This window comes from Seriola dumerili, unplaced genomic scaffold, assembly GCF_002260705.1.
Source record: "Seriola dumerili isolate Sdu_G_001 unplaced genomic scaffold, Sdu_1.0 BDQW01000017.1, whole genome shotgun sequence".
NCBI lineage: Eukaryota > Metazoa > Chordata > Actinopteri > Carangiformes > Carangidae > Seriola > Seriola dumerili.
This window is the reverse complement of record NW_019174272.1, coordinates 15,513,817-15,657,995: the sequence shown is the minus strand read 5'-3', so window position 1 is coordinate 15,657,995 and position 144,179 is coordinate 15,513,817. Positions and strand designations below refer to the sequence as shown.

The following is a 144,179-nucleotide window of genomic DNA, read 5'->3' as shown; positions in this document are numbered from 1 at the left end:
TTTATTATTTTAAACATGCTGTTTGCATTTTCAACATAAATGTCTGAAATCCTGACAGTCTCAGTCATTCTTCAAAGTAGAGGATGAGTCATCATGCTGCCAATGAATGTTGAAGGTATTTGATCATCATTTATCATGGACTTCATTTTCTCACATCTGTATGTTTTTTTTCTTTTCAGTGTTGGAGGAAAAAAGGTCCAGGTCCGGGCCAGAGACTAAGTCTAGACCTTTTCACCAACAGTTAACCTTCTACAAACTGTAACTTTTACTGGAGTCAAAAAGATTCAAAAAAGAAGCCACTGGAAATGATCAGAGTCCAATGCAATAGAATTCATTCTTTCACAAGAATAAAAGCGAGATCAGATCCGGATCTGAACTGAAGACAGAGAGCCTGTGCACAATCATATATAGTTCCTTCTTAGGTGGGTTCTCCACCTATTTTCTAAAGTGAACCTATCACCGCCTTGGGAGCAATGATGTCCAGGCCCATGTGGAATTCCCCAAACCAGGCATGCCAGGGTAGTGTAGTAGGACAAGGTGTCCAGAAGCCCCTCGTCTACCCTATCTAAGACTCCTGTGCCAAGGCGTGTAGTAGGACCAAGCATCCAAGGGCCCCTCCACAACCCTAAACCTAAGGCCCTCGTCTATCTTTAATCTGGGCCTCGCTACGGCTGCTACTCCAACACCATTGCTCCCAGGGCCTTAAGACCATTTTTTTTTAAAAACTTTATTCCCTCCAGGTTCCATTCTGTAACAATCTTACTTCAGTAAAGACTGGTTCACATATAAATGTAACCTCAGTTATGAATATAGCTATTCCATTGGATTATATAAATTTAACATTCACTGTATCTATAATGCATTGTATATTTTAGTGAAAATTTATTACATCAGATCAGTTCCATCCTCCTTTCTCCTCATCACCATCTTCACCACTGCTGTACACAGCTCAGTTTGGTGGGGCCTCACTACTGTTGATCCTCTGGCAAGTGATGAGGTGTATTGCTGCAGGGACACACAATGCTACAGATCAGTGGTCACTCAGTTTTTCTGGTGTCCCCTAACGTTACCTTTCACTTGGCACAAGTTCCCCACATGTGTAATCTTAGGGTCAATTTAACAACCAGGAAAAGCTCTTCTCACACTTCAAGGGTCACAATCTGCATACCTTCTCTATTTTATTTTAAAAATCAGCTAAAATACACAGTTCTGAATAGGTTTTGAACCGATTTCCATGATTTTTGTATTTTTTAAATAATAATTATATATTTTATTTTATGTTTATTTCATATTTTGTTTTTTTACATTGCACTGTCTTCATAATACACTGAAGAGAGTTCATGTTGTCATGTTTATGCCAGTACTTTCTTAAAGAAACTTTTGAATTATCTTAAGAACAGTGATATCTATAGGCTATTATTAATTGATATTATGTTGAATTATTATTGTTACATATGATCTCAAATTATTGAAGAAAAATATTTCATGTTTGAAATACATTATGATTTCATGTTTGAGATCATGGTCTGTGTACATAAACGTATGATGATTATGAGATCATGTGTGTATGTTCTACTGATATGATTTCATTTATTGTTGTTACTACTTTGAAAATTATATTATCTCTGTTATTTGCTACATATTTGCTGATTGAAACATCTTAGTTACAATCAAATAGATGATATATTTTAATACTATTAAAAATTGTAAAAGAAAAAAATTGTAAAAACAAAAACTCTCTGCTTCATATATAAAACAACATAGAAAACACACATTCAAACAGTAAAACTATTTTCTAACTTTTGTTTTTACACTTTACCCAACACTTTTTTACTTCTTACGCACTCCTTACCTGGCACTCAACTAATTCAATTCCCCCTATTATATGCAGGCATGGCCAGCTCTTAGGAAAATTGGGGCAAATAAAACGACTGAAATTCCTTTTATTATTTAATTACCAATGTAACCAATGTAAAACTCCTTACCTTGAATTGAAAGTTCAACACATTTTAAGTGAATTTGAGGTCATACGTTATGGATTTTCACAATTTTACAACTGAACCTACTTCTTTTCATTTTAACTGTTAAGGAATTCAAACATTCAGCTGTCTCAGGATGCAGTTCATCTATCTAATATTAATACAGACGGTCACTTCTTTCACAGTTTTAAAGTATTTTATTTCTACTTCCAGTTTTGTACTATATCATTTGTCTTTCTGCTGTTTTTTTAAACCAGTTTAGGCCATACAGCTTTCAGTATTGCTACTTCAGCATTGCTTCAGCAGTTGCTTTAGCTTCTTCAGCATTGCTTCAGCAATCTCATTCAGCTCTCAGCATTCACACACATTTTCAGCGAGAAATGCATTTTCTAGTTAATGTGATTGTTCTTCAAATCTTTATATTTAGTGTGAATGCTGAGGCATTTTTAATATCTTGTACAGTTTTTGAATTATCAGTTTTAGTTTCATGCTTTTTTCAGATCATTCTTCAGTTTATGATGGGTGTATATTGCACGTAATGTTCAGGGCTAGAGTGGATGACATCATCGCCAGTGGAAGAAGCTCTCAAATTTCTCTGAAAAAAAATCTGTGTCATTCGTAATTAGAGACGTATTTCGGTGGACAAACATAATTTCTTCCTTAATAGTAGACAAATTTATGAGGGGCCGTCAGGGACATTATCTAGAATTACCATGCATATACACATATGAAACCATACTCATTTACATACTATACTGAAAACCTCAAACACATACAAGTGAAAAGGTTTTACACACACTACTAAAACCCTCTCACACAACTGAAAAATTATACTCACACATACACAACTGAAAAGGTCTCATAAGCTGGTGAAACCTTTTACACATTCTATTGAAATCCTCTCACACAAACAACTGAAAAAGTATGCACTCACACACACAACTGAAATGTGCTCACATACACAACTGAAACGCTCTCACACATACTACTGAAACACGCTCACGTACACAACTGAAACACTAGCACACACAACTGAAAACTCAAGATTTCAGTTGAAACGGAAAGTGTTTTTGTTTGTTCCGTTGGTGTTATTGCGAAAGTCATGCTTTACAATGACAGTAGTGACCTGGTCTGTGTACTTTGTGGACAATGTATTTGTAATTTGATATGAGAATTTAAGGAAAGAAATAACAGTAAACCACCCGTTTCCTGTTTTTTTGTTTAGATAATAAAAAACTGAGGATATGTTGCATTAGTCTTGCAGTGAATGTTCTTCACCGCAGCTTTTGCTGTTACACACTTTGGGGATAAAAGTATATGAAAGGACCAGAGAGACAAACCCAGACTCCGTAACAAGAGGCATAGTCCTAAGTAAAATCGCACTACCGTTCACTATTAACCAGTTTGTGTTTCAAACAGATTACTCCCCACTCAGCAACACACCTACTGAGGAACAAACTCTGGTCATTGGCAGCTGTCTTCTGAGAAACATGATTTTTATAACTGCTGGCTAAGGATAAGTGTAAATACAGTAAGATTGTTATTCACGTCGGCGGTAATGATGCACCATTACACCTAACACCTAATAATGACTCTTCTATGCACGCAAGAGTTAGTCATGGAGTTCAACAAGGTTCTGTGCTTGGACCAATACTTTTCACCCTATATACTGTATGCTTCATGACATAACACCCAGCTGTATTTGATATTATTACTATTAATAATGATAATAATAATAATAATAATTTGTGCTGCTATCATAGCTGCAAGTGTGACTATTGCTATAATAATTATATAAACCAGTGTTTGAATACAACAGCATATACTATATAGACGTTCTGTCTTTCTCCTCTCTCAACCATTTCTCTCTCCTCTCAACCCAAATGGACCCAGACACCCACCCTGAGTCTGGTTCTTTGGCAGTTTCTGACAGTTAGAGGAAGTTTTTTCTCCCCATCACTGCTCAGTGCTGGTCATTGTGGGAATTGTTGGGTTTCTCTAACTTTACTTTCCTAACTGTACTTTGTAAAGTGCTTTGAGATAAATATGTTGTGATTTGGCACTATACGAATAAAAAAAAAATGATATGACTGCTTGCTGCTTTCTGATTGGCTGCTGTTTGTAATCAGCAATACCTAATGAAAGTTATAGTGTGTGAAATTTCACACACTATAATTTCTATTCTCATGGCTTTTTTCACTAACCGGGAAGCTCTGTTAGGCCTGTTTGGCATTGAGTGACATTTTTAATAATATAATAATCAACATTAATATTCAGGGAGGATAATTTTAATTTATGGGGCTGGTAAAGGACATGGATAATGAATGAGCGGCACTGGCCCAGAATAGGATGCAAATCACTGTTCTAAGCTCACCTCTCTTTTTTGCTGATTTCCTCTGGTGGCCATGAGAGGTAAAGGTACTTTTTTGCAGGGATGACATATCAACCTCATCTTCTGACGCCTGTGTTTCTGGCATACTGGCATCTAGATACAGAAAAAGGTTTAATCAAATGTACAAGACAAATAGGCTGACTTAATGAAGTTGAAGTTATGAAGTAGCTATCAGTAAACATGGCTGGATTAGGATATTGATCATGAAGAACATATAACACATTGTGCAGCATTATCTCCAGGTGATGCTATCCAATGTCTCCTGAACTTTGTTTGGTACAAGACCAAGACAAATCCCATGGTCATCATTTTTACATTTTTTTTCAGTGAAAATGAATGCAAAAATGACCATTCCAACTGAAATCGCAATCGCAATATCTGCCAAAATAATCACAATGTGATTTCTGTTGCATATCGTGCAGCCCTAATTTATTGCAATTAAATCAAAACAAAATCAAAGTTTGTTTTCACTCAAACCGGCTGTTCTGAACAGGGCTGTTTAGACAGAATGAGAAGGCTGTAGTGGCACTTTTGGTAATTTGACCAAAGCATGTCTGACACATTTTATTGAGAACCCACGGAATTGTGCTAACTTGTAAAAAAGGGCTATAATATGGCCTCTGTAAACTGGAAAACATCTGTTGACTGACATTAATTTCCACTGAAGGGAGTACCTGAATAAGACACCCAAATCAACAGAATTCTCATCTGAAAAATGCCAGAATTATCTTAACCAATTAGGAAAACCTGCAGGCATTCAATGGCCGAAACAAAATGCAAATGCACTGGTCATAAATATCAATATGCAATAACAGATAATTCATAACCAATTAAAAAACAATGTTACACACATACCTTCTTTGTCCTCTTGTGAACATCCATCCATGTCAACAGTCTCTATAATGGTAACTGACAGACTATGAATGAGTTGGAAAGCCCAAACTGTTATGACACTGTTATGATAAATTTGACAATCAATCAATCAAGAGTATAACATACACAAGTAACTGGACTGATGAAAATATAAATAGTTTAACTAAAATTATGTAGTTATAGTCAAACTATAAAACTTACTATCCTCATCGGTATGTTAATACATGTTAGTTAAATTTAAAAGGGTTAAAATTTGAAAATAACATTCTCATTTTTTTAAATCAATTCTGCCAAAATATTTTTTTTATGGGGGGGGGTATTATCTTAAATTACAACTATTTAATAATAAAAATAATAATAATAATAATAATACAACATTCTTCAGAATATTATAATTAATTTTGGGGAATCATGTCAGCTCTTTTTAAACACAGGGAGGAACAACAACTAAATAGGGAGGAACTCATATGAACTAACAAAACAGAGAACTGGGGTCTATTCCAGAAAGCAGGTTGAACAAACTCTGACTCTAATCCTGAACTCTGAGTTGATGAATCCTGAAATAGAAACTGAGTTTTTTAGTTCAAGAACAGCTGATCTGAGCCAGTTAATTCAACTCTGAGTATGTTCACTAATTGATGCTTTGTTCTAAGTTTGATTGCATATTTCTCTTTGTCTATTTTCCGATGCATAGTTTCATGTTTTTTTTTCTAAACTAGTCTCATTTTTTCAAAACTCTGCAAAGAAATCCAAAAATTACACAAAAAATGCAAAGTGCCACAAATTGGCTGCAAAATGAAACACTGCATTGAAAATATCATGCAGTAAAAACATCTAAAAATTAAGTATTTGCATCAAATACCAAACACTTTTTTCAGAATAGTAATTTTTTGGATACACCATGTTCTAAATCTAGAAAAGCTGTAAGCTCATATGAAAACAGTTTCTCAAACAGTATATAACTAAATCTCAAAACAACATATAAGGGGGTGCAATGAATCACATTCAAAATACCCCTTTTAAACATGCAACAGCTCGGCAAGTGTGTGACATTAACTCTCTCCATGATGGCAAAACTAGAACATGACAAACATGTTTGATGCGAATTGGCCCCGCGAGGTCAAGACTAGAAACATACGAGTGTGTGATGTTAACAAGCCGGAAAAACACCACCCTAACTGAACAGCTGTATCAAGAAATGTGAACACCTTCCTCTTTTGTTAATGGAACTACATAGTGGAGAAGTCAACATAAACAGATTGACATGACAGTGTCTGTGTTACTCCATTACCTGCATGCTGGCATCATCTCTCTCTGAATCATCATTAGAAGCTCCCTGGACTGTGCAGCCACAGCAGGAGCCTGGTTGTTTGTCACCTGGAATTCAAATGAAAAAAATACAAGAACTTACATGGATCAAATCATTCACTAATCATGCAAGGAATCCATCTTCTTTGGATGCATCAATACTAAAAAGATATAACAAAGTCACCAATAAAACTCTGTACTACTTAAATATCAAATTTCATTAAGTGTATACATCTTCATAGTTTTATTCAAAGACGCCTTAAAATACATAGCAAAGCAACTTCAAATGTAAGACGGGATGGGAGAAACCCCCGATACAGATAAAACTCTTTTCATTAACTGAAAATGTCAAGAATTACCAGTGATAGCTAGAATTACAGACTAAAACTGATTCACTGGTATTAACTGTTGTGATCCACCGAGTATGTGTGTAATTCAAAGATGGTTTCTGATTTCATTCATTCATTAACTATTCAAAACTTAGTTTCAGGTCTTAATTAAAATTTTCCTAATCTACCTAGTCAAATCCATCTTTATCTCAGTGATCAATTTTCCATTGTTTATTTCAAAATGGTTTTCTGTAATAGGAGTAATAATAATGCCCAAATATCTAAACCCTTTGCTGATGCATTTAAAATGAACCTTGTCCTTTAGTTCTGCCATACATACATACACCTTGTAACATCATAGCTACTGATTTAGATTGATTGGTCAAATATTGTGATATTTCTCCATATTAATTTAAATTGTTCACAGGGCTGGTATTGATGTGGATGGTTCACTTATTTACATTAAAACAGTGGTTCCCAAACTTTTCACAGCCACGTACCCCTTCAGCCATCTGACCTCCAGCCATGTACCCCCTACTCCTGCACACACAAAAACCTGTCTGTAACCCCCCCCCCACACACACACACACCCCACCACACACATATACATATAACACCTCAAATAAAATCCCTTAAATTATTTCTATATTATTTTATCTTTCACCAAATAGATCCATTTTTACGGCATTTTCAGTGAGCAACACCAGTTCACTTTTGAAAAAAGAAATTTAACAAACATTTCTAGAACATATTCAGTCAAACTGAAGTACAAACTCACCACAGCTTTAATGAGAAAGGTGTGCTTGAAAGGACGCACATAACTCTGCAATATTTGGCTGAATCTGAGAAAGTCTGAGTCTTAAATCTTTCTCCACACAAAGTCTCGCTCTGTATCTTGTTTTCATAGTTGTCAGAGCTGAGAATCCACTCTCACACAAGTACGTGGTGGCAAAGGGCATCAAGGTCTTGACAGCGCGTTTGGCCGGCGCAGGCTGTTCTGTGCGCAGTCCGATCCAGAAATCTGGCAGTGGCTTCTCATTAAATTCAATTTTCAGGGATCCATTGGTTGAAATCTCAATGAGACTCTCCTGTTCAGATACTGATAAAGAAGCAGGCACAGCTGTAAATGGATGATGTATCCAACTATCTGACCTGTCAGTTTCGGGGAAATACCTGCGTAGCTGTGCAGCCAGCTCACTGAGGTGCGTGGTTATGTCATGTTTCACACTGTTTGTCAAACACAGTTCATTTGCGCACAAAAAATCATACAATGACGGAAAGACCTCTGTTTTGTTGTTCTCCGTGCAGTTTAACCAGAGGTTCAACTTCTTTATCATGGCCTCAACTTTATCTTGCACGTTAAATATGGTTGCGGAAACCCCCTGTAATCCAAGATTAAGTTCATTCAGGCGAGAAAAAATTATCGGCCAGATAACCCAGGCGTGTAAGAAACTCTTCATTGTGCAAATATTCAGACAAATGAAAGTTATGGTCACTGAAGAAAATCTCAAGTTCATCTTTGAGTTCAAAGAAACATGTCAATACTTTGCCTCTTGATAACCAGCGTACCTCTGTGTGAAGTAGTAACGTCTCATGATCGCTGCCCATTTCACTGCATAATGCAGTAAATATGCGAGAGTTCAGGGGCCTGGCTTTCACAAAGTTCACCATTTTCACTGTTGTGTCCAAAACATTCTTCAGGCTGGCAGACATTCCCTTGGCAGCAAGAGCCTCTCGGTGGATGCTGCAGTGAACCCAAGTGTCATCAGGCGCAACCGCTGTGTCTCCCGGTCATGGCCTTTGCACCATCTGTACAGATGCCAACACATTGTGTCCACATAAGTCCGTTTGATGTCACCAAGGTGTCCAGCATTTTGAAAATGTCCTCTCCAGTTGCCCTTGTTTTCCAGAGATTTACAGAAGAGTAGCGTACATATACCAGGACATGTGCCAGGCCCGCTACATCTGTCGACTCATCCAGCTGTAGTGCGTAAAATTCACTGGCTCGTACGTGATGTAGTAGCTGTTTTAAAACGTCCTCTGCCATGTCACTGATGCGCCGAGAAACAGTGTTGTTTGATGAAGGCATGGTCTGTATAGTTTTTTTGGCCTTTTCCCCCAGCACTGTCCCAACCATATCCGTGGCAGCAGGGACAATTAAGTCCTCCACAATAGTGTGTGGCTTGCCAGTTTTAGCCACTCGGTAACTCACCATGTAAGATGCTTGTAGCCCGCTCCTATTAACGGTATTTGTCTCCCGTATGCAAGTCTTACTGATAGAAAGTCTTCTCAATTCTCTTTCAAAAAACTCCCGTGGCTTATTTCTCAAATGAGCATGTTTTGTTTCTAAATGTCTGCGCAACAGTGAAGGTTTCATTGAGTTGTGAGACTACTTTTGCACATATAACACACTGTGGCCGAGTAAATCGACCAGTACTGATACAAGTGAATCCCAAAGCAATGTAGTTTTCATCATATTTGCGCCTTTTTGATGAGGTTGTTTCTCTGTCCGTCGCTGCATGCTTTCCCGCACCAGGAGGCTCTGCATCCGACTCCTCGTCGCTGTCCGTGGCTATGCTAGCAGCTTGGCTAGCCACAGGTGCATCGCTACTAGCATCCCGCTCAAAGGTAGACCTTGAAGGTGAAGAATAACATGGGTTGTTGTCGCTGGAAAGTGCACCTTCGGCTGTGAGCTGACTGGTGATAGCAGTTGATGTCCCTCTGGAAGGGCAATTTATCCTTTTTAGACATTTATCCATTTTCGGCGGTTAGCCGGGGGACGGGTGGCCAACTTTGGCAGTGCAATTAATTCACTGAACACTAGACTCGAGCATCCGCGGCGCTACTATTGGGCCCGTGTGGGCCTGGGCCCACTCATTTTGACCCAGGCCCATAGTGAGTGAGTGATTTCGGACACATTAGTTTTCATTCTAGCGGTTCATCCAATAAGCAGTCTGAGGAAAGCTTTGAGTGAAAGCTTCTCAGCCAATCAGCGGCTTCTACCCCACGTGTGGACTCATAAGCAGGCACCCTAGACTGTATGTCTAGTTATATGCCAGTTTCAAAATATAATCAGGCTGGCTTGCAAATCATGTTTTTTCTTTTTTTCGCGTACCCCCTACGTCACATTGCGTACCCCTGGGGGTACGCGTACCCCAGTTTGGGAATCACTGCATTAAAATATCTTCTGCAAATAATGATATTTTGTGTTCCATCCCTGCTTCGCCCTTATTCCCTTAATATCTTTATCTTGTGTTATTGACTCAGCCAACGGTTCAATGCTTGCAGCAAACAATAATGAACTCATACAATCCCCTTGTCTAACTCCAGTGGCAACAGCCATTAACTCTGATCTGTAATTTTGGGGATTTTATGCACTTTTTTCACCCATTCTATAAAAGTTGAGTGAAATCCAAAAGCTGCCGATGTATAATATTGGAAGTTCCATTTCACCTCATCAAATGTCTTTTGTGCATCTAAACTGAGCAACATAGTAGGTTGAGGCTTGGTTTTAGTGTATGTTATAATATTTAATGTTACCCTTATATTGTTAGCACCTTGTCTTCCCAAAATAAAACCTGGGCTGATTGATCTGGGCTTATTTGGTTATATCTCTTCATCCTCTGTGCCAGTATGTTTGTTAAATTTTCTAAGTCATTACAGTAGGCTGACAGATCTATATCTCTCACACGAGATTTGGTCCTTGCCCGCTTTGTTTAATACTGAAATTATGGTTTCTAACCATGTTTTTAGAGGGTTGCCTGATGACAGAGTTTTGATGAGACTGGTGTAACCTCCTTTGCAAAACTTTTATAAAACTCTCCCGCGAGCCCATCCTCACCAGGGGATTTATTATTTCTAGGAATTTTTATAGTAACAAATATTTCCTGTGATGAAATTGGCTTTATCATTTCAGACGCCTCTTTTGTCAATAATGTTGGTAAGTGTAATCTTTTAAAGAATGCCTGTGTTTTGTTTTCTCTGCAATTAGTTTCTCCATAATTTGTTTGGAATTGGGGTGTTTTTTTAAAGAAATTAACCTATCTTTTGGGGGCCTTTTAGAGTTGGAATGCTAGTAAACAACGTGATCTAAGCTCTTTGTAAAATGTAGAGCTCCTTCTGTTTTATATGTTAAAAGTTCATCCAATTCATACCTGATTTTTTTTTCAGTTAAGGGACTGTGGAGTTGTCTGATGTTCTTTTATGTTCTAATTCCAGTTCTTTCATTTTACTCTCCAAATCTCTTTGTTGTTTTATAAAGGCTTTATTCAGCCTAGATGTTATTTCTATTATTTTCCCCCTTATGACTGCTCCCCCCCCCTCCCTCAAGATCGATGTTGATACCTCACCATTGTCATTTAAATTGAAAGTATTCCTTTAAATTAGTTTGAGTTTCTTTACCACCTTCTTATCTGACAGGATTGATACATTAAGTTCCCATTTGCGGATTCATTACCTACAGCTGCGGTTAATGTAATAGGGCCATGGTCACTTATAGTTATGTTCTCTATACCACAGTTCAGAGTTTATGTATATGTTGTTGTGACACAAATCTATCCTTGAATAACTGCCATGTGGGTTTGAATAAAAGGTAAAATCTTTCCCTCTCAGGTTATTATTTCTCCATGGGTCAATAAGCCCTAACTCTTTAACAACACTGTTTAATGTTCTGAATTCTTTTCTAATTGGTCCCTGTTCTGGTGGTAACCTGTCCAATTTGCCATTCTGTACTATATTGAAATCCCCCCTATTAGCATAATCCCCCTGCCATTACTGGAGATTACTTTGTTTTTAAAAAACACTGTAGTTTCTTCACTTGGCTCAGTATCTTTTTCGTTTTGATGCGATGATTTAAACCATGGACATTATAGGATTCCAGATTTTACCTTTTCATCCCAGTTTGAGTTAAATCACAACAGCCCTGCACCTCTTATAAATCAAAACAACTGTGTAAAACAACATACAGCAAAAAAGGCAAACAATACGCATCTCTTTTGTGAACCAATATACAAATTAAGAAAATATGAATCCCAAAAGTCCCATAACCAGAGAGATTCTCTCTAGGGAAATAGCACTGTGTGCACTTGCAACTTACAGTTGCTCTCTTTGCGTTTTCTATTTCTCTCTCTTTAACCAATATTTCTGTTAATTTACACAAATAGTATAGTGTCTAACAAGCTCCGCTTACGTACAGGCTGATATTCTGTTTGTCTGAACATGTTTCAACCCTAGTCCATGTATTCTTGTATTCTTCTTTGCACATAACTTTGCCTCTTGGTAAAGTAGAAAGATGACAGATCTTTCCAGCCGTGCTGTCCTGTTCTCTCTTTCCCAGTCTTTCCTCCATGATTACTGTTTCTTGCTCCAATGGAGTTATTCTTTCCACTAGCTCCTTCATCTTGGTCTCAAGTCTTGCAAAGGCCTTTTTGTTTTCATTAACCGCTTCAGTGTGTTCTTGTCTTAGTTTGTGTGACTCCACCAATATCACAGATTCCTGTTCGCCGCCGACAAGCACTTTCCCCGGTGTCAATCCTTTTGCTGCCTCTGCACTTCCATCATTTGCATTATCGTTATTTTCAGGCCTCTGTTTTTTCATCCATCTCTTTTTACCAAACTTCCTTGTTAAGTTCTCTTGAGTTTGATTCACTTTCTGCAGTTAACGACATTTTGAAGAGCTCATTTTAATTGCTTTTTGCAAGAGCTACTTTTCCGCCCTGTCTTGAACCACATGGTGCAACTGGGAGTTAGTCAGCTCAATTTCAAAAATGTAATTGTGTTCTGATTGCCATCCATTTAAGCTGTAACTTTATCTGAATATAGTTTCTTATATTTTGAATATATTACACCGTTACTTGTATTCCTTTACTCACCATCACTCTTCCCAACCATAACTATGTAGATGTTTTAGCATTAACTTAAATATCTCAACAATTAATTGCCATGGAAGTTTTGATGACATTAGCCTCAGTTGTACTTTATGTAAAATACTAATTCACAAACTGTTAACATTTTAACATGGTAAACCAAGATGGTGATGATACCCAGTTGGCATCAACATGTTAGACATGTTATTTTAAAGGGGACATATTATGCAAAATGTACATTTCCACGGTTTTCTATCAGTAATATGTGTCTCCGGCCTGTCTACAAACCCCCCAAACATGAGAAAAGTCCATCCTCTCCGTCTTTTGCTTGCACCACCTTTCAGAAAATGTGCTCACACAGGCCAATTGGAGATTTTCCCTTGATGTCGTCATGAAGGAAAATAACACCTCCCCCCAGGTGGGTGACACTCCCCAAGCTAGGTGTGTGTTCCGCCTGCTGAGTCTGCCTTGCAGCCGCTATCGTTTATTCCCACGCATCACGGCTCCGGTAAAACTATGTCGAAGGTACGAGCGAAGCACGCTAGTTGCTCGGTTGTTGACTGTACAAACCAACACAGAAGTCTTTTTACTCCCTACATCTGAGAATCTGAAGACCCAGTGGATTTGTTTTATTTTATTTTTGATGGACATTTTAGGAGTTGTAGCGGGCTAACCATTTCACATCGGACTGCTTTCTCAACGAGGGCCAGTACAATGCAGGATTCACTACATTCGGAAGATAAAGCATGGATCAGCACCGACTGTCCGAGACCCAACTTCAAACTTGGGAGCTGTAAGTTTCACCATTTTATGCTGCTTTACTGTATGTACACGAGAGCCTGTTGCATGTGTTGTTAGCATGGCAGCTAATGTGGCTAACGTTTGCCTCGTCCACACAGCTGGGTATTGCCAGGTACAGATTGTATGCAAATTCCTCTGCTTGGTATCACTGTGTGACATTGATTAGAGCCAACCTGCTAACTTTATCACACTTAAAAGGCGTTTTAGCTGTCTGCAAAGTCATGCCGGTAAAATTTAGATTAAACATAGGCTTTGCAGCGATTGGCATAGGTGTCTGGGCTTGTTTGTTAGTGCTGTATAAGTTAGTATTAAGAGTCATGCCTTAGATGTCCGTTTTAACGTTTATATCATGTTTACAGATACAGTGCCTGTGGGGAATATCTAGATAAGCGCAGAGTTACAGGGAATATGTGAAAGGGGATAGTCTGTAATACACATTTTTTGCATTTTGCACAGATAGTGAGCTATTTGCAGCATTTACAAGCTATTGACAACCCAATTTATACATAATTGAGTGCATTTGTTACCATTTTTTGCATTCCTGCAACAAGGGATGTTGCATGCCAGACTGACCCACTGTAGGCACACAGTTATCCTTGAAGACTCTTCAGCCTCACATCAGAAGTACAGGTCTGGAGCGTCTGAAGTGCATCTACTTTTGATAAACCTAACAGTCATTTATCAGTCTTGGAATGCTGACTTGAGGGTAAAAGAACTGTGGTTACTTAGAACTTGTGAGAGTGTGAAGGCTAAGGTTTCTGTCAACATTAACATCTTTGATTTTCTCTTACTGTACCTCCAGACTCTACCTGGCTGCCATGTACTACAATGAAAATGCTGACCGACCACAAGCCCAAACAAAAGAAGGTGAACCACTGTTCAAGGTCCATTTCCAAAGGCCATGAAGGGAGAATGCAGAGCTACACCAGTTAAGACTGAGCCACCTTCATAAGGTGTTATATTATTTTATTTTTCAACCAAAAAATCTTTTGTACACATTGTATTAAGTATTGCACGTATAATGATATGAAATTCACCAACAACAAAATACAGAAAAGAAAATGTCAGGAGGGTAGTTAGAAACAGACTTTCAATCATTGTTTTGTAAAAAAAAACAACAGAAAAGAAAAATGTAAACAAAAATCGTTCGTGTTTTATCAAACAGGGAATGTGGTGGACCTCATATTTGAAAAAGTCTTTTTACCTGGGACCATACACAGAAGCTGCTTTGGCCATCCCCATCCCAGAGGACCTCACTGCACAGTTCTACGGCCTCGAGAAGGAGTAGGTCAGCTCCTATGTGTCCCAGTTCTATCATGGGGCAGTCTACAACTCACGTACTGGCCTGTGGCGTCAGGAAACTCGTCTCATGGGTGCGTAGGACCACGCAGGCTGGAATGACGACCAAGATTCTGCGACCAAGAAGCCCCAGCACCAGCCCACAAAGCTCCTATAGGCGAGATACCTGTACCAACTAAAACAACTGGACAGGGCATTTAGTCTTGCAAACATATATCTATGTTGTGTCTCACAATTTTTTTATGATCCAGTGATCCTACAGTTTTTTTATATCACTGATTATAAGTGCCTCATTCAATGTTAATAAATGCTTGATTGTTACTAAAGAAATGACTCCTCTGAATTCATATATTATATGCACACTATCTGCTGATAGAAGAACTTTACAAATCAAAGAGCAGCTAAACTAATTTATTTGAGGGTGTGTTACTCCATTGTGGGTGTTATTTACCATTGTAAATTAATGTGCACTGTAGGGTAAAACAAGACTGCCTAACATCTTTTATTTAGATTGAAACTATGTTTTTACAAAGAAGCAAAACGTACTGGTGTATTCCTCTCAACCGTAAAGTACCGTAGTCAGCACGGTACATGTTGCAGGCAACCAAAGCGCTACCGACGCCAGGTCGCCGGTAACGGTCACCGTAAACATTAGAGCATGGTGCTAGAAGCTCAAGCCGCATCCCCTTCCGCAGAGGGGCGTGGTCAGGCACAGCTCATTTGCATTTAAAGCTACAGACACAGAAACAGCCTGTTCTGAACAAGGCTGAAAAAGAAGGGTTTACAGGCATGCTGAAATATAGGATCGGAGTGTATTTTTTAGCAAGAAGCTTCAAAGACATGCTTTGGGGACCTCTGAGACTTATTTAAACTTGTTGAAAAGGGGCATAATATGTCCCCTTTAAGCATATTAATGTGCTAATGCTAGCATTTAGTTCAAAGCACCATTATGCCCAAGCACAGCCTCAAAGAGTTGCTGGTATGGCTGAGGACGCATATTCTTATATTATTTTTTCCATAACCTTTCCAAGCAATTTCTTTAAGCCAAATCACAATAGTTGTATGGGTTTTATGCCTAAACCTAACCAAACACCATGGCAGATCAGGAAATGGTTATATGAGTCATTTTTGAGTCAAATTCAAATTAAGGGTGATTGGTATTGGCCATCTTAGACTATGCCAACCACCCTTTCCACAACATTCTGGCAGACCAGACAAGCAACTACAGCTGCAGTCAACATTTCACCTCACTGTGCAGCAGAACAGAGTGATCCTTTGTCCCCACTGCCATCAGGCTGTAGTACACCTTAGCCAAAGGAAGTGGTTCATAAACTGGACTAATTTAATATCTATCTATCTAAATTCTGTCGATCTGCTGATAGGTGTCCAAGATAATAAATTGCTCATGCTGGTTTTTTTTTTTTTTTAAAGAAACGAGGAAAAACATATTTTGTTGTTTTTAAGTTGTTGACAACTCTGAAACATCCTCTGAAAATGCATTTACATCCCCCATGAAAACTCCTATTAAAGGGTATGATACATATAATGCACTTAGTAATAATACTATATATGTAATCAATGAAACTGCAACCTATCAACAAATCACAGGTGGAAAACACTGATCTGGTTAAATAAAAAAAACAATATTGTCTGGATACATGTTCATGATGTGTATTGGTCTAGTCACCTCTAATGTGCACTCATTACCTGTTATGCAGATGTTGCTATAATTATCCTGTGGTGGAACATATCAACCATATGTCCATGGGACCTTGCAAGCCACAGTCAGGCAGACGAGACGAAAATGTGTTTTACCTGTCTGGGACTAAATTAATTATCCAATTACTCTTGCCCAGATAACTTCCAAGCTATTTACAACAGACTGCCCTGCAAAGATAACAAAAGGGTAAACAATCAACACAGAACTCATGAGACTGACAAAAACTCCCAAGACCTATTTTTTGCAAGTAAAAGATAATGAGTAAAAATACACTGAAAAATCGTCAGAGATATTGAAAATAAGACAGACCAGAGGTGATTTAACTCAGCGAAATTCTCAATAATTCATTCATTTGCTCTCACTTCCATGTTGAGCCCAACTCCAACATTTAGAGCCAGTTGTTTATTGCACCAATCCATTTTGTTCTTATCTTGCCCAAAGCCATGAGGAGGAGCGATGAGGAGGGGAGGGAAAAGTGTGGCTGCAGGACCAGGTGTCACTGTTTCCAAAGCCAGTTCCATAGGTATTTTCACTGCTTTGTTACTTGTTTCCCTGCACTCCATTTCCCTTGCAGTCCTGCCTCCTCGGACTCAGCCTCTGTTTCCCCAACTTGCCTGTCCAAGCTTCCTGAACTGCCTCCATCCTGCTGCTGCACTCTCGATTCCTGCTCTACACCCTTCCCATGGATCAAACTCTGGACACGCCACCTCAGCCCCTGACTGCCCTTGCCTAAGCCACAGTCCCCACCTTCCAGTTCCCCGCTCCAGTTACCAACTAATCTGCAATACTTCATCCTTGTCTTTGGTCTGTGTCTGCATCTGGGTTCACCTGTTCTGTTGTCCACAATTTCAAAAGAAAAGCCTACTCAAATGACATGTAAGTTAGTAAAGTTTCATAAAAAATCAGGAAGAAAAGAATTGACTCCACATGCTAAAGACAGAATAATAAAAAGTTAAATAACAAGCAAGCTTAAATCATATTAAAGCTGGACCTCTGCCAATCACATGGATGGAAGAAAATTTGGCCTCAAAGGTTCTACGCAGTGAAACGGTGTGATTGTTTGACATGAAGCTGGAAAAAAGAACTGTAAGATCAAAATGGCATGTCAGTAGCCTGCAGGCCTGATGAAGACACCTTGAGGCCCAACTCCACAGATGAAGGGTGGGTGTCAGAAAGTGTGGCACCACAAAGCGGCAATACAGCTTACTCCACAAGAGAAAAAAACATCAAAAACATCATTGTCAAACAGAGGTGGAGAGAGTTCAAATTCAGAAACATTTTGAACTACTGACTTCTCAAACACGATCCATCACTAATGTGTATTCATGAGTGCCAAGCAGGCAAGGCCAGGGTGTGGGGGAATCCACACACACCTACACACACACATATTATAGAGTAGTTAATCTGTGCTTTGATGGGATGCCCCTTTCATAGTGCTGTGAGGCAGGAAAAAAAACAAGGAGGGTGACCCTGACCATAACCCTGACCTCTCTGTTGAAACCAGAGGCAAAGGAAGAAGAGAAGGAGCCATGCATAAAAAAGAAAAACCCTGAGTGTTCACTCTCCCTCTCTGCCCCTCAGTGTCCACAAACAATCCTGTAAGGTCAAGGCTGCCTCCTAGAGGCACAGCTGACTGGCCCAGAGAACATTTGTTTCCTGACGGCCTTACAATTCTACAATGAATGTTGTGCTTTGCGATATTACATTTTTAAATTTAATTTAATTATGACGACAATACAGCTGACTGTCAGTTCCAGTTGGTATTAAATGGTACATGGTACTAAATGCACATAACTTAAAGTGACGCCTAGACTGTCTCATTCATTGCACAAGAGATGCAGTGCTGCTTGGCGCACTAGAATGAGTTACAGAAGACACAACGTTTGAAAACAGACTTGGTACAGCCTCAGAAATGCTGTTTTGGAAGTATTTTCAAACAACATATTTTACTTTTACAAGGTAAGAGTCTTTAAGGATGAAGACTAAGTGTTTTCTTCTCTGTTAAAGTGCGGGACACAGCCGCTTCCCTAGGCTTTTTCTGTCGTTCCCAGATTAACTTTAGCAAACAGGACTAAGTGAAGCCTAAGTGAAGTGAAGGTGCTTTATGCTGGAACATGGGATACACACTTAACAAAGAAAAATGTTTGCTTGATCAGATAAACTAAGCTAAGATTAGATTTTCAAAACTATTAGACAAACTTGTCGCAAAATATTTAGATAAATCATGTCCAAATATGTCTAAACAAAAAATATGAAAACAGTACAATACGACACTGTGCTGTGCTATTGTATTTGTCACCCATTCACAATGTCACACTTATGAAGTGCTGCTATTGTGCTCCTGTCGAACAGGACTGGACCAGGTCAAAAAATTGGCCCTGGCATTATTTATGGTCCGTCAGGGCCCGGTAGTTTTGTTTTATATTTTGGTATGTTTAGTTTTTGTGTCCTGTCTACTTCCTGTTTTATTTTGGTGTGTGTGTTTTCCCTTGTCTTGTCTAGCTTCCTTCCCTCCTGTTGATTTCCTCCCTTCCCCTAATGTGATACACCTGTGTCTCGTTATCATCCAGTGTATATATATGTGGTGTGCTCTTTCCCTTCTCTGCCAGATTGTCTTGTCAGATTCCTGTCAGTGGTCCAGTGTCTGTTTCTCAGTATATATTCCTAGTGTTATTGACCTTTTGGATTCCGATTATTTTCCTAGTGATTTTGTACCTCTGCCCTGTGAATTGGATTTCCTGTTTTTTTTTTAATTTTGGACTAATTAAACGGCTGAGAACTCTTCTTCCCTGTATCCCTGTCTCTGCATTCTGTGTCCACCTGGTCTGTGCCTGATACCCGTTTTCTGTTTTTTGTTTTGATAATAAAAAATGGAAAACAACTAAATGAACCGTTATGTTTTTTCTTGATGTGATTATAAATGGAAATCCGATATTGAAATACCTGTGTGGAAATCATCTTTCTCAATTTTGTGTTGATTTTTGGTGTCACCTAGAAATTGTAAATAGTATGCTGCTTGTAGCATCTGAGGAAGTCAGGATTTGTCTGCTTTATGTAATGGCTAGTCGTGCAGTGAATGCTTTTGGTGTTTTCTGTCAAGTAGTACACTGAAACTTGCGGGATGTTCCTTCGTTCACACACACTTTGGGGATGAACTATGTGAAAGTAGCAGAGGAGACCGAACCAGACCCGGGATTTCGATAATATACAGGCGGTGATTTAGAGGTAAGTGAGTTAACTCTAAGTTACGTCTGTGTTTGTAGTCTTGTTGTGTGCATGGCATTGTAGCATTTCCATTTAGTTTTCCTGCTGAAAGGCATAGCTAACTGTGTTAGCTAGCTACAGCAGATAGCCTGCACTTCATTTACCCTGTACATCATCAGATTGTGTGTAAAAAAACAACTACATTGTATAAATTTGTCTCCATTTTGCCTCTCAATCTCTTCCAGGGCATCTAAACTGCTATATTATGTTGATTCTACCTTGTAGAAAATTGTAAAAGTGAAAAATAAACATCAAATTATACTATATACAAAGTTCAAAATACAATAAAGTTCAATGGGCCGTGCATCACATGTAAAATCCCGATCTGCTGTAAAAGTCTCTTGTCCCACGGCTATAGTATCGTGAGGTAGCAAGTGTCATAGGAGTATGACATGCCATTTGAAGCCCTGCGAGCACGTGCTAGATGGCAACAAAAGACTGTGTATGAAATTCAGGCTTGGGGCTCAGTCCCAGCTATCCAGGCTCCCATCTAGGCAAACTTGACTGGAAAATCATATGGATAGACTCAAAATGACCACAAAAGGGTAAGGAAACATTATTCGCTTTTCATTAGAACCGCTTTGGGATTTGATGGAATATTTAGTCATAAACCCAAAATTTGACATGTGGACTGTAAAATGAGAAGTTTAACCCCGTGGTTCCTTTGGGGCTGACCTGAGCGGTTAGCTCAGGCTACACTATGCTTGCTATCAACAGAAAGAGTAGTTAGTTTCATACGACACCCAGCATGGTGGGATGGAACAAGTGGATTATAGTACTGTCGTGTTTCATTTTGACTGTCCGTTTACATTGATAGGGGTCTTATTTTGAAACAGAAATATTGAAATTATTGCCAAACAAATATTCTTTTGACTAATAACACTTGGACTGGTGTTTTGGTAGCGTTAAGGCCTCGTCTTTTAGAAGCATCAAAAAAAAGAGACCACAACAGGATTTTATCAACTTTTTACAGACAATTACGTATTGCACCGTTCTGCTCGACCTGGTACGGGGTCCGTTGGGCTTAAGAGGTTAAAAAATTTCAAATGTATAAGTGACAATACAATAAGAGTAGTGTCCTGATCCCATTTCACAGCAAAGATGCAACCATTGTGGGCACCAGTTCAGGCCAGTGGGGTTAGGACTTTTAGGGTAACCACAAGAAACAACAGAGGAAATGCCTGTATGTTTAAATGTATGTTTAGCCTCTTCCTTGCCCCTTCCTATTAGGAGAAGGAAATGAGAAGAGTTCAGAAATTTTGATTAGAAAATAATAATAATACTTCAAGCATTTGAGGTGTTAAACATTCGAGTTGCTTTCCAAAATGCTAATCAACCTCCATTAGGAAGATACAGAACTTTCCAGAATTCTCTGCAAAGTAAACATGGGCCTGGTAAAACCCAGATGAGGGTTAGCTGGCACGTGGACACACAGACATCAAAGAGGACTTGAGCCCCTGCCCTTTTTCTTCCTTGAGAGAAAGTGCCCTTTTACTGGCGTGCTTTTTCTTTAAAATAAATGAATACATGTATTCTTGTTTGCACACAGTTTCCTTGTCAAACAAATATACTGGTTGAATGAAAAATCTAAATATCAGGTTGGGAGATGAGTCTCTGGCGAGTGATGATGTCCTCTCTACCCTTGCTCCCTCCACACAGTCACAGACAGTCATGCCAGACAGGCAGGCAGGACCTCCCAGTGCTAAAACTTTTCCTGTTGTGGTGGTTTTCCTTGGCTTGTGTTGAGGTGAGTGGTGATGCATGAAAGACTATGCTGCCAGTGCCTCCAGTTTACAGCTAATTAGCCAAAAGACAAAAACAAATATAGTTAACTTGTGTCTTTCCAACATACACACGAGCTACTTATATTCTCTAATATCGTGATTTATCATGGTAGGCATACAGGCTAATGTACTTCATGGGAGACTAATATAGTAAAAAATTGCATCTAATAATGTTACCACCATCACTGCGTTTATATGGAAATGAGGCGTTATCTAATTAAAATGTGCCGACTTGCATACATTTGCCAAAGCACTGCAGGTGAATAGGATCAAAAAAATAACTAAACAATATTACCACATAGCTTTTTAGCTTCTTTAGAAATCTACAGATGCAAACAGATAGAGGGTAGTAAAACAAACACCACCTTAATGTGTATTTTAGACATTTCTTACCATTAGTGTGAAAGAAGACATGTCATGGAAGCAAAATAGATGGAAATCTCAAAATTGACCAGTAAATGAAAAAACTCTGTGTTTGCCTGTAGTGTCCTGCCTTAAACATTAACTGCATCATTTCGATTGCAGGTACCTTATTTATTAACAACTCATTCTATTGGTTTGTTGTATGCTAATAGATCGTCATCAATGACAACAGATACATGGTACAGACAGCCCTCTCTCAAATGTGAAAGGAAGGAATTGCAGATACACAGTGCAACTAAGTCCCTCTCCCTGGTGCAGTCAGTTATTCTAAATATATACTAGGAACTAGCAGACTAGAAAACATGCACAATGTGGCATAGTTTCCTTTGTTGTTGCCTGCTCTTATGAAAAAAATAAAAATAGTGAATACTAAAGAAGACCATTGTCTCTGTGTGAACTGATAATTATGTAGCAATCTGTTGAGTATTAAATATATCTGTGAGTGTAGGGGTATTTAAATAAATCACTTAGTAAGTCAGAGATGAGCTACTTTATTGAACTTTTTGTTTAAAACAATTTTTTTTTTATAAATTATTGTGAGAGGTTCCCTTTTTCTCACTTGAGCCCCTGCCCCCTAAATGTCTGTGCACATCCCTGAAGGTCAGCAGGTCTAGATTGTTTCTCTTATAATAGGCCAATCTTAGTGTTCTATCAGGACATCTTTCTGTGATCATTGTAGAACCAATGTAAGATTAACTGTTTTTGCTAGTTGCATCATAATTTACGGACATTATACATAAAACTTCTTTTACCATATACGTATATGCAGTAACTACTCCCATTCAGTGAAGCTGCATTCATTGCAGAGCAACTTCAATTCAGTATTATGCAAAACCTTTCCCAGTTTCAGAAACAACATTAAGTAAGGCTGCAAATTATGTTCACTGCTTAAAACTCCCCAAATTTTATACCATTATGTCAGGATATTTCCTTTGCCACTATCTATGTAATGATGAGACAACAAACCAAATAAAGTAATCACAATTGAATAAGCAACATAAACAAACTTAAAGGCTTTTCATTATAATCATTTAAAGTGCCTTGGATATTTTTACTTCCTGTTTACAATTGTTTCCACTGACATTACACATCTTGTCAAACTTTGATATGAAATTGTATTTAAAAAAAATATTATTAAATTGTATGGGACCTCTCTGGATTACTGTCATCACTGATTATTACAAATTCTGCAATAATTAATATTATTTTTTGGTAACAACATCGAAAGTAAAGTCCCAGGAATGTTTATGTCTTAGTCTTTTGCATTGAGCAATCTATGTTTCTCTGTGAAAGCCAGATTCAGGTACCAGCTATCTCTTGGTAGGTAAAGTCAGGGACTTAGGATGTATGTGTTGGGGTTTCAACACATCTCTGCTATCTAAGTGAGCGACTCCATCCACAGCAGTCATCCCTGGTGCCTCTCAGGCCCTCTGATCTGGTCAGTGACATATAATAAGTCATCTACATAATAGGACATGCAATGTTCAACACCCCAACAATGAACACCCTTAATCAATGGGGATGCTTTTAGGGCTATGGAGAAGAGTTCAATGGCTAGAATGAAAGATACAAAAGGGGGCAGCCTTGACAGGGGGAAAATATGGAGAACGTAAATTACTGGTGCAGATGCAAGCCTGTGGAGAGGAGTACAGAAGGCGGACCATTGAGATTAATTTTTTCAAGACTGCAAATAAGTATCCTCATTCCACCCTATCAAATGCTTTTTCAACATGTAATGAAATAACTACTTCTGCCGAGTCTGATGGAGATGTCGAATGAATAACACTGAGGAGCCAACGTATATTGGAAAAAGAGTGACGACCCTTCATTAAACCCATCTGGTCCTCTGAAATAATATCTATCTAATCAGTATGCAAATTACATTTTAGCATTTTTGCCAGTATTTTAGCATCCACATTCAATTGCGAAATGGGATGGCAGGATGCACAGTTTGTAGGCTCCTTGCCGGGTTTTAACAGAAGTGAGATAGATGCTTTGGTTGATGTTGGAGGTAAAGAGCCTAAAGAAATAGCATCGTCAAACATTTCCAAAAGTGGAGGACCTAATTTATTTGAAAACTTTTTAAAAAATTCAATAGGGTACCCATTAGGATCTGGATTTGCCACTTTGTGTACTTTGAATGGAGCTTACCACTTCCTTCAATAAAAAAGGTTTGTCTAACTCCAGATTTAACTATGTACTGATAGTAGGAGTTTCTAAATTAAAAAGAAACTTATTCATGGGTGATGTGTCACCAGGGTCTTCTAAGGTATACAGGTTGGCATAGTGAAATGAAAAGGTACCATTTATGATATCAGAGTCTGTAGTTAAGTTTTGAGGAGTCTGCAATTTAAGAGATCATGCATGATGCAGATTTACATTTTATTTGATGAGCAAGGAGCCGAGTTGTTTCCATGCTCTGGGAAAGTACCACTTGTATAGAGCAACTGTTACTCTGCTTTCACAGTAGATAGTAAATTAAACTCTGTCTGGAGGCCTAATTTCTTTTTTATGTAGCTCTGGAGAGGGGGCTTCTGAGTATTGTCGATCCAGGTCTAAAATGAATTCCTGCTCTGCTTAGCAGCATGAGCAGAGAAAGAAATAATTCTGCCCCTGAGAGCAGCTTTCAAAGACGGAGAAACATCATCAGTTTTGTTTGTCCAGGAAGTGTTCAATGGACTTTGATATATTGTCACAAAATGATTGATAATAAAAAAAAAACAATTTAGCTTCCATAGGGGGTGCTAGGTGGCAAATTCTAGCAAAAGAGGGGCGTGGTACGAGATCACAATGACTTTGTATTCTACTGATTTAACAAAAGAACGAGGTGCTTTGTCAATGAAAAAATAATCTATTCTGGTGTATGAGTGATGCATGTGGGAGAAGAATGAAAATTCTTTAGTCCTTGGACTAAGGAATCTCCACGGGTCCACACATCCCGTTTGATTGATATATGTCGACATGGCTTTGGAAAATTTAGAGGGGATGTAATTTTAGGGTTGGAGTGGTCCAGTTTGGGGTCAATCACACAGTTTAACCCCCCCCCCGTAAAATTAAATGGTGGGTATTAAGACTGGGAAAAAGAGAAGAGAGCTTGGTTACAAATTCAACATTGTCCCAGCTGGGGGAGCAGATTTTAACCAATATAACTGGCGTTTGAGATAGGGACCTAGTTACTATAATACAGTATATTGGCCCTAAGGGTTAGAAATAATGTCAGTAGGAAGGAAGTGGACTTTTATATTGATTAAAAAAGCTGTACCTCTGGACTTGTTATTGAATTTTGAGTGAAAGATCTTGCCCACCCACGATTTAAACAGTCTGTTTTGGTCCAAGTAACGTAGATGTGTTTCTTGCAGAAATGCTATATCTGTCTGCATTCCCTTCAGATGTGACAAAACCCTTGTCCGCTTTACTGGATCATTTAAACCCTTAATGTTCCATGAGGTCAGCCTAACAGGTGTATTCCCTATGTTACAAGAGTTAGCAATTGGAGTTAAAATTGACAGAAATATAACACATATATATATATATATATATATAATTGGCAAGTATAAGAACATTACTTAAGTATAAGAAAAACGTGTGTGTAACATTAAAAATACCATTTGAATGTTGTTTTACTTATATACAGGGCATTAAGTAAATAAATTGTCACAGTGTGGGTAAGGCTGGACCCAAACGCAGCCAACACAGGGGAATGAGGTGCAAACATGTTCATTAACTGAAGAACTTAGAAAATGGGTGAACCAACAGAACAGGAAACCAAAGCACGAAGGCACACAAGGAACAACAACCAGAGACACGGGGGATACCACAGCTGACAGAACAGGCAACATGAACCGACCAAGGACAAACCAGACATGAACAGACGAACCGACACAGACAAAGGGGAGCACAAAGACTATATAGACACAAGGGAGGCAAGGATGATTGAACACAGGTGAAACACATTAGGGCGGGGCAGACAATCACCACACAGAGAAACAGGACCAAGACAGGAAGTAAAAACATTGAGACACACAAGGAAACCAACTACAAAATAAAACAGGGAGTGACAAAAGTCCAAACAAACTAACAAAAAGTGTCTGCCATGGCAAACCATGACATAAATAGAAGTACGAATAATCTCCACCAAAATAAATATAAATGTAAAGCTTCTGTTCAGTAAATATTTTAAAGATAATTGGCATCCCCCCAAAAACCCTGTAATCTCTTCTGTATCTGTATATTTAAGATTGTCATCTTCCTGTACTGTCTGAAATTGGCAAAATATGCAAAAAGAAAAGAAAAGCTTCAGTTGCTCCGCTGTTCACCCAGTACGGATCTGAACTGCTCAATGCCCAGTCAGTACTTTAATCTCGGTCATTGTTTCATTTCAAATCAAACAAGCTCAACCACAGAGCCAAAATAACTAACATCTTACTGCCCAAATTACATACTGAGCTAACCTATTCCCAGTTTCAGCCTGGCTCTCTCCCTGTTATCCAGGTGCAGTCATACAGTAGGTAGCCTTTCCAGGATCCATACCTACCAACAGAAACACAGGCCTTTTATTAAATTAGTCCAAATATTTCTTTGGTCCATACAGTCTGTATCCTCACACGACGCTGGTAACATACACATTTGTCAACATAAAGACCGCTCTAGAACTTTAAAGGGGACATATTATGCTCCTTTTCAACAAGTTTAAATAAGTCTCAGACATCCCCAAAACATGTCTTTGAAGTTTCTTGCAAAAAATGCACTCCGATCCTATATTCTCCGGAAAGGGATGCGGCTTGGGCTTCTAGCGCCATGCTGTAATGTTTACAGTGTCCGTGACCGGCGACCTGGCGTCAGAAGCGCTTTGGTTCAAGCATACGATTTTCATCCAGAATCTGCCCCAGAGGGAGAGGCTGCTGAAGAAGTTCAAACTCTACAACTGCAGCAGGACGTTTCTGAATGGTTGGTAACCAATTTTGTGTATTTTGACATTACATTTTCAGTTTGTTGATGTGTGCTGGCACACAATTACTAACATGTAGCTAGGTAGCTAATGCTAACTGTTACTGTCTGGTCATTACTGGGAGCTCTTTTGGTAAATAAGCACTATTGTGAATTGTGTAATGTAGTTATCTGTCATGCCTCCTTAGATATACTTTTACAGTCTATGAAAATGTTTGTTGTATGTGAACTGCTAAAGGTGTTCAATGTCAAGACTAGTCAGATATTTTAATAGATGCTGACAAAGTAAATCATTTTGATTTTATTAATTTTTATCCATGTTTTGAGCAGAGATGCTCAACATGACATCTTCCTTTATGTAGTAAATTTATTTTGTGCATTACAATGACAGCTGTAAATCAGCATAAACATGTCTGACAGCAACATTCTTTAGTCAAAGACTAAACTGTGGAGTTTTCTACACTACACTGTTGTCAAGCTCCACATTATATGCAATAAGTGACATGTTATAAATTACTTATGTTATATGCACTTGATATGTAGCCAAACTTACTTCTTACCCACCTTAGCTCCACTGTCAGTTTTTGAATTTCATAAGCTTTATATTCTGGTGAATGTTACCATTTTTCTCTATATTTTGGATAGGTGCTCCTGTGGAAACTGTGCAACCATGCCCACAGAAGCTGAGAATATCTGCTGCTAGGAGATACCACAGGTAGCATTCTCACTAGACAAACTAATCGGTAATTTGTTTCAATTACATTTATAATACCATATCATTTACCATTTGTAATTCACTGTAGGTTACCAGACGGCTATGGGAGATCGAGGAAGAATTACCATGTATGGTAGGCTGTCCTGGGTTGGAGCCGGTCTGCCTCAATGTGTACTCCCTCCAGAATGCCTGCAACATGTACCGCGCTGACTACGGTACTTTACGGTTGAGAGGAATACACCAGTACATTTTGCTTCTTTGTAAAAACATGGTTTCAATCTAAATAAAAGATGTTAGGCAGTCTTGTTTTACTTCGGTACACAAAATTTTACAATGGTAATAACACACCACAAATGGAGTAACACACCCTCAAATAAATTAGTTTAGCTGCTCTTTGATTTGTAAAGTTTTCTATCAGCAGATAGTGTGCATATAAGATATGAATTCAGAGGAGTCATTTCATTTCAAATGATGAAGCTTTTATTTACATCAAATGAGGCACTTATATTCAGTGATAATAAAAAAGCTGTAGGATTCACTGGATCCATAAAAAATTGTGACACACAACATAGATATGTTTGCAAGACTAAATGCCCTGTCCAGTTGTTTTAGTCGGTACAGGTATCTAGCCTATAGTAGCTTTGTGAGCTGGTCGCAGAATCTTAGTCGTCATTCCAGCCTGCGTGGTCCTACGCGTCAGTGCCGAGTTTCCTGACGCTGCAGGCCAGTACGTGGGTTTTAGACTGCCCCATGATAGAACCGGGACACATAGCTGGATACGACCTACTCCTTCTCAGGCTGCTCGAACTGTGCAGTGAGTCCTCTGGGATGGGATGGCCAAAGCAGCTTCTGTGTATGTCCCAGGTCAACAAAGACGTTTTCAAATATGAGCATTCCCCGTTTTAAAAAAAAAAAAAAATTTTTTTTTTTTTTTTTTTTTTTTTTTTTTTTTTTTACAAAACAACGTCTGAAAGTCTGTTTCTAACTACCGCCTGACATTTTCTTTACTGTATTTTGTTGTTGGTGGAATTGTCATAACATTATATGTGCAATACTTAATACAATGTGTACAAAACATTTTTTGGTTGAAAAGTAAAATAATGTAACACTTATAGAATATCGGCTCAGTCTTAACTGGTTTAGCTCTGCATTCTCCCTTCATGGCCTTTGGAAAGTGGACCTTGAACAGTGGTTCACCTTCTTTTGTTTGGGCTTGTGGTCGCTCAGCATTTTCATTGTAGTACATGGCAGCCAGGTAGAGTCTGGAGGTACAGTAAAGAGAAAATCAAAGATGTTAATGTTGACAGAAACCTTAGCCTACACACTCTCACAAGTTCTAAGTAACCACAGCTTCATTTACCTGCACAGCATTCCAAGACTGATAAATGACTGTTAGGTTTATCAAAAGTAGATGCACTTCAGATGGCTACAGACCTGTACTTCTGATGTGAGGCTGAAGAGTCCTCAAGGATAACTGTGTGACTACAGTGGGTCAGTCTGGCATGCAACATCTCTTGTTGCAGGAAGCTGTATAGATACACTTGATGTGCTGGCCTGAACAGAGGAAACAGAGGTTACACCAACATCTCCTCAAATGTGTAGTTATGGCAACAGCTGCAAGCAGTGCAAAAATGATAACAACAAATACACTCAATTATGTGTAAATTGGGTTGTCAATAGCTTGTAAATGCTGCAAATAGCTCACTATATGTGCAAAATGCAAAAAATGTGTATTACAGACTATCCCCTTTCACATATTCCTTGTAACTCTGCGCTTATCTAGATATTCCCCACAGGCACTGTATCTGTAAACATGATATAAACGTTAAAACGGACATCATAAGGCATGACTCTCAATACTAACTTTCACAGCACTAACAAACAAGCCCAGACACCTATGCTAATCGCTGCAAAGCTTGTTTAGTCTGAATTTTACCAGCTTGACTTTACAGACAGCTAAACGCCTATAAAGTTAGCAGGATGGCTCTAATCAACGTCACACAGTGATACCAAGCAAAAGAATTGCATACAATCTGCATCCGGCTATACCCGGCTGTGTGGATGAGGCAAAATGTTAGCCACATTAGCTGCCATGCTAACAACACACGCAACAGGCTCTCGTGTGCATACAGTAAAGCAACATAAAATGGGGAAATTTACAGCTCCCAAGTTTGAAGTTGGTCAGTGCTGATCCAAGCTTTATCTTCAGACTCGTAGCGAATCCCGCATTGTACTGGCCCTCATTGAGAAAGCAGTCTGACGTGAAATGGTTAGCCCGCTACAACACTTGCAGTGCACTTACAGTTGTAGCGGGCTAACCATTTCACGGTACATTTCCATCAAAAATAAAATAAAACAAATCTACTGGGTCTTCAGATCCTCAGACGTAGGGGGTATAAAGACTTCTGTGTTGGTTTGTACAGTCAACAACCGAGCAACTACTGTGTTTCGCTCGTACCTTCAACATTGTTCTACCGAAAGCTAGTGTTCGCGAGGGAAGTAACGATACCGTCTGCAAGACGGACTCAGTGGGCGGAACACACACCTAGCTAGGGGAGTGTCACCCACCTGGGGGGAGGTGGCATCGCCCTTCTTGACGACATCAGGGGAAAATCTCCAATTCGCCCGTTTGAGGACACATTTCCTGAAAGGTGGAGAAAGCAAAAGACGGAGAGGATGGGCTTTTCTCATGTTTGGGGGGTTCGTAGACATGCCGGGGACACATATTACTGATAGAAAACCATGGAAAAGGGCATTTTGCATAATATGTCCCCTTTAATAAATAAAAATTGTCAGAGTCAGTGCAGCCATTACAGCTGTGATGTTAATGACTAGGCTAACTCCTACAATAAATGTAGACATTTCACACATCCTTATGTTTGTTGAAAACCCTGAGATGCAAAAGAGCTGATAGTGGTAACAAGTAATGTTAGCATACAGCTGTGTGTCAGTAACAGTTAGCTTCCAGTTTGCCTGTCAACCAAATCAATAACCAGCACTGGCCATCTGCTGTAGCTAGATAACACTTAGCTATGGTTTTGGGCAGGAAAACTAAACGCAAATGCTATAATGTCATGCACACAACAACACCAGAAACACAGACATAATGTAAGAGTTAACTCACTTACCTGTAAATCAACACACTTATATTATCGAAATCACAGTTCTGGTTCTGTCCCCTCTGCTCCTTTCAAATAGTTTTATCCCCAAAGTGTGTAAGACGAGCGAATCAACGTCTCGCAAGTTTCAGTGCATTGCTTGGTAGATAACAGGAAAAACTGTGATGAAGCGCATTCACTGCACAACTAGCCATTAAATAAAGCAGTAGCGATATCACCACAAGACTAATCCTGACTTCCTTGTATGCTAGAAGCGAGAAAAACAGATATTGGTTTGTTTTGTTGTTTCCCGTTTCTTATTATTAAAATAAAAAAGAGGAAAAAAGTTTATTGTTTATTGTTACCATTGTGTTGCTTTTATGAATTTACATTATATAGGTGAGAATGAATTTGGCTTAAACAACATACTAATCTTGAAAGCTATTTTTGTTGTATGTTGTCTAGTGAAGATGGCCAACTGGGTGGCCGAGGTACGGTTAAACCATTCCACTAGCCGATTTCTTTGTGGATGAAGTGGTGTTCCTCGTTCCTCGTCTTGCTCACTCCCAGCCGTCGGCAGACTTCCCTGAAGACCTTGGACTTGAAGTTCTGCCTCCAGTCACGGTGGAGCTTAGGTGAACATCTCCTCCACTCTCTGCTTTTGTGGTGGCGCTGATATGGTATCGCATACGCCTCAGGCCACTTCGTGAAGTAGTCCATGATAATGAGGATGTAGCAGTGGCAGCGTCGGTGACTGGGAAGGGTTCAAGGATGTCTGCCCATACCCACTCCATTGGGGCTCCCACCCACTACTGCTGCAGTGGTGCATGGGAGAGCTGAGTTGGTCCCTTCTGGGTGGTGCAGAAGTTGCAACATTACAGGGGTAGCTCCAAGTCAAATTGACAGACAGGCCAGTAGAATTATTTCCTGTGGCGACAAAGGGGTGTTGGAGTTCCCATCGTGCCGCAACCCCACCGACCATGGACAATTTGAAGAACCTGGGGACGGAGATCACAGGGCGACAGTAGTTGCAGGAGTTCATTTCTCCTACCAGGAGCTTGCCATTTCTGATACACCAATCAAATCACCAGAATGACACAGCCCCTGTCTGATGGGGAAGGCGGTCTTTGGTCTTGCAGTTTTGTTGTGTATGGCCTTTTTTGTCTTAGTGGTGGGAAAAAAAGCTGGCTTGGTGGTCAGGGCTAAGATAGGCTGTGGTGGTGCAGGGCTACTGGTGGTGAGTGCCCCGACAGTGAGGCAGTGGGGCTTGGTGCCTGTGGGGTGTCAGCTGCTTGGTGACTGTCTCGTCGGTTCCTGGGACTCTTCTTCTTCCCCTGAACAGACTGGAGTGCTACCGTTTTCATGCAGAGGGTGGTGGTTTCCCTTTACATGCAAACACAGGCTCCCCAGCAGGTCAATGAGGTGGCGCTATGAGTATTACCAAATATGAGCATGGGTATGTGTTCAGGGCAGGACTTTTATCATATGAAAGAGCCATGGTGCCATTTGGACCATGCACGGTGGAGCTATAGCAATTTGAATTTTCATGGCGAAGGATCGACATTCGCCGCGCCGCCACAGGAAGGCTGTTCGACGAAAACTAACAGTTTTGAGTTGTTAAGCATTAGCTGAACATGTCTGGGTTAAGATACGATCAAACTGGACAAATATTGCCGAATATGAGCAGATGAGTGTGTTCCCTAGGAGGAGTTTGTTAAAGTAATGCTCAGGCCCTAAAAAGAGCTTTTACGTTTAAGGCTCCTGTATTGATAAGAGCAGCCAGAAGATGGCAGTCCTTTTTTAGTGTGTATCTTGGAAACTGAGCATTCACAATGTGCAAACTAGATGAGCTGCAAGTATGTACCCCTCTAAATCAGAGAAATCATGACATTACATGGATAAAATTTGTTCAATTCAAGTTACCCCAGTCTCATTATTGAAGAACCCATAATACAAACAAAACATTGTGTCAGAAGATAGAACAAGAAAGTGGACATAACGAGATGGAATGGAAGGATTACAGCCTCCACCCCGCCTTCAGGTGACAGGTAATGTGGCTGAAAATTTGGGCAACCTTTTGAGCTGTACCTGGTGGCAATTGGCGCTGATGAAAAGAGTGAAAAAATGAAAGCATCGGTTTTCCTGCATGTTGTCGGTGATGAAGCATTGGAGGTGTACAATAACTTCACGTTTGATGCCGTGGAGGATAAGATGAAGTTGGTCAAAATAATGGAGAAGTTTGAGTCATATGGTATACCTAAAAGAAACGTGACATTTGAGAAGCACAGATTCTTCACGTGTGTACAGAAAGCATTGCTTCAGCCCCTGAAGTGTATAACAAGACAATTCACATGATCTGTGAGCATCTGCAAGGTATGGACATGTCAATGAATGACATCATAGTGTGGGGGAGCACGAAAGCTGAGAACAATGAAAGACTGAAAAATGTTCTGGAAGCAACAAGGAATGACTGATTGAATTCTCAGAGGGCAGTCATTGAGTGGCTTTCTGAACAATACAAAGAATGATGATCCGACTACAGCACTACACGTTGGATGCTATGTACACACCAGTTAAACTCATGTACACAGCTGATAAATTGTCTAGAGACATTGACCCGAAAGAGCTGGCGAACACTAAGATGGACAACGATGTGAACGCTTATGTGGACATGATCACGAGACAAACAGAGATGAATTGCTGAGTGGACTGAAAGAAATCATGATAGATGGATGGCCCAACATGAAGCAAGACTGTGGGCCTGACATTTCAGAGTACTGGAATTGCAGAGCAGAACTGTCAGTTGTGGAGGACATCATCTACAAGGGAAGCAAAATAGTCATCCCAAAGAGTCTGAGAAAGAACATGCTCGAGAAGATCCACAAAGGCCATCTTGGGATCGAGAAATGCAAGAAAAGGGCACGTAAGGTAATGTACTGGCCATGGATTAACCAAGGTGTGACAAACAAAGTGTCAAGCTGCACTACATGCTTGAAATATAAAGCAAACAATCCTTCAGTCACTGAAGCCGCCAGACAAGCCATATCAGAAGGATGGCGCTAACCTGTTTGTTTGTGATAGGAAACACTACATTGTGGTCACAGACAATTATCCTGTATTATCCTGTATCCTGAAGTCTATAGACTGCACACTACAACAGAGGCTGTGATGACATCTATGAAAGCCATATACTCCTGACATGGGGTGCCTAATGAGGTCTTCACAGACAATAGTCCACAGTTTGCCAATGCAACATTCAGACACTTTGCTGAAGAATGGAAGCTTGTGCACACAACTTCAAGACCACGTTATCCGCAGTCTAACGGGTTAGTGGAAAAGTCAGTTCAGACTGTTCAAACTGTGAAGAGGCTGATGTACAAGGCACAGGACAGTGGAGCTGATTTCTACCAGAGCCTGCTTGTGTACCGTACAACACCTCTCAAATGTGGTATGTCACCTGCACAACTCCTCATGGGATGGTGACTAAGGTAAAACAATTAAAGGACTCAAAGAACTGCAAAAAGAAAAGCAAAAGTTCTATTATGACAGAAGAACACACGACCTACCTGAACTTCATGCCGGTGACCAGGTGAGACTCAAGGACAAAACAGAGTCCATCACTGGAGGCCCCACCATGAGTTCAACAAGTTATCAGAAGGACCTCAAGACATGTGAAAACCACCTGAGAGAATTATTGAACAGATTTAAGGAATTGTCCTTTATTGCAAGGTTATGATGTCATATAAACTCATAAACTCTCTTCAAGTTGCACACTAAAGTTGAAAAAACTTAAGATGAGAGTGATGTGAATAACTTGTTATACAAGTCAGTTAAGAGCCTATTTGAGTTAAAAAGTTTGCTTTAAAGGTGTAATGTGTAAAATCGTGCTTCTTGATCCACCGCCATAGGGTGCAGCATTTCACCTCTTCGTCCCTGTCCAGTTGATCTTGTTGTTTTCCCCATGTTCATTATAATTTATTATTTATATGTGCATTTATTGTTGTAGTCCTGTCTGGCTGTGTGGCTTCCACTGTTTTCTCCTTTGTTCTTCTCACAGAGCTCTTAGCTGTTCCATGGTACCTCTGCTGTGGCTCCAGTTGCTTGGGAATCAGCTGGCTGACCCTGTGTTGTAGCCACTGATTCTGGAATGGATGGAATTCCCCTTTAAAGCCACAACCTTTGTGTAAGTACTCTAGATGTATTCTTGTCTGACTCTTGTGCTGTTTGTCACAGTGGCAGGTCTAATGTCTTTAGCTTTGTGGAATGTGCCAAAGGGGACAAACATTTTCAGCCTCATTGTTTGGTAGTATCCCAAGCTTTCTTTCAGGACAACGACTGAGTGTAAATAAAGAGATTTATTAATTAAACTACTATCTACAGAGTAAGTGCAAGGTGTAAAAATCATAAAGATGAAAATAATAATCAAATGAGCAGTGTGATGAGTTGGCAAAGGTGAGAGAGAATATGTTATGGCTATACACTATGGCTATACAGCTAATGATACTACGTCTACGAATGAGATCTGATGATTAAATATTACTATATATATATATATATATTACAACCCAGTCATGAGCAGAAGGTTAAGACCGGCCTGTAGCTAGAGACCCTTAGCTGGAACCCAGGTGGCTGAGGTTGCCGTGGTAACCCTGGAGACTTGGAATCTAGGTGGATCTTCCTGGAGGCCATACCCCGTTATCACTGTGACGGATTCTGCCGGTGTCTCAGCGGTTCAGCTCTGGTGGAGTTTGCCAGGAGACTTTCTGTCTCGGGCACTCTTGATTTCTGGTCGGCTTCACTGCAGGCGGATGTGCAGATGTGTTATCTGCTGGCGTCTCTTGCGGGTTGATGTGAAATAAACCCTAAGGCACTTCACTTTGGCTGGATAACTTTAGAGGAGACTGGTGTTGACCATGTGACTCAAACTGTCAAAAAATCTTAAAAAAGGAAAATGTGATAACTTAAAAGTTACAACGGTACTCTGAGGCACCTCTGTTGTTTTGGTTCAGTTGGCTTATAAAAACAGTAGATTGCACATGTAGACAAAAAGAATGCAACTTGTAGCATGTGGCAAATAAAGACTACAGAGCCATGTGTGAATTGATCACAACTGTTTTATCCCCTGGGGGCTGGCGCATGTTTCAGGGGCATTATCCATCTTCTCCTGTGTTTCAACTTGGAGAAGAGAGTAAGTTTCCACGGAACTGTTGAATTGTTTAATTCTAGAGTTTACCTATAAACTCACACATCTGTCTTCGACCATGACCACAAAACATTACATGAAACAACAGGTAAACCTAATGGCACTAATAATGACAGACAAGAATAATACAAGCGTGGATTTCATATTTCATCCTTCAAACCTGGAATTTATCATAATAAAGTGGTTAAATGATCACACAACATAATAAATATTTTCTAAAGCTAACGGTCTATAAATTTGGATTACACAGCAGTTCTTGTAATAATCTGTAATTATAATAATATGGACATTCTGGATGTCATGTAGTGTGTGTTAGCTTGTGTGAAGGATGCTGACAGTCTGGTCACATGAAAGACATTGCTATAAGTCTACATGTTACTTTTCAAACATTCAATAGGATAGAAGTTTGGGATTGACCTATTACATCTTATGAGTTACAGAAGAGTTAGATATTATATACAACCTATCATATGATGCGCTGACAACAAATGGCAGCAAGTTCGCGTAGCTCGTAGTTTTTTGAAATACATTTGTAAATATTATTATATTTTTTGTCAATTGATGTTTTGTCTGCCAATGGAAAAAATAATGTACACAAAGGAAGAACTCCTGGCTTTAGAGTTTACCAGATATGGAGTTAAACATCCCATACCAGCTGAGCTGAAGAAGCCATACCGTGGATGCAGAGCCTGAACTAAGCTAAAGGCTAAGAGATGGAGATATAAGCCTTTTCTACCATCGATCCTCATGGGAAATGTCAACTCCCTAGCTAACAAGTGTGATGAACTGGAAGCACTTGTGAAGAACCAGCGAGCATATCATGAATGTAGTCTCATGTGCTTCACGGAGACCTGGTTAAACAACAACACTCCTGACCGTTGTGTGGATTTACCTGGCTTCACTGCAGTACGAGCAGACAGAGACACCAGAGCAAGTGGAAAGAATAAATGTGGAGGACTGGTTCTGGTTGTGAACAATAGATGGTGCAACCCTGGTCATATCACAGTGAAAGCGAAGATCTGCTGTCAGGATATTGAACTGTTGGCAGTTGGTTTTAGACCATACTGTGTACCGAGGGAGTTCTCACACATTGTCGCCATTGTTGTTTACGTTCAACCACGAGGTTTCCAAACAACAAATCCTGGATCACCAGTAACATCAAGACCCTCCTCAACCAGAAAAAGGAGGCCCTCAGGAATGGAGACAGGCAGAAGTTCAGGTATGTGCAACATGAGCTGAAGAGGAGATTAAAGCAGGTGAAGGAGGACTACAAAAAGAAAGTAGAGAGGAAGCTGCAGGACAACACCAGAGAGGTGTGAAAGGGGATGAGGACCATCACTGGCCATAAGGACAAGAACAGCCAGGCAACATCAGGTGATGTGGACAAGGCCGATGAGTTCAACCTGTTCTACAACAGGTTTGACACAGCCTCACCTGTTCTGTCATCCAGTGCTTCAGCTGCAGCTTCTCCTACGGCATTACAAACAGGGAGGGTCCCAGTACTGTGGAAAACATCATGTCTTGTTCCGGTCCCTAAAGTAGAATGACTGGCTGAGATAAATGACTACCGACCAGTGGCCCTGACATCACACATCATGAAGACCCTGGAGCGGCTGCTTCTCCACCTTGGAGTTTGGAGTTTATTTATTTAAAAACAAGGGACAGTGCATATTAATGAACATATACATGTAAATATGCCAGATTATAGCCAAGCGGCTAATTTCCATCTGCAGTCCCTTTGGCAGGTTGATGTTAACAACGTTTTCACGTTGTTAACATCAACCTGCCAAAATCAATAAACAACAGTAACAACAAGTAGGGCAATTGGAAGACAAAAAAAGATACAGTAGTATTGTAGAAACATGCAGACCAAGGGTCAGTGTATTATACGTATTTCACTAGTATTTAGATGCTAAAAACTTAAATAGATAAATATCAGAGAGCTGATTAAAGTGCCAAGTGCTATAGTTTTAAAGTGTTAAGTATATTGCAGATTGCCCAATTGTACAGTAGATAATTGCTATTTTGAATGCACAATACTGGGTATGCACTCATTGGGAGTTGCGGATGGTACCCCAACAATTGGCTAACACTGAGCAGCTATACAAGTTTTAGGCTAAGATGTGGTTACAATGTTGATCTTCCAGTAGCCAAGCTTTAACATGTTTGGTGAAAGAAGTCAGAGACGGGAGTTCATGTATCATGCTTGGTATTGAATTCCAGGTGTGAGATGCACGAAAAGAAAAAGCAGCTTGACTAAAGGTACTTTTTCTAAAAGGAACTACACAGTCACCTCTAGAACCGGCTCTAGTTGATCTGTTTGAGTTTTTTTTTCACAAATTTGCTTTGCCGTGAAAAATTTTATAAATCAAAATCAGGTCAGTGTGTTTAACAATATTGTCCCAGCTTAAGCGCTCATGTTTTTTTAATATCTGACAGTGATGGTACGTTTTCGTTTTTTTGTCTAATACTTTCAGAGCTTGTTTATAGACTGTTTCAATTGGCTTTAGTGTTGTCTTACAAGCCAACACCCAGCTTGTTACGCAATAGGACAGGTGTGACATAATCATACTGTCAAAATACATTTTAGCTCCCTCAGGGGTTAGGTTATTTCTAATAAACCTGAAATTGGACAAGTTAAACTTAATTCTATTCACAGTGTTTTTTATCTGTCGTTTAAAAAGAAGATGCGAGTCAAGAGTAACTCCTAAGTATTTAGACTGTTGTACCACCTCGATTGTTTTACCATGTACTAAAACTTTAGGATCGCTGTCAGAATTTGCTCTCTTTGAGAAGTACATACATACAGTGTTGATGTTCAAGTACAGTTGGGATTTCTCAAGCCAATTGTACACATTTGTCATAGCATACGTCAGTTCTTGTGCAGCATGTTTTTTATCGTTTGCATGGACATACAGAACAGCATCATCGGCATACATTTGGCAGGTGACATGCGAAGGGCAAAAGCTTGGCAGATCATTTATAAACAAACTGAAAAGCAGTGGACCTAGGACCGACCCCTGTGGTACCCCATAGATTGTTACGTGAAGGTGACTTCATGTTCTGTATCCTAACACACTGAGATCTTGCAGATATGTATGATTCAATCCATTTCAGAGTATTTGGAGAGAAATTAAAGCTTGACAGTTTGGTCAACAGTATCTGATGGTTGATGGTGTCAAACGCTTTTCTGAGATCGATAAAAATAGCACCAGTGACACCACCTGTATCCAGCTTTAATTTTATGTTTTCCAAAAAAAAGCAAACCGCCGTCCCAGTAGAATGATGCTTTCTAAAGCCAAATTGCATCCTGTTCAAAGTATATGGACTATTGTTAAGATGATCTACAATTTGCTCCGCTACTATTTTTTCCATGACTATGGAGACTGCTGGAAGTATGCTTATTGGTCTGTAGTTGCTGGTTATTGCAGGATTACCTGATTTAAGTACTGGTGTTACGACAGAGCACTTCCAGGGTTCAGGGAAGGAACCTTCGTTTATTGATTTATTTATAATAGTAGTTAGCGGTGCTATAAAAGATTCTTTGTGATTTTTTAGAAATGTTACATCCATACAGAATGCATCTTTGGCTTTAGAGCTTCTGAGACCACACACAGTTTTATCAACCTGAGACTGAGACACTGCACACAAGTTAAGAAAGGGTTTGTTGGTATTCAGTGGTATTGGTAAGAAATATTCTTTCTGAGGGCGGTTGCTTTGCGTCAGATTTTTAACTGAATCTATGAAATAATCGTTCAGAGTTGTTGCGATGTTACTTGGATCTTGGATGATTTTCTCCTCTAGCTGTAATTCCCTAATCTCTCTGTGCACTATACTATTACCCGTCAGTTTTTTAATATTTGTCCAGATCTCTTTTGCATTTCCTCTAACATTACTGATTATATTAATGAAAAAGTTAGCTTTTGCGGCTCAAATTTCTTTCACCACTTTATTTCTAAGAGAAGTAAATGCCTGTCTGTCATTCATTCTTTTCGTTTTAAGTGATACTTTAAGAGCATGATCTCGTTTTTTCAATAATGTTTTCATTTAACCACGGGAGGTGGAAGCCACAGGTTGAACATGCACTTGACCCCCTACAGTTCGCCTTCAAAGAACATATTGGAGTGGATGATGCCGTCCTTTATATGCATTCTTACTTGGATGAGCCAGGTAGTTACATGAGGATTATGCTCTTTGATTTTTCAAGTGCATTTAACACCATCCAACCCCCCATCCTTAAAGACAAGCTGGAAGAGATGGGGGTGGATCCCTGCTTCACATCCTGGATTGTGGATTACCTGACAAGACGACCACAGTATGTCAGGCTGGGTACCTGTATCACAGGGACAGTCGTGAGCAGCACTGGAGCTCCACAGGGGATTGTTCTGGCTCCGTTCATGTTCACTCTGTATATGGCAGACTTTAAATACAACTCTGAGTCCTGCCACATCCAGAAATGCTCAAATGACACAGGTATTGTGGCGCGTATCAGGAACGGGTAGGAAGAGGAGTACAGGGATCTGACAATGGCCTTCAGTGAATGGAGCGACAAGAACTGCCTCCTTCTGAACACCTCCAAGACCAAGAAGATGGTCATGGACTTTCGGAGGGCTAGGTCCACCCTTCAGCCAGTCAACATTTGAGGGAAGGACATTGAAGTGGTGCACACTTTAAATACCTAGGTGTGCACCTGGACAGTAAACTGGACTGGTCCCTGAACATGGATGCCATCTACCGCAAGGGGCAGAGCCGGCTCTTTCTCCTCAGGAGGCTCAGGTCCTTTGATGTCTGCAGTGAAATGCTGCACATGTTTTATCAGTCCGTGGTGGCCAGTGTAATTTTTTATGCTGCAGTCTGCTGGGGTGGTAGCATGTCTGACATGAACACTAAGACTGGACAAGCTGGTCAAAAAGGCTGGGTTTCTGCTTGGCAGGAGTCTGGACTCACTCAGGACTGTTGTGGAGAGACGCATGCAATGTAAGATGGAGACAATCTTGGAGAATACCAACCACCCTCTCCACAACATTCTGGAAGGACAGAGTAGCAGTGACAGGTGCAGCAAGCGCCTCATCTCACTGCGCTGCAGAACAGAGAGGTTCAGGAGATTCCCACTGCCATCAGGCTATACAACACCTCAGCCAAAGGAAGTGGACTAGTCTAATTATTACAATAATTATTATTGTTTATTTATTATCAACTGTTATTATTATTATTATTATTATTGTCATTGTTCTTATCAGCAATGAGCTAATGGACACATGAACTTCCCCTAGCAGACAAATAAAGTATAAAGTGTGTGTGTGTGTGTGTGTGTGTGTGTGTGTGTGTGTGTGTGTGTGTGTGTGTGTGTGTGTTCATGCATGGCACAGAGAGGCCAGAATTCACACCTTAGTGATAATCAGTCCTGTTGTTGTTACTTTTCTGATATAAGAAACAATCAAATATCATTAGGCAGAGTCTTATTGTTACAAACTGGATATTTGCTTATGCTCTCCAGTTAGCCTGGTGTCCATTTGTTGATCCTCTGGAGCTGACCCTTTGACCCCATGGTCTCGTGGTGTATCTCTCTGACATGCTAACAGCATGGTCTGTTTGTGAGAGAAGGGTCCTTTAGCCGCATAAGGAACTAAAAGGTTCCTGTGGCCCATTGTTTGTCTGCGCCAAAAGTCCTGGGAAGATTATGCAAAATTATTACTTGCCATTACATTATTCACAGCACTTTGAGGACATAACATGAACAAAAATATGGGACAAACTGCGTCCTGTATATATTCAATAGCCTACAGGACACAGCATTTTATTTTCAAATATGTGACAATCCCGTATTATACATGACAATCCCGTATTATACGTGATGGGTGGCAACCCTAGCCACTCTAGTTGTTGTGGTCCTTTATTTATTTGAAGTCCTGTTTCAGTTTTGTGTTTGCCCACTCGCGCACTCGCTCCCTGCGGACTCTTAAACATCGCAGGTGAAATAAGATGCAGCAAGTACTCGACCAGTCAGAAATGTTCAGTACTGCAGAACACACATCCTGAACCTTTAGAAAGTACCCCGAACAGGTACCTTTTTGGGGGTCGATCAATTACCCTGGAACTAAATTGAGACCCTGGTTCCTGCGGTGGAAATGCACATAGTTCTTCAAAAGGTTCCTGGTTCCTAGGGAAAGTTCCTGCAGTGGAAAGAGTAACAAAGTGTCAATTTTATGTCCATAACTGCGTGTCCTTACAATAAATTTCTGTAATGGCTTGTGACTGATGCCAGGCCAGGGATGTCCACTACACTGAATTCAGTCTAGGTATTTGCGGGTCAATCACACCATAACTTTCCAGTACCTCAACAATGTGCCTTACCACACCTAATTATGAGACTAACACGCCTGTGGGCTATGTAGCGGAATACCACAATTTAGAATTTGCTCTTGTTGAAAACGGGGTTCCAGTCCTCAGGGACGACAACTTTATTGAAGTTATGGATTAATTTGATCAACCTCACATCTAAAGTTGTGATTTCTTGATTACATTGATATCCGATCTCCACTTTAAGGAAACACAGGGCAACGACTGGGTCAAGTTAAGATTTATTTACTAAGTATGCACAGGTGAAATACACTGAATAACAATAACAAAAATTAAACTATGTCAAACAATACCTATTTCTACCAGCTGAACTAATGGTTATATTGGGCGACGGGGGAAGAGAATGAATTTGGCTACATGTAGCGTATTTATTCTTGACGCCAAGGAATTATCGTTATTAAATCAGAAACTAAAGATTATTTCGACATCAACCCAGGTCGAAGCAAAAGATGGGGTTGGCTACTGTGAGTTAGGGCACACTGTTGAGATCTTTGGCTGGAGCCCAAGGAGTTGAGGTTGCCAGGTACCTGGGACACCACGCTCCAAGTGACAGAGATGTGGACCCAAAATTCACACTTTATTATTCTTCCCACCATCAAACTATCAAATTGATAGGAAACAGAGACAAAGGACCCTTCTCTCACAAACAGGCCATGCTTTTAGCATGTCAGAGGGACAGAGAACCAGACCAAGGGTCAAAGGGTCAGTTCCAGAGGATCAACCAATGGACACCAGGCAACTGGAAAGCATAGGCAAAGTCTCCAGTTTGTAACAATAAGACTCTGCCTATTGATATTTGATTGTTTCTTATACAGAAAAGTAACAACAACAGGACTGATTATCACTAAGGTGTGAATTCTGGCCTCTCTGTGCCATGCATTAACACACACACACACACACACACAGACACAGACACAGACACACACACACACACACACACACACACCAACCTCCCTTCCTCTGTCCCTCTATAAGAGATAAGGGTCATTGTAGCTCCTGTCATAACAGACACGGATCAGTTTCTCTTTTACTGGCATTTATTTCGTCTCTTCTCCCATTGTTCATGCCGTGGGAACTGTTTGCACAAATATACAAATCAGCTCACAACAAAGACCTTACATGAAGTAAATAAAGGCATAAATGTCACGTGTGAACATAAACAAAATGCATCTCTAACACAAAGAAAAAATACCTTGTTAGTTGCTTGTCATGAAAAGAGGTTCTTGATACACCTTAGGCCATACTTAGCAGTATAGCATCGATTAAGTCTGCCGTGGCAGCACACAGGTGCTAAACATTGGCTCCGGGCCAAAACACCACAGCACCGAAGGAAACAAACTTATGAAGTACATGATGAAATTAACCCATGTTTTATCTTATAACACACACATATGATTTTACTAATTTAACATTTTTATCTGAATTATTTAACAACATGAAATTATGAATTATCATTTGACACAAATACAACAGCACTTACAGTCATAAACTACAATCCACATTCCAATCCTGAGTAGTGACCAGCAGAACACTCTTCACAGAGACAGATCTGAGGAAGAAGACTTTAGCCATATATAAATTAAAGCATAGAAGTTTACAATAGGTCATTGCAGTCATTGCATGCAGGCTTGACATGAGGGAGGGACCTGTGTCATGATCCATGCTATTTGTCATCCAATGTATGTGAAAGCCACACCCACATGGCATCAATGTATTAGAACAGATATTTATTGGTATCATATTTTGACTTTTAGAGATATGTAACAATACAGTCAAATAATGTGACTGTGCTCACTGTGCCCATCTGCTCCTCCTGGCTGTATATCCCACAAAGGTGATCCAATCCCTGTGCCCGAACCTGCTTCTTTATCTGTTGGCTCGAATTTTTTTCCTCATTGCTCGATGCTGTCATGACAGAGATAGATTGACTCCTCCAACTTTCCCCTGTGGAGTTATTGCCTCAACATCCACACACACTGATTACATCTGTTCAACCCTGCGCTCTCAGACACAGGTACACACACACAGGCTGCTGCACTCTTGTTGAAGAGCAACCTGTTAATTCCACACCTTGTCCTACCTCTTCCTCCTCATTCGCCATCTTCTAAATTTGTCTTCACACCTCTCATCATTTCACAAAACAAAGTTAGTGGGTAAAAGCGGGGTTTTCTAAACTTGGGTAAACCCCTGAAAAAGCCGATTGACTCCTTTTCCACTGCCAGCTCAGTTTGCCTTTCTGTTAGGAGAGGATATGCACACAGACGTAGGGGAGAGTGAGTAAACTGCAATCTGCTGTGCAAACTGGATAAAGTGGATCCATTGCATCTCATTCCCGACTTAGAGCTTGTCAGTGTCGGAACTGCTGTGTGAGATGCTTCAGTTGGTGATTGTGTGTTTTTGAAACTTATCTCTGGGCTGCAGCTCACTCTTTCATCCTCAAGCACAGTGTAACCATGGTGTTTCTGGTTTAACAGCACCGTGCTGGAAAGGTAACAGATGTGTTTGCAGTGTCTGTGCTCTGAAAGACATCACAGCTCAGAAAATAATAATAATAATGATTATGATAATAATAATTAATTTGCTATTCCCTTGTCTAAAGAGTGGGCATGCAGCAAACAAACCCAGTACTGCTACTGGTCAGTAGTCAGCCCCTCCAGGATTTCACAGGTTTTTTTGGGGGATTGTTGCAGGCTAAAACATCTGATTTCACGGCAGCTTTTCTTAAAAGTTGCGATGCATGTTGCAAAGTTTTTAGATTTTTTTTTTTGCAATGAAACTGCAGGAGACAATAAAACTGCAAAAAACTTGTACTTTTTTGTATAATTCATTAAAAATTGAAGGCAACTTGTACCAGTGAGAATAAATCCAGTGCAGTGCAGGTGGTGACCCTATCTTTACAAATCTAACAGGAGAAAAGAACAAGCACTTATGCTCCTCTGCTCTGTCTTAATCACAGGAAGAGCTGATCTTTATAATAATCTCATGAATTTATGAATTCTTAACGTAGCACCCCCACTCTCCGCCCCATGATCTCTGTCTATGAAACAGTTTCCTCAGTGAATGAAAAAAGGATGTTTTCTGTCTTTTCATCTTTGCAGATTAACGATTTGATTCATTGAGCAGCTCAGAGACTACCGGCAGTGTTGTGCATGAACGCCGTTCATTGAACGCGTTTATATTTTTAATGAACGCTTAACAGAACGAGTTTAGCAGCGTTCACCCCAGCGAGAGTGAATGTCGCTCACATTTAACGACAGTTTTAGCTCACGTTTTATGTCCGTTTTACAGCACGCCGCATAATGTCTACATAGACACGGCCCAGCTCGGCTGGTGCTAGCGGTACAGATGGTACAGACGGTACAGATGCATCTACTACTGCTGAAGCCAGTTTGAGCATTTGAAGCAGTTTTATGAACAAACAAGGGAAGACTCAGATGGATTATATTTATATACGGATTTTAAATGTAACTCATGTCTGTGATTCTTCAGTGGTATACAATAATTCATTTAGTTTGGGAGTGGCAATGATGGAGCTGCTGATGGATTGGTAGAAGGAGGTTCTATTGAAAAAGAATATCAGCCTTATTTATTTTTAAAAACGGAACAAATGAACGAGAACTAGTTCATTTTCGTAACTGTGAACTTAGTTCAGAATTTTAAAAAATGAACTGTGAACCTGAACTAGTTCATTTTCATCCGTATGAACTGAACTTTAAAGTAGTTACTTTTTAAGTGTGAACTGTCACAACACTGAATACCATACACTTTTAAGGTGGAATGTTTTTTGAGTGTTACTTGATGTATGATTGACATTTGGAAATCAATACATCTTAAATGTCAATACTAAAACTTTGACTATTTAATTTGTTTTTATTAGCCCTCTTCATGACATACACTTTAGTTATGATTGGATCTTCAACTGCTTAAAATGTATATAAATATCAACCGGCTCATTCATCTGGAGAAAAAAAGTAGCAGAGCGTCGTTCCTGTGGCTCCGGCAGCACAACACCTATGGTTCCACCACAATGTTGCATGCTGTACAAAACAATTTAACCCGCTTTCATGCAAAACATTTGGAAATTGCTTTACACTGTCACTAACAGTAATTTTTGTTTGTAAATGTGAGACGTTCTTGTCACACATATCTGCAGCTTCACAACATGCTTCAAAACCAGAAACAAGGGAGTGAGTTTGGTGATGTACATCAAGGGTTTGCGAAGGGACTGGTATGATTAGTTCAACTTGGGGGAACTATGATGATTTTAAATTAACTTGCAGAAAAGTTGCAGTGATTGGACAAAAATGTAGGGTTGTGCAAAGTTCATGAGTATTGGTTTAATTTGTGACATTCTGGAGGGATTGCCTTGTCTTATCTGTGACACAAATGTATTCATTTGTGGTTTCCATTATAAAACTTGGTGAAAAGATTTCAGTTTGTGTGTTATTACTTTCTCACAGTTTTCAGCACATTTTAACAACACCACGATAATACTGATAACGGTGATAATTTTGGTCACTATAATTGTGCCCTCAACCTGCAACTCATCCGCTGTTAATCAGAATATTAATTTTAACCTGATCTGCAGATTAACTGCAGTGGCTGCAGATATAACTGCAATCCGTGCATCACTATTGTGCAGACAAAATAAGGAAGATATTCTATCACTTCTAACTTTCTCTCAGAGTGATCATTCTACAAGTAAATATAGTAGTAGTAGTAGTATAGTATAACATGTAGTCTGGGCAACATTTCAGTCACTATTTAAAACCTGTTCCATTGTCTGACAACAGAAACAGAAAAAGATGTCAATGAGAACAGCTTTATTTTGAATTCAGCTGTGTTAAGATATGTAAGCACAGAGAGTAGAGAAAAGCAAACAGCCAAAGGGCTGAAACCAGCTGACGTGGTTCCAGTTTTCCATCCTAAATTTCACACATTGATCATAGACGGTCCAGCCATATTCCAGTTTTTGACCTAGTCATGTTTGAAGTTTAGCAGTTTTTTGTGTTGAAAAACATGAGTTACAGTTACCTTTTCTCAAACAGACACCCCAGTACTGACCCGGTTTCGAATCCTAAAGAAGGATCAAAATGTCTGCTTAACTCCTTAAGCAAGCTTTGTATCTAGTGCATTCTGATACAAATATTCTGAGCATACGGTTGGACAGTGGTAATTTAATGAAAGATGTTCAATGTTTGGTCAAAAGAGGACAGGAGAGCAAGCATGACCACTGGTTTGGATGTGTTCAAAGAAACTTCTGCCCTTCTATTTCAGCTGCGCTCATTGTCCTACTGATCCACTGTGTGAGACACCTGAAAAAACTTGTTCCAGAGAATTTTCTCAGATGAACATCAGTGCTGTTTCCCCTTCCATAGTTGGGTGACCAGACATGGAAGTGGGTGAGATAGCTACCTTTGTTTGTGTTGATAGTGTTGATAGTTCATATGTTACAAACCTAAGGAACCAATCATGTCAACTTGTGGGGAAGGAGGGCGGGGCTAAATAAACCTGAAACCTTGTCAGTACAGAGAAAGAGAGTGCTATAGCACAACCACTAACACTTTGTCAGCCACTGCCAGTTACAAGCTAACAAACAACATAAACATATAATAAATGCTAACTACGCTAACAATTCTGATAAGTCTGCTAGTCACAGATTGTTCCCCCATGAGTCGCTCTGATTCTGGTCTCAACAGACTTCTCATCTGAGTCTGAGTCTGAATTAGGCTCAAACATGTGGCTGAGTCTCTCTGATGTTTCAGGAAGTAAGAGTATATGAGCTTCAAACCCTTTTTTTTCTTTCACTTTTTATGTGTGAAAACCATGTTAAAAGTATAAAAACAATTTAAATATAAAACATTCCGTCTCCATCTCAAAAAAAGAAGCTCTCTTGCACCTCCTCTAATACTAACAACAGTGCTTTGTGTTGAGTTTTGAAAGGGACATTCTGCCCTCTGTTGGACAAAACTAACATGTAATACACCTTTTCTGTTTTCATTTAGTCGTTTCAATATAACGCTACTGAGAAAAGTAACAGGCTACTGAGTAATGTGTTACTTCCCTCCACACAGCCCAAAAGTTAAATTTTTCAATTTTTCACCTGATCTGCAACCTTTTTTTTCTTTACCTGAGAATTTTCAGCTCTAAAATGACAAAGTACTATAGCAGACATAACTGGCATCAGCCACAAGCCATTGAAGTTCATTGTAAGACAAAGGACCCCTCTCCCACAAACAGATGAGCTGTTAACATGTCAGAGAGATGCTCAATCAGTTCAAGGGTCAAAGGGTCAGCTCCAGTGGATCAACAAATGGACACCAGGCAAACTGGAGAGCATAGGCAAAATCTCCAGTTTGTAACAATAAGACTCTGACTATTGATTTCTGTTTGTTTCTTATATAGAAAAGTAACATCAAAAGGAGTGTTTATCACTAAGGTGTAAATTCTGGCCTCTCTGTGCCATGCATGAATACACACACACACACACACACACACACACACACACACACACACACACCAACCAACCTACCTTATTCTGTCCCTCTCTAGATAAGAGTCATAAACTACAATCCACATTCCAATCCTGGGTAGTGACCAGCAGAACACCCTTCACAGACACAGATCTGAGGAAGAATATAAAATGAAATATCTAACTGCTCTGTAACCCATGTGATTCTTCTATGTAATAAGTCAATCCCCAGATCTCTATCCTCTAGAATGGTTGAAATGTAACATGTAGACTCTAAGACAAAATCTTTCATTGGACTGTACTGCCAGCATCCTTCACCCAAGGTAACACACACTACATGACATCCAGAATGTCTTTATTATGACTAATATAGTCAAACAAATACTGTGTAATCCACATTTATAGACTATTAGCTTCAGGAAATGTTTCTTATGTTGTTTGATCTTGTATTATGATTAGTTCCAGGTTTGGATGAAATACACATTTGTATTGTTCCTGTCTGTCATTATTAGTGCCATTAGGTTTATATGTTGTTTCATTTAATGTTTTATGGTCATGGTGGAAAACGGATGTGTGAGTTTATAAGTAAACCGTAGAATTAAACTATTCAAAAGTTCTGTGGAAACTTACTCTCTTCTTCAAGTTGAAACAAAGGAGAAGACAGGTGATGCCCCTGAAACATGCGCCAGCCCCCAGGGGATAAAACAGTGATAATTTCACATATTGAGTCATCTGCTATTAGCAACAGCTTTTAGCCACAGCTCTTAGTCATTGCTTTTTGCCATTTTACATTGTATCATTTTGTCTGCATCCTTTGTGCATGTAGACAAAAAAAATGTTACTTGGAGCATGTGCCACAGAAAGAACAATCTTTTGTTCTTATAAGCTAGGTCAAAACCAACTGATCCAAAATAACAGAAGTGCTTCAGAGTAATTTTGTAACTTTTAATTATCATCACGTTTTCCTTTTTGAAGATTTTTGATAGTTTTAGTGTCATCTGGCCAACACCAGTGTTCTCCAAAGTCCAGCCAAAGTTAAGTGCAGTGAGTTTATTTTGCATCAACCCACAAGAGAAGCCGGGAAGGTTCTCCAGCTACAGCCCAACTCACAGTAGGCTGGTCTTAACATTCTGCTCATGATTAGGTTGATGTCGGAATTTAACAATATTATATCATCAAATTTCATTTGTAGACGTGGTGATCCTTAGCTGTATAGCCATAATATATTCTCTCCCACCATTGCCAACTCATCACACAGTTAATTTTATTACTTTCATCTTGATGATTATTAAACATTGTATTTTCTTTGTAGTTCGTCTCGTCTTGTCGTCTCCCGCTTATCCGGATCCGGGCCGCGGGGGCAGCAGCCTCAGCAAAGAGGTCCAGACGGCCCTCTCCCCATCCACTTCCACCAGTTCCTCCGGGAGAATCCCGAGGCGTTCCAAGGCCAGCCGCGAGATATAATCCCTCCAGCGTGTCCTTGGCCGGCCTCGAGGCCTCCTCCCGGTGGGACATGCCCGAAACACCTCCCCGGGGAGGCGTCCAGGAGGCATCCTCACCAGATGCCTGAACCACCTCAACTGGCTCCTCTCGACATGGAGGAGCAGCGGCTCTACTCCGAGTCCCTCCCGGATGACCGAGCTCCTCACCCTATCTCTAAGGCTGAGCCCGGCCACCCTGCGGAGGAAACTCATTTCGGCCGCTTGTATTCGTGATCACGTTCTTTCGGTCATTACCCAAAGCTCATGACCATAGGTGAGGATTGGAACGTAGATCGACCGGAAAATTGAGAGCTTCGCCTTCCGGCTTAGCTCTCTTTTCCCCACAACGGACCGATTCAGCGCCCGCATCACTGCTGACGCCACCCCAATCCGCCTGTCGATCTCCCGCTCCATCCTACCTTCACTCGTGAACAAGATCCCGAGATACTTAAACTCCTCCACCTGAGGCAAAGCCTCCCCCCCGACCTGGAGCGGGCAATCCACCCATTTCCGGCTGAGAACCATGGCCTCAGACTTGGAGGTGCTGATCTTCATCCCAGCCGTTTCACACTCGGCCGCGAACCGCCCAAGCGAGAGCTGAAGGTCGGCGCTCGATGAAGCTAGGAGGACCACATCATCCGCAAAAAGCAGAGACGAGATCCTCCCGCCACCGAACCCAAACCCGTCCACCACCCGGCTGCGCCTAGAAATTCTGTCCATAAAAGTTATGAACAGAACCGGTGACAAAGGGCAGCCCTGGCGGAGTCCAACCCTCACCGGGAACAGGTCCGACTTACTGCCGGCTACGCGAACCAGACTCACACTCCTTTGGTACAGGGATTTAATGGCCACTAACAAGGGGCCATCCACCCCATACTCCCGGAGTGCCCCCCACAGGGAGCCCCTGGGAACACGGTCGTAAGCCTTCTCCAAATCCACAAAACACATGTGGACTGGATTGGCAAACTCCCATGCTCCCTCCAGCACCCTAGCGAGGGTAAAGAGCTGGTCCACAGTTCCACGCCCAGGACGAAAACCACATTGCTCCTCCTCGATCTGAGGTTCAACTATCGACCGGACCCTCTTTTCCAGTACCCTGGCATAGACCTTACCAGGGAGGCTGAGGAGTGTAATTCCCCAGTAGTTGGAACACACCCTCTGGTCACCCTTCTTAAAGATGGGGACCACCACCCCGGTTTGCCACTCCAAAGGCACTGCCCCCGATGTCCACGCAATGTTGCAGAGGCGTGTCAACCAAGACAGCCCTACAACATAAAGAGCCTTGAGATACCCAGGGCGGATCTCATCAACCCCCGGGGCTCTGCCACCGCGCAGTTGTTTCACTACCTCGGCGACTTCTGCCCTGGAGATTAGATCATCCATCCCCAGGTCTCTTGGCTCTGTTTCCTCCACGGAATACGTGTTGGTGGGATTGAGGAGCTCCTCAAAATATTCCTTCCACCATCCCACTATATCCTCAGTTGACGTCATTTGGACTCAGTGTCCCCCACTGCCCTCGGGACGCGATCGAAAGGTGTGCGTTGAAAATCATCTTGACGGGTTCTTCCGCCAGGTTTTCCCAGCAGACCCTTACAACCCGTTTGGGCCTGCCAGGTCTGCGTGGCGTCTTCCCCCGCCATCTGATCCAACTCATCACCAGGTGGTGGTTGGTTGACAACTCTGCTCCTCTCTTCACCCGAGTGTCCAAAACATGCGGCCGCAGGTCTGATGATACGACTACAAAGTCGATCATAGACCGGCGACCTAGGGTGTCCTGGTGCCAAGTGCACCTGTGGACATCCTTATGTTTGAACATGGTGTTAGTTATGGCCAAGCTGTGACTAGCACAGAAGTCCAATAACTGAACGCCACTCGGGTTCAGATCGGGCAGGCCGTTCCTCCCCACCACACCCTTCCAGGTCACGCTGTCATTGCCCACGTGAGCGTTGAAGTCGCCCAGTAGGACAATGGAGTCCCCTTTCGGGGCACTTTCAAGCACCCGTCCCAAGGACTCCAAAAAGGGCAGGTAGTCTGAACTGCTGTCGGCGCATAAGCACCGACAACAGTCAGAACCCGATCCCCGACCTGAAGGCGCAGGGATGCAACCCTTTCGTCCACCGGGGTAAACTCCAACATACAGGCAGAGAGCCTGGGGGACACCAAAAAGCCCACCCCGGCCCTCCGCCTCTCACCCGGAGCAACTCCAGCAAAGAGGAGAGACCAGCTCCTCTCAAGGACTTGGGTTCCGGAGCCGTGTGTCGAGGTGAGGCCGACTATATCTAGCCGGTATCGCTCGACCTCTTCCACAAGCTCCCGCTCCTTCCCCGCCAGAGAGGTGACGTTCCATGTTCCAAAAACCAGTTTCCGTAACCGAGGATCGGACCGCCAAGGCCCCCGACTTGGTCTGCCGCCCAATCCACAATGCACCGGATCCCACTGACTCTTCCTGCAGGTGGTGAGCCCACTGGGAGACGAACCAATGTAGCCGGTTCGGGCTGGGCCCGGCCGAGCCCCATGGGCCAAGGCCTGGCCACCAGGCGCTCATCCACGGGCCCCAACCCCAGGCCTGGCTCCAGGGCGGGGCCCCGGTGTCCCTCCGGGCCGGGTACTCGGGTTCTTGATATTACTTATCATTAGGATCTTCTGAACCGTTCTTCGTCTGGCCCTTCGCCAGACGAAGGGCCAGACTTTGTAGTTCGAACTTTGTAGTTCGTAGTTTAGTTAATAAATGTCTTTATTTACACTCTGCCGTTGTCCTGTTGTGTTCTTTTGAACTAGAGACTGGAGATCCATTGAATGGAGAAGTCATGGCTTCTGATATGAGATTGATAACATTAGTCAATTCATTGTTGTCCTCCCTGAGGACTGGTGCCCCCTTTCAACGAGAGCAAATTCTAAATTGTGGTATTCAAGCTACAGTACAGTACAGCACCCTGAATATAATGTATATTTATATATTTAACATTTCAAAGAGAGGTAAATCAACCCACATTAAGTCAGGTAGATGGTTTTTCAAAGTAAAATATTTAATTGGTAATTACAGTTTGATATTAAGTATAGTAGTGATCAGTTGCTAATAAGATATTATATATTATTATGGTATTTTTTGCTTCATTCTTTACTCAGTCACCTTTTAGAGGTTTTAACAGTATTCTAAAAGGTTTTCTGGCCTTACAGAGGATCAGTATTTCTGTTACAAGGTTCTGGTTTAACTTGCAGTTGATGGTGTTTTCTGGAGTGGTATCAATACTGGTCTGACACTGTAAAAGGGTGAGAAGCAAGGCAGAGGTTGCAGCCAGTGTAATGTGCTGTCAGGACAGAGTTGCAGCAGATGTTGGAGTCCCTAAACAGTGGTTAGGGGCCATTTAGCAGCAGCAGACCTGCTGTTCTAAACTGGTGACCTAACACAGCACTCACACTGTGGCCACATATGTCTATCCATGCAAACACACAGCTATATTACACACACACCAAAGAGCTGCACATCAGCTGCTTGTACGTTCTCCTCACTCTCCCTTTTTCATCCCTGCACAATCATGATCACCTTGTTTGTCAAAACAAATTTTATTGAATAAAATCTCAAAGCACAACATTTATTTATGGTAAACTACATAATTTGACACTGAAGAAATTTACAGAAGTACAGTATGTATTAATGCTCCATTTTCAATAAACAACAATCTGTTTACCAAAGATTTTAAATGAGGCATTCAAACCAATACTGCTCAATAACAGTATTGTACATATTAAATGTACACTCCCTTTACAAACTGAAAGAAGGAAAACTAAGCTAGCAAATACATTCATGACATAATTAAAACACATTTTCAGCATCTTTGTGTTGGCAAAATACAAATTAAAGAATGTATTTAAACAGTTCCAGCTTTTATTTTTTGGCACTGCATGCCAAACATTTGTAGATATGTTGTATAGTTCCTCATAAAAGACAAAGCTATCACTTGTTATTCACAAAGTACAAATACAGATGACAGCAAAATACTAAATTTAAATGACAAAGAATCCACAATAAAACACATGACACATGCATTTTATAATACAGGGATGGAGGGGTGTGTTCAGGCAGCAATGTAGACAAATGGTAGACACCTTGGCCATACAGTATCGCCAATACCAACAACAATGTTAAATACAGTCTACAGTTTATCCTTGGCAGACACACATTTTCAATCACAGCTCGATAAGTACAGTCTTAGATAAACTGAAGTCAAACTGAAATTAAACTTATTAAGAAATCAATTAATATTTATCCTTGGCATTTATTTTAATATGTTTACTTATGTGGTCAAATTTCTAATTACCCAAAAGAAAAAAGTTTTTACCTTTTTTTCCTGCAGTGACAGCACCCCCCTTTATTTGTACTCTCTGGTCTGCATCAATTTTTACCAACTGACAATGTCTGTATTGTATTTTGATTGGTGCAATATCTGTGTGGGTGGGCACAGAACCATAGTCCGGATTTAAGAAATACTACGGTTATGAATCCACCACCCAAAATCACACAACATATATTTTACGTAAATTTATTTACATGATGGTCTAAATGCTGTTTTAAACTGTTCTTCAAACACACAGTACTGGAATTCTGATGGGGATATACTGAAGCCTTTACTTTGTCTGGAACCAACCAGCAAAGTACCCACCCTGTTTTAATTGTACCCCCTCCCCCCCCAAAAAAATAAAAAATAAAATAAAATAAAAAAACACATGACCTCAAGTGTCCTTAACCCTTGCTATGGCCCTGGGAGGGTACTAAAATAGTTTATATCACTTCAAGCCCAGCAGTTTAACAGTCAGTTTTGCTCTCATGGCATAACTGGTCTGGTCATTTGCTGTCACCACATCTGGACCCATGAGCGAGACAGCTAACGCTGGATTAACACCCTCCCTTATATAATTCTGGACAAACACAGGAGTAAGTGTGCATGAGCTGCCACTGACTCAGCAGGAATGAATAATCAGACATTCCTGCTGAGCAAGTGAATAAATGGTAACGCGTAGTAGGAATCAGTGGTACAGTTATCAAGCTAGGATAACTATAAACCTAATATAAACTTATAAACTAGGCTGACTAGTTTTGAGCCTTCCCAAATGTTGCATGTAGTCAAGGCAAAGACTGCTTAAACCGTGCTTCGACCAAAAAGTACCTGGAACTTTCTTCATGAACTAAAAGGTTCCTGTGGTCCATTATTGTCTGTGTTTCCTTCGCAGCCTAAAGTCCCGGGAAGGTTATGCAAAATTATTACTTGACATTACATTATTCAAAGCACTTTGAGGACATAACATGAATCAAAATACGGGACAAAATGTGTCCCGTATATATTCAATTCAGGACGCAGCATTTTATTTTCAAATACAGGACGATCCCATACTATATGCTCTGGTTATTGTGGTCCTGTTTCAGTTTTTTCACCTTCTCCCAGACCTGTTTGGCTGTGTGGAAAATGCGTTTGCTTGCTTGGTGTTTACTCGCTCTCTGCAAACTTTTAAACATGGCTGGTGAAATAAAATGCAGCGAGTACTCGACCAGTCAGAAATGTTCAGCACTGCAGACCACACCCCCCAAAGTTCTTGAACCTTAGGAAAGTACTACCCTCTGACCAGGGACTTTTTGTGGGTGGATCAGTTATCCTGGAACTAAATTTAGACCATGGTTCCTGCGGTCGAAACGCACATAGTTCCTCAAAAGGTTCCTGGGGAAAGTTCCTGCGGTGGAAACACGGCTGTTGTCACTAATGGTAGAAGGCTAACTTGATGTGGACTTTTAATTCATAGGGAAATACGGAAGCCCTGAGAGGCAAGAAAAATCAGTAAACCAACTTGCTTTCTCTCCTGTGTTTATGACTTCAGAGCAGGTGAAAAAAAGGTTTTGCCTATATAATCTTTCCGAAGTTCCTTAATTTTTTGTCATCTGGAAAGTAGGTAAGAAAGAATTTTTCTAACCAGGATTATTTTGCTAACTAAAAGCATTCATGTTTCTACGTGATTTTCAATTTATCCATGATCTCCATTATATTTTAATATTGGAGCATCTGAGAAGTTTCTTTTGTTTTGTTAAACAAAATAAAAGTACTGTTAAATTTGGCTGTTAAAATGAAAATGAAAATTTCAAACCTAAAATTGAGGCAAAAACTAAATTGTTCGATTTTACCATTGTGCTGGTACGTCGGCCTGATGTGGGCCCTTTAAAGAAATCTGCACCGTGAAACGTGTGATAAGAATATGATGCACTTTGATTGATTAGATATCTGCTTAAACAGAATAAATATTTGACATTCAGTAAGCTTGCATGAATGTTTTTATTGTGATTATTATCCCGTGTGTTTTAAATTAGAGGGTTTTTTGGGTTGTTTTTTTTTTTTGCTTAAAAAAATGTATGCATGAAAATAGTCAAATTTAATGATTTGCATAAATTACCAGACACCAGCTTCAATAAAAAAAAAATAGAAGTTCTAACACAGAGTGGAGACCCAGAACCTCAGTTAAGTCTGTTCTGCCACTATAGCAGGTCATTAATAAGAATCTGGATTTCCTTTTTGTCTGAAGCAGTGCCTGACTACAAAATTGTCTGTGGAGGAGGGAGTGTTCCATGAGTCTGCAGACCCTCACAGTAGCAGGATTATATTTTATGCCATGGTGTACCCGTAGCTCCCACAATGTAAAGCTACCAGCAGCCGGTCTCTCAGGATCTCCTGACTTGGGTATTCAGGTAGTTTCAGCATGTTGATACTGCAGATAGGAGAGAAAACAAAAAAGGGGTGGGCTGGCACGGTCAACACTGTGTAACATTGTTGTTATGATGGCTAATATCTGGCCAATGTAGGAGTGCTGATATGAATTACCTGATAAACATTCTGCTATGCAGAGATCTCTCCCTTTTTTCAAAAGTGCCATCTGTGTACACTGAAGAAACATACTGCCCTCTAGTGCTCAGTAAAACTCATCAACTGTTAAGGCTGTAGAGTGACTAGTGCTGTGTTTGTTTACTCAGTCCTTAATCTTAAACAGGGTTTAGGGAGAGAGCTTAGTTTCTGTAATTCATTGAAAGGGTCCTGCAAATGGAAATGTAATTTCATAAGAGTTGCAGGAAATATGAAGACAGTGTCAATTGGTACAATTGGTGCACTTCCAAATATTTGTTTCCAAATAATTACAGTTAAATAATAATAATTTAAAGTCAGCTAAATATGCAAAAAAGTTAAATTTGTTTACAGGCTAGCTCATCAAGATTTTAACATTTAATTTAAAGAAGTTCCTCTGACAACTAATTTTTACCAAATTATATTTTCTTTTTTCTTTTCAGAAAAACTATGAAGAAATTATTATTGTAATTACATGGCAAAGACACACAAAGGAAAATATGCAATACCAGCACTTGTCAATAAAAATGTAATGGGGAACTGATGGCTGACTACAAGCTACAAGAGTGGCAAGTGATTAGACAGACAGACAGATAGATAGATAGATAGATACTTAATTTATCCCATTGGGGAAATTCATGTGTCCAGTAGCTCATTGGTAATAATAACTAGAAAATTCCTGGAGAAATTTTGACACATACAAGCACACACACATACAAGCACGCACAAATGCACGGTGCTGATTTGCCTTATACATGCTCTCATACATGACAGTAAAAGGGGTAAGAGTTAATGAGTCCAATTAGCCAATAAGAATCAGCTTTGTCCATTTCTGCCTTGACGCTGCATTAGTAGCACCTGCTGAGACCTGAGACCTGCTGTTTGCTATCAGCTTCTGAATTTGTATTGCAGTCTGTGGGAGAGCTACTAAGATGGTTGAACAGTTCCTGTAGCTCAAAGCTCAAAGTAAATGCAATATGTCTGCTGCTGTATTTTCTGTTGTACTGTCTGAACTGTAATCTCTCTCTATGAGCACTAACTGTAAACAGCTTTCTGTCTGTGTGTATGTGTGTGCGTATGTGTCTGTGTCTGTGTAGCTGTGTTTGTAACCTCTCAAACAACTGCTATTTTTGAACAGAACTGTAACTCCTATCAGAACCATGAGCTGACCATGATTGGCACAAGATCTTTGAGCACAGATTGTGTGGCTTTGGTGTTTCTAGAGCCAAAAATGTGGACACAGGAGCGAGTTACAAAAAAGAGTCACTTCTCCTTTTCTCTGAAAATCAGCTCCTGAATTTGTATTGCAGTCAGTGGGGGATGTGGCGGGTACTCCCATCACTTTGATGCTCACTATTCAAATTCTGTAAGTCCCTGTGCTTAGCTGGACACTTTCTACAAAATAGCATGAATTTGTCTACTATGGAGGAAGCCGTGATGTGGGAAGTCTGAAATATGTGGCTGTAAGGACGATTTACACAGAATTTTTTCTAGAGCTTCTCCCACTCTAGCAATGATGTCATCCAGCTCTGAACATTCCGTGCAATTCACACCCATTACAAAGTCTGTAATGGTGTAAAAATTATACAAAACGTAAACTGCAATTTTGTGCAAACTGTAATAGTTGTCAAATTACCAATTTAACCAGAAAGAGTCACAAGTCTTGTGACCCATTTAACATTTCAACAATTTTTCTGCATTGAAGTATGACGCAGCAGTAGAGCTCCAAAGAGGGCTGGGTTCAGTCAAGACAAGTCAAGGATAATAGAATGAACATGTCAAAGAGTTTAAAACCAAGACCAGGCTTGCATAATACAGGCTTTTATAGAACTCAGTCAATAGAAAGAGACTGCCAGAGAGAGGAATAGGGTAATTACCAGGTACTAGAGGTAGGCAGTAGGTTGGAGGTGTATGGCACTGCAGCGACAGTGAACTTTTGTAAACCGCTGCCACCCATCAGGTAAGCAAAGCCACCATGAGGAACCCTGGAACTGATACAGAAAGATACTTTATTACAATAGACATTTACACATTTTTATCTCATTTACCATAGTGTAAGTGTATAATGTCCAGCAGACAAACCTTCCTGTGACAAACTGAAGCAAAAGAACCCGTTCCTCCTGGGTCAGGCTCTTCACCACCTCCCAGAACCACTGCAAAAAATGCAGAATGATTAGCTGATGGCTAACAGAGAGACAAACAGAATCAGATAAACCAGAGGGTTAGGTTGCTTTGTTTATCCATAAAGAAGTTGGTGCCTAACCTGTGGTAGAGTAAAACAGGTCCTGCAACTGACTATTGTTGGGGTACTATTTCTCAAACAACCATCTTCTTCATCCTCCTCATATTTTTTCCAAGAAAAATTATAAAATAATGCTCAAACATTCAAAGTGCTGGGAGGAAATTATATATCTACTTCATGCACTTAAAATGAAAATAGGAAATGAAAGCATGAAGGAGGATGAAAAACTGGAGTTTTCCAATCCAATATAGACTGGAACCTTGGAATTTAATTAATTAATCAATTAAAAAATTAAGCATGGCAAGCTTGGTTACATGAATTTCCCCTAGTTGCAAAGATCCAACGTGTGGGCAAATCTGATTCTCAAAATACACTGTTGCCCATAAAGTTGGAATAATTTTGTTTTCAGACACAATCCTCTGTTTATTTCTATTTAAATGCATCAGTTATCACTTTTGACCAGGTGCAATGATTACATTATGTGTACCAAATACCCAGTTGAAATGAATTCATGCATAACATTTGTTTGGCGCTAAAAAAAATATTTATTATTATTGGAATATTTATTCCAACTTTATGAGCAACAATGTATATGCAGAAGTAAAGACTGAGGAAGAAGAATGCAGGCAACCCTATGCTTTACCTTCTGTAAGATGCTTGCAACATATACAATAAAAATACAAATTGTATTGAAAATTAGAAATAGTTTAAAGATTGATGAGCTATTGCATCCCCTATGACATGAATAATTATGCTCTTGTAGTGCAGAACCAAAATTATCCAGGAAAATATCAGTTAACTCTTCTTTAGTCTGATATTTAAAACATTTATTATAATGGAAAATAATGATACTTATGCTTGTCATTGATTGTTAAATTTAGCTTTCCTTGCATTCTTTTAAAACTAATCTGTAAATGCAATAAGGTAACAACCTTTGCCTAAGGTTTGGACAATGTAACTGGTAAACATTAACATTTCTAAAAACCCAGATGATTCAAGTGAAACATAATTGTGTGGTCTTTAGGATTCATTCCAAGTCAGGCTCATAGAAGAAGAGCCCACCTGGATGACTGGCTCCTGAGGGTCATAGCCACTGGTGTACTCAGTGTTCCTGCACCAATCCTGCACATCGATCTCTGGCATCCCTGACAGCAGGAGCTCCTAAACACACACACACACACACACACACACACACACACACACACACACACACACACACACACACACACACACACATAGCTTGAAGACAAACTACAAATTGAGAGACAGATGCTTAAAGAGAAGAAAACAGCTAATAAACCATCAGCTTTACTGGTGGATTGCTTCATTCAGGTTGGGAGTGAGTTGCTCCCTCAAATAGGGCTGTACAATATGAAGATATATATTATGTGAAAATAAAGTAATGGCTATCGTATTATGCTCTTTTGTTGATTTTGTTCAATCTTATACTCTTTTTCGTCATTTGGACGACTTAACACATCCCTCCGCAATGACCCTGACTTTAACAGTTATATTGAAAAACAGTGGACCTCCTTCCTCAAAATAAATGATTCACCAGAAATAACACCATCACTGTTTTGGGAAACTGGCAAAGCTGTATTAAAAGGAAAAATCATCTCATACTCCACGAACAAGAAAAATAAAGACAATGAACAGGAAATTTACTTGGAAAAGAGATTAATGAACTAGATAACATCAATGCAAAAAATCCTACAATACAGAACCAAAATGATTTCAGAAAATATAAATTACAACTGAATGAACACACAAATAGAAAAACCTAATGCTTGCTGCAACGACTCAGACATGAACATTTTGAATACAACAATAAATCTGGAAAATACCTGGCCAATCAAATCAAGCAAAACAAAGAGAGCACAACGATCTCAATGATTATGAAGTCAGCAGGGAAGAAGAGGAAAGAAACAAGACTTCCAGAGATTTCTATTCTAACCTATACTCATCAAATCAAAAACCAAGCCAAATAAACACTGATACATTACTAAATACTACTGACCTACCACAACTAACAAATGATCAGATAAATTAATTAGAAAAAACATTTACAATAGAAGTGTCAATGCACTCAAACTCATTCCCCACAATAAATCACCAGGACCCAATGGCTTCCCTGCTGTGTTATACAAAAAACAATTTTGGAATATTCTAGACCCCATTTTCATTAGAGTAGCGGATGAAATTAAAGAAAGATCTAAACGAGGCATCACCAAATGGCGGACCGCGGTCCGGGCACGGACCCAGTGACGGTTCTGCCCGGACCCGTGAAAATTATATTATAATTATAATATTAGGCCTAATAAAAAGATAAATCATTTGTGCATGCGCAGCTAATTTAGTTTATACGACAGAAACGTCATCAATAGCCAAGCTGGAGGGGGGGGGGGCAAAATGGCTTGAGAAAAGTAGACAGTGAAAACCGAACTTTTAAAGATGAATGGACGGACCAATACATGTTCGTCTTGCCTGCAGCCAATTCTAACCTGTGTCTCATATGCTGTGAAACTGTGGCGTTAATAAAAAGTAGCAACGTTAAGCGTCACTATGAGACCAAACACGGATCGTTTGATGAAACATACCCGCAGAAGTCCGCAGTGAGGGCAAGTAAAATGATCGAACTGAAAGCACAGTATGACCGGTCTACCCGTGTCCTCACATGCATTTACAGGCCAGCAACGTCCAGATGAGTGTTCACTTAAGATTGCGTGGATTTTGGCGCAACACAAGAAACATTCAGCGATGGGACAGTGGTGAAGGAGTGCTTAAATGCGGCTGCAGTGACTTTACTTAACAGTAAACAAAAAAACGACATGTGTGAAAAAAATCAAGCAAATCCCATTGTCAGCTTCAACAAAAACCAGAAATCTGAACTATTAGCAGAGGATGTACTGGCACAGCTTGATGCAGCTGTTCAAAACGCAGTATGCATATCCTTAGCCATTGATGAGTCCACAGATGTAACAGATAATGCCCACCTTTTGGTGAATGTGAGATTTCTTCACAAAGAGAAGAAAGAGATGTGTGAGGACCTGTTGGGTTTAATGCCACTAGTTAATAAATGGTTAAAATAGGGGGTGGGCAGCTCAAAGGTCTTTTGTTTAGAAGAAGAAGAAGAAATTCAGTTACTTGAAATGTAGTAAAGACAACTACAGTAATGTTTTCCATTCAAGTGCCATACAAGTTCAGACTTGTCAGTATGTTTAAAGTATATAACACTTGAAATTTAACAATAAATGACATAGAAAAGTACATATGTTGTTTTTTATTTACAGCAGGGTGCACTATTTCAAGTGACAATATAAGATTCGGACCTTTGCTGGGAGGACATTTTTGTAACTGGACCTCTTTGAATTTTAATTGAATACCCCTGATCTAAACTTACCACAGCTTCAATATCTCTCTTGCTCAGACCCATAAAGATCCCAGCTCCCCATCAAGTCACTGCCCCCTATCACTTATCAATAGGGACACAAAATCATTAGCAAAGCCCTAGTGTCACATATTGAATGAGTCACTCCATCAATCATCCATTCAGACCAAACCGGCTTTACCAAAGGGCGACACTCATCTAACAATCTATGAAGACTGTTTTACTTAATGCACTACACATCTCAAACTAAATCACCAACACTCTTCACAGGGGTACTAGGCGAGGATGCCCAATCTCTCCATCATTATTCACCATCTTCATTGAACCACTCACAGTATCTATCTGTCAAAACAGAAAGATCATAGGTATCAAACAGAAAAAACCCAGCATAAAATCAGCCTTCATGCAGATGACATTTTACTTTACTTACAAAATCTGCCCTCTTCATTACCGGAAACTATTCATCTCATAAACACTTTTGCTCAATTATCAGACTACGCAATCAACTGGTTCAAATCCATCATTCTCTCACTCACCCCCGATTGCTGGGACGTGACAGTCCAAAAACCACCACTCTCCTTACGCACTGGTAATATCACATAGTTAGAGTTCAAATGTCTTCCTGGCTGTCCAAGTTAGTCAATCTTAACTTCAAGCCACTTTCCAAAACCATAGAGAACAACCAAGGGCGTAGGTTTGTAAATGTCCCTACCAATATCTGCGCTGAAAATCATTGTATGTAATCATTTTACTATCAAAATCTAGAGGTTGCTTTAAAAGCGTCACTGCTGTAGTCCGCACAGCTTGAAATGGTTTTGCATATACTATTCTGCTAACTTCTAACTAGCTAACTCTACTCCGGCAGCCAGCATCACTGCTCTCTCTCTCTCTCTCTCTCTCTCTGTCTCTCTGTCTCTCTCTCTCTCTATCTCTCCCTCGCCCGCTACTCACACAACCTATGTACTTATCTATTCCTCAAAGGAGCTGCTCCACTCCTGTAACAATATTCTGTCTCAAACTTACTGCAGATCTCACACAGAGATGATAAATCAGTGTAATTTTCTCATTTAAATGTTACTGCTACCTCTTAACCTCTTAAGCCCTAGGGATGCAGGGGGGTACGCCTCGCATAGACAGACATACCCAAAATAGATCAATAGTTCCACAACCATCAGTTCCATTTGCAAGAGCTTGGTCAGTATGGATAGCTGATTAAATTGTGATAAACCAAAGGATTTTTTTTTTTTTCGTGCCTAGAATTTATTTTTATTTTGACAGTGGATAACACCATTGTTGGGCCTGAAGATGTGGTTGGCCAAAAGCAGGCCTGCTCCGGCCTACTTGTATCCTCTGAAGCCTGACCTCAGAGCCTGATTCCTTGCCCCAGACCTGAACAAAAAAAGAGCGCCAAAAACCGCCCCTCACAGACTCCAACTCTTAGCAGGCTCTGCAGTTCACACCTGAGTGTGAAATCTGGGGGAGTCCCAAACTCACGCTTCTCATTGGCAGAGATGCAGGGGACCCTGGCGACTTCGCTGTGACATCACTGCATCTATAAAGGTCAACTGCACACACTGACCATGGCCTTTCCATTGTAACTGCAACAGAGATAGCCCGCTTTCTCTGTGAGCCAGTCTACTGAAGGAGTTAACCAACCCTGTGCACGTGTGTTTTCCCCCCGCAGAGTTTGAAGATTCTCCCCTCGCTGGATGAGTTGAGATTTCCCCCCGTGTTTAACTGAACATAAACTACGGATCCAAAAAGAGATTTCTGCCGACGCAGATCAACGATCTCTCCTGCCTGCAGAAGGAAGAAGGAACTTCTTCACGGAGACGCGGACAACCCGACACCCGCTACCCTCCAATTACGTCGACGGCGCTGAGTTTCTTCGCTGCCAAACAAGAAACCAGCTGCCGCAACCCTCACGAACGAGGACGACACCGTCAGAACTGCACCGGAGAACCTGTGCTGGATTTTACCGACGGATCGTCACACATCTAATCGCTTGGAAGCGATCCAAGTAAGAGGTTTACCTCTGGGCAGAGACTGTATTAATTGTGTGTTTAGCTTAGCTGTTGATGTTGGTTTTTAATTTGCTGTGTTTGAACTGTGCTAACAGTGTTTTTCCATGGACCGCCGAGTCCTTTGTACAATACAATTAAGAGTGTTGAAGTTACTGTGCGCTGCTTGCCGTTATTCATCACTCCAGATTAACTGTGTGTCCCTTTGCGGGACCGCTGGGTATGAGGCGAGTTGCTCAATCCTTTAACCGATCAGACAATGGGCATACAGCTTCACGGCCATATGTGCGCTGTGGGCCGAATAACTATCGCTCGCATCCCACGGTCGCTCGACTCCGCCGCAAGTCATTTGTCCTCCTTTGTTACACCCACACAGACACTTACATATAGACATATCATTCATCATATATATATTGAATAGTCCCCCCAAGACTACAACCGTAACAAAGTAGGTAGAAATAACACAAAGCATACAAATTCTACAAAGATTTTAGTAGGGATGGGCCCAGGCGGACTCTCCATTTGGACACTTGGATAGCCAAGGTACCCAAACTGTGCCAAAGGCGTTTTTTACCTCTTGAAAGGAAATCTGGCTACAAAATACTAATGATTTCAACTACAGGAGGCTATGTGCACACAATACAACATTCAGCCAATTCATTTAGATAGATAGATAAATATGTTGGGACTCATCATTCAAGATACCAGATGTTTCTTTGCTCCACTGGACAAAGGAACTCACACTCCACAGTTCCTCACCGTTCACACCTGGGGACGACCCTTTCCCCCACTGACCTTACTGGCCAGCCAGTGTGGGTCAGCGTGTGACATGTGATCCCCAAGGGTGTCACCAAACAAAACCAGATCTCTGGCCCTCTTCTCTCTCTCTTCTCTTCTTGGCTTGCTCTGGAGAGCAGTTCCTGTTCTCTCCTCTCAGCTCTTCAAAGGGCAACAAGGCCCCAGCCCAGGTCAGCTCTTCTACCTGAGAAACCAGCTCTCTCGCAGGCCTGCTCACAGCAGCCTGCAACACTCTTCTCCTGAACAGCATCGACCTGCTTCGGATTAACTGAGAGTGAACCAAATTCTCTTCAGAATCAGCAGCTATGACACAAGGCCAGCTGATTTTCCAAGCAATAGGAATCATAGCAGAGTTAGCGTGGAACAGCTAACTCCGTGAGGAGAACAAAGGAGATAACAGCAAAGCAACACAGCCAGACAGGACTTTACGCCACCAGGAAGTCACCCAACTCACTGGACTTTACAACAACACTTGTTTGTTCCAAGGACTGGGTAACGTTAACTGACTGGGCCTAACCTTTCCAAGCACAGCATAGCACAGCAAAGCATAGCTAAGCAGCAGAAGTCTTAACTTTGTTAATGTACTTGTTGATTGATGTCTTGTTGTTGTAATGTTGGCTTAGGTTGTGGTTAGTCATACAGTTAATCAGGTACTCGTATGTTTACACACATAGTAGTAGTTCTAGAACCTGCATGAAGCTAACCTCCTCCCTCTTACCTGGTACCTTTAGATTACATGAGCTATGCTAACAAAGAAACTCACACCTTCCCTCTCACACACACCAGGTGGTCTCAGCTGCCATTTTGAGTAGTTTCTTTGTTTACCGCCATCTTGTGTAGTCTTCTTTGTTCAGGTCAGGTGTTAACAGTGACCACTTTGAATCAGCCATCTTGCCTTTGTTTGTGTCCCCACAGACACACACACATACCCCTACACACACACATACACACACCTGTATATACTAGATAAGACATTGGGCCTGATTTACTAAGATCCCAAATAAAGAGCGCTAAATTGCGTGGGCACATGGATAGATTGCGCGCGCTGCCTGTTTGGGCCTTGCGAGTGATTTACTTAGATTAACAGCGCAATTGACTACAGGTGCAAAAGTGATCAAGCCGGCCCTATTTAAATGAGGATTTTGCGCGAGTTAAGGGTGTTCACCATGGCGAATGCAAATGAGCAGACCCAACGGAAGCGCAAATTTGAAGCCACGGAATTGGAGGTGCTGGTACAAGAGGCAAACAATCTCATTTCTGCAAAGGAATTTAACCGTTATTAGGAGGAACGCAATATGGGAGGCAATCTGTGACAAGGTTAATGCTGTGGGGAAAACCAAAAGAACACCGGATGAAATGAAGAAAAGGTGGCAAGACATTCGTAGAAGAACAAAGGAAAAAATCGCACAGAGTAACACATCAGCAAATAAAACAGGTGGGGGACCGGTGGAGGAGGACCCTCTGTCTCCCATTGAACAGCAGGTGCAGCTGACGTTCTGTGATGAGCAGATTACTGGGATAGAGGGAATATTTTTAATTCATTCAGGTACACCACATAAGACATGAACGTGTGTCATGAACGTTCTTTAGCTGTGCAATGGAAAAGCGTAATTGCCAAAAGGGTTTTTTTTTGTCTGTGCGTTCCAGCAGGGGCACAGAAGTGTGTGCGTTTTAATTTGTTTTAAGTTTCAGGAAAAAATGATAGGACTAGGCCGAACTAATGTTCCTATGTCTAAAAGAAAGTGGGCTTTAAGCACATAAAAATGTGAGGTTTTGGTTTTGTCAAAATAGCACAAACAAGAAACACTTGACATTATGATGCAACATTTATTATTTAAGGATTTGCTGAACTCTGAACGAATGACTTTTTTTGTTTTTTTCTTTTTCAAAGGAAAACAATGAACATGAACATGACATGAACAGAAAAGATGCGTTCTCTCCGTTGCCTGTCGTGCCTACACCTGCCTCCTTGCAACAATGACCGCAGCCATCTGTGCGCACGGCTGTGCCAGGTAGCCTAAGACTTGACTTTCAAACGTGCTAAACATAGACGCAAAAAATATATCAGCGCAATTAGTTTGAGGTTTGGTAAGTCACATTGCGGTGCGCAAAATGATTCTATTTTGCATCTACTCCTCCCAATATTTTCGCGTTCTGGCAGGCAAGCCTATATTGCATATTCATGAAGGCAGAAGCGCAAAATGGATAGCGAGTGTTATTTTTGCCCGACTGACAGACACAATCCTCGGTGCGCCCGTTTGGTAGATTAGCATCAAACATGTGTTTACGCGTGCTGTCACGTTTGCGCACGTTTTTACGCACGCAAAGCTTTAGTAAATCAGGCCCATTGTGTTTTTACTCTGCCCCATTGTAAATAATGCCTTTAAGTATAACTACTGGTGTGTTTAAGGTTGCACAAGCGTGAATATTACCTCTACTTAGTAGAATTCCAATCCTTCAACTTTAACTTACTGTTGATATGGTAATTTGGTTATAGTTAGTAAACTCTAATTGTTAATCAGAGTTCCAGATTAATGGTAATAAATTGAGAGTGAAACCATATTGTCTATTTTGCCTATTAGTTTAGGCTGGTGCCCCGAGGACTTTAATTCATTTTAAAGTTATTATTTAATATTAATATTTTTCTTAATTTATGATAGCCAATAAATTGATAGACAACCGAAATCCAACATATTTGGTGTCCAGCTCATGAGGTAGAGCTCAGACCCAACAGATAGATAGATTGATAGATAGATTTATTTTTCCCTTAGGGGAAATTCATGTGTCCATTAGGTCATTGTTGATAATAACAATAATAATAATGATAATAATAATAATAATAATGATAATAATAACAGTTGATAATATATAAATAATAATAATTAGATTAGTCCACTACTTGTTGTATAGCCTGATGGCAGTGGGAACAAAGGATCTCCCGAACCTCTCTGTTCTGTGGTGCAGTGAGATGAGACGTTTGCTTCTGTAGCTGTTTCTCTGTCCTGCCAGAATGTTGTGGAGAGGCTGGTTGGTATTGTCCAAGATGGCCCCCATCTTACATTGCATGCGTCCTGAGTGAGTCCAGACTACTGCCAAGCACAGACCCAGCCTTTTTTACCAGCTTGTCCAGTCTCTGTGTTCATGTCGTACATGCTGCCGCCCCAGCAGACTGCAGCATAAAAAAGTACACTGGCCACCACTGACTGATAAAACGTACAGCATTTCACTACAGACATCAAAGGACCTGAGCCTCCTGAGGAAAAAGAGCCAGCTCTGCCCCTTCAGGTAGATGGCATGTGTTCAGGGACCAAACCAGTTTACTGTCCAGGTGCACACCTCGGTATTTATAAGTGTGCACCAGCTCAATGTCCTTCCCTCAAGTGTTGACTGGCTGAAGGGTGTGCCTAGACCTCCGAAAGTCCATGACCATCTTCTTGGTTTTGGAGGTGTTCAGAAGGAGGCAGTTCTTGTCGCTCCATTCACTGAAGGCCACCATCAGATCCCTGTACTCCTCTTCCTGCCCGTTTCTGATACCTGCCACAATAGCTGTGTCATCTGAGTATTTCTGGATGTGGCAGGACTCAGAGTTGTATTTAAAGTCTGCCGTATACAGGGTGAACAGGATGTTGCACACACCTGACACTTAACCCTGTCTCCATCCCTGAAGGCCTCCTTTTTGTGGTTGAGGAGGGTCTTGATGTTACTGGTAATCCAGGGTTTGTTGTTTGGAAAGCAGTGTACAGTCCTTGCTGGTGTTACAGTGTCCATACAGAAGTTACAATAATGTAGTTTGTGGTACATTCAACCATTCTATCAAGGTCAGGGGCCTTGCTTTTATCATTTTCCTGTGACTCCAACATGACATTCCAATCTGTGCCCTCAAAGCAGTCTTTTAGAGACTCACTGGCCTCCGGGGTCCAGTTCCTGAATGAGCAGCTGGTTGCAGCCAGCCTCAGTACACAGGGCTTGCAGGAAGGCTGAAGAAAGAACAGATTATGATCTGCTCTGCCAAGTGGTGGTAGAGCTAAAGCAGTGTAGGCCTCCTTGACATTTGCATACAACAGATAAAGTGTCTTATTTTCCCTTGTGGGACAGTCAACATACTGAGTGAAGCCAGTCAGGTGAGAGGTGAGAGTGACATGGTTAAAATCCCCCGATATTGCAATGAATGCATCAGGGTGCTGGGTCTGTAAATGATGTCACATCCGACTGCAGGCTCTGCTTGTGGTTGAATGTAAACAACAATGGCGACGATATGTGAGAATCCCTTCAGTACATAGTACGGTCTAAAACCAACTGCCAACAGTTCAACATTCCAACAGCAGATCTTCTCCTTCACTGTGATGTGACCGGGGTTGCACCATGTATTGTTCACAAGCAGAACCAGTCCTCCACCTTTATTCCTCCCACTTTCAACGGCGTCTCTCTGTACACTCATATTGCAGTGAAGCCGGGTAAATCCACACAACGGTCAGGAGTGTTGTTTCCAGGGAACACATGAGACTACACTCACGATATACTCGCTGGTTCTCCACAAGTGCCTCCAGTTCATCAATCTTGTTAGCCAGGGAGTTGACATTTTCCATGAGGATAGATGGTAGAAAAGGCTTATATCTCCATCTCCTAGCCTTTAGCTTAGCCCCAGCTCTGCATGTATGGGATGTTTAACGCCATATCTGGTAAACTTTAAAGCCAGGAATTCTTCCTTTGTGTACATTATTTTCTCCATCGTCGAAACGACGATGTAGCATAAAAAAAACCCCAAAAAAACAAACATCAATTGACAAACAAACAAAAAAAACAAAACAAAAAAAACAACAACTAATATATACAAATATATATATAGCATCATTACATTATATCATTTACCCTGTGCACCATCAGATTCCACCATTGTGCACGATCATTTTGTCTCCATTTTGCCTGATTCTCTTCCAGGACATCTAAATTGCTATATTATGTTGATTCTACCTCGTAGACATTGTTTAAGTGAAAAATAAACATAAAACATACTACATACAAAGTTACGTGTGTCATGCGTGAAATCCCGATCTGCGGTGAAAATCTCTTGTCCTTACGCACAAGTGTAGTATCGTGAGGAAGCATGTCTCATAGGAGTGTGAAATACTGTTCAAAACCTTGCGAGATGTAGAAAACGATAGTGCTGAGTTTAAACAGCAGTACCACCAAACGCGTGCTAGATGGCAACAAAAGACAATTTATGAAATTCAGGCTTCTCGGCCGACTTGACTGGGAAATCGTATCATAAGGACTCTAAAATGACCACAAAAAAGTAAGGAAACAATATTTGTTGCTTTTGATCAGAACCACTTTGAGATTTGATGATATATTTAGCCATAAACCCAAAATTTGACATGTGGACTGTAAATTGAGAAGTTTGGCCCCATATTTGCTTTGCGGCTGACATGAGTTAGCTCAGGCTACTCTATGCTGGCTATCAATGGAAAAAGTAGGCTCTCTAGTTTCATATGACACCCAGCATGGTCGGATGGAGCGAGCGTATTACATGTACCGTCACATTGCCAAACAAATATTCTTTGGACTTAATACACTCGCACTTGTTTTGGTAGCGTTAAAGCCTCATCTTTTAGAAGCATTAAATAAAAGAGACCACCACAGCGTTCCATCAACTTTTTACAGGCACTTTTGTATCGCACCGTTCTGCTGAACCGGTACCAGGTCAGTCGGGCTTAAGAGGTTAATGCTTATTTTTTTCAGTTTCCACAAATGTCTTTGCATGCGTGCAATATATACAGTGGTATGAAAAAGTTTAGGCACCCCTCTGAGGCTGCATAATAATTTACTCCGTCTTCACAGAATATGATCACAGTGGCGTGCCATTCATTTTCTAATAAAAGCTGAGTACTGGGGTATTTTCCAGACAAAGATTTTTAGTGTAGCAATATTAAGTTGTATGAAATTAAATCAGACGTGAAAAATAGGCTGTGCAAAAATTTGTGCATCCTTGTCATTTTTTTGATTACCTGTAAGTACTTAGCACTGATTAATTGGAACACAAAATTGGTTTGGTGAGATCATTAAGCCTTGAACTTCATAGACAGGTGCATCCAATCATGAGAAAAGGCATTTAAGGTGGCCAATTGCAAATTGTTCTTCTCTTTGACTCTCCTCTGAAGAGTGGCAACATGGGGGCCTCAAAACAACTCTCAAATGGCCTGAAAACAAAGATTGTTCAACATTATGGTTTAGGGGAAGGCTACAAAAAGCTATCTCAGAGATTTCAGCTGTCAGTTTCCACTGTGAGCAACATAGTGAGGAAATGGAAGACCACAGGCACAGTTCTTTTTAAGGCCAGAAGAGGTAGGCCAAGAAAAATATCGGAGAGGCAAAGGCGAAGGATGGTGAGAACGGTCAAAGACAACCCACAGACCACCTCCAAAGACCTACAACATCATCTTGCTGCAGATGGTGTCACTGTGCATCGTTCAACAATTCAGCGCACTTTGCATAAGGAAAAGCTGTATGGGAGAGTGATGCGGAAGAAGCCTTTTCTGCACACACGGCACAAACAGAGTCGCTTGAGGTATGCAAAAGCACATTTGGACAAGCCAGCTTCATTTTGGAATGAGGTGCTGTGGACTGATGAAACAAAAATTGAGTTATTTGGTCATAACAAAGGGCATTATGCATGGTGGCAAAAGAACACAGCACTCCAAGAAAAACACTTGCTACCCACAGTAAAATTTGGTGGAGGTTCCATCATGCTGTGGGGCTGTGTGGCCAGTTCCAATACTGGGAATTGTGTTAAAGTTGAGGGTCGCATGGATTCCACTCAATATCAGCAGATTCTTGAGAATAATGTTCAAGAGTTAGTCACAAAGTTGAAGTTACGCCGGGGCTGGATATTTCAACAAGACAACGACCCAAAACACTGCTCAAAATCTACTCAGGCATTCATGCAGAGGAACAAGTACAATGTTCTGGAATGGCTATCCAAGTCCCCAGACCTGAATATCATTGAAAATCTGTGGGATGATTTGAAGCGGGCTGTCCATGCTCAGCAACCATCAAACCTAACTGAACTGGAGATGTTTTGTAAGGAGGAATGGTCCAAAATACCTTCATCCAGAATCCAGACACTCATTAGAGGCTATAGGAAGCATCTAGAGGCTGTTATTTTTGCAAAAGGAGGCTCGACTGAATATTGATATGATTTTTCTGTTGGGGTGCCCAAATTTATGCACCTGTCTAATTTTGTTTTGATGCATATTGCACATTCTCTGTTAATCCAATAAACCTCATTTCACTACTGAAATATTGCTGTGTCCATCAGTTATTTGATTGATCAAAATGAAATTGCTGATCCAAACACCCAATGATTTATAAATGAAAATACTGGAAATTGTCAGGGGTGCCTAAACTTTTTCATACCACTGTATATATAACAATTCTTATTGATGTCTAAATGAACTTTTTGCCTTGCCTGCCCCAATGCTACTGAGTTGACTATTTTAACTTTACTGTGCAAAATTATGTATTTATTAGTTTTACACTTGAAGATTGTTCTTACATTCATCTACTGACAGTGATAAGTTTCTCTGAAATTAATTATATTTACATATTTATAGATACTGGTAAATTGATACATGATAACATGATGCATCTTATTTGATACATAATAATGGACTGCATCTTAAAAAAAAACTTTCATAGTAAAAAGTGAATCATTTCAGATTTTCATGTCATTTGTATTATTTTATTTATTTATTTTTTTTAAATCATAGAGTCAAGTTATTTATAGGAATCAAATCACTCAATGCCCTTTGTGCCCTGGCATGTGGTCTTTTTGATCTAAATTTTCTTTTTCTTTCTTATTTTCTTTCTTTTCTTTTTTTTAAGTTATTATTTTGGCCAGTTTTTGCCTTTATTTGGACAGGGACAGTGAGAGAGTGACAGGAAAGTTGGGGAGAGAGAGGGGATGACAGGCAGCAAAGGGCCATGGGTCAGACTCAAACCAATGGCCGCTGTAGTAAGGACTGAGTCTAAATGGGGTGCCCTGTGATCAAATGGCCTTGTCCTTAAAATGAAGACATTAGTAGCCTGGTCATCACCCTTATATTATTGTTAATTTAATGATAATGATGATAATAATTGTTAATACTGTTGTGTCACTGGATTAACAGCCTTTTACTGCCGTAGCTGGTCGAGGTGCTATTTTAGCTAGGAGTTGGTTTCAAATGTGAGAACAAGGGGAAAAGGGGAACTGCAACACTGGTAGGCCTTCTTTATATAAAAATGTTGATGTTGCATGAATTTACCAGGATATGAGGGAAATTATAAATTATATTGGTAAATTATTCAAATTGACCATTTTACCCAGGGTTAACTACTTATTCTCAATGATCCCCTAGAATCAAACTATCTACCTTACAAAAACCTAAAAACCCATGGAGGTCTAGAAGTTCAAACTTTCTGTTACTTCATTGCCCACCAACTCCAATATATCTATAAATGAACCAACCTCAACCTATCTGACACCCCCTGCATAGACAGAACAAACGTTATGCAAAGAAATCCTCATCTCAGATTTACCATTTATTAGCCGCTCCATTAGACACCACCCATGCTTCAAAAACCCCACCATAGCTACAACTCTGACAGCTTAGTGGTAATTTCACCAAATAACAAACACCACAATCTCACCTACCATGCACACTCCCATCTGGAACAATCCTGACTTCTTATTAAACAGAAAACCTATCAACTTTCCCTCAACGACCAGCACACACATCACACACCTCAAACATATCTTTCAAAACAACACCATGGTCTCATTCCCACACTTCCCACACGGAAAACTTTTTTCTAGAGTTCCTCTAACTCAAATCATCTATTCAGGTAAAAATCACCATTAAATCACCCATGTTAGAGTCACCCCCGACAACATCAGAAATAAGATGCTTCCCAAAATTACAGGACAATCCTCACCCCCTGCCCCCAAGCAGGCTGGTAGGCACAGAGGAGTAAAGACAATACCAATTGTGAAATATGATGGAAGAGAGGAGAAGGAAAGGTAAAGAGAGGCAGGAAGGTCAGAGGATGACTAACCAATTCATACTCATCGAAAAGCTGGATGAGTGAGGGGGGGATGAAAGTGTGGAATCCTTGTAGGAAGGCGTTTATCTGAGGCTGGATGGCTCGTGTCATCCTCAGCTCCGTTACCAGCTGTACGTACTCGGCCTGAGAGAGGAAATACACACAGAACCATCCAATTCATCAAATATAGTGATAGACAAGAGAAACACGCATAACTCACATATAGTTATTCTCTCTGCTCCTGTTGGACTGCTCTCTAATTTGACCTTGACAGTGCCATCTGCAGGAAACCTGCAGCACTGCACTCTCTAATTAGGACTCTTCCAGACAAAAACCTGGAGGAGAAAGATCAATCGATCATACAAGACCAACTATGGATGAAGTGGAATGTTAATGCCACCTTCAGCCACACAGCTTCAACATGGCACCACAAAAATATTCAAAACATTTAAGAGTATAATGAAAACTGAATGTAAAATATTCTCACAGACTTTTGACAGATAAAATCTAAGGGCTCTATTTTAACAGTCCAAAGCACAGTGATCTAAAGCCCATAGTGCAAGTGGATTTAGCAGTGATTTGCTACACCAGACACATGGTTCAAAAGGGTTGTACTCAGTAATAATTCATGGGAGTGTTTTGGTTGTAACATGCATTAAACCAATTACAATGCCATCTCCCATTCCCTGTCAAAGCTAGGCGCGCTGACATCTTTGCAGATTGCTATTATAATGGCGCAGTGTTTCACACAGAGTTACATTCTATTTGTGGTCAGTTGATCACATATTGTGACTGACCAGTGAACCAAGTCCTGACACACACACAGCAGCTCTGTGTCCTGAAGGGCAAAGAAGGGCTGAGTGAATGAATGCTCTGCACATCACATCACAGCATTAAACTTCTTTTAAATTACATGATGAGAAGTGTGAATAAATCAGTAGTCAAGGTGATGAAAGGGGAACACTGTGGAGGATTTACCAGGTAGTAAGAAAGAAACTTCTCTGCAGAGCCTCATTTATGTTCAAGAGACACGCATGACACGTTACATTATATGACACATGTCACAAAGAAGCTGCGACCTTCTGAGGCTGTATTGTAATTTTCCACCTGACTTATCCAAACATCTGAAGCACATTTTCAGCACTTTCTGTTAAAAAGCCAGGTTTTTGTGATGTAATCGTAATCATTTCAGAACTTTACCAGGACATAAAGGTATATTTTTGTCACTAGGGGTACAGAAATGTTCTTTTAGAGGTACAAACAAGAAGATACAAAAATGTACCAATGTTCAAAGGTACAGTGCTGTACCCTGCTAGGGTACAGCTAGTAGGGTACCTTATGAAGTACCCTGTTAGGGTACAGCTGAAGCAACAAAGCCATTTTACCTTTTTAGGTCCATTCCTGTGCTTTCATTTCTTAGTGTGCACACCCTCTTATAATTGGGGATGTCACTGTGTTCAGAATTAACCAATCACATTCAAACTCATGTTAAATAGTGACTGATTAACCCCAAATAAAGTTCAGATGTTCCTGTAGGATATTCCTGACATTTACTTAGTTGCATCTTACAGCAAAAGCCATGGTCCGCAAAGAGCACACAAAGCATTAAAGGGATCTCATTGTTGAAAGGTATCAGTCAGGAGAAGGATACAAAATAATTTCCATGGCATTAGATATACCATAGAACACAGTGAAGACAGTCATCAATGGGTGGAGAAAATATGGCACAACAGTGACATTACTAAGAACTGGACGTCCCTCCAAAATTGATGAAAACTCAAGAATGGAAAGGGAGGTAAGGGAGGCTGCCAAGAGGCTACAGCAACGTTAAGGGAGCTGCAGGAATTTCTGGCAAATACTGGTTGTGTACTACATGTGACACCAATCTCCCATATTCTTCATAAGTCTTGGCTATGGGGTAGGGTGGCAAGACGGAAGCCAATTCGTCGGAAACCAAAACATCCAAGCCTGGCTAAATTTTGCAAAAAAATACATCAAGTCTCCCAAAAGCAAGTGGGAAGATGTGATATGGTCTGATGAGACCAAGGTTGAACTTTTTGGCTATAATTCCAAAAGGTAGCTATATTTGGCACAAAAACAACACTGTTGAGAACCTGATACCTGCGGTGAAGCATGGTGGTGGCAGCATCGTGCTTTGGGGCTGTTTATCTTCAGCTGGAACTAGGGCTTTAGTCAAGGTTGAGGTAATTATGAACAGTCAAAATACCAGTCAATTTTGGAACCTAAATCAACAAAAGAATGGCTTCACCAGAAGAAGATTAAAGTTAAAGGGTAGTTGTGCTGTTATTGAATGTTTTTAAAATCTGTGTGTTTTACCTCAGGAATAAGTTGGAGCCAAGATATTGTTAGCCTTGATGTTCTCTAAAGGTCACGAGGACTTCTCATTCATTCATTTGTGTTGTTTATCATCACCTTACTCTTTCACTGTGTATGTAGGTCATATTGTTTATTAGTGCCACGGGTGCTCAGCTCCGAGGCATCTATTAATCTTCTGTTTCAGGTTTATTATTCTTCCGCCAAATTTCGGCGCGTAACTCGTCCCGCAGCTTTGAGAAAACCCCAGTAATATATACATCAAAACATGCGTCTTGATCCCGAAAGGGGTGCTATGACTTTTGGTGTTAAATTCCAATTTTTCCCAAAGTTATTCCCAAAAAACTGGGAATAAATAATGCATTAGGAATGCATTGGAATTTTCTTTAGAAACCCAAAACATTTCAACTTTTTTCTACAAAATTTCCCCTTTTTTCTGAGTCACCCAGCTCCCTCATACCTGCACGTAGAAATGTGATTCAAACTATAAAACACAGGAAAACTTCTGCTCTCTCCAAAACACAGCAATTGTTTTTACATAACATGTAAACTTTTCAAACTATGAGCACTCAAAGGAGGAGTGGAAATCACTTTTTCTTCAAAGTTAGAGTGACAGCGTCAGTTGGCTAGAGTGCGTGAAGCAGTAAAAAATAACCTTTATTTTTATTTTTAACTCGAGCTTGCGGCCAAACCGTAAAAAGGAGACAAATAATTCTTTCTGAAAATGTAGACATAGTTGTTGGGATTCATAAAATGTAACTTTGACAGGCAGGGTCTGCACAAAATTTAAACGGGGGTGCCGAGTCCGGCAGCAATACCTGTCTCACTCTCATTGACACCTAATGTAATCGTCTTTTTTTTTCCAAAAGAATCTCACTCTGTCTTCGCACTGAGCTTACTCACTCTTACTCACTTTTAAGGAATATCTGAATAAAATAGAGACTGTAAGAAACTTCTGGCTTCAGCGTCTGGCACGGTCTTTTCGGTTTTTGGAAAGAAGTAACGGTTTTCTCATATTTTGCAATTGTTTTAAGCCATGTAGAAGCCAAATTCTGGGCAGATTTTCACATTGCCATGGCAACGGCAGCTCCTGACCTGTGTGCGTGTGTGCGTGCGTACCAACCAGATAACCAACTCTCCAAGCTCCGCTAGCTTTACATTAGCCGCATGTTAGGTCTTAAATTACATTTAGTTAGGTCTTAAATATGTAAGTCCATTTACTGCTTCCTTTGTTGCTTTTCTTTTTGTTTTGTTAAATGAGTGAATGAAGTTGTGACGGTCTCCGCTGAGACAGAGGAGAGGAGAAGCTACTAGCCCTCTCTCGCTGTCACTTCTAGTCGCGTTGCTCTCCTCCCCAGTAATGTTAAATTTAGCACAGAAAAAAACATAATAGTGGTAATTTAAATAGCAGTTCATGGGATTTATTAACCTTCAGGGGTCCCTCTGTCCTTTTTTGGACATTTTCTTCACTTTTCTTTTTTGATTAGCTGATCATTTTGGCTGTGTTACAGCTGAAGGTATGGATTTCTGCAAGAAAGTGTCTTTTTTGACATATTTTTAAAATCTAATGTCAGTTACTGTTACAGGTCTATTATACACTGGTAACACATTTTGTACCCTCTGGGGTTCCTCGCGTCCAAAAAAGGACACACAAAGAAAATGCTATAAAATCATCATGTATCAATATTTTGTTCTGCTTTTTTTTGCATACATCTCTTAAACCACTTCAGTTCTGCTCAAACCTACCAAATGTTTATTAGTTTTCAGGATTTTAACCCTTTAAATGCCAGTTTGAAGACATGTTGCCTCTTGTTTTATTAAAAAAAACAACACAGAATATGAGATATTTCCCACATAATACATGATGGAGGGATGTGACATTGTTTTATATCAGAGTCTTTTATATCAAGACATTTCTCAAAACCAGAATATGATCAGGGTGGCTTTCGAACACTGGAAATCAGTAATGTACTCATTCCAGCAGTAGCCCCCGTGGCACTCAAAATTTCCCTGGAATTTTCTAGTGTTTATTATTATTGCTTATTCATAATTTTGAACATATTCTGTTTCTTCTCTTTTATATAGAAACCACACACCTTCATGTAGCAGTATCATAATCTGCAATAAACGAGTGGCATGTTCATCAGAGTGTATGATTAATTAGATTCAGAAACCAATCATTCCTGTGGAGTGCAAATCCATAGAATCAGCACCTAAGGGTTCATCCATTTATCATTACTGAGGTCACACAGTTGGTACTCACAAAACCAACACCTAATTTATAATATCTCACCACAATTATGCAGATCACACACAACTCTACATAACACCATCACCAGGCGGTGATTGTGTGGATGTGCCAGAAGTTTCTACAGCTGAACACAGAAAAAAAATGAAATAATTATTTTTGGCCCCAAAGAAGAAAGGTGAAAAGTCAGTGTGTACCTTGAATCCATGACACTAAAACCTACAAATCAAGCAGCCTATTACCATCTAAATAACATTTCAAGAATTAAGGGATTACTGACTAAACAGGATACAGAAAAAAACATTAATGTATTTATTTTCAGCAGGCTTGAACTGTAATGGTGTTTTCACAGGACTCAGTTGCAGCTCATTCAGAATGCTGCTGCCAGAGTCCTCACTAACACCAATAAAGTGGAGCACATCACACCAGTCCTCACTGCACTGGCTTCCTGTGTGTCAAAGGACAGATTTTAAAATCCTACTACTTGTCTATACAGCACTAAATGGGCTTGGGCCTAAATACATTTCTGATCTACTTGTACAATTGAAGCATCCAGACCCCTCATGTGGTCTGGATGGACAGGTATACTCAGTATTTCCAGAATCAGAACCAGGCAAGGTGAAGCAGCTTTTAGTTTCTCTGCTCCTCACCTGTGGAACAAACTTCCTGAACACCAGAGATCTGCTGAAACTGTCAGATCATTTAAATCAGGGCTTAAAACAACACCAATAAATCACATAATATCTTTTTAATCTTGTGCATTTGCTTGTTGTTAATGTCTTTCATTACTACAGCACCTCTTTTAAAATAGTGTACTGAGTTTCCTACCTGATCTTATGTATTTAAATATTTTCACTGTTGTTCAAATTTGATTTTATTGTTAAATACTATTCTAATGTCATCTTAATGTTCTATTTTTAATGTATACCCATGCCTCTGTAAAGCAAATTTTTGTTGCTTTACTTCCTGTTTTATTTATTGTTATTCACTTCTCTTGTTTCAGATCCCCACTCCCTGCCCTTGTGTGTTTCCCGCTCCTGTGATTGTCTGCCCACCCCGATGTGTTTCACCTGTGTACCATATCCTTGCTTCCTTTGTGCATTTAATCTATGTCTATCCCTGCTGCAAAACGTTTTTTCAGAGTGAAGATTTTTGATTTCAAACTGAACTGGCTCCAGAGTCGTGCACTTGAGACCTCTTCTGTGTACCATTTTTGTCAGAAACAGATGTTATGTCTTTTTATAAGGTGGCCTCAGAGAAGCATGTACAGTAGGTGGAAAAGAGGGCTTCAGCTAGAACCACGCCTAGAAATACCCACATAGAAACTAATGTCCAACATCGGCTGATAGCAGCAAGTAATTCATGACCTCAAGAAGCTCAGTTTCTTCACAATGATTTTTCCTAAAACCAAACTGAAAGCAAGTAGCAAATGGTCTGCCACCACATTTCTAAACCTTACCCAAAAACTATTAATGGGAGCTTAGAAATTAGCAGAAAATTGTTAAAATCAGAAATATCAAGTGGAAGTCTTTTTAAGTTTTAACAAGTAGAATTGTTTTAACAAATTAAGGAGAATGCAGTTAATAATTTCAAAATATTGTTTGTTTTTGCTGGTGCTCCAGAGAGAAGACTGACTGAGGAGATGGTGACCATGCAAGTGAAGAAAACAATAATGAGAAAAAAAAATGAAATCAGACAGATATCAAATGTAGTTGATTTGCCAAAATCCTATGCAAACCTGCTTTTGAGGTGTGTACACAAAGGAAGAATGGTAAACAATGGTAAACAACCTGGTAGATCCAGGAGCTCAAATCTTGTGGATGACCGTAAATTAATTTGCATGGTGAAGAAAAACCTGTTATGACTGCACAGCAAGAATGCTCTCCAGGGTAAAGGTGTATATTTCATTATCAATGATCAAGAGAAGACTTCATGGACTGATGGAAAAACTGAACTTCCATCAAAAATGATGGAAAGTGAAAAGTGTGGAGCAATAAGGGGACAGCTCATGATCCAAAACATACCACCTCATCCCTCAAACATGGTGGTTTTGTTATGGCTTGACCGTGTTTGGCTGCCAAAAGAACTAACACTCTGGCATTTACTGATGATTTCATTGCCGATGTAAGCAACATGAATGCAGAGGTATACAGGAGTGTTCTGTGCTCAGATTCAACCAAATGCATCAAAATGTCATCATTGGATGACATTTCATCAGCAGGAAAATGATCAAAATCAAACCGCCAAAGCAAACAAAGAGCTTTTCAGGGTGAAGAAGAAGTGGAATCTTTTTGACAAGCCAAATCAATAACCTGATCACCAAGCACAAAAACTTAAGGACAAAAAAATATGTAATTGTCCAAATACTGTATTTTAACTTTGATTAGAGATACAACATGCTGCATCCTGACAGGCTATTTAGTGACAGCACAATATTTTTTTACAGCACAAATGTGTTTAATCTTACTGTTATACTAAATAAATACTCTTTATTATACTTCAAGAGCAAATACTACTGAAAAGTTTACATAATTTTGTGTATTAGTTTTTTTTATTTCCAATCCCAACAAACAAGCCCAGTATGATAAATATTGTTCTAATGTGTGAGTTTGAAAAAGTTTGTCTCTATCTTACTAATTAATTGCAAATTATAATTTTTGCAGGAAACTTCATTGACTCAAAACCTTAACAAGAATTAGAAAAAAAATGTAACATAAACCATTATCCTAGCACTGAGCTTTGTCCTTTAACCCAAGCATTTTGCATTATATTGACACTGTATGGTATCATGCCTTTGATTGGGTTTGTGGTGACTGACCTTGTTGCCCTGGGTGACCAGGATGCTGGTCCCTCCGGGTTTGAGTGGTACTTCCTCCATCGCCCCAAACACATCTGTCTCTACAGAGAAGGTGAGCTCCAGACCCAGATCACTGATGTCGTTGTCCAGGATCCACTGGAGGTTCTTAGCATACTCTGGATCGATGGATGACACATCCTGGTAGTTCACTGGGATACCTGGAGAACACAAAAATATCAAATATAGTATGGAACATCATGATCACTGGAGCCAGGAGGTTATATTATCTAAACCTGAAGGAAGTTAGATACATAATGCTCCATTTTTTAATACATACCAAAGCGGAAAGCAGTAAGTGTTGTATCTTTAGTTCATTGATACAGTAATTCACAGTCATTCGTGCACCATGAAGCTGTAGTCCTAACCACAGCAGCCCAGGTTCAAGTCCAACTCGTGGCCCTTTGCTGCATATCAACAGTCTAAACCTAGTATATAGCTGGATAGCCTGTGGTCAAATCATGATTTTATAACCACAATGTCATCTGACAAAATCACCAAACACATAAATGAAAGACAAAGACTGAGCTGTGATTTCAGCTGTTTTGCCTGTATGAAAGCAAGTTTTCAACACTGGGAAAATATCTATACCTGAATGGACATGTAGCGTGTCAGTGTTCGACTGAAATTATAACCATGTTGATAGGATATTCTGATCCTTGTACTTGTCATTTTCTATTTTTTACCACCAAGAGTCTGATATTCTTAGAAGCTTCAGGTGATGTAAACTGGAAGTATACAATCTCAATTGGGTCAGCGAATGGTCATGCTGAATTAGCTACTAGCAGATCCTGTGTGAACTGTGCTCATATACTGACAACAATCACCTGAATTACAGTTAATACTACAGAAAATAATCTGTGATGTGAAATTATACACAGTGTGTGTATGATACATGAACATTCAAGTTTGACTGAGTAGAGATGATTTTTAATGTAAACTGTGTAGGGTCAAAGATAGATGCCTCCATATATTCTCAACCAATACACTGGTTATCTACTTATCTACACATATGGCTGTGTTCTTTTACCCAGTATGTGTTTGTAGAAGGATCGGGTAAAGTAGATGTTCACCAGCTGTCGGTGGTACAGAGCCAAACCCAGGATCTGACCTGCAAACCGGAAGTAGTTCAGATGGTCCGGATTCACTGAGGAGTTACTGTTGGGCTGAAAAGTGGTACCTGTAAATTACACACACACAGGCACACGCACACAAACACACCTTCATTTTCCACATTTTAAAGAGTCAGCTTGTCACACTTAATGTTGGTGCAGTAAGGAAAACATCACGTACCATCAGCTGACTGAGTGAACAGAGCATAGTCTGGGTTGATGATCTCATTGGACAGGATATCAAACCACTCCCGAACCACACCCTGACCCTGAAACACAAGTTCAACACAAACCACATGATGACTCTACTTTGGATTAAATGAGATGTGGAACTAGAGAACTGCTGATCCATCAGCTGACAGCTGAAACAGGCCAACAGAAAAGGAGTTTTAATGAGTGATACTCATGCAGTGTCATGAATTTAGAAACCCACCATCCCCTCCTCGCCATGGAAGCGAACAGCAATACCCTGTTTGAGTTTCTCGTTGGTGGACTTGGACACCATCTCACAGCTACTCCTGAATATGGAGTCTGTAAGTGAGATAAAAAAAAATACATAGTGTATACTGTATAACAAAATTTCAAGGAGAATAAGATGGGGAGGGCAGGTGAGAAATATAGTGGTCAGGGTTGCTGCTACATACTATGTTCTCAAAATTACAAAAGGGACAAACTCAATTTAGAAGCAGGAAATTTATTTTTATCTTACTTATTGGCAAAATTCCATACACTGTAGAACCTGACATCTTTATCACACAATTTTGCAACAAGCAGCATCTTTACTTTTGCAGTTGGTTTCTACCATTCACAACCATCACCCACAGTGGAAGTTGCTGGAAAAATGTGAAAGGATAAGGAATGAAATTTAACGCTTATAATGTCTCAAGTTTCTTCTTGATCACTATAATTTTTTACTAATCTTGAGTCACAAGATTTCTATTCATACCTTCTGAACTGTGAATGTTGGTGATGATGAAGGTCTTTCTCTAGTTTGTTTAAATCCTCATGTTCACTATATCAAAAGTGATTTTTGATATTATTTATGATTGGCATCTTTTCAACAATAGCCTTTCAACATATTAATGTTCTGTAATTGCCTGTCTATTTTGTTATTGGCATAGTCTGCCTTTTCTACATGGGACCAACACAGGAAATGATGCATGTATGTAATGATGTTCTGGACATGATGCAGAGAAGGACTTAAGGCATGTTTGCTGTTTTCAGTGGTCAATATTATTCTGAACAGAACTCTAAACTAGCAGTTATCAACAGTAACCACAGGTGTTGCCAAACAAATCAGGAATGAACTCCAAGACCATCAGTTGTCTAGACCGAAAGAACTCATTCATTTCCATTAGACCACTGCATTGACATAATGGGGCTGCCAAAATTGGCCAATCTTAGATATATGTTAAATGCTTTTCAGTTTTCTTACCAGTATCGGCAAAAACACATCCACACTAATGCAGCCCCTTGCTTTTATGTCTTTCGGTGAAGAGTTTTGGTGTCTGTTTTGGCATTAATGTTGTCCTAAAGTACCAACAACTGGCACATATTAACCTTCAGAAACTTATTCTGTGTGCATTTCCCAACAAGCCAGGCATGATTACATTGGAGAGTAAATTACATCTGCAAATGGATTTTGGTGTGATCTTTATACATGAACAGTAGAAGTTTATGGCAGTGAGGACAGTTTGTACCTCTGTGGATGAGGAGGATGTCGTTCTCGTTGACTGGACGATGAACCATGTCTGAGTCTGGCTGGCCAGCCAGCAGATGCTCATAGAACCACTCACAGCGATCCTTAAAGGGCTGAGAGTGAAAACAAGACTTCATGCACAGCACATTTCATGAACTAATTATTACTTTGCTTTGCTTTTAATGCTCAGACTGTGGATTCCACCTCAACTGACAGCTCGGAAAGCCTTCAGTGCTACAGTCGTCTCTAATAGAAAGATTAAGTCAACGTCTATTTGCATAATATATGCTTTTATTCTCTAAACATTAGCGGTAGATTGAAGGATTAGTGTGGAAGAGAGATAAAGGCGTTTTCCCCAGGGGCTGCAGGGCATACCAAAAGAAGAATGAGAAGATGAATCAAATTCACCAGGTTAAATTCCAGAATTAAAACATAACAAGGCTCAAACGCTACAGGTCAAATATGATTACTGAAGAGTGAATGAACATCACACCACTCACAGCAGAGCAAAGTCTTGTTAAACAACCTGTATACATCTGTGGAATCAAACACTGCAGCCAAAATACCTCTAGTTCATAACTTTACCTACCTGCTTGACCTGTTGCACTACCCCATTAATAAGACAGACAGACAGACAGACAGACAGACAGACAGACAGACAGACAGACAGACAGACAGACAGACAATACTGGCTCTTGAATGAAAAAGATTAATGGACTAAATTCATCTACGGTCCACTGACAGTCTGAGAGACAAGAAGCAACAGCAACAGTACAATGCATAAAATCATGCAGATACAGGTCAGGAGCTTTAGTTAATGTTCACATCAAACATCACAATGAGGGAAAAATATGATCTGAGGCATGATTGTTGGAGCCATACAGGCATATTTCTGAAACTGCTGATCTCCTGATATTGTCAACAGTCTGGAGTTTACTCAGAATGGTGCCAAAAACAAAAAACATCCAGTGTTCAGAAGTGAGAGATCAGAGGAGAGTGGCCAGTCTGGTTGGCGCTGACAGCAAGGCTACAGTAACTCACATAACCACTCTTTACAACTGTGGTAAGCAGAAAAGATTCAGAGTGAACAACACGCCCCACCGTGAGGTGGATGGACTACAACAGCAGAAGACTACCTCGGGTTCCACTCCTATGAGCCAAGAACTGAAATCTGAGGCCCGCAGTTGGCTCTGAATGCTTAGAAAAAGCACTGTATGAATGTGTGAGTGAATGGGCAAATCTGGATTGTAGTTTAAAGCACTTTGAGTGCAGTTGCTTTACATGCCCACCAAAACTGGACAGTTAAAGACTGGAAAAACATGGTCTGGTCTGATGGATCTTGATTTCTTGGAATTTGGCATCAACACCAAATACATGGTCCCAGCTCTCCTTGTGTCTACAGTCCAGGCTGGTGGTGATGTAATGTTGTTGGGAATTGTTCCTTGGCTCTTTGGCTACAGCCTACCTGAGTGTTGTTCCTGACCATGCATAATCCTTAATGGTGACAATTTACCCATCTTCTAATATCTACTTCCAGAATGATAATGCTCCATGTCAAAAAGCTAAAGATGAGGGGGCGTCGAGTGGCGCAGTGAGTTGAGCAGGCGTCCCATATGTAGAGGCTACAGTCCTGGCTGCAGTCCCGGTTCGAATCCCACATCGGACGGCCCTTTACTGCATGTCATTCCCCCGCCCTCTGCCTCCCCATTTCCTGTCTCTCTCTACAGTGCTATCCAATAAAGGCATAAAAAGCCCAAAAAATATACTTAAAAAAAAAAGCTAAAGATGAGGAGAACAGGAGAGGACAGGAGTTTGGCAGCATGAAATGTGCAGCTAACAAATCTGCAGAAATGATGTAATGCACTGGACCAGACTCTGAAAGGTGATGTTTCCAACATCTTGTGGAATCCATACCACAAAGACTGAGGCCATTTTGAGAGCAATAAATATGGTTTTCCAAATAAAATGCTCTGTGGGTACATTTTCATACGAAGGCTGAGAGTAAAACTAACAAAAACTGGACTCTCACACTAAAATGAAATGAAATGAGTGCACATAAATTAGGTAAATAAGATATATTATATTATATTTTTTTATTATATTTTGTTTTTTTCTTTTACTTTAAAAAAGAAAAAGTTATTTTCTTAGATTTTTTGGGGGTGCTGTTTGGGGGTGCTGTTAGGCCCCGAGGCAGTGGTAGGGGAATCACTATTACTTCAATTAATTGATTATGAAAAAGGTTGCCTGTTATTATCATTATTATTATTAACCAACCAACTAATCAATTAATAAACTGATCATTTCAGGACTATGCATGCTGGGGTATGGTGTTGAAATGATCATGGTCATTTAATAAATTCAATTCATTGTTTTTCTATGTTTTGTTATGTAAATATATTATTGTTACACTTAGGAATGCTATAGGCCCTTTTCCACAATTTAAAATTACATTTTATAAATTATAAAGTTAGCATATAAAGTAAGTGAACCTTTATTTCCATTTAGGGATACATTTGTCTTAAAATATCCCAAAATCTTCATCTAAGTTACAATTATGAACAACCACAATCTATTTCAAATAATAACATAAAAATAATTGACAGTTTTCTTGTCCACATTAAAACTAGAATTACCATCTCACGCCAAATGTGAGGAGTTTCCCTTGAAGATTTCTCGAGATATCATGTTTACAAGGCCAAAATCGTGTTTTGTGAGGTCACTATGACCAAAATGTAATCAGTTCGTCCTTGAGTCCAAGGGAATGTTTGTGTCAAATTTGAAGGGATTCCCTTGAGTTCTTAAGGTATTGTGTTCATAAGGCCAAAATCATGGTTTGTGAGGTCACCGTGAGGTGCGTGCAGGTGAATGTTTCTACCAAATTTAAAGAAATACCCTCAAGGTGTTACAGAGATATAGTGTTCACAAGGCCAAAACTGCATTTTGTGAGATCACTGTGACCTTGACCTTTGACCACCAAAATCTAAACAGTTTATCCTTGAATCTTAGTCAATGTTTGTGCCAAATTTGAAGAAGTTCCATCATAGTATTACTAAGATATTGCATCCACAAGAATGGGATGGACGTATGTATGGACGGACAAACTGAAAACAATGTACCTCCAGCTCTGGCCACACAATTTGCCAAAGAGCACTTTGACACCCCACAATGCATTGAAATTAGTTTCCATTCATTGTCTTACCTGGCCCTTAATAATATGCATGAAGCGAGACATTAACTCAGGACACTCCAGGAGGAAGTGGAAGTGGTTAAAGATGATCTTTGGATTCCTGAAAAAGAGGATGCAGAGAGATGAACAGAGAAAGAAACAAGACAGGAGGAAGTGAGAGAGCAAAGAGACGAAAGTGCAAACAAATTAAGAGGAAAGAAGGTACTGGATCAATACCCAGTCTCTAGGTACTGTGTGAGGAGGTTGATGTATGGCAGAGGGCCACCATGACTCACCTGGTTACAAAACACTTGAGCACATTGTCGTGGTTGCAGACAAACTCAATGAAGCGAGGGGATGTCATTCTGGGTAAGGAATAGAGTAAGGAGAAGAATAAAGAAGATGGAGTGAAAGAATAAAAGAGACAGTCAGCAGCAACAACTCAGCAACAGCATGTATTTTACAATTGGAACACTCATGGTCCAACATAATTTTCAGTGAAGAGATTTAGCTTCAAACAGAAATAATAGAAGACACCACTTATCATAGAATTTTGATGAAAGTAGAGTTAAAAGAGCAAGCACAATAACAGCTGTTAATTACACATCTTTAATTATCTAATTGTGAATTTATAGCTGGGATTGAACAAAGAGATAAATCTGGGAGCAAACAGGAGGTAGATAAGGCATGGCTGGTCACAGTGGGAGCTGTCTCATATTCTTGCAAACTAAGTACTGAGAGATAGAGTTATACCTTGGATCATTCTGATATACAGTACTGTGAAAACATTTTAGGCAATTTAGATGTTTAGATTCTTATCCATCATGCAATAGAGTGCTGCAGCGATGATGTATTTTTATAGGCAAGATATTAGCATCACCCTGGTTCCCTCAATGAACAGCCAATGGGATTTTTATATTGGCTTTTTGGATTACCGCGGAAAATAAACTTTGATGAACAACAGTATATGATACTGACACATTTTGTTCAGCAGGATAATCTTCACTAATGAACACCACTTTATGAGGTCTGAAGCCTTAATACAATCAGCAGATGTAAAAAGCTGTTAGGCTATAAACCAACTGCACCACGGTCACATTACTTCAACGTCATCACCACTAAACTTCAACTTCAACTTTCCTGAGGTATTAAATGTTGTATAATAAAATCTGAAAAGGTCTTGAATTTGTGTTAACTGCAGACATTTGTTCAGGTATCTAACAAAAAAGTGAGAAAAAAAATCAATCGGGTATTAGGAGTCATTCCTGCAGCACTCTAACACTATAAGAGGCATCTGTTCAGTTAGAAATTCATTCTGCACATGACAATGACCCCAAACATACAGCCAGACTCATAAAGAGCTATTTTCAGGAATGACTAGAAGTTCTGCAGCAGATGGTATGGCTCCCACAGAGCCCTGATCTCAACATCATGGAGTAAATCTGGGATTACATGTACAGAGGACACAGACAGCCTAAAACCACAGAAGAACTGTGGCAAGTTCACCAAGATGCTTGGAACAACCTGCCAAGTACCTTGAAAAACCCTGCATAAATCTAAAATCTGTCATCATCTAAAAACATTGAATAAGGGCCGGGCGGTCTGTTAACACCACAAGATGAAATGGTTGTAGTCTGTCATCCTGGAGAGGGCTGATCTTAGCTGATGAAGAAGATTTCAGTATAAGAGCCTCGAAAGAGTTAAAGGTCACTTCCCGTTTAGTCGTTAACCTGAAATCTGATTTATAGATTAAAGCCACACCCCCACCTTGCTTTGTGGCTTGAGCAGCATGTGCATTAGTATAATCAGGTGGGGAAGTCTCAATAAGAGGAAAGATAACATTTGAGTAGTATGGCGGGGGAGGGAGACAGTCTCAATATTATAAATGTGGCTATAAGGCATATTGTCTATGCTATGGGGATTTTTCTCCCTAGACTTAGATTCTAGACTAGTGGACTCCAAAAACGCATTTCCTGAAACCCTAGCAGGCTCTCTAATCACCTGCGACATGCTGAGCACTGCGTCCCTAGTGTGAAACTTTTCCCCAAATGCTTTGCAATGAGTAACGTGCACTACATTAATGGTTGTAAGACATGAAGTGACAAGGCCTGGTTAAGGTCTTTGATAGTATGGCTGTAGGTGTTGATATTTATTTTGTTAAATTACATATTGCAATTTTATTGTTCACTGTTAATATAAGTACCTGACAAACATCTGGCTTCATGTTGCTTCTGAGTATCCTGATCTGTCCGACAGAGCTGTTAGACTGGATTTTCTGTGCTTGTGGCATTTAAAACTAAATGTAGAAATAAAATGAATGTGGAGCCAGATCTTCGATTGAGACTGTCACCCATTGTGTCATACATAAATCATTTGGTGGCCAACATATTGTTGGCCTATTGTTGAACCGATCCACTGCAGCTCTATAATTATCAATAAGTGAGAGTGCAATGTTTTAATTTTGTTTTGTTGCAATTGTTGCTTTACTTATTTAAATATTTTTCTTCTAGTTATGCCTACACGCTGAATTTACAATATAATCAAATTGAATTTGTGACTTCTTGTAGGCTTATCAATTTGATTAAAAAGTGTAATTTTCGTAATTTCGTAAATCAGCTGTGGATGTGTGTCGGGATGAAAGCCGCTGTATGAGCCAGCAGTGGATGTTGCATATAGTGCAAAAGCGCGCACACACATACTGTCTTTCTCTGCGGGGGCTGGGAGGGAAAACCACTGGAAATGGACTGCTGTTTTGAAAACCATGCCGTCTTCATATTGTTGGCAGTTTTATAAAAAGCCACAAGTGCAATGTTTTCATTTTGTTTCTTTGCAATAATGGCTGTCGCTTGTTGCGTATTTAAGTTTAATCTGGCTATGCCCGTGCTGAATTTACAGCATATGTAGACCTACATTGGTTTTATGTTTGTTTATAGGCCTATCGATTCATTTCTCATTTGTTGAATGATACTATTATATATTTGTAATAATTTATTTGTAAATTAGCCTATTGCAGACAGCCCATTTTATGTAGTGCTGATGGACAGCTTCCCTGCCTCAAGTGGGCAGTGAGTTGGAAAAGGTTGAGAACACCTGCCGTAAGGGAAAATCATGTGACCAGTAGCTCATTAATAATAATAATAATAATAATAATAATAATAATAATAATAATAACAATAACAATAACAATAACAATAATAATAATAATAATAATAATAATAATAATAATAAACATATCATAATAAAATTAGTCCAGTTCCTTTGGCTGAGGTGTTCTACAGCCTGATGGCAGTGGGGAAAAGGATCTCCTGAACCTCTCTGTTCTGCAGCGCAGTGAGATGAGACATTTGCTGCAGCTGTAGCTGCTTCTCTGTCCTGCCAGAATGTTGTGGAGAGGGTGGTTGGTATTGTCCAAGATGGCCTCCATCTTACATTGCATGCATCTCTCCACAACAGTCCTGAGTGAGTCCAGACTCCTGCAAAGCAGAGACCCAGCCTTTTTTACCAGCTTGTCCAGTCTCTTTGTGTTAATGTCAGACATGCTGCTGCCCCAGCAGACTGGAGCATAAAAGAGGACACTGACTGATAAAACATATGCAGCATTTCACTGCAAACGTCAAAGGACCTGAGCCTCCTGAGGAAAAAGAACTGGCTCTACCCCTTCAGGTAGATGGCATCAGTATTCAGGGACCAGTTCCAGTTTACTGTCCAGGTGCACACCTAGGTATTTATAAGTGTGCACCACCTCAATGTCCTTTCCTCAAATGTTGACAGGCTGAAGGGTGGGCCTAGACCACCGAAAGTCCATGACCATCTCCTTGGTCTTGTAGGTGTTCAGAAGGAGGAAGGTCTTGCCGCTCCATTCCCTGGAGGCCATTGTCAGATCACTGTTCTCCTTTTCCTGTCCGTTCCTGATACGCGCCACAATAGCTTTGATGTGTGTCTGTAGTCACTTATCTCAACCAGTCTTCGTACTTTAGGTACCGGAACAAGACATGATGTTTTCCACAGGACCGATACCCTCCCTGTTTGTAGGCTTAAGTTAAAGATCCTCTGGAGAGACTCAGCCAGCTGGGCTGCACAGTCCTTTAACGGCCTCAGACACACACCATCCGGGGCTGCTTCTTTTCCAAGGCGTAGCCTCTTGAGCTCCACCCTCACCTCCTCAGCTGTAAAGGACAGTAGACTTGACCCCAGTGTGGAAGGAGTTGCAGCTGCAGCGTCAGGTTGTGGAGGAGATGTCGAGGAGAAACTTCAGCTGAAGCAGTGGGAGAAAGAACAGGTGAGGCAGCTTCCTCTCTACTTTCTTTTTGTAGTCCTACTTCACCTGCTTTAATCTCCTCTTTAGCTCATGTTGCACACACCTGAGCTTCTCCCTGTCTCCATCCCTGAAGGCCTCCTTTTTCTGCTTGAGGAGGGTCTTGATGTTACTGGTGATCCGGGGTTTGTTGTTTGGAAAGCAGTCCTTGCTGGTATTACAGTGTCCATACAGAAGTTAATGTAGTCTGTGGTACATTCAACCATTCTGTCAAGGTCAGGATCTTTGCTGTTATCATTTTCCTGTGACTCCGACAGTACATTCCAATCTGTGCACTCAAAACAGTCTTTTAGACATTCTCTGGCCTCCGGGGGCCAGTTCCTGAATGAGCAGGTTGTTGCAGCCTGCCTCAGTACACAGGGCTTTTAGGGAGGCTGAAGAAAAATCAGATTATGATCTGATCTGCCAAGTGGTGGTAGAGCTGAAGCAGTGTAAATCTCCTTGATGTTTGCATACAACTGTCAGGTGAGATGTGAGAGTCACATGGTTATAATCCCCCGATACTGCAATGAATGCATCAGGGTGCTGGGTCTGTACTCTCGCAACGGTCTCATGAATGATGTCACATGCGACTGCAGGCTCAGCTCTTAGTTGAATGTAAACAACAATGATGTGAGAGAACTCCCCCAGTACATAGTACGGTCCAAGACTGACTGCCAACAGTTCAATATCCCGACAGCAGATCTTCTCCTTCACTGTGATGTGGCTGGGGTTGCACCATCTATTGTTCAAAAGCAGAACCAGTCCTCCACCTTTATTCTTCCCTTGCTCTGGCATTTCTGATCGCTCGTACTGCAGTGAAGCCGGGTAAATCCACACAACGGTCAGGAGTGTTGTTGTTTAACCAGGTCTCGCTGGTTGTTCACAAGTTCCTCCAGTTCAACATATTTCTTAGTAGGGCTGAACGATTTGGGAATTTTTACTGCTTTTTTTTTTTTTTTTTTTTTACAATATTGTGATTGCGATGTAATATACTATTATTTTTTTAAGTTCCTTATCTTCTGTATTATTCAACAAACACAAGCAATAAATCATTCTATAGTATGACTAACACAATATTAGATAGATTAAACATAAACTGTTCTTTCCTATAAGCCAGGCCTATATCTTATGATGAAATAAGATGATGCATGAAGGCAGTTTGAAGGCAGTGAGCTTTGAGGTCAAAGTCTTCATTAATGAAATGCACCGTAAGACTCTGACAGGGCTCCGCTGTACGGCTTGACCACATGTGAGTGGTAGTTGCAGAAAAAGCCACTGTTTTCAGCTCCGCTGCAAATCTCAACTTACTTTTTTTATCAAGCTCCGGTATGGCAACATTTATCAAAGCTGTAAACCCAGGCTTGGGCACCGAGGCATCATATCTTTCCCTATGAACTCTTTTATTGCCTGAGTAACTTCCCCGTGCTGTTTTGAATTACGTTCATATGGAATTATGCGTTTAAACATTTCGGTCAGTGATCCTTGTCGGGTGGTAATTGGCTTACTTGACACATTGGCGGTCAGCATTTTAGCAATGCAACTATCATGCATGGTTTTGTGGTGTTTTTTTAAGTGCTGATACAGGTTAGTAGTGTTGCCCCATGAGGTAGCAACGTTAGTAAGGCAGGTTCTGTACAATACCTGACACTGTGCAGAATCTTCTTTTTTTAAAGCCAAAATAGTTTCACACAATCGGCGTACTGCTCCTCTTTGACACCAAAGTTTCCGCAGAGCAAGGTTCTGTCGAGTCTGAGGCCATTATACAACAGGTCAGGTGTAGCTTGCCAAGTTGTTGCTCCCTCTTTTAGCTGACTGTTCTACTCCCACTTGCATGTCATGTCACGAGTGTAATTGCAGCCTTTGCTCTCATGAGGACTGATGCAAGGAAAGGCTTATATCTCTATTTCCTATCCTTTAGCTTAGCCCTGGCTTTGCATCCGCGTTATGGCTTCTTCAGCTCATATAACCCACATTTGTAATATTTTCCCATGGGGGATCATTAAAGTTAATCTTATATTTGTAATAATATTTTTTTCTTTAAAAAATCTTGCTGGTTGCTGTATTATTTTTGTTTCAAAGGGAAGCAATAAATAACACATTAAAATCTGTAAAGAATGCTCATGTGATTTAATACATCAGTAGTCAAATATAAAGAAATGAATAATAATCATCAAACCATGATTATTGCTCTGACTATGATCGTACCATCAAAATATATAATCGTTGCATCCCTAATATGAATGTGAAAGATTACATGATTACTGCATCAATGAATCACACTTCACTGGTTGTCTATGGGAAGCAGTAACAGCTGTAGTTAAAGTAGTAGAGGTAGTAGTTGTGGTAGTAGTCGCAACTGTAGTGGCAGTAGCAATCAGTATGCCAATTCTATTAGATGGCCACATGAAATCATTATCTATAAAGATATTTGCAAATAAGGTATTTATATGTCCTTTTTACTGCTCACAAGTATACATGAAGCTCAGCAGAACAGAGATGAACTTGGTTTCTCCAGAGGATTCAGAGCTTCTCTTGATGCAGGCTTCACATTAGTAACAGCAGTGTAGAAGTGGCAGTAGCAGCAAAAGTAGATGTGGAAGTAATTCTATTGTCACCATAAGAGCAGTAGGAGTAGTGGTAGTAGCACCAACAAAACCAGTGGCGGCTGTGATAAAACTGATAGTACCAGCAGTAGAGCAGCAGTAGTAGTCATGAGTGTGGTAGCAGTAGCACAGTGGTTGTAAGGACAGTAGTACTAATCTCAGTTGTGAAGCAGCAGTAATGGCTCTAACAGTACCACCTGTTGTAGTTATAGTTGTAGATGTGGTTATAGCAGTTGCAGTATGTCAGAAGTAGTACAGTAGTGGTAGTACTAGTGTCAGCAGTAGTACACATGTAGTACATGTTTGTAGTAGTGGGTCTGATACTAGCAGTAGTGAGCCCCCAGAAATTAAAATTGTGATTTTGGGTACAGTATGGGTTGCCAGAGGTCAGAAGTGATGCTTGTTTAGACATGAGAATGATATGACAGATGAAAGCAGAGCACAAACCCTTGTGGCATCTGACAGGAGCAGCACATATAGAAGGCCTGGATCACAGCACTGAGCCGATTGGCTGTCATGGAGATGACGTCTTCCCCGTCGGCGTACACTTCCGTTTCCATGACGATCTGAGGGTCCAGCAAGGAGGGAAGCTTTGGTGTGGAGCCAGAATGGTCAACCTCCCGTTGTTTGAGAAGCAGAGAGGCTATCTCGCTGCTGGAGGAGGAGGAAGAGGGGTTCTTCCTGTTCCTGTCCAGCTCTGTGGAGATAAGCACGAGCCACTCATCCAGAGAGTGCCATAGCAACTCCAATGGCTGCAGAGAGAGAGACAGGAGGTGAAAGGTACATAAAATCAAAGAGAGAACATAGGCATCCATGAAAACTGTCTGTCTGTCATTATTTTACTTATTGATGGAATTATAGTGAAAACTAGAAAATTCCTGGAAAAAATTTGGAATTTGCCTGCTGCTTGGTGCGTGTACACTTTTTGGTTGAATCTGTACAAAGTACATGACATTCAGTTTCATTCATGTCGTAGAGACTTATCCTGACACTGACATCAGTCACTGCAGGTGTCCCTCAAAAAGCCTTTTGAAGCTGTCACGACTGGCCAAAATAAACTCACACTGATGGTTTCAAACCCAAATTTGTCCCCACAACCATAGCAAGACATGTATACACACGCACATGCTTCTAAGATCGAACTTTTATGACCTTCCTTTTTGAGACTCTTATTTTGAAAGTGTCTGTGCTTCTGTGTTTGGCAGTATAAATAGCATAAGGTTTTGTAAAGCAGAGCCATAATTCCCTCTTACCATGTTGAATCGTTTATTTTGAAGGTTATCCAAATTAAAATGTTTCTGAATAAACGTGTTAGTGCCTTACATTTGAAAATGGGGAGGGAGGGGTAAAACATGTTATACCGTGATGATAATAATATATGATAAAACAATAAAATTAAAGAACATCTTTAGGTTACCAGATATATCAGTTCCCAGGTGAGAACAGCAATGAAATCAACCAATTAATTGGTAATGAGTCTAATTAGCCAATAAGAGTCAGCTTTATCAATTTTAGTAGTTTGTGATTGTGTGTGTGATGTCAGCTGCAGTTACAACAACACCACACTGAGTGAGCGACAGAGAGGGAGAGAGAGAGAAGCTAGTGCTAACTGCAAAGATCTGAGTAGCATGTAAACAACTGCTGAGTTAGTGAAAGTAGCTAAAAGAAGCAGAGAGCTCTGAGTGCTGGAGCAGAACTAGTGTAAGTTACAGTTGTACAGCAGACTCTGTGATGAAGAAAACAGCAACATTAACTGTGTTCAGAAAGAGCATCAATAAGCTCTACCAGTAACAGAAACTGACTGGAGATGGGACACCACACTGACGTCAGCACGTCAGAACGTGATAGTATTAATGGCAAGATGTAGAAGTAAATCACTATGTAAAAATGTGCTAAAAGATAAAAGAACAAAGTAAGTCCGTTAAAATGTTTCTGAGTAAAGGTGTTACCGCGTTACATTTTAAAAATGGGGAGGGAGGGGTAAAACATGTTATAGGGTGGTAAAAATAATATTTATATTATTATTTATTTATATTAAAACTATAAAATTAAAGAACATCTTTAGCTTACCAGATATATCAGTTCCCAGGTGAGAACAACAATGAAATCAACCAATTAACTGCATTTAGGCACTTTGGAGCCTGAGCATACACCTGATAATTACTAATATACTCAGTTGGCAATTTATTATTAAAATAGTTTTAGACAGTTCAGCTTTCAACTTTGTCAATTTCTGCCCGGATACTGTGTTAGTAGCACCTGCTGAGACCTGAGACCTGCTGTTTGCTATCAGCTTTTGAATTTGTATTGCAGTCTATGGGAGAGCTACTATGATGGTTGAACAGTTCCTGTAGCTCAAAGTAAATTCAATATGTCTGCTGCTGTATTCAAATGATGCGCTGGCAAGAAGTGGCAGCAAGTCCGCAAAGCTCGTAGTTTTTGTAATATATTTGTTTATATTGGTATATTTTTTGCCGATTGATGTTTTTTAATGTACGTCTCTGTTTTGTCCGATGATGGAGAAAATAATATACACAAAGGAAGAACTCCTGGCTTTAAATTTTTCTTTTTTTTTAAACATCTGTGTTTATTAGTTTTTTTCACATTATAGTTTTAACAATACACACAACAAACAAGACAGGTGCAATATAGAACAGTTACAGTAAGGCTCATCCTAAGTACACTGAAAAGACAGGGCAATACAATGAGTTATATAACCAACTCCAAAATGAATATTATCTGGAGGTGTAATCTCTTTATACTAGTGGTTCACTTTTATAAGGACAGAAAAGCACATTAAATACAAACTTAAAATAATACTGTTGATTGACGTTCAAGGCGAGCAGGCCTCTAATACTTTTTTCTCTTTTAAGAATGTCGTAAAAGATCTCCACATCGTACCAAAAATAGAATATTTACCCTTCATCTTAAATGTGAGTTAGACAGTAAGCATAAGAGAGTCTGACAGTCCTGCAAGTCAGCCTTATAAGCTTCGTTTGTTAATGGATTTCCACAATCTGGCTATTGTATGTTTTGCTTGAAACAAGCCATATATGGTCATTTTCTTGTTTGCCTTGCTCAATTTACAGTCTACAGGAAAAATACCAAGAATAGACAGTTTAGGGCACCTTAACAGCCTTATACCTGTGACATGTAAAAGCATATTCAGCACCTCAATCCAGAATGCCTGTGGACAGTCGGATAGGCAATGATATAATGGGTCCTTTCTTCCACATTTGTAACGTGTTGGGAATATTAGGATTGATTTTATTTAACAGGGTTGGTGTTATATAAATTCTCACTTATATTGAAGTAATTTATAATGGGTATTTATTGATTGTGTTTGAGATTTCAAGCATGTCTTCTGCCAGACCTCGACTGAGATATCAGTGTTTAAGTCCTCACACCATGCCAGTCTTTCATTATCTGAGGAGACCCGTGAGCCATCCATGATTGTTTTATAAAGACTTGAAATCAGGCCGCTCTTAGAGTGTTGTTTTACTGCTATTTCTTCCATGGAGGTGAGAGTAGGTAAATATAAATATTTTTGTGCCTTAGATATGTAGTTTCTTATTTGTAAGTACTTAAAAAAGTGTTTTGGCAGGATGCCATACTTTCGTCTCAAATCTTCAAATGACATGAGAATATTGTTATCAAATAAATCTGCAATTTTGTGTAGGCCTTTGTCAGCCAAATCTTTTAAGCCCATGTCTTGATTACCAGGTGTAAAATCACTGTTACCCCAGATTGGTGTAAATTGGGATATTACAGGTGTTTCATTTCTATATTTTTGTTCCTCATACCATACCCGAATTGTATTTGTTGTTTGTTATTTGTTGACCTCTTTAATTCTTTTAATTTAGCTGAAAACAAATATAAATTGAGTGGGAGAGGGAATGTCATATTTCTCTCAATGCTCACCCAGGACAGTGGTGTTTCTTGTGAGAACCAGCAAGAGGCAGTAGCGAGTTGGGCTGCCCAATAATACCATTGAAGGTTTGGGAGTTTCTGGCCTCCTCTATCATAAGGGAGATAAAGCAATGATAAACGAAGTCTAGTCCGCCTATTGTTCCAAATGAATTTACAAAACATGCTTTTCATTTTTGAAAAGAAATGAGTGGGAGGACCCAGAGGAATGGAGTGAAAGAGGTAAAGAAATTTTGGAAGAACATTTATTTTAAGAATATTGATACGTCCTATCATAGAAATTGGCAACAGTGACCATCTATTAATTGATTTGGAAACAGATTCTATAACTGGATTGTAATTTTCATCTAGTAAATTGTCAATTTAAGGGGTAATTCTTATACCAAGATAATTAAAACTATCTCTAACTATTTTGAATGGTGTTTGAACTGGGGGACTGTAGCCCGAGAGCCTACTGAAAGTGTTAATGGTATCAAATAAGTTGCATATTGACTGTTCCAACTGGGATAAAAAAAACTACAATATCGTCCGTGAATAAATATTTTATTTCCGTATCATTATTCTTAATGCCAGTAATAGTCTGATTACTCCTAATGGCAATTGCCAAGGGCTCAATTGCAAGCACGAATAGAAGAGGTGAAAGGGGACAGCCCTGGCGTGTGCCCCTGGAAAGATTAAATGATTTGGACAATATATCATTTGTTGTTACTGATGCTACTGAGTTATTTTACAATACATTAATCCATTAAGAAAAATATCTGCCAAAACCAAAACGTACTTTGGGGAGGTATCGATGTTCGACCCTATCAAAAGCTTTTTCAGCATCCAACAATACTATTGCTGTATCTGGATGCTCCGTCTTCATATGTATAATATTTAGAGCCCTGCGGACACAGTGAAAAGCTTGACGTCCCTTAACAAACCCATTTCGATCTGGATCAGTGATAAGAGGCAGGTATTTTTCAAGTCTACGTGCTAATACTTTAGCAATTATTTTAGCATCAGAATTAATTAATGAAATAGGCCGATAGGAATCGCATTTCAATAGTCGACTTCCCAGGTTTCAGTATCACAATTATGAGCGCATTGCGCAGGGTTGGCAGAAGTTCACCAGTTTTAAAGCTTTCTTCAAATATGTCTAGTAGTGGGGATAGTAACTTGTTCTTAAAAAAAATGTATATACTGTATATCGATAGGTAGTCCATCTGGGCCCTGGGGCCATTGCCCCTTTTCATCCTGCCGATTGCATCCGATATTTCCGCTGTTGTAATTGGGGAATCTAGTTCAGCTTTGGCTTCCTCACTAAGTGAAGGTAGCTTTAGTTGATTAAAACATTTTTGAAGAGTTTCACAAGTCATTCAATATTCTGATGAGTATAGCTGTGTGTAATATGACTCAAAAAGTGTGTTAATTTTTTGGGGACTTGAAATTTTGTCTCTATCTGCAGACATAATCTCTGTGATTGCTTGCTCAATTTGTTGTGTTTTCACACGCCATGCCAGTAATTTCCCTGCCTTCTCTCAACAATCGTAATAGGTCTGTTTCAGTCTAATTAAGCCTGCCAAGGCTTTACTGGTGGATAGCTTATATATTTTGCTCTTAGAATAGTTAGTTTTTGTTGTCTCTCTCTATTATTGTCAACACTTATTCCCAGTTCAAGCTCCTTTATGTCCCTTTCCAGCTCTAACATCTGCAAATGTTTTCTATTTGATTTATTTCTTGTGTAGCCCATCATCTGACCCCAAATATAGGCTTCGAAAGCCTCCCATCTTATTGAGGCGGATGTTTCAGTTGAGTTCAACTGAAAATAGTTATCAATATTTTAACCAACATAATCCATGAATTTAGGGTTTTGTAACCAATGTGGTTTAAGGAGCCATAAAGTCTGTCCAAGGAGTTGTAGCTGAGTGATTAAGCAGAATTAAAGCATGATCAGAGATGAGAATACTCTTGTACATACAGCCACTAACATTAGGAATAAGTGACCTGGACATTAGAAAGTAGTCTATATGACTGTAGGTTCTGTGACTAGCAGAATGACAGGAGTATTCTTTCTTGGTAGGGTTTTCTAATCTCCAGATGTCAATTAGATTCAGCTCCTGCACAAACTGATGAATAATTTTTCTGCTTCTTGCATGGGTTACTCACATGGGTGCCTGAGGAGCGATCAAGTTTCAGATCTAAGGTGCAGTTTTAATAGCCCCCTGTTATTATGGCACCATGCAGGGAAGGCATTAATAAGAACAAACCCCTATAAAAGTTTGGGTAGTCATTATTAGGACCATATAAATTTACAAAAATCAAGTCTTGGTTTAGTAACAAGGCTTGTATAACAATGAATTTGCCCACAGGGTCCTAATCAGTTTTTTTTTTTAATATGAAAAGTCTGTTCATTACTTGTTTAATTTAATTAATTTCCTAAGGCCTCTAACATTCCAAGAGATTATCTCAAGATTCCTACTCATTCACTAGACAATGTCATTATGGTAAAGCCCTGTTGATAGAATTTTGCCTGTCCTGTGAAAAAATGCACCTTTCAACTCAAAGAACAGAGCAATATAAAAATCATAACAACCAAAACACCTCAACCCCCCCCACCCCCCACCCCCCCGTGAGCGAATTTACACAGATTACCCCCTCCCCACTATAACTGGGTTATACTCACTGATCCTTTTAAAGGAGCAAGAAAAAAGCGTCCTACTTTAAATATACCGGTCAGTTGCTCCGACCCTGGTGACAATAAATTAGATGTCACCCAACTCAGTATCAAAACAGAAAGTGCATGTAAATAGCAAAAACAGAAACACCTGTGAGCATGATGAAAAGCATTTAAATGAAAAGGCACTGTCCTTAATTGCTGCTCATTAAAGAAGAATATAGACGTGTGCACTGTGACAGTTGGCAAACACAAGTAAATACCTCCACCTCCTCTGGTGTGTGGTACAGGTGCCGGCTGCCCTGGTGGGAAGTCCTTATCTTGGCTGGAAAGATAAGTCCAAAGTCAATGTGTAATTCCCAGAGCCGCTGCTTCATGCAGCTGTATTGTCTTTGTTGTTTCTGTACCTCTGCAGACAGGTCCGGAAAAGACATGATGGTCCCAGTACATCACTTTACCTCTCATCACCCGAACTGTGTCTTGATAAGTGAAGAACTTCATGATGAGAGTCCTGGGGGGACCATTAGGAATTTGCTGGCCGGGTAATCGGAAGGCACGTTCAATAAACACGGGGTTCGGGAATGTGTCTGGTCCAAAGGTTTCAGGTAACCATGTTTGGAGGAATGTGACCGCCTCTCTGTCCTCGGCTTTCTCAGGCAAACCGATTAACCGTAGGTTTGATCTCCGATGTCTGTTTTCGAGGTCATCCTGCTTCAATGTGAGCTCTTGGACTTTCTTTCGAAGGAATGTTTCCTTATTAGTGAGTAAAGAGATGTCGTCTTCAGCTTTGCTAATGCACGTCTCTGCTCGTTAACCTCTCGGAAAAAACACCAATTGCTTCCTTTATCTCTGATTAGACAAAAGAACTTCACGTAGCTGAGTGGAAAAGTCTGTTTTCAGTGAACCTCGGAGGGCAGTGAGTGTCTAAAAGACTGTTTTGAGTGCGCAGATTGGAGTTTACTGGAAAGTCACAGAAAAATGATAACAGCAAGGACCCTTACCTTGATAGAATGGTTGAATGTACCACAGACTACTTTAACTTCTGTATGGGCACTGTAATACCAGCAAGGACTGTATACTGCTTTCCAAACAACAAACCCTGGATCACCAGTAACATCAAGACCCTCCTCAAGCAGAAAAAGGAGGCCTTCAGGGATCTAGACAGCGAGAAGTTCAGATGAGTGCAACATGAGCTGAAGAGGAGATTAAAGCAGGCGAAGGAAGTAAAGAAAGTAGAGAGGAAGGTCTCCTGTCCTTTACAACTGAGGAGGTAAGGGCAGAGCTCAAGAGGCTATGTCCTGGAAAGGCAACAGGTCCCCAAAGGCAACAGGCCCGGTCTACAAACAGGGAGGGTCCCAGTACTGTGGAAATCATCATTTTTTGTTCCTTTCCCTAAAATAGGGCGACCAGCTGAGATAAATGACTACAGACTGTTGGCCCTCACATCACACATCATGAAGACCCTAGAGCGGCCGCTTCTCCACCTTCTGAAGCCACAGGTTGAACATGCACTTGACCCCCTACAGTTTGCCTTCAAAGAACATATTGGAGTGGATGATGCCATCCTTTACATGCTCCACTGGGCCCATTCTTACTTGGATGAGCCAGGTAGTTACATGAGGATTATGTTCTTTGATTTCTCAAGTGCATTTAACACCATCCAACCCCCCATCCTTAAAGACAAGCTGGAAGGGATGGGGGTGGATCCCTGCTTCGAGTCCTGGATTGTGGATTACCTGACAAGACGACCACAGTATGTCAGGCTGGGTAACTGTGTCTCAGGGACAGTGATGAGCAGCACTGGGGCTCCACAGTGGACTGTGGGGCTCCGTTCCTGTTCACCCTGTATACAGCCGACTTTAAATACAACTCTGAGTCTTGCCAGAAATACACTGATGACACAGCTATTGTGGCAAGTATCAGGAATAGGCAGGAAGAGGAATACAGGGATATGACAATGGTCTTCAGTGAATGGAGTGACAAGAACTGCCTCCTTCTGAACACCTCCAAGACCAAGGAGATGGTCATTGACTTTTGGAGGTCTAGGCCAACCCTTCAGCCTGCTCAGGACGTTTGCAGTGAAATGCTGCACATGTCAGTGGTGGCCAGTATACTCTTTTCTGGTGCAGTCTGCCGGGGCAGCAGCATGTCACACATTAACACAAAGAGACTGGACAAGCTGGTTAAAAAGGCTGGGTCTGTGCTTGGCAGGCGTCTGGACTCACCAGGACTGTTGTGGAGAGATGCATGAAATGTAAAATGGAGACCATCTTGGACAATACCAACTATCCTCTCCACATTCTGGCGGAGAAGCAGCTACAGGTGCAGCAAACATCTCATCTCACTGTGCTGCAGAACAGAGAGGTTCAGGAGATCCTTTGTTCCCACTGCCATCAGGCTATACAACACCTAAGCCAAAAGAAGTGGACTAAACTAATTATTATTGTTCATTTATTTATTAACTGTTTTTATTATTATTATTGTTATTATCAACAATGAGCTAATGGACACAAGAATTTCCTCTAGAGGATAAATAAAGTGTCTATCTATCTATCTATCTATCTATCTATCTATCTATCTATCTATCTATCTATCTACTGTTGTACTGTCCAGTCTGAACTGTAATCTCTCTCTCTGCGAGCACTAACTTGTTAACAGCTTTCTCCCTGTGTGTGTGTGTGTGTGCGTGTGTTTGTCTGTGTGTGTGTGTGTCTGACTTAGATCTGGGTGTGATTTGGGCTCGGTGAGCCTCTCAAACTCTTATCAGAACCATGAGCGGACCATGGCCGGCACAAGACCTTTGTGCACTGCATATCTGGCTTTGGTGTTTCTAGAGCCAAAAATGTGGTCACAGTAGCGAGTTACAGAAAAATTACACTTCATGCATTTCTCGGGAAATCACCTCCTGAATTTGTATTGCTGTCGATGGGAGAGGTGGCGGGTTCTCCCATCGTTCTGAAGCTCATGTTCAAATTCTGTAAGTCTCTGTGCTACGGTAGATGATACTGAAGAGGAATAAGATGGATAAGTATACAGAATAATAATATATGCCTTCAATGCTATTGCATTGCAGACACATAATAAAAGGAATGTTCATTTTTTGACCTGACAACAACATAAAGTGGTGGGATAATAATAACTTTTATATATTACCCTATATTTATTACTTTGGTGATAAAACTATGTGAAAGGAGCAGAGGAGACAGAAGCCGCTGTCCAGGTGACAGATAAACAGGTGACAAGGAGGTGACGTCCTAACTGACTTCAACAATAAAAGCACAGTGATTTACAGGTATGTGAGTTAACTCTTAAGTTACATCTGTGTTTGTGTTCTTCTTGTGTGCATGACATTATAGCATTTGCGTTTTGTTTTCCTGCCCAAAATCATAGCTAATCATTAGCTAGCTACAGCAGATAGCCGATGCTACTTAAATGATTTGGTTGACAGGTAAACTGGAACTGTCGTAGCTGACACACAGCTGTATGCTTACGTTACTTGTTTACTGTCAGTTCTTCTGCATGTCAGAGGGTATTCACCAATGTAAGGCTGTGTACAATGTCTACATTTACTGTAGGAGTTAGCCTAGTCATTAACATCACAGCTGTAATGGCTGCACTGACTTTTTATTTATTAAGCTCTTATGTGGACTTTATGTTAACAAATGTGTATGTTACCAGCATCGTGTGTGACGATGCAGACTTTTTTAAGGTAAACACAAGAAACTTGTGCTACAGAAAATGGACCAGACTCAATGAATAGCTCCCTAAGCTTAACAACCTAAATCCTATGATAAGTATTAATTTGGCTATACAGACTAATGAGCAGTGATAACTAACATGTCTTTGGGGTCATCAGGTGGGAACCTCCTTTCACCAGTGTTTCGTCTAGTTGGTCCCACGACACCTCCAGGAGGCTAGACAGTGATCACTGGCGTCCCAGAGTCACTCCCCTAATGCCAGCCATCACTGCTCCTCACACCACGACAATTTTCTCCTTTATCTTGTCTATGCTACCACAAACAACATCATCAACTCGGACAAAACACACTAGCAGATTCAGCAAACAAACTCCCCTAACCAGTTGGAGAAAGTGGCGGCCATTTTGAATGAGGGAGGTAGAGTCAAGGAGAGATGCCTTTTTGAGCTAAACTCTCCCCCGCTGGATTAGGCTGTGCTCTACCTCCCCGTACTCCCCCACTCTCCAAGACAATGAGGGAGGTAGAGTCAGGGAGAGGTGCCTTTTTGGGCTAGCTCTCCCCCGCCGGATTAGGCTGTGCTCTACCCCTCCCCACTCTCCAACAACTCACCTAAAATAAACAAACTCACCTACTCACCTAAAATAAACAAACTCACCTAAACAGCCAAACACAAAAGCAATAAGCACACTACAAACCAATTCAAACAATGCAAACAAACAATACAGGCCACCTTACCTGGACTAGCCGCATGGTCTCAAAGAGGCTCACACAGGCCACACCCCCCACTTAAAAACACTTCAGCTCTATGAAATATACTTTCATTCTACTCCTAGACCACAAGACTATGTCAGGCCTTAGCTTTGTACTGGCTATTTCCTGGGGAACAACAAGCTTTCCTCCTAAATCTACCTGCATTTCCCAATCACAAGCATCCTCTAAGCTGCCTTGCCTCCTTGTTGTCTTACCAACTTTCTCTCCCTCTTGAACAAACTTGATTGCAACTCTCTTTATTTTAGACCCTCCTAAATTTGCCTGCCTCCGTAAATCTTCAATTCCTGCAGCTAAGCTTTTTAAAACCTGGTTATGTCACCACGTATAACGGCCTTGCGACAGACTAACCTTACAGCCTGACAAAATGTGTTTTAAAGTTGCAGTACCTAAACACAATGAACATAACGGGTCTCCATTTACCCAGAGTTTTAGGTTCTGGGGAGTTGGCAATACATCATAAGTTGCCCCTATCAAAAATCTAATACTACTTTCCTCCATACTCCACAGCTCTTTCCAGCTAAGCTTTTTCTTGTCTACACCTTCCCAATTCAACCACTGTCCCTGCTTAGCCTGGGCCACTGCCTTTGCACCCCTTAATATTTCCTCCTGTCTACGAACCTGTTCCACAACTAGCTTTCTCTTTTCCTTGGGACCTGCTCTACTCCACACCGGTTTGCCTGGGCCAAGCCCCAAGCCTCCCCGGCCTATTTGGACATTACCCACAATCTCTGTATGCCTGAGCACTGCTTCCGCCTCCTGCACTGCCATTCTTGGATTCCACTTTCTCCCCTTGATTGGGTTTGGAACCACCTTACTGACTACCACATCTTTACTCCCTTATAACAGGAGCTCTGTCCTAAGCTTGGTACATTTAAACTCCTCCACTAGAGTAGTTACTGGGAGCTGAAGTATGCCTTTCCCATACAGTGCCACCGTACTTAAACATCTAGGAACACCTAGCCACTTCCTAATGTAAAAGCTAACTAATCTTTCCATTTTCTCTGCAGCAGATAATGGGATCTCATATACAGACAGTGGCCACATCAACCTGGGAAATAACCCGAACTGCAGACACCACAACTTCAACTTTCCTGGAAGCCCTGATTTGTCTATTCTATCCAGTCCCTCAGCAACATCCTTCCGAAACTGCACTACCTGACTGTACAGACCAAAGAAATGTTTGGACTAATTTAATAAATGTCTGTGTTTCTGTTTGGTAAAGTGTGGATCCTGCAAAGCTAAACTCAACCATGTTAAAGGCCGTCATCGACAACATGGATTACTGAGGCTACCTACTGTATGACTGCACCTGAATAATGTAATGATGCCCATTATGACAGTGGAATGAGCAGAAGAACCTGGCTTGAGATGCATGGCTCATGACCTGGTTGACATATGGCAGTTACTGTAGACATTACACTCCACCTCCACCAGTCCCTCTAGGTCAGCTATATTGCTTTTTAAATTATGTTGAACAGTGCAAGCTGTTCAGGCGATGTCTTTTGTGTATGTTACATTGATATATGACAAAAGATTAGAGAAGCTAGATTATAAACTTTTCTATGCACACAGCAATGTCACTGCAGCACATATCGTGGGACATTTAAGAAGCAAAACTAAAAACTGCAGTTATAAAAATGATAGAGGAAACTCTCAAGGGGACATAGAATTAAACTTTTAGCTTATGAATTATAATTTTTTCAATAGCTCTTATGGAGCTCAGGAGGATGGCTGCCAAACTATTTTACTGTATGAACCTGGACTGTGTGTCTGTAACAGCGGACCTGCAAGGAGCAAAGAACATTAGATCCTGACTGATCATGTCACCATGTCTGAAGATTTAAATAGTCGATATATATACATACTGTATATATATTCATAATAAATGACTGTGCTGATCCGCCAAATTATATCATGTGTCTCTGTCATAGGATTTCTTTCAGGATGACGTATTTGAAAAGCAATTCAACATGAGCTAACAGAATGGGGGATGAGCTGGTGCCAAAAAAGGACTCAAGTCAGAAGTATAGCAGTGGCTATGCACATTCAGATACTTATCGAAGCACAGTTATCTATTTGTCGGTAAATGTTGGCGCTTGCGGAAGTAATATGACAAAAAGCTTTCAAAGGAATAAGCCAGGAGTGTTTCACTCAGGCTGTTCAAAGTTGTGGACAACATGGATTTAAGATACTGATGCACACTTTAGATGCATGGTACAATCCGTAAAGTCATAAATATACACCACCATTCCCCATATTTACAGCAAATGCCAAAAAAGGATTGCTACACAAATAAGTGAATTTTTTTGTGTAGGGCTGGGGTGACGCTTCAGTGCAATCAACGTAATCGATTACTTAAATATGCCGATTTATGTATCATGCGTCGACGCTTCACAAGGAGGAAGTAAATGGCTGCACCTAGTCAGAGCATTGACTCCACAAAAGAGCAAGCTGAAGCCAAAAAACCATGCCCACAATCATCTAAAGTGTGGGAGTATTTAAGCAGAGACCGAACAACATGGTGCTCTGCAAGATCTGCAAATAAGAAATGGCTTATTACGACTGCATTACCGCCATGCTTGAGTACTTGTAGCACAAGCATCTTGGGGTGGGATTTATTTTTCTGTTGGATGGCTAAATGTAGTTTGCACTACAGTCCTTTTATATGAACAAGCTTTTGTATTAATTTTATTTTGAAGACTTTATATCAGACTGTAAAACACAGATTACCAGTCAAGACTGGGCTAGATTTTGTTGGGGAAAAATGCCCTAAAGTGCATATTTTGTTCGTCATATTTGTTTGTTTTAACCCTCTTAAGCCTGTGAGAGCATATATGCTTCCAAATTTCAGGTTGTCTTCAGAGCATCATTGCTCTGCGACAGTTTGTGCTAAAGACGTGCTGTTTTTTTCTTAAACTAGACGATCTGCATTTTCAATCAATGATCGTCGCTTTGTCATCACTGACAGATCGAGACACTAATATTGAAAGTTACAAAATACAGTTAGGCCCAGAAATATTTGGACAGTGACACAATCTTCATGATTTGGGCTCTGCATGCCACCACATTGGATTTGAAATGAAACAACTACAACTGAATTGAAGTGCAGACTTTAAGGTTTAATTCAAGGGGTTGAACAAAAATATATGATTAAACATGTAGGAATTGTAGCTATTTTTATACAATCGCTTCTCATTTCAGGGGCTCAAAAGTAATTGGACAAATAAACATAACCCTAAGTAAAATGTTACTTTTCAATATTTTGTTGAGAATCCTTTGCAGGCAATGACTGCCTGAAGTCTGGAACTCATGCACCAAACGCTGGGTTTCCTCCTTTGTGATGCTTTGCCAGGCCTTTACTGCAGCTGTCTTCAGTTGTTGCTTGTGGGTCTTTCTGCCTTAAGTTTTGTCTTGAGCAAGTGAAATGCATGCTCAATTGGGTTGAGATCTGGTGATTGACTTGGCCATTGCAGAATATTCCACTTCTTTGCTTTAAAAAAAACTCCTGGGTTGCTTTTGCAGTATGTTTTGGATCATTGTCCATCTGTACTGTGAAGCGCCATCCAATCAACTTTGCTGCATTTGGCTGAATCTGAGCAGAAAGTATATCCCTATACACTTCAGAATTCATCCGGCTGCTTCTGTCTTTTGTCACATCATCAATAAACACAAGTGACCCAGTGCCATTGGAAGCCATGCATGCCCATGCCATCACACTGCCTCCACCATATTTTACAGAAGATGTGGTGTGCTTTGGATCATGAGCTGTTCCAATTCTTCTCTAAAATTTCTTCTTCCCATCATTCTGGTACTGGTTGATCTTAGTCTCATCTGTCCAAAGAATGCAGTTCCAGAACTGGGCTGGCTTCTCCATGTGTTTTTTGGCAAAGTCAATTCTGGCCTTTCTATTTTTAAGGCTGATTAATGGTTTGCACCTTGTGGTGAATCCTTTGTATTTACTCTCATGAAGTCTTCTCTTTATGGTAGACTTAGATACTGATACACCTACTTCCTGGAGAGTGTTCTTCACTTGAGTGGAGACTGTGAAGGGGTTTTTCTTCACCATAGAAAGGATTCTGCGATCATCCACCACTGTTGTCTTCCGTGGACATCCAGGCCTTTTTGAGTTCCCAAACTCTTTTTTTCTCAGAATGTACCAAACTGTTGATTTGGCCACTCCTAACATTTCTGCTATCTCTCTGATGGATTTCTTCTTTTTTTTCAGCCTCAGGATTGTCTGTTTCACCTCCATTGAAAGCTCCTTTGACCGCATGTTGTGTGTTCACAGCAACAGCTTCCAAATGCAAACGCCACACCTGGAATCAACTCCAGACCTTTTAACTGCTTAATTGATGACAGGTTAATGAGGGAAGAGCCCATGCAGCCTTGTTATTTTTTTTTGCAGCCTTCTGAGTCAATTGTCCAATTACTTTTGGTCCCTTGAAAAAGAGGTGGCTATGTATTAAAGAGCTGTAATTCCTAAACCCTTGCTCCAATTTGGATGTAAATACTCTCAAATTACATCTGAGAGTCTGCACTTTAAGCCCACATTGATTATATAATTGTATCCTGAATATGTTTTTGTAAACAGCTAAAATAACGAAACTTGTGTCACTGTCCAAATATTTCTGGGCCTAACTGTATATGGAGTGGTTTTACCATTTTTCTGGCACATTGCTGCTTTCTGTCTGTGTGTTTATTGATTGATTCTGATCCGCATTCTTTGCCAGTGACGTCTAGCGTCACATGACTGAATCAGACATTCCTATTGGCTCCAGTTGGTGACGTCACAGTCAATCAGAGTGTCTGATTCAGAGGCTTGGCCTGCCTTGGCTTTATGCCCAGACTGAATGGGAGCAGGGCTGTTTCACTCTGATATCAAAGTAAGTTTATTGAAGTGACAGAATAAAGACAGAAGGATGTGTTGGTCACATATTTAGTGCAGTGGAGGATTTGGAGCTTATTTTTCAAGGACCAGACAAAAAACGCCCATAAATACTGCTCCAAAAACTGAGCATATCTCATGAACAGATAACAATAGAAACTTCAAATCACCTCTAGAACAACTCAAACAAATAAGTACAATTTTCTGTGTTCATTTTTTTCTTCTTTACTATGGTTAACAGTGTTTTTATCTATACCAGTAACATTAAATTATGTTCATTTATTTTTTTGTTTTATGGGCTATTATCCTCTATTATACTTTACTGAAGTCTTTATTGAGTGACATTTATTATTAGCTGAGGTTATGCTGATTCTGAATATGTGTAGCATTCGGTGAAACTGTTAAAAATGACAATTTTATTAGGAAAAACATAAATGGGTAAATTTGTTGTTATGTTAATTGAGTAATAAAAAAAATTAATCAAAAAAACTATCGATAGATTAATCAATTAATCTAAAAAATGATTGATAGATTAATCAAACAAATAATCGTTAGGTGCAGGCCTAGTGACTTATGGGTTGGTCAAAGATCTAAGTCATACCTGAGTCTGACCATCAATTTTATTGACAGCTGCAGGTTAAAGAGTGCAAGTCATCAAATTACCGCCCTGAACACCAAACTGGGGAGCTAATTGCCTACAGCCTGAAGTAAGCACTAGAATCTCTAAGTGAACAACAATTGATCTGCATGATAACACAGCTGCGAAAATATGGTGCAACTTGCAACTCAACAACTGGAATCACCTGCTGTGCTTTGGTCACCTATGGCTAGACTGCATCTAGCCACAGATGAGTAAAGCAAAATAGCCTTATGCTATATGAAAAAAATACTAAAATAGTAATATACATATACTGTATGATCAAGAACACATTTTTTCTGCCTTAAGACCACTTTTGTTATTTCAAGTTAAAAAAAAAAAATTTAATCACGTAACTAAATATTTATTAACTTACTCTAAAGAGACAACAGTTCTGCTCTGTCCAAGCAACCAGTGCACCATCAAAAAGAGTGTTCTGCACAGGTGGCAATATTTTCAAATTCTACAGAGCTAGTCTGAAAGTCCATAAAGTGGATCAATTGATTTTCCTTGCCAAAAAAATCTGCAATTGTGTCAGACCAGAATGTCATTATTACTTCTCCTTTAAATAGGTACAAAATGCACATTTCATATCTTTTAAACATACTGTAAATATGTGTCCCCAGTGTGTTTACAGACACTCAAACTTTGAGAAAAGACCATCCTCTATGTTTTTCTCTAGCACCATCATTCAATAATAGTGTGCACAAACATGCCAATTAGATGTTGCTCCCTTCTTGACGTCAAGAGCCTAATAAATTCACAGTATAAGTGCAGCTAAACTCTCGGTTATAGTTGCTCTCTCGCATCAAAAACCAGCAGGCTTTCACCAGTAGAGCAGAAACAAGGATAGTCTATAACAAAGATGTCTCATTACAAGCAGCACTAATGGTATGAAATTTCATTCACTTCCTGGTCGGCACGATTGTGATTGCTTGCCCATAACAAAACATAATAACAAGCTGAGCAGAATGGCAGCTTGGTTCGCAGCCTCCCTGTAAAGTTTTTATTTTAAGGTGAAACTGATTCATTCAGTATTTTAACCAGTTTTAATCACCTTGTTTGTTTGTTTTGGAGATGAAGATGGATTTCATTCATATAGCGCTTTTCTAGTCATAATGACCACTCAGAGCGATTTACACTACGAGTCACATTCAACAATTCACACAGCACTTGCTATATACACAGCGCATCTCTATCACACACACTCATACACCAATGATACATCAGGGGCAATTTGGGGTTCAGTATCCAGAGAACCAGAGGAGTCGGGATTGAACCACTGACCTTCTGATTACTCCTAAACGATAGACACAGAAGGAATCCTGACCAGTAGAAGCTGAGTGCAATGATGGCAATGGTGGTGAAGACAACTCCCATGATCCCACATTACTTCGTTGTTTGTTATCATTTTGATTGCGAGACTCCTGGTAGGGTTGGTTGATCTGGCAAAAACATCATATGACAATCTTTTTCGGTAGAATCAAATCCACAATCTTAATCACGATCTGCATTCTGTTTCCACTCTGATTGGATCGTCATTTACTGAAGTCCTGACCGGAAGTTGTGATTAACATCTTTCTGCCAGTTTAATGCTTTTTTTCAGATGTTTGTTTGCTCTTCGTTATTCTTCAACCACAATGCGGTTACAAATTGTGTAACAACCACTCACACTTTTTGCTTAGTTCATATGGAGTATCCGTTTGGACAGGCTGTTATTTATTTATGAGGTGATGCATGTAAGTGTTTTGAAAGTTTAGTTGCTGCTGACCAGCTAACCCCCCCACGCCAGGCCTCAGGTTGTCTCTCATTCCATGGGCGGACTGTAACTGGAAAGACTGACCACTGTCTTGGACTGCAGCTAAAAACTGCCACATGTATGAACACTGGCCGGATGTCATCAAACACACTACGAGTCTCAGCCGTGGTGAATACATTACTGGTGAAGCTTTTTTGTTGTGTCAGAGGTTTCATTAGATTGACCTGGTCTTAAGTCACCGTCCATGATTTTGTCAGTTCTCCATGTTTGATAGTGAGTAGGCTACTGAACTGGTGTAATTTAGCACGATCCCAGGGCAGGCAAATCATGAGCTTGATCCACATTTACTTTCAAACATCACAATCGTTTTTGACATAAATCATGAATAATAAACTGTAAACTGGCGAAGCTACATTAATAGGCAGTGTCACAAAATGGTCTGGTTACATTGCTGTAAGTCAACAACACTGCATAACAGCCAATTTAGAAAATAATGTTTGAATTTACATATGAGTGGATTTAATATTGTTAATGTATTTCTAGTAGGCTTTGTGGTCACTCGCACACAATTTGAGAAACAAATATAAAATATTTTAACAAATTTACTCGTGGACCACAAGGGGTCACTTGCAGACCACCAAGTCTGGCAGCAGTAGTTATGTAGTGTGTGTTTTACAGAGCCAGTTGATTGACAGCTTTTTGATACGAGTTATCCAGGATGGTCAGCGTTAATCTCTGTGAAGGAAAATACCCCGAAGTGAGCCATTTGAACACTCTTGTGATAGAGGCACCTAATCTCTACAAATGCAAATAGCACTGACAAACCTAGATAAGTTATGTCTTATACTATGTGGTGAGATGCAGATAGCCTGCAACAACAGACTAACAATGCACATGCTACATTGTGAATTTTGTTTATTTTCAAATATTATGGATTCAGTAGTTAAGTTAAGTTAATAATACATTTTAAGACTAAACCTTACAGATTACAAATCCAAGAGCAAGGTTTATAAACCGTGCGCATGGAGATGTAAACTGAGAGTACAGATTTTCACATCGATTTTTTTTCTCAGTTGACCCTGGGGATCTGTGCAATGGTAATTTTATACAACTTTTTTTGTATTTATGAATAGTACACTGTCTTCATCAAAGTGCCATGATACAGGGTACATTAAAAAGCCCACAACTCTGCGGTGTGTTCAGAGTAGGGTTGTGCAGATGGACGATGATATCAGTGATCGACGATCATCAGAATGATCACCGATTGCCTTTGCAAATGACAAGACTGTTTTCCGATTAATCTAGTAACTTATTATTTGTAGTATTAAATTAATACAAAACTTAATTTGCCATTTAACTTTGCCATTCTAACCATCTGGTCCCTGGACATAGTATAATTGCAGTTGCAACCTTTTGTGAAGATCTAACAGTTTACTCTTAGTTTTCCTAATTTCTGTTTGTTTTCTAAGACTATAAAAGAGATTTTCCAGTTTTTCTTGGACACATGGGAACCCTGTGTGCATAGACCTCCTACTAACCTTAAAGACCTGGCTGCGAGGCGTCTTGTTCCCATTGTAGCCCATGTCGTTGCCATTGTTCGGTGTTGAAGGCCCAAGGCGGAAAACATGACAGAAAATACGAACAATTCTCAGCAGACTCTTCATTTGAGCTTCATAACTGCTGGACAGGCTGAGAAGGGACAGAGGGAAAAAGAGGGACTGTTAGCAGTACTCAACAATCCATTTGCAGTAACAACAAAAAATTTAACATACTGACACAGATAGCTGCAATGTAGGGAGACATGATATTGAAATGTTTTCCTTTTGTGACTTTGAGCCAGGCTCTTTCCTGCTGCCAGTCCTTATGCTAAGCAAGGCTAGCCACATCCAGACTCTGGTGTGCTCATGTACCTGAGAAATGAGACATCAGACTGATATCAATCTATATTAACCCTAACCCTAACCCATCAGAAAGAAAGTGAATAATCTGATTATCCAAATTGTTAGATGATTTCTACCTATAAAACTATGAATAAGTACAATTAAAACTAGAGTGAAGTGAGTTTTCAAAAGCTTTAATAAAAGAGCATAAATTGGATGAATATATTGTGGCTGTCAAGCCGCAAAACCATTATCATCATTCTCGGTAATGCCAAAACATTCAGAATTACTGGAAAGTGATCCAATACAGACCATCTTTATACATCACTGAGAAAAATGTCAAACCTCTGAGACTTGATGTTGTTAAGATAATGAATTGACAGAACACTTATCATTTTTCATTTATTTATTTTTTCCTTTAACTCTCCCTCTCTGGATGTATATAGTTGTATTGCTTTTTGTATTGTTTTTCCTAGAAGATGAAAAGAAATGGACTATGAGTCAATCTTAATGTATATTTTTCTTTCTTTTCTCATGGTTTGTATATCCATTTTATTACCTATGGATGATATAACAATGCTTTTTGAAATGAAAGGGAAAAAGAAAAAACCTATAATGGACGTTGTATTTACAGAAATGAATGAAAAAGTTAGATCAATATACATGCAACATAAAACACATTTGAAAAAGGAAGCAAATCAAATATTGTAGTAAATAGGTACAATTACACCTGAGAAGCTTGTGCCCATTGGTGGTAGCCACTTCAGCAAGACTGGTCAAGATCCTCTGGTAATGACTGTCACTCTGCTGAGAGACATGCTCCAAAACCTGCCTGAGCTTAACACACACACACACAGTCCCATCAATGAATGTAGAGAACTAGAATTACCGCCTAACGGTTGTATGCCTTTGCCACTTAGACTAGTTTCAGGTTAAATCCCTGTTTATCCTGAATCACATAAAATATTAACCATTTGTATGAAATTCCGCTGTTTGAAGTCTTGAGTAATGGCTAAAAGGTCACTGAAGTCATTGTGTCCTTGACCTTTGACAACCAAAATCTAATCAGCTCATCCTTGGCTTTAAGTTGACATGTGTGCAAAATTTGAAGGGATTCCTTTAAAGAGTTATGGAGACATTGCATTCGCAAGGCCAAAACTGTTTTGTGCGGTAACTGTGACATTGACCTTTGACCCCCAAAATCTAATCAGTTAATCCTTGAGTCCAAGTGGACATTTCTACCAAATTTGAAGAAGTTCACTGAAGGCGTTACTAAGTTATTGCTTTAACGAGAATGAGACATACAGACAGACTGATGGACGGACAACTTGAAAACATAATGCCTCTGGCCCTGGCCGTTGCCGGCATAGAGGCATTAAAACAAAAGTCCCACCTGAAGCTCACTTTTGTACCATTTGCAACTGTGTTCAGATATTGTGTTCACAAGGCCAAAACTGTGTATTGTGAGGTCACCAGGCCCTTGACCTTTGATCTTTGACCCCCAAAATCTAATCAGTTCATACTTGAGTCCATGTGAATGTTTGTGCCAAAACTGAAGAAGTTCTGTCAAGGTGTTACTGAGATATCGTGTCCACAAGAATGGGACAGACCAACGGACAGAGGGATGGACGAACGGCTGGACGAAAAGACGGACGGACAACCCTAAAACAATATGCCTCTGGCTATCACCAGCGTGGAGGCATAAAATCTGGTTATACCATGTTTTCCTTAATCTCATCATTCTGTGTCATCTGGATCAGGGTCTGGAACAGTCGGCTGTGGTGCTGGATGAGAATTTCACAGGTCTCTCCATATCCACCCTAAAAACACACAGCAGGAACAGGAACCACAGGAGCTCAGTATAAACTAAACAACAAAACACAAAAAAGAAAAGGAGTTAAATGCATGAAAGGTCAAAAGGTGATGAAATGCTCACCTGCACACAGAGATCCAGAGGAGTGATTCCATTCTTGTCAGCAAGGTATTTGGCACCTCGAGAGAGCAGGATCTGTGCCGTGTCTCTTTGGCCATGGCTACAGAAGAAAGACAAGTTTCAGTAAAACTGAACAGAACTGTAGCAATGAAGTGCCAAATACTGGCACTCAAATATGCAAAATGTGGGCATTTGAGAATATTATAGCACATTGTAGTACTCTAACATGTCAATTAATAACTATGAAAAGAGCTCCTGTTTATGAAGCCATTTTCTAAATTAAAAGGAAGCAGATCAGTGCATCTCCACTCCTGAAGAATTACAGGAGGTAAGGTGAGACCACAAATTAATCACCAACATTACAATGACATCACTGATGACAACACCTGCAAGCAAAGTAAAGAGGCGTGGCTCCAGAGACGTTTGGCCGGTTGATGTCAGCTCCGCTGTCCAGAAGACACAACACCGTCTGAGCAGACACAACACATCACATGCTGGGAAATATTTCACTGACACACAGAATAACAAGGAAAAAAAACTGGTGTCAACAATCAACAATTCGAATTAGGTTTTTAAGATTTACCAAAATTAAAATTATTTTTGTGGTTTGGGTAATCATTTTTATCAGTTATGATTAATACTGAGCTCACCAAAGTAAATGTTGAGATTTCAGAATTACTAGACTAAAAGTAAGAGCTAAAACTACAAAAATAATAAAATAAATAAAAAATATTATTATTCTTAAAATCAGATGTGTTCTGTGACACTGAGGAAAAAATTAGTTTTGGCAACCAGCAAAACTTATAGTTCACAATGGGAATTTTTTGTGTTTTGTTGTAGATTTGCATTCCCACTTATTACATTTGCATTATATTCCATCCACCTTTAAAAAAGGGAATTCTGAATTCCCTCTTTTTCACATAAAGCCAAGCTCTGACAATAGCTATATCCACTAGCTGTGAGCACAGCAAAACACTCATCAAAAGAATGGGAGTCATTCATTCTTTGCTTTGTCTTCCTTTATTCCTTTTAGGGTTAGAGTTATTTGAAACAATTACAGTTAGTACTGGGTTTGTATTAGCTTCATAATGCAATAACTTTATCAGGGCAAACGGGAGCAGATTAAAACAAGGCTTGCCTTGTTTAAAGTGACTGCAAACTTCAGCAGGGTAAATGGGAGCAGATTGAAACGAGGCTTCTTACCAAAATATGAACGAGCAGGTACAGTGAAATGAAAGGGATGTGGTTGCATTGTGGAGAAGTCGTTCCTGAACACACAATCTTTCATATCTGATAGAGGTATCAAGTTTAAATCCTGTCTTACAACCCTGTCTAGCCCAATTTTACTTTTTTCTAGCCAGCCAGACACAATCACAGCTACAGCCATAGCCGAGTCGTGTTTTGTCTCCACAGCCAGTCATAACCAGCCAACTTTAAGGCTACCCAGTGGCTATGGTTGAAGTCAAGGCTCTGCTAAAAAATATACAATACACAATATTTTTAATATATTATATATAATGTGTACTTTCTAGTTGGCTCACAGTTTTGTGTCCATTCTGACAGGCTACATGTAGAGCTGTCTGTCCCATGGCATCCTCCACATCCACATTGGAAACATGCTGGACCAGATCATGGAGGAGCTCCGTCCGCCCGTTCACTGCCAGCCAGTGGATCTGCAGCACAGGTTCAAATGGACAGTCACTATATTGACTACAGGAGTTGATTAACTACCAGTCACCTCGGTAGTGCTGCAATAATGAGTACAATGATTTTGAGACATTCAGTACAACATGAACCAGGATTAGAGTCCACTCACAGCAGTCAGTCCCTCATTGTTGCAGATGTTGACATCAGCATTATATTCCAATAGTTTGCCCATGCACTTCTTCTGTCTGAGGAAACAGTGAAGGAAAGTGTTTAGTACCAGTATCATCACAGACCATGAATCAAGAAGATCTTGAGTCGACTCAGATTTTGTCAGTCAAGTCACTGAACTTTTTTTTCACATCATTGTACATAGAGCAATGAAGGAGCAACAGCATGGCAGGCTCTACACTTTATAAATCGAGACCACAAAACTAGTTCTAATGGAGGTTGAGAAGGCTGATGGAAAGTGCAGAGCAACACCAGACAGCTTCAGGCAGGGCAGTAGGACTTGTGTCTGTTTGCTGTGCTGACACTCTCAGCTCAGGTGCTTTCAATGAATTCGGCTAAACAGTACTGCCAGTAGCACAGCAAGAGAGAGGCTCTGAACAAACATTTGTTGATTTGGAAATCTTCCACAGAGCTGCACAATAATGACTAGCAACATTTTAGGACAAAATGGCTCTCAAACAAGCTATTCAGCTGTTGATTCTGTTTCACAGACCCCTTCAGGATGGAGACACTAGAATCAAATAGAAATACAGGAAAGATTTTGTCTCGTCTTGTGCATGGTTAAATTTTTATATTGTGTCTTAAAATGTTTCTATTAGCCTGGCCCATTTTAATGATATTTATTTGTGTCTGGGCAGCCACTGGAAGGCTGGTAACTCTACATTTACAGAGCAAGTAGCGTCAGCTATTGTCCACACATCTATACCACAATAGATGGAGGTGGTGTAAAATGGTACATACATTCTAGACCTTAAATATTTGTACAGTTGCACATTTTTTCTTCTTCAGCTTCTGTGTTTTAGCAAAGTAAAGTCTAAACTGCAAGTAACGTTGAGCGAGCTGTCACACTCTTACGGACGCCGAGCTGGCAGGAGACCACTTAAAACCACCCTACATCATCACAACCAAGGGAGACTGCGCTCACAAATAAGATTTACAATGGAGTCATGTTGGAGCTGTGCTTATCCCTGCACACAATTAGCTTTGAAACCTAATAAAGAGCTTGCTTAGTTATCTGTTAGAGTTATCTGGCCAAATGACAATATATATGACAATACACTGCAACAATGCCAAATGCTACAAGAAATTCCACAAATCCCTCGAGTACTGGCTCTGATGGAGTGAAAGCTAATGATGCAGCTAAAGCTAGTCAAGCTAACCCAAGAACATCGCCACCTTGTGACTGTCCCAACAGCGATACTCCTGTTGCTAGTTCTATCTCCATTGAAGTGGCAAACAAGTTTTCTAAATGTACTGCACTAATCTTGGAAAAGTGTGAGGCCCATGACAAGAAGCTAGAGGCTATACAGGTTACAACAAGTGCTACACATAGCAAATTGGCTGACATTACTAACTGCATTTCTCAATTTGAGAGTCATTTAGTCAGGTAGCATCCTATTGGTGCTTTGCGAGATCAAGGGTAATAACATTATACTAGCAAATGTCTATGTTTCAAATATAGTCGATCCTGCATTTTAATGAAGTAAAGGATCCAGTATTAGACTGCAGCTCTCCATTGGTCCTCACTTCCAGAGCGCATGTAGTGCTCAAAAATATGTCCGGCTTTATGTTTGATAGATGTTTGGCAGCTACAAAACCCATCATAAAAGGGATTATACATTCTTTTCTTCACCCCATAGTTCTTTCTTTCTGGTATCCCAGCCACTGTTATCTGCTATAGTATTAACCTATACTTAGAAAAACAATTTACAGCTCTATCGGCAGGAATAGACTGGGAGGCTTTTAAAGCTTTTTTGAGAAGTCATATAATTCAACACTCCTCGTTTAAGAGGAAGGAAAATAATGCGAAACTTCAGCAGCTTAAAGTGTTGCAGAGTTAAATTTGAAAAAAAGAAACATTTCCACCATAAATTTTACTAGGCTGACTACACTAGACTAAGTGTGAATTTAATTAAATTATGACTCAAAGGCCAGAATTCTCCCTCTTTCAGGCCAGACAAAAATGGAGGGTGATAAGGCTGTTGACTATTTGCCAGATATATTAAACAAAAAGAAGAAAAAAGCACTATTCCAGCCATTAGTAGGTAGTACTTTTTTCTGATCCTAAGGAGATAAATGTGGCTTTTAGAGACTTTTATGTAAAACTTACACTTCAGAGTCAAATGTGGACAAAAAAGATATTACTTCATTTCTGGAAACTCTCAATCTTCTGTTGTAGTCAGAGGACCATCTTGAATGTCTTGATTCACCCATTACCTTTGGTAAGATAGCTGACATTATTAAGCACCTACCTTTAGGTAAAGTGCCAGGTTTAGATGGCTACACAGCCGAGTTCTACAAGGCCTATGTTAAGGATTTAGCACCATTACTCCTAAACACTTATAACGAAGCTTTAGCAAAAAGGGAACCTTTAGATCAGTGGTCGGCAACTGTTCCATTACTAAAACTGGTGGCCTGTAGTCCAAAACTGGCCCGCAAGCAATAATATCTAACCCCACATGAAAAATGTTTGTTATACTTCTATCCATGTTGAAAGTGAATGACAGACAAAAACAGTCACACATCAGGCTGCAGGCTGCACTGTCAGCAGGACAGCGCCTGGTGCTGAAATTGATCTGGCAAATTGATATCTGTCATGGCAAGATTTACCCACAGATTCACTTCCTTTTTAGTAATTTTACCTACAAAAATAATTGCACAAGAAAGTTTGTTTTTTGAAACAGTGCTTTATTTTGAGCTAATTGGGAGCTTTTATTCTGAAAATTTCTGATCAAAAGAACATAACATTATGTTTCTCACTCAAACCTATGAAGTAGCAAACCAATGCAATACGTGGTATGAAAAATAACAGTTCAGTAAATAATTCAAAACTACTTATAAGTCTATATTATTGAGCCCCATGGTGCCACACACGAACAGTAACAAAGCACTTTCATTTAATGAAAAACATTAACAAAAAAAAAAGAAAGAAAAAAAACAAAGCATGAATCTGCTTGATCATAAACGCACAACGGCTTGGGAGGGGTGGTGGTGCATAGACCTATGCTCCTGAAACAACAGAGCACACAGTAGGCTACATTAGGTATACAAATTTGATGAAATTTAGTAACTAGGCCTACATTCAAAACAGAATTTGGCTATTAAATACAAAAACAACAGGCTTAGTACTCACTTAATGTGAAAATGTGAAAACTGGCATGTCCCACTGGTCATGATTTTTTTGAATGTCTGGTGATATGGATGTCACTGCAATTCGCAGGCAGTTTCCCAAGGACGTTATGCGCCAAACGATTCCTCTCATGCATCTTTATTGCATTAATTGACTGACTCGCATGTATAGGTGAAGGGGAACATTGTTAATGTAAAACTATCACTTGTGTTGGGACTTCCGGTTGGGGCGCACAGGGAATGGCAGCATAGAGAAACCTCTCCCGAACAGCGAGATATTTTACATGCCCCTGAAACTCTGAACTTTTTATGAGACTTATGATAGCTGCGTTAAAGGGGTAACAATGTCGGCCAAGGCAAAAAAAGACGTAAAAGAAAACAAAAATACATGGCAGACAGGAGCACAGAGTGAGACGGCTAGCGCTAGCTCTAACGAAGACACGGCTAATCTGGGACTGATTCTCAAGGAACTGAGAGATTTTCGGCAAGATAACAAGATTCAACTCGAAGATATTAAAGAGAAAATAACCAAAACGAACACAAGACCCGAGGAAGCTGAAGAGCGAATTATGAAAGCTGAAGAAAGAATACAAAACACAGAGGATATCATGTCAGAAATGCTAAAACTCCAAGCTCAAATGGAAGCTAAAATAAGCAAACAAGAGAGCCGCTCAAGACAAGAAAATATCCGCCTGTACGGGATTCCTGAAGGGGCCGAAAAGGACTCGCCAACCATGGTTGAGTTTGTGGAAAAATTGTTTGGGGATAACCTCGACATAACAGACACTGCCACCCTGCAAACACAGAGAGCCCACCGCACACTTGGACCTCAGCCTCCACCACACGCACAGCCAAGGTCCATCCTCGTGAAGTTCTCCAGCTTCAGAACTAAAGAAATGTTACTTCGCAAAGCTTGGCAGAAGAAAGGGCTGATATGGCAAGAAAACCGAATCAATGTCGACAACGACTACCCTCCACGCATTCTCCAGAAGCGGAAAGAATATGCATAAGCCAGAAAAACTCTGAAGAACCGAGGCATACAGTTTCAAACTATGTTTCCAGCCAGGCTCAAAGTTAAATATCGGGAAGGAATCAAGATTTACGAGACTCTGGAAGAGGCAATGCAGGATATGGCTAAGAGGGGCTTCAGCGTCGAGATCATCAGACTTCCAGAGACCATGATGGAGCAGCTACAACACCTAGGCTGGCGGAGGAGCAGACGAGCCCGTCGAACGGACGAGAGAACACCGTCCTCAATAGAGAAGCTACAAGTGTTCAAAAGAGATCCCCCACCTGTAAACATGGACAGTGGTTAGTAGCGACAACATTTCTCCTAAGAGATTCACTCTCTTTGGTATGGTGAGTTTGCATATTTGACTGTTTTGCCGAGTTAGAAGAAAAGTGAATTTCTGTGCCTTTAACGACTAGACAATAGTAATTGAATAAGCATTTGGATAACCACGGACAATAGCGCCTCTCTGTGAGGGGCCCTCCACTCTGTTTGGAGTGGGAGGTTTTCCTTTAAAGCTACTTACTACCATCAGGTTTAAGGTCATAAGTAAGACCTGCAACGTGGAAGATCTTGTTGTTTTTTTGGTTTTATTCTTTATTTTCATTTTTCTTAAATGTTCAGTATTTGTTTATGCTGTTCAGGGGATGTTCTGCACTTAAATGAAGGACACGATTATTGATATAACTTAGATGCAAAACATAAGATTAGCTTCCCATAATGTTAATGGGATCCATAACCCAGTCAAGAGAGGGAAAATTCTGTCTAAACTTAAGAAAGACAGAGTCCAAGTAGCCTTTCTCCAGGAAACATCTTAATGATACTGAGCATGCTAAATTAAAGAGAATGGGCGTTAAGCATGTATACTCCTCTTCCTACAAATCTGGACACAAAAGAGGGGTAGCTATACTGATATCAAGAGGGGTGAACTATGAGCACGTCAGAACTCAAAGACCCAGAGGGCAGGTTTGTAATGATAATAGGCAAACTGGACGGTATTACTGTTACTTTCCTAAATGTGTACACTCCCCCAGTTAGTGACTGGATGTTTTATAGGAAAATGTTTGATCTGATGGTAACAAAAGCACAAGGGCTTGTTATCTGCGGTGGAGACTTTAATATGCATCTGAATCCAAAACTAGATGTCTCTAGCGGTAAGTCAGAAACAAAACTTATAAATAAGAGAATCCTTGCCTTGATGAGGGAGCTGGGAATTGTAGCTATATGGAGGGAATTATATCCCACTAGTCGGGACTACACTTATTGCTCCCCACCACATGCAGTTTACACTAGAATTGATTATTTTTTTACCTTTAACAAAGACTTGCATATGATAGAACGATGTGATATAGGTTGTATGACTCTTTCGGACAACAGTCCTGTGTTCTTACCTGTGAGCTTGAACAGGGGGTAAAGATCTACCTCGTGGAGACTAAATTCAAATATATTGAATAATCCACAGACCGAGGAATACCTGACAAGAGCAATAAACACATTCTTAGAGATAAATGATAACGGGGAAGTGACACACTTAAAGCAGTTATATGGGGAAAGATCATTGCCACCACCTCACACATGAAGAAGTTAAGAAGACAAAAACTTCAAGATCTGGAGAGTAGATTAAAGCATCTGCAAAGGGTCCACATTGAAACATCAGACAACAGGGTGAAACAAGAAATGAAAGAGATAAGGCGTGAGATAGATGAAATAAGAACACAAGAAATACAAAAAAATTTAATATTTTTGAAACAGCGGTATTATGAGGTTGGAGGGAAGACAATGAAACTTCTGTCATACAAACTAAGAAAACAGCAAGCTGATAATACCATACCTAAGATACGAAACCCAGAATCTGGGACAATTGAACACAGGCTAGAGAAGATCCAAGAGAGTTTTGAAAGGTTTTACAAAACACTCTATTCTCAACCGCATATTGATAATTCCTCCCATATTGACTCTTTTTTGGCCTCTCTTGAGTTACCCTCCATCTCTGAAGAACAAAATAGAGGATTGATATCCGAAATAACAAGTGAAGAATTAAATTCAGCTATCTCCAAATTGAAGGCAAACAAGTCACCAGGCCCAGATGGTTTCACTGCGGAATGGTATAGAACTATGCGAGAGAAGCTGATCCCAACACTACTGGCGTCCTTCAACTGGTTTTTAAAGGAAAAGAAAATTCCACCTTCATGGAGGGAAGCAATAATTTCATTAATTCCTAAAGACAGAAAAGATAAACTTGAGTGTGGTAGTTTTCGCCCTATTAGTATACTAAATGTAGACTATAAACTATTTACATCAATACTGGCGCGCAGAATAGACAAGATTCTACCTAAATTAATCCACTCAGACCAGACTGGTTTTATTAGACACAGACAAACACAAGATAATTTGAGAAGGACCCTACATATTATTAACCATATCAGGCAACAAGGCACCGAGGCAATGCTTGTAAGTCTAGACGCAGAAAAGGCTTTTGACTCCGTCAGGTGTGTATGACAGACTGACTATATAGGATCTTAGGTGGCAGCAATCGCTTCAGAGTGTTGGGTCAGGACACGGTTGGAATGTTCAGGGTGCATTAAGAAGAGGCAGAGTCCTTTAATAAAGTTCAAGCTGTTTATCTGAGTTTTGGGTTAATGAGTGTGTGTGTGTGTGTGTGTGTGTGTGTGTGTGTGTGTGTGTGTGTGTGTGTGTGTGTGTGTGGTTTCTGCAATACAAGCACAACAATACAGATGGATTAGAAATAAAATACAACTTAGACATAAGATACTGAGCTAGATATCTCTATCCAGATAACAACTGAAAATACAGCTCAAGATTAGTTATGAAGTCACAGTCAGCATTAATCTACAGGGTTGGATACAACATAAGCTGAACATACGCTGTCACTGATAAATTAACAGCAGTAGGTAAGGTATAAACAACAGAAATAAGCAATATAGCAACTTAAACCTCTCAGGCTATTGCTAATTAGCAGCTAGCTCCATGTCGCTCATTAGCGGCTAATTGCTCATCGCATAATACAAACTGATGGCAAAAACTACTATGAAGTCATCAAAACAGACTCACATGGAACAACATAAACATCAACGGAGTGTAACATAGAAATAAACATCATAACTCACGGCTCAATGGACGCACACACTATAGATATATTGAGAGATAGTTCAGCCGATGTTTCCTCTGAGCCGAGCAATACGTGTGTGGTGCGTCCAAGGACCTCTGCCGTGTAGGAATTCACATATGCGGCAAAAAACAATGAAAAAAAATTCACAGAGGGAGGATCTTTTGTACAAGGTGGTGTTTTTTATATAAAGTATTAGAAAAATTTGGTTTCCACAAGTGTATTATTGAGACATTTCAAACTCTATATGATAGCCCCTCTGCAAGGATTAAAGTTAACGGTGCCTTATCAAAACCCTTCATATTAGAATGCAGAACAAGACAGGGGTGTCCAGCCTCCCCTCTGCTTTTTCGCTCTGTTTATTGAACCTCTGAGTCAGTGGATAAGGCAGAATCACAACATTAAAGGAATAAACATAGACTCTGATGAACATAAACTTGCATTATTTGCTGATGATGTCCTAGGATACCTCTCACAGCCCACTCTAACCTTCCCTAAATTGATGGATCTCCTGGAGGAATATGGCGATATTTCGGGATACAAATTGAGTGTCCAAAAGACTCAAGTGCTTACATTTAATTATGAACCACCTGATTATTTGGTGGAGAAGTATCATTTGAAGTGGGATGAGGACTGCATAAGATACCTGGGCATTAATTTACCCAAGGATACCTCAAAACTATTTACTTTGAATTATGGTCCCTTAGACATAAACATTAAATCAGATATACAATGATAGAGCCTCATCTCATTTCTGAGTTTGAATTCCAGAGTAGAATCTGTAAGAATAAATGTACTACCGAGACTGTTATACCTTTTTCTGACTCTCCCAGTCGAAATACCCACTAAACAGTTCATGGAGTGGGACAAATTGATATCAAGATTTCTATGGCAAGGCAAAAAACCTAGGATCAGATATAAAACATACAGCTACACAAGGAATGTGGAGGTAGTGGTCTTCCTTGTCTGCGTGACTACTACTATGCAGCCCAACTAAGACCTTTAGTGTACTGGTGCAATCCATCATACTCTGCAAGATGGATGGACATCGAGCTGAAAATGAGTCGAGGGATTCCATTAGCAGCTATAATACCAGACAATAATTTATTAAACAGTATGTTAGAAAATAATAATCCCGGGATCAATATAACACTGAAGATGTGGCAGAAGACAGTAAAACTCTGCAATATGGAACAGGCTCTAAGAATACTGAGATGGTGTGTATTTGATACTGATTTCTCTCCAAATAAGTTAGATGCCAGATTTAAGACTTGGATTAAAATGGGCCTCTCAAACTATTCCACCTTGGTTCATAAAGGGACATTGAAGACCTTTGCATCATTACAGCAAGAGCATGGCCTACAGTGTCAGGATTTTTATAGGTACCTCCAGACACCACTTTAACGAAAACATTGCTGGGACACAGGAGTTGGAAAAGACAGGTGTGTTAAAAGTGTTTAAAAAAGCAAGCAATTCATCATTATGTACTAAGGTTGTATCTAAACTGTACCATGGGCTACGCCAAGTCAGCTCTCACAATTCATTGTATATCAAACAGAAATGGGAAAAGGAATGCGGTCTCTCACTGTCCTCAGACGAGTGGACAGACAACCTGCTCGAATACATGGCGAGAATATAGCTGGAAAAACTTGTCAAGATTTTTCATTACACCTTTGCAACAACAAACACTAATACCAAACACAGGTTGTTGGAGAGCTTGTGGAAACAGTGAAGCCAATCACTTCCATATCTTTTGGGAATGCCCAGTCTTAACAGTATACTGGAGACAAATACACTGCCATCTGGAAGCTATCTTTGGGGTAAACATACCCCATAGGTTTGACACTTTGTTTTTAGGGAATATTACTTTTGACGGATGGGACTATGGAGATAAAAAAGTACTGCTTATACTCTTGGCTGCAAGCAAAAAGAGTATTTCAAGAAGGTGGTTAAAACCAAATACTCCCACCATAGAAGAATGGTTAGATGTGACTCGTGATATATATGCTATGGAGAAATTGTCTTACTCCCTTAAAATACAAACTGAGAAATTTTACAGTATGTGGTCTAAATTTACTGGTTATGTTAAAAACATAAGATCAGACTTTTGCTGATGAATAATCTTTCTTGTTACGGTGTAATTTTATGTTTAATTTTATTTTTAAGAAATGTGAAGTGTGGAACCCCCATGTTCAAACTGTTCTTGTTATGAGAATATTGAAATGTCTAAAATTCATGGCCATAATAGAAACTGTTGATATAATGATCCCCAAAGACTCTCTCACCAAAAGGGATTAGTTTATTTCCTTTTTCTGTATTGAAATGTATATGAAAAAAAAAAAAAAAAAAAAAAGAAGAAGTGATGTAAGAATAATGCTTGTAATCTTGTGGCCGCAATAAAAAATAAATGTCAAAAAAAAAACTATCACTTGTGTTTTCAGTGTACTGAAGTCTAGAAGCCTGCCGGTTGATATGTCTGACAAGCTTCCAGCTTCCTCGTGATTGACTCCAGCTTTTCAACGATGTCCAATACTGTTTTGTATCTCCCCTGTAGCTGCAGGTTAAGCTGGTTTCGGTGGCCAAATATATCTGCTAAAAATGCTACATTGGACATGAACTTTTCGTCGTCCAGAAGAGCAAGGTGGTCAGCCACTGCTCTAACCTTGCTTAATCTCCGAAACGCCTGACCTTATCCAGTAGTGCACAGAAAAGAGGTCCAACGCTTTTTCTTTACTTATCTAGCTCACGTTATTATGAAGCAGGTCATCATAGGTGACCTCTTCTGACTCCAGAAGTTGCCACAAGTTATCAGAATAGGTGGTGCTGGGTGCTTGAGGTACGTATGACAAATTTAATGACACGCACCACTCACCAGATCTCTGTGCTTTCACACCATAGCTGGAGCCTTGTCCGTCATGATCACGTTAATCTTCTGAAATGATAACGACTGCAGGCTAAACAACTCTTCCAGTTTAGTAAATAAAATGTCCCCAGTGGTGTGCTCTTCTAATGGAATAAGACAAAGCAGCTCTTCCCTGAACTCCTTTCCATCAAAATATCTAACATCAACGCACATCGGGGCTACATCCTGTATTGTCCATGAAGAGACGTTAAGTTATGTTTAGTTTTGTCAGTCTCGTGACTTCTTGTTTTATTTTGAAAACCTAACTCTCCTCTCGTTTCAGGTAACTTCCTCCTTCCCTTGTGTGTTTCCTACTGGTCTGATTGTCTGCCCCGCCCTGATTGTTTCCACCTGTTTCCCATTACCTTGTGTGTATACCATCCATCGAATTGTCAGTTGCCAGTTCCTCCAAAAATGTCACCATAACCTCATTGAAAACCTCTGCATCAGTGAATGCCTGTTGTGCCATGCAAGCAACTAAGATGCTTTCAGCAACGTAATTGTCACTTTCTCTTGAGCTGTGAGACCTTGCTATAGGATCCTGCTTCTGTATGTTTATAGCTTGCCGTCAGTGCTTCAATTTTCCATTTTCGTGCCTCTGTATTTTCTTCTTGAAACTTTCAGTTAGCGACCTTTTCTCTACCCTGCTAGCTTAATTGTTTAGCTAACTCCACTACATTTAATGTAATAGCATACATACAGAATGCAAATGATTTAGAAAAAGAAGCTACATATGTTGTTCATAAGGAGGGGGGTCACTGATGCCAAGAAATAATTGAGAGTAAAAGTATGTCAACAAAATATTAGAATAAGTTAGTTTGTAACAAAGAAGCTGTCAGTCATTCTCAAAATTAAAATCTTAATAATTTATTATTCACAATGTGGAAAGGGAATTAAAACACAGGTCTTAAGAGCATTTCATGACCATTAATGATGATGACCTTAATTTCCTGACCATGACAGGAAAATGATAACAGCAAGGACCCTGACCTTTATAGAATGGTTGAATGTAACACAGACTACATTAACTTCTGTATGGACACTGTAATACCAGCTGGACTATACACTGCTTTCCAAACAACAAACCCTGGATCACCAATAACATCAAAACCCTCTTCAACCAGAAAAAGGAGGCCAGGGATGGAGACAGGGAGAAGCTCAAGTGTGTGCAACAAGAGCTGAAGGGGAGATTAAAGCAGACGAAGAAGGACTACAAAAGGAAAGGAGAGAGGAAGCTGTGGCACAACAACACCAGATAGGTGTGGAAGAAGATGAGTACCATCACTGGCTGCAGCTTCTCCTACAGCATCTCCTTCAAAACCTGACAATGCAGCTGCAACTCCCTCCTGACTGGGGTCAAGTGTCCTGTCCTTTACAGTGAAGGAGATGAGGCTACGTCCTGGAAAAGCAACATGCCCGGATGGTGTGTGTCCGAGGCTGTTAAAGGACTGTGCAGCCCAGCTGGCTGAACCTCTCCAGAGGATCTTCAACTTAAGTCTACACACAGGGAGGGTCCTGGTCCTGTGGAAAACATCATAACTTGTTCCGGTACCTAAAGTAGGAAGACCGGCTGATGACTACAGACCGGTGGCCCTCACATTACACATCATGAAGACCCTGGAGCGGCCACTTCTCCACCTTCTGAGGCCACAGGTTGAAAATGCACTAGAGACCCTACAATTCGCCTACAAAGAACATATTGGAGTGGATAATGCTGTCGTTTACATGCTCCACCGGGTCCATTCCTACTTGGATGAGCCAAGTGGTTGCATAAGGATTATGTTCTTTGATTTTTCTAGTGCATGTAATGCCATCCAACCCCCATGCCTAAATCCAAGCTGGAAGGGAGGGGGTGGATCCCTGCTTCACGTCCTGGATTGTGGATTACCTGACAAGACGACCACAGTACGTCAGGCTGGGTAACTGTGTCTCAGAGACAGTCATGAGCAGTACGCGGGCTCCACAGGGGACTGTTCTGGCTCCGTTCCTGTTCACCCTGTATACGGCCAACTTTAAATACAATTCTGAGTCTTGCCACATCCAGATATACTCGGATGACACAGATATTGTGGCGTGTATCAGGAATGGGCAGGAAGAGGAGTACAGAGATCTGATGATGGACTTCAATGAATGGAGCAACAAGAACTGACTCCTTGTAAATACCTCCAAGACGAAGACTGAGCCAAAGGAAGTGCACTAATTTAATTATTATTGTTTAATTATTAACTGTTATTATTAACAATGAGCTAACTGACACATGAACTCCACCTACGAGATATATAAAGTATCTATCTATCTATCTATCTGTCTATCTATCTATCAACTCATTTCATGAGTTATTTTTATCCAGCAGTTACAACAAAAAACAGTCCGTTGCAAAATCCAGTGGCATTTTTATCATTCATTTCTTAAATTTAGGCTTTGATTACGTTATTGCCCACCAGTAGATGGCCAAACTTACTTGCCAACTCCTGCTTTAAACTGTAAGAAATTCAGACCCATTAGTTTAACCTCCTGTGACAGTGAGATACTATCTAAAATACCTGGACAGGGTTATAACCTCCTTGATCCATCCAGATCAGGTTGGATTCATATGCTCCCGCTCCTCAGCAGACAACATTAGAAGATTTGTCGATGTTATATGGGCAAAAAAGGCACCGGTTAGGGGTTGAGTGGCAATATTTTTTCTCCACCCTGGAATGTTTTGGTTTCAGAAAAAAGCTCCTAGATTAGATTAGTCTGATACATCCCAAAGCATCTGTGCTCACCAACAGCATCATCTCTCCTCTATTTGAACTCAGAAGGCAGGGGGACCCTCTCTCTGGGGAAAGGCAAACATTATAAAAATTAATTGCACTCCAAAATTTAACTACCTACTGCAGGCTCTCACAGTGAGAATTCCTTTACACTACTTTGAACAATTTGATCAATCTTGTAATAAATTCTTGTGGAACAATAAACGTCCACAAATGAACCTCCAGACACTGCAGAGGCCAGTGGTGCCTAACAAGTTGTTTTATCATCATGTTTTCACTCTCAGCATATGGCACAGTGGTTCTTGCCCCCTGAGAGTATCGGGTTGTAGCCCGGGTTAACTCTGTAAAGATGAACATCCTCCCCAAACTATCCTAGATTTTTCAATGCATACCCATTTTTGTCCCCAAGTCCTTTTTTTGTAAACTAGATGGTTTCTGAGCCATACATGGTTCACTTGCCAAACTGAATAAAACATGGGGACCTTTCTAAAATCAAAATTATAGAGTCTATTGGACACCGTCCAGGCTGCATAAGGTGGGATTGGTGGACAGTTCAGAGTGCTGGAGGTGTCATGATGGAGATGGTACTCTAGTACACATGCTTTGGAGCTGCCAAAAAATTCAGGAGTTCTGCTCTGCCATTCATATCAGTATAGAGAAAACTACCAGACTAGACACCCCTTTCTCCCTGACTGTTTATTTTGGGTGACCCCAAAAGAGATGGTTGTGCGTGAAAATCCCAGTATATCAGCAGTCTCTGAAATACTCAGACCAGCCGGTCTGGCACCAACAACCATGTCACATTCAAAGTCACTTAAATCATCTTTCTTCCCCATTCTGATGCTCTGTTTGAACTTCAGCAGATCGTCTTGACCATGTGCTGACATGTTGCTGCCATTTGATTGGCCTATTAGATATTTGCGTTGACGAGCAGTTGAACAGGTGTACCTAATAAAGTGGCCGATGAGTGTATATTATAGTTGTAACAACTTCCAGTTTCATGGTGAAGCATCCAGTTTGCCAAGCCACCACAGCTAGGCCATTCATGGAAAACTCACAATTTTCACAGTGACGCATCATGAGGGCATTATGCATTTTATGAAATTTGGGGCAGATTGGATAATGTACTGTATGTACTGTATAACTTCCTGTTGTCAAATTCACCAGGCAGCCACAGAACGACCCTGAAAAAGTTTCTCAAAGGTCATGTGGTTGTACTTGTTATTCAGATTAAAACTGTAGCACGTGAAATGGCAAAAAAAATGCACCAAAATTGCACACTAATTTCAAAATGGCGGATTTCCAATTGGGTTTACGTTATGGCTTGAAGAAGCTTTTTGTAGATCTCCACGTGTTATACATACCAACCAATTTTCATACATTTAGGTGAATCATTCTGTCGGGCTACACCGTTGAACTTTTCAAGGGTGTGCCCTTTTTCATTTAATAAAATAATGGATACTACATGAATACCCGCTCATTCAGGATCTGGACCCTGGAAGCCAATTGGTCTCTCGAGGACTGTTTTGTGTGCACAAATTAGAAAGTACTGTTTGAGTCACAGGAAAATGATAACGGCAAGGACACTGACCTTGATAGAATGGTTGAATGTACCACAGACTGCATTAACTTCTGTATGGACACTGTACACTGCTTTCCAAACAACAAACCGTGGATCACCACTATGGCTGAGCCTAAAAGTAAGGCCGCAATATTTTTAGGCTATATCGCGATACACAATATATATCCCAATATTCTTAAATCTACTCAATAGAATATCATAAATACATGATTTAACCCTTTGATGCACAGCCTGTTTTTCACTCATGACTGAGTGGTTCCCAGCAGATATAGACAGGGAAACATTTGTTGATAGTCATACTGATAATAGCAACACTATATATAACTGATATATGAATATGACATAGGCATGAAAAAATATAGAACTTTATATATAACTTTATATTTATAAATATATATAAACATATATATATAAACTTATTTTTAACCATTTTAGCAACTGCATGGAGAGACAGAGGAGGCCACATGTACTAGATGGTCATAACAGAAACCCAATGTTGGTTATAATTAGGTTGATAATTTAACAGGTGAAGGGCAGTATTTTACCGGTGCTCGCTCTCTCTCTTTCCTGTGACTCCAACAGGACTTTCCAATCTGTGCACTCAAAACAGTCTTTTAGAGACTCACTGGCCTCCAGGGTCCAGCTCCTGAATGAGTGGATGGTTGCAGCCTGCCTCAGTAAACAGGGTTTGTAGGAAGGCTGAAGAAAAACCAGAATATGATCAAGTGTCTTATTTTCCCTTGTGGGACAGTCAACAGCTAGCTCCGCTCGTGGTTGAATGTAAACAAACAATGCCAACGATGTGAGAGAACTCCCTTGGTACATAGTATGGTCCAAGACCAACTGCCAACAGTTCAATATCCCGACAGCAGATCTTCTCCTTCACTGTGATATGACCTGGCTGCACCATCTTTTGCTCACAAGCAGAACCAGTCCACCTTTTTTCTTTCCATTTGCTCTGACGTCTGTCCACTCATGCTGGTAAGCCAGGTAAACAGTCAGGAGTATTGTTGTTTAGCCAGGTGTCCGGGAAACACATGAGACTACACTCATGATATGCTCGCTGGTCATAAGAGCCTCCAGTTCATCACACTTGTTAGCCAGAGAGTTGACATTTCAGTATCGATACTAGAAAAAGCTTATGTTACGGCTGGTGACACAACACCAGAAGGAAGTTTACTGCATGAAAGTTTATTGAAAATAGATGGGGGAAACTGAAAAGAAAATAGATACCTTGCACAAAGGTGCTGCTGCAGCAGGAGGGAGAAAGAGAGAGCTGACTCAAAGGGCCGGCCTAAATAGACTCAGCCCACTAGTCAGCACAGGTGTGTGTCAATGAGGCGATCCACCAAGAGGGATCAGCATCAGGATCAACACGAAACACCAAAATAAAACAGAATCCAACACTATGTAACACTTCCCCTCATAAAGATGGCACTTATGTGACATTATTCATACACTCATGACAGAGCATCAGCCCCAACATTTTCTTGGGCCTTTTTATGGCGAATAATCATATTGTTGTTAGGAACAATGTTGGCCCAATGCATCAGCCTCTGGTTACTGTTGTACATGCAATGCAAGAAAACCAAAGGATAATGATTTCTGCTTCTTACTTAAAGCTGAGCAGTCAGCTACAATGTGGCCTGGCTTCTTGTCGAAGAAACAAATCCTATCCGAGCGTCCATTTTTAGAGCTGAAGACTTTGTTAGCAGAAGCACAGGAAGAGGAACTACTACAAGGAATCTTATTAGAAAAGTGAGAACGCTGCAAGGGTGTGTGAGTTTTAACCTCAGTTTGGAACTTATCACTATGGGCTGAAACATATTCATCAACCATTACAGCAGCATCCCTTACAATTTTTGCTCTCTGTTCACTTAAATAAGTGGAAACCAAGCGCGCACAATTTTTTAGCTCTTCCAGAAGAATCAACTGGCGCAACTGTTATTTTATCTCCACTTTTTGTGAGGTGCACCAAAGTAAAATACATCATCAATATAATGCTTCAAAGAAATTATAAAAGGGAGGAAGGGTTTTTGTGGTTTGTATAATATTTCTTTTTCCAGGTGACTGACAAAAAGACTAGGTGCACTTTTGCAGTGCGAGATGTGGAGGTATGGTATGTCGTTAAAAAAAGAAATTGTTTCTCTTAAGAACAAAAAAGGGGCCAAATTAACAAGGAAAGTGGTAGAGGGTGTTCTCACTTGTCAGGTGCTAAGGAAATGTTCCAATGTGTCTAGGCCTTGCTGGTGGTGAATATTTGTGTATAAGGACTCAATGTATAAAGTACACATGACTGCATTTGGATCAATTGGTGGAAGTTCTTTAGACTTTTTCCTTTCTCCTTGCACCTTGGAAGTAAGTGAAGTTGTGCCATAAACGTCTACTTAGCTCAAACCAGACTGGCCATTCACCTTTGATCTCTCTCATCAATGAGGCGTTCCCATCCATGCACTGCCACTCACTAGATGTTTATTTTTTTGCACCATTCTGAGTAAACTCTATGAGAAAATCCAAGGAGAACAGCAGTTTCAGAAATCCTAAAATCAGCCTGAGACCAACAATCATCAAATCACTGAGATCATATTTTTCTCCATTCTGATCTGATCATTTGGATCATCTGCAAGATTTGATGTATTTAACTGCTATCACATGATTTTGTAATTGCAGCGAGTAGACCTATGGAAAAGTCCCTAATAAGTGTTCAGTGAGCGCATGTTTTTTGGGTAGCTGTGTGTTGTTTCAGCATGCACAAAAGGGCTAACGTGGCTCAGAGCTGATTGAGAGTTGAGAGTAACCATTTATATTAGGGGTGAAGCTGTCTGTTGATATGAGGAGTAAAGAGGTGTAGCAGACATACCTGGTCTGGCATCAATCACAAGCCATTAAAGAAGTTCACAGTAAGGACATGCTGAGTTACTGACCCCAAATTGACAATTTCTTACTCTTCCCACTATCAAACTATCAAAGTGATAAGAAACAGAGACAAAGGACCCTTCTCTCATAAAAAGACCAGCTTTTAGCATGTCAGAGATTTGAACAGCCACATCATGGGTCAAAGGGTCCGATCCAAAGGATCAACCAATGGACAACCAGGCAAATTGGAGAATATAATTTAAATCTCCATTTTGTAACAATAAGACTGTATCTGTATTGATATTTGATTGTTTCTTATATAAGAAAAGTAACACCAACAGGACTTATTATCACTAGTGTGAATTCTGGACTCTCTGTGCCATGCATGAATACATACACACACAACCCTCTCCCCCAGAGTCAGAAACTATAACCCACATTCCAATTCTAAATAGTGACCAGCAGTCACATATATTGCTTGATCAGCTGTGTCATTCAATATTTTATAGTCATGGTGGAAGACGGATGTGCACATTTTATAGGAAAACTGATTGAACAATTCTAAATGATTGTGGAAAATAACTCTCCTCTCTAAGATGAAACAAAGGAGATGCCTCTGAAATGTGCGCCAGCCTCCAGGAGATAAAACAGTTGTGATAATTTCACATATTGCTCTTAGCCATCTGCTCTTACATATAGGCTTAGCCACAACTCTTAGACATTGCTTTTTGCCCTTTTGCACTTAATTGTTTGTCCATGTTCTTTGTTCTTTCTGTGCCACGTGCTCCAAGTAACATTCTTTTTGTCTAGCACGATTTATCATTTTATCATTCATTTTAAGCCAAGTCCAAACTAACGGAACCAAAACAGCAGAAGTACCTCAGAGTAAATTTTGTAACTTTTAATTATTATCAAATTTTCATTTTAAGATTTTTGACAGTTTTGGAGTCATCTGGTCAGCGCCAGCCAAGTTATCTAGCAAAAGTTAAGTGCATTAGAGTTTATTCTGCATCAAACAGCAAGCAAATAACATATGTGACCACGACTGCCAGCAGAGAAGCCTACCAGAAAGCAAGAGTGTCTGAGACGGAAAGTCTGCTGGCAAATGCCACTAAAGTTCAGAGACATCGGCAGAGCTGGTTATCCTGGGAACAACGACGTCGCCTCCGAGAGGTCCCACTTAGAGTCACTGTTGTCAAGGTTACCAGTCAATCTCAGCTGCTTGGGCTCCAGCCAAGGGTCTCCAGCTAGGGCACAACTCACAGTATGCCGGTCTTAACATTCTGCTCATGATGGAATTAGCACACTGGTGTTTATAAATTGTTTACAGAGCAAGAGGATGAATGCAGAGGTATACAGTAGGATTCTGGGAGCTCAAATTCAGCCAAATGCATCACCTTGCTGCCCAAAAAAACAAACAAATTTAATTTGTTTTTAAATTAAAAAAACAAAATACTTATTTACCTCATTTATGTGCCCTTCTTTAATTTCAATTCAATGTGAGTCTCTGCTGCGTTTTTCTGTCATTTACAGTTTCTCTACTCTATTCTAGAGCAGAGCAGGTGAGAGACAGGCTGACAACGTTATGTGCAATAAAAGCTTTCGATTAAAATAAATCCTTATAAATCCCTCTAAAACCAAATACAGACAGACATCAATCATCTGAAAGTCAGGCAAAACCACTGTGTTTTAAACGCAATCTGGCAACAGTGGTGAGGATGCTAGCAGCTCTGCTACTCATGGCAGGGAAGCTAGTCCTAAGAGCACTGGCAGCTCTCCTGCTGTTACACCTACAGTACAAAGAGAAGATAACAGCTCGGAAACCCTGGAATATCCAAAAGTGAACTCAAAAGTGTCACAAGAAAAATTTATACTAAAACTGAATTAAAACTGAACACAACACCAACATTTAAATAGATGTATTACAAGACTCATACCCATTCCTAGCAGCAAGGTGCAGAGGGGTACAGCCTGAGATGTCCTGGTAGTTTGGGTTGGCTCCCCTCTTTAGTAGCAGAACGAGACACTCCACTGATCCACAGCTGTAAAGAGAAAATACAGGGCAACTTAGCTGTCCTGCATACTCCCTTCTTCTCAAAATGTGACAGGTCAGTGTTATCAGCAACAAACAGTGTTTTCATCTACTTTCCAATTTCCCTCTCTCGAAGTATCTAGCACTGAAAAATTACATTTGAAGAAGAATAATCCATAGACCTGACTAGACACAGTTTTCACTCCAACTACTAAGTTAATAGCTAACTACTAATTGCTACTCAAAAAACAGACCCCAATTATCAATCCTATGTTTTTCACAATTTGGATGGACTGACCCCAGACAATTATCAAGATGAGCATGACTGATGACCATGAGAAAAGTCTGGATGATATGAATAATTGAGTGAGCAGGTGTGTATGTTTTTCAAAATAAAGCTTAATGTATAAACCAAAACAACACATGGATTTCAAAGTGTTCTGAAAATATAGTTATGTGTGAAAACACAATGTTGCTTTTGGGTGCTATACAAGACACAGACTTACATGGAATAATAATATATGTATTTACCATTTTTAATTGTCATCAGGAGGATAAGGATGTACCAAACTAGATTTTTGGTCTCTATACTGATGTTTCTGATCTCCATATACACCCATACCTTGAAAATTCAATTACTTTCCCATCTGTAGATTTTGCAGCTACAGAAAAATGGCAAATTCTTCAATGTTCAAAATAATCATTAGGTTCAGCTGTAATCATAAAGTTCAGCCGTAATTATCAATAGACCTTGTAGTACATTAGTTCCCAAATCAAATTACCTTCAACCCAAGAAACATTTATATATATATAAACTTAACCACAGCGGAATGGGTCCAGTCAGTTGTTATGGAGAGTTTTTCTCCAAAACCACTAGAAAAATCTAATTGATTTCAGTTTTTTTTTTTTTTTTTTTTGTCAAACTACAACTTCCATAACTGATGATTTACTACTACTTTTCTACTACTTTCAACTAGTCTCCATTTATCTTGATGACAGCTTTGCACAATATTGGCATTATCTTAACCAGCTTCATGAGGTCTTTAATATCAACAGGTGTGCCTCATCAAGAGTAAATTAGTGGGATCTCGTCTTCTTTATGTGTTTGAGACCATCAGTTGTGATGTGTCATGGTAGTGTTGGTATATAGTAAATAGCCCTACTGGACAAGGAATGGAAAGACACAATGCTACATGTCATACAGACATTTGCCTCCCAACTACTCCACATCTCTTTGTAACAAATTCTGAAATATGCTGGACGAGAGAGAGTCCTGAAAGAATTCAGGGTGTGAGTGAAAAATATCTTACTTGGCAGCAATGTGCAACAAACTTCTCTTCACCCGTCCAAAGGCGTAGTTCACATCAAACTTGGAGTTGAGCAGCAACTCTGACACTGACCTTTTAGACACAGGATGGAACAAGTAAATTATTTCTTCTAAAGACATACACACAAATTCACTATACCTCTACCTAATGGTAGCAGACATAAAGATGATTGGAAAAACACAATGAGACTTGTTACTACTGGTAAAAATATGTAAACATGCCAAGCTTACCTGTGCTGGTCAGCCATGACCATTGGCATGAGTGTGTACACTGCAGTCTCATTGTCTGTGGAGAGCAAGCCAGAAGAGGAATGAAACTATCAGACAAAACTTGACAAAACTTAATAGACACTACTGGCCTTATCTTACACCCAGCATAAAGCGTAACGCAAGTCTCTTTGCTAGGGTTAGACCGACGCAGCTGTCATTTTTCCGTCCAGCACCCACATTGATTAAATAGAAAATACACTTGTGCCTATCTGTGTGCCCATGGGCGTGTTGGTCTTTAAATTAGATGTGGTCAGGTGCATTGTTGGCGCATTGTTATCTTGAGAAAGTGGAAAGTCATTGCGCTAACCTGGTCTTAAGTCAGTGGCGCAGTATTTCACTGTAATTTTAAGGAGCACTGTCAGGAGAGTAATATGTGCCAACATACACGCACGCATAGTGCACATACACTCTGCCTGTTACACACAAGCAGAGTGAGCTGAAAATGCTCTTAGATGTTGGATAAGTCAGGTGAAACATTATAACACAGCCTCAGAGGGTCGGAGCATCTTTGTGACATGTTGTGTGTTATATAACGGTGTCATATTTCATATGGATGTCTCTTGCACGAGACTCTACAGAGAAGCGTTCTTTCATCACTTACTTTTGTCCACCACAGTTTCATAACAAACTGAGGATCTATTAACGAACAGTACATTGATTCGCTCAGCCCTTCTTTGCATCTGCGCACTGAGCTGCTGCATGCATGTGCGAGGACTACTCTAACTGGTCAGTCAAAATATATGATCAACTGACCTGTGATTGATTTATTGGATGTTACGCCCCAAAACACTCCCATGAACAATTACGAGATAAGTACAACAGTGAGCAGTTGAGTCACTACAAGTGGATTTCTTCAAATCCACACACAGTCACTTCATGTTGTCTGATATACTGTGTTTGTTTTTGGTATGCTGTGCTCCACAGCAGAAACTCTGTGGAAAAACTGGGTGTACCACATTTATGTTTCCCAGAGTGGGAAAATGCCTGCAAATGTACATGTCTCACATGGAATACACAGAGATACACACAACAGGCTTTTCTCACAGCACACATATTTTTATGTTATAGATAGAAAAGCAAAGATGTAAATATCCAAACGAATTATGACTCTTCCAGGGCAGCACGTGTAACATGTCGATCTAGCATGTTACATTAAATACACAACAATAACCTTGTATAGAATTAAATTTTGTCAGTATATTTATCTTCATTAGTTTGTGTAAAGTATACATATTTTTGTCATTTTTATATATTTTTTTGACGTTATTTAGTATTTTCATAAATAGAGCTAGGTTACCAAGGTAACAATACATCTATATAAAGTTCATTACCAGGGGAACAAGTCAGTCCGGGCTTGTATCCCCGAGGTGAGTGAGTGACTGTGAATGATTTCTGTAAATATTAATATTTTAATGTATCTAATCTAAGAGAGAAAGTGAATATATTAAATTGTTTTATTGAGACCGGGCTTGTATCCCCCAGATCCCGAAGTGCTTCTGAGCAAATCAGTGAATCGACATCGGAGCTGTGTCTCTTCGTTGGAGCGTTGGAGTCAACCAAACTGCCAGCCATTACTTGCACTGACTACTACACAATGCAGAGACTGTAACTATTATGTTGAAAAAGAGATTTAATGGGATATCATAAACTATATTTTCAGGAGCAGATTGAACCCTGTTACACACGATATGCAAAACAAAATTATATTGTGATTGTTTTGGCAGATATTGTGATCGTGATATGAGTCACAATGTCAGTTGGATTAATAGTTTTTACATTTCAATTTCACTGAAAATGGGTCTTGTACGAAACAAGCACATTCCTTTACGTCTGGAGAATAAAAATTGTACACATTTTACCAAACAATTGCAGCTCCTGTGATTTGGATATTGCGATTTTGACTATATTTCGATTAATTGTGCAGCACTACTCTTTTCCATGCAGCTGCTTCAGTTTCAGGGGCCTGGTTTTCTATTATTATTGGCTCACTGTTGCACTGCCATCATGGTTTACTGGGACACTGGAATAGAACAGAGCCATTGTTAATATTATGAGCAACACCTGTGCTTTTCCTACTATGACAAGACAAAATTTGTGCTGTGAAAAGGCTTATACAAACAATATACATGTGGACCCTCACCCTACAATGTACCACTTCTATTTTAAAGCTCTGTATCTGTGACATGACTGATGTATGTGAACAGAGGAATGAGAGAACCATGAGTATAATGGCTCTGTTTTTGTGATTGATGGTAAGTTTGTTGTTGTTGTTTCTCATTAGAAACAACATAGTGAAGACACAAGGGTACATCACAGTATTGGAGTTGAATTATGCTTTTATAAAGCAACAACAGGAAGAGGGGGATCAAAAAGGGTGTTTTGAGTTCTATTTTCTCATTACTCATACTGTTGAACTAAAAGCTAACTTTTTTTTTTAATTCTGGGAATATTCATAGCAATCATGTTTATGCTATGTAATTCCCAAACTAATCTTACACAAACTAGAATGGATAAGCAGCAGTAAATGAGTCATTATAAGAACTCATTAAGAAGACATGAGTTTGTCATATTTCAGACTAAAAACTTTGCAAACACCTACAAGACATTGTATAGGAATCTGCTTTCTCATCAGCATTCCAGTTTTAAGCATTCCACTAGTATATTTTTTTAATTAAAAAAATATAGCCCCCAATCCTAGCATACAGGAGTTTCAGTCTGACTTGACTGAAACTCCTGTATGCTTTGACAGCTGGCAGTCAGAAACTGAATACAAACAAGGTATATCATAACTAATTCCACAGACTCGACTGTACCAGTCTTTACTATCGGTGAGACTGACAGAGGCCGACGCAGGGTACTGTGTCTGTAGGAGCACGTCAAGACCATTTTTGGTTGCTCGCGGGTCAAGCTTCGAAGACTACATCGTTACCTTCTGGGAGTTCCACGGTCCTGGCCCGGCGGAGGGAACGGGTCAGCCGGTTGAGCTGTACGTTGAGCTGTTCCATCGCCCGTTCCATCATAGGTGATCGCTCCACCAGGATGAAGCTAGGGAACAAAGGCTCACCCGTCAAATTACTTGTTCCTAATGTGGTTGTGTTGTTCCTGGGCGTCGTCCATGGGCGCTGGCAGATGGGGAACCGTTTCTCCGACAGACAGTGAGTTACAAAACACTATTTTTTTTACTGCCACACTGCTCAACTCATTCACCTACAACGACCGTTATGACTTCCTGTTATGATGACGTTCATACCCTATGCAGTGTGGGTGATGTAGTTCTTAGCTCTTATTGTGCTTTGAAATTTATTGACGATTGGCAAACAACGAATTGGTGCATTACCGCCACCACCTGGAATGGAGTGTGGATCAGAATGTCTAGTAACTGACTCATATTCCAAAAATACATAAATGAAATGAAATATATAATAATAATAATAATAATAATAATAATAATAATAATAATAATAATAATAATAATGAACCTCATATCCTTTTAATCAGTTTTGTTATTTCAAGTATGCAGGTAGATTTGTTTAACCCTTGTGCCCTCCTCACTACCCTCTGGACACCTTCATGGCAAAAATGTACACGCACAAAAAAACTGCTTTTAAATCATCATACATGATTATTTTTTTCTACTTTTTTTTCATAAATCTCTTAAACAACTTCAAACTTGCTCAAAACTACCAAAGTAGTGATATTTGACATTTTTACTGTATTCCACCAGATTCAACCATTTTCCCATTGTAGGCCGATGCATGAAATTCTTGTATTTTTACCAGTTATATTATGGAGCCATGTGACTACCAAGGACCCAGATTTTCAGCCCGTACTTCGCTGGCTTGCTGGGCATGTACTGCCGGAATTTGCAGCGGCCTCTGAAGGTTACGAGCAGATGACGTCCCCCGGATTGAACAGGGGCGGGAGGTGCTGTGTCCACTTGTCCCACATATTCCGGAAAGCAGAAAACTTTGTGTTCCTTGTGTCGAGAAGGATGGGTGAGTCGGTCATCGAATCAGAGGCTGGCGCTTATCATTTGAAATCGTTTGTGGGACATGGTGGCCCTGAAGACTGGTCTCCCACAGGCTGCGGATAGATTCCCCTTTGGACCGGTACACACCTGCCAGGATGAGAAGTCCCA

The 144,179-nt window shown here is 40.1% G+C and overlaps 1 protein-coding gene across 3 annotated transcripts; it reads right to left on the bottom strand.

Moving 5' to 3' along the window:
• Window positions 1-56,397: 56,397 nt before the first annotated feature.
• hace1 (HECT domain and ankyrin repeat containing E3 ubiquitin protein ligase 1) lies at window positions 56,398-143,252 on the bottom strand. 3 transcript variants are annotated; one of them, XM_022755389.1, is made up of 24 exons: window positions 142,971-143,252; window positions 140,003-140,057; window positions 139,755-139,844; window positions 138,350-138,454; window positions 118,993-119,068; window positions 118,718-118,849; window positions 117,563-117,645; window positions 117,180-117,276; window positions 116,962-117,063; window positions 115,974-116,080; window positions 114,902-115,052; window positions 95,478-95,782; window positions 88,427-88,495; window positions 88,164-88,251; window positions 84,966-85,077; window positions 83,699-83,796; window positions 83,447-83,534; window positions 83,184-83,333; window positions 82,118-82,314; window positions 74,730-74,861; window positions 60,495-60,593; window positions 59,273-59,343; window positions 59,068-59,181; window positions 56,398-57,059 (listed from the first exon to the last, which is right to left on the bottom strand). In XM_022755389.1, the coding sequence occupies exons 1-24, from the start codon at window positions 143,059-143,061 to the stop codon at window positions 56,957-56,959; spliced, it is 2,715 nt and encodes a 904-aa protein (XP_022611110.1). In that variant the 5' UTR covers window positions 143,062-143,252; the 3' UTR covers window positions 56,398-56,956. The 3 variants fall into 3 exon arrangements, with proteins under 3 accessions (XP_022611110.1, XP_022611124.1, XP_022611119.1); XM_022755398.1 differs by having other exon boundaries at window positions 56,995-57,059; window positions 59,068-59,197; XM_022755403.1 differs by lacking the exon at window positions 74,730-74,861.
• Between the last annotated feature and the right edge of the window lie 927 nt (window positions 143,253-144,179).

What these genes read in the sequence shown, in the direction of transcription:
- hace1 (XM_022755389.1), bottom strand. Translation starts at nt 143,061, where the DNA reads ATGATGGAACGGGCGATGGAACAGCTCAACGTACAGCTCAACCGGCTG. An exon ending in ACAATGAGGGACTGACTGCT is followed by an intron (nt 118,850 to 118,992) that starts GTGAGTGGACTC and finishes CCTGTGCTGCAG; the next exon opens with ATCCACTGGCTGGCAGTGAA. An exon ending in ATGAGATTAAGGAAAACATG is followed by an intron (nt 116,081 to 116,961) that starts GTATAACCAGAT and finishes GTGTGTGTTAAG; the next exon opens with CTCAGGCAGGTTTTGGAGCA.